Here is a 144,179-nt window from a genome sequence, read left to right on the forward strand (position 1 = left end):
AGAAAAGGAATATGAGTCTATAACATATCTGGTCAAGTAAAGGATCATTAGTATATAACATCACTGGTCGAGTAAAGGAACATTAGTCTATTACATAACTGGTCAAGTAAAAGAACATGAGTCTACACCATAACTGGTCAAGTAAAGGAGCATTATTCTACAACATAACTGGTCAAGTAAAGGAACATTAGTCTACAACTTAACTGGTCACCTGACCACGCTTCAGTGATCCCTTATATAAGCAACCAATTTTTTATAGACTATTGATCTTTCACTATAACCAGTTATGTAATAAACTAATGCTCTTTTCTTGCTTGAACACTTATCATTATAGACTAATACTCTTTACTTGATCAGTTTTGTTAAAGAAAAATGGGTTTTTACTTGACAACTGATATTATAGACGCATGCTCCCTTATGTGACCAGTTATGATATAAACTATTGCTCCATTACTTGACCAGTGATGTTATAGACTTATGTTCAAGTGACTTGATCAGTGGTGTTATAGAGTGTTGCTCATTTGAAACTTTATTTATTAGATTTTAGACTGACCTGCTTAGTTGAAGCTTGAATTTGATCGTCACAAGAAAATAGTTGTTATGAATACTTGTCATGACCTAGCAGAATAAGCACACCAGTTTTTGTTCTAAATCTCGAATGCCAACGTACAAGCGGCAAATGCATGTTGAAGTCTTTGATTAGACTTGTACTGAATATCTTATATTGGTTTGACATTTACATTTGTATATGATTCTTTATGAAATAAGACAAAAATAAAACATGTCAACTGAAACCCTTGCATATATGATGGCATGTTATTACAGTATACATCAACATGCATTTAATTATGAAATCAATCGTAGCAATCCTATCTATAGTTGTTCACTCTGTTTAAGTATCACAATGATGGAAAAAGGGAAGACTATTTTTTTCTTATGATTTAAAAGAAATTGGAATACGATATCTCAAAATATTTAAAGGATAATCACATGTGCACAACAATTCAATCAAGTTGTGTTAAACACAAAAGAATATTAAGCTGACCCAGTAAACGAATCTTTATATCAAAATAAGCAGAACGAAGATTGCGTAACTTTTTGAAAGGCTTTTTAATATAAAAAAAATATTCATCATGGTTTTTTGCCCAATTATTATTCATGTATGAGCTGTAGAGATTTATAGCTGTATGCACATGAATTATGAAAATTTCTGTAGAATAAAACATGTTAAACGAAAATTAATACTTTCTGCAACAGCAATTTGTGCATTATTTTCCATTTTCTGCACTTTAATTGCAAATTTTGTGCATAAAATTAACTTTTAACAAATAAAATTTTCTGCATCATGTGACAAAAAGGATTTTGTTGTATATATACTTTTTAAATAACTTAAATCGTTTTAAATTTTGAAAAAAAACCACCACAAACTTCTATAAACAAACAAAGAAACTGCATAAACTTCAACATGCACACAAAAGTGAAGATTTAATAGCCGAAAAAACAAGGCCATTACAGAAAAAAACAGTGTTAATATCAAATATGATAAATTTAAAATGGCCGCCGAATTTTGAATATAGGGATCACTGTTCATCCTGTTTTTTTCAAAACATAACTTCTGGCAACGTAATATCTTGGATATTTGGTATATAAAACGCTTTATGATGATGAAGTACAAGTTATATTTTTCAAACTAAACTGTCATTAAAAAAGTAGAGAGTACATCAAGTTGGCAGTAAAACATTTGGAACTTTTGTTCAGGTGGTTAATAAATGTTTTAAGAAATGGGTGTTTATATAATGGGCCTGTTATATTTTTTCGGTTAGTAATAATGCCCTTGGATGTCTGTTATGGACCCCAGCGTTGCCTCAGGCCATTACAGACTTCCTCGACCATTATTACAGACCTTGGAGATATAATAGGGCTATTTTAAAAATACCCTTACATTAATACTATAGTAGTTAGTTAATAATAATACAGTTACAGACTTTGCTGCTGTAACTTTGTAAGCAAAGATCCATACGCACCGTGTGGGTATAACCGTATTTTTAATTTAATTCCGATTAGTAAAATCTTCGTAAATCTGGATAAGGAACAGTATCTATCCAATAGATATCAATATGATTCAAATTATTCCTTTTTTAATGATTGTAAAGATGAAATGGCATGAAAGGTTGACATTATTTAGGAGAACTATTTTGTATAGCGATTGCTGATCAATGGAGTGTAAAACGTCCAACACCATAACACAACGGATCTTTTTATACATACCGATAGACATATGCATTAAAGTGAAAGCTGGAATAAATATGAAAAATATTTCAAAGAGATAGCCCCAAATACCATGTAATGACAAAAAAAATATATGGACAGGTCTTTATTTTTTGGTAAATAAAATTAAGTATGTAAAATGATAATACTAATTTGGCCTGACATGCTTGTATTTGAAATACTCAAGAACTGACTATAATTTGAGGTCAATAGATATAAGATATGGTATGAGTGCCGATGAGACAACTCTCCATCCAATTCACAATCTGTAATAGTAAACTATAAGTCGAATTACGGCCTTCAACAATAAACAGAAAGCTATAAACGGCTCCATGAATGAAATATGTGTAACCATTTAAACGGGAAACCCAATGGTCTAATCTATATAAAATAAAAATAAAAACAAGAGACATGAAACACTTATGAACCACACCAACGAACGAAAATCATTGAACGTCAGGTTCCTGACTTATGACAGGTTCAGACAATGTAGCAGGTGAAAGCTCATATGTATGCTTATCTAATTACTGAGGTTTTTTTTAAATAGATTCCATAGTTAACATTCTATGACATAAGATAAATTGAACTAGAGGGTCACTTGAATAAATCAGTATGTTTTTGAATAATATGTCATCTTCAAACATTGTATTTAAACATGCCAAAAATTGATGATGAGATTTGATATCATAGAACAAACTAATCCAGTCTTAAAAAGTAATAAAAAAAACAAGAATTTATTATCATTCATGAGATAAAACAATTCGTTGATTTCTTGGGTAAAGGTGACCCATGAATTTAACTGTTCAATGAATTACAAATTATGTATTGATTTATATGCAGACTTTGACAAAACCGAGATGATGGAATCAAATATCAAAAAAATAATAAATATTTTCCTCAATCCACACGAATTGAAACCCACACAAATAAAAGAATCCACTGTTATAGTAGGCAAATATAACTGAGAGATATATATAGAGAACATCATGGCTTGTTTAATATGACACCCTTATCTACCCTCTAACCCAGGGATCCTATTGGTTGGAAGATTAATAAAGACTTTGACACTTTAAACTTGTTTCTCATGCGACATTTATATGCGACATTTATATACTGCTAAGTATTTATTTTAAAAATATGATTAAAATATAATAAATACACTGCTTTCTGTCAGTATTTCTGAAATGACTAAAATCTATGTATTACAATAACGATTTTGAATAATAACCTCAAAATATACCCTTAAATAAAGTTAATTTTTAATGATGAATGCATACACAACACTTCTATATAGTTAAATACTCTATTTTTTTTTTTATATTTTTTTTAAATTTTATTGAGTAAGATTTCTTGATTCCTGGCACCTTATGTATTAACCATGTTATTTGTGTCCCTGATTTTGATATTCATGGAAAATAAAATAAGCACAAGATGATGTATCAGGCCATCAGGGATACTGAAAGAGATACACAAATTTCCAGTATACACCGGATGATGTCTTTGGAGGATTTCTGGACAATAAAATCAAATTATTTGTACACTATTTCATGATTTAAAAAAAAAAATGCAAATTTTGTTTCTTTGGTAAAATTTATGATTTCCATGTTTTAATAAATCTGAATACAAAAAGAAAAGGGAGAGGGTGTCTCTACTTATAAACAGGTGATATCAAGAGCCTGTAATTCAGTGCTTGACTTTTGTTTCTTTAAATCACATTGGTTTTGTACATAAGTTATGCATGTAGTTTTTTCATTTGAATTGTTTTATATTTGCAGTAAAGGTTTTGCTAATTGTTGAAGACGGTACTGTGACCTAAAGTTGTTTACTTCTACATCATTTGGTAACTGATGAAGGGTTGTCTCATAGACAATCATAACACATTGTCTATCTTTATTAAAGCTGAGACATGCAGCTGGTATGAATCACTTTAATGGAATGTCAAATACATGTATATCTCTGGGAAGCAATTTTACGTAGGTAATATAAGAAAGAAATTTATAGGTCGGTTTGTCATTAAATGTTCCTTTTCTGCTATGATATTGTTAAAACAAAATTGTACTGTTTGCAAAAAAATGTCATTCTTGTTAACACCTAAACAAAATGTCACAGATTGAATGTCTGTGAAATATGTAAATGAGTTATGAATTTGTTTGACCCTTCCAATTCTTCATGCACCTGCTAATGCTTGGTTACACAATTGTTGTCATAAGTTGGTGTGTATAATGCATTGAACATAATTTTTATTGATTGTTTCTAGCATAATTAAGGCTGCTTGTTTTCTCTTTTGGATTGTTTCAGGGTTTATCATTTGGGTCCTTATATTGCTAAGCCTGACACTAGTTTATGAATATATATGTATATTGTAAAATGTAGTTGTTTAATGGTTTACAGTGTTTTGATAAATGGCATTGAATTAAACAGGCTAGAAGAAATGGCGAAGAAATATATAAAACAAAATATATATATCAATAAATTCATAAGACATGTAGTTGTATGGAAATTTCTTCAGGTCAAATTATATTCAAATTGAAGGTCATAGTGTCAGACTTGAGTTTCATGTTAAACATATACAAAACATATAGTTTAAACAATAGGCTTTACACAACACATGTTACCTAAATACAAAATCATAAAATAAATTTCATTTAATTGTTTTCATTTAATAAATGGTTAACAACAGAATAGCAGAATTATATTAAATATTCTGATTCTGTTAACAAATCAGTGGTTCATTGATATATATATATATATATATATATATATATGTTACAGTGAATTTGTATAATCAGTGATTATGTAAAATCCCTAAAAATTTCAGGGATTATGTAGAATCACTGGCTAGTTTAGTGATTATGTAGAATCCCTGAAATTTTCAGAGATTATATATAATCACTAGAAAAAACGTCGGGTATTCTACATAATAACTGAAATGAAGAAATAGTTGTATTTGTAAAGAAAGTTGATAAAAATTAAAAAAATTTATTCTATAAAATCACATAAAAACATCGTAACAAAATTGTAACAATATATTAAAATTATCAATTCATTTTTTTTTTAAAGTTAGGCACACTATATTAAAATGTTCAACATAATATATCAAAAAAAGAAATATGCTTCACATCTGTTTTTACCACAATATCCACATTTTAAAAATCCCTTTCCTGCACATATCGAATCAGATTTTAACACGCCTAAGAGAAATAAACAGTAAAAACATACGAAGGTACCCCCTCCCCCAGAAAAAATAAATAAATAAATAAATAAATGGTATTTTGCAACCTAGTGAACTAGTTCGAAAAGAAAGATAAAGATACCATTGTTTTGTGGTCAGGCAATATCCTTTTTTTATACCTCTTTAAGAATTGCCATGATGTTTTATGGGTTTTCCTTTTATTTTTATCCTGTTGAATTGCTATGAGAATATGCAAGCTTTCTTTTAAAGTTTGTTCTATTTGTCAATCCTAAGTTCTACCTGTTTTTCTATACACTTAGATGCCTAAGTTCTCACAGTTTAAATTACATGCAAACTGTTCTTTGAACAAAAAAGAAACACACAAAACAGTTGTTCCATAATCTACTTCACCATTTGCTTTACATGTATCAGAAATAACATGCTTGTGGATTTACAAATAGAGCATGCATATCAATTTGACGATATTATTTCATCTGGCAAGGAAAATAAAAGAAACTTTAAATTATTATTTGTCTATATTCATTTTGTTTATCAAACAAAGAACCATTGAATTATTCATAATCCCTGAAATCATCTTAGGGAATGTGTAGAATAATTATTAAAATGTTCAATGATTATGTAAAATCACTGGTCATTTTCAGGGATTATATATAATTACTAATGATTTTAGTGATTCTACATATTCCCTGAAAAATCAGGGATTCTACATAATCCCTGATTATACGAATTCACTGTAACATATATATATATACATCAACCCAACAATGTTAGATCTGTAAATTTGCTTTACTTTACCAGTAATTGTAGACTGATGCTCCTCTATTTGGCCAGTAATGTTATAGACGTATGCTCCCTTACATGACCAGTTATGTCATAGACTAATACTCCCTTACTTGATCAGTAAAGTTGTAGACTAATGCTCCTCTACCTAACCAGTGATGTTATAGACTAATGCTCCTTTACTTGTCCAGTAATGTTATAAACTTTTGTTACTTTAACTGGACCAGTAATGTTATAGACAAATGATTCTATACCTGACCAGTGATGTATAGACTCATGCTCCTTTACTTGGACATTTATGTCATAGACTCATGATTCTTTTCTTGACCATTTATGTCATACTCATGATTTGTTTCTTGACCAGTCATGTTATAGACAAATGATCCAATACTTGACCAGTTGTATCATAAACTAATGTTCTTTTTTTACCAGTGATGCTATAAACTCATGTTCCTGCAATTGACCGAGTTTTGTTACAGAACTTTGGTCTTTTACCTGACCTGTTTTTTATAACATGTCATTTACTTGATTTAATATATTAATAGACTAATGGTCATTTGTTTGATCAGTTAAGTTAAATTCATGTTACTTTACTTGACCAGTTGTGTTATAGACTAATGCTTCCTTACTCGACCAGTTCTGTTATAGACTCATGCTCATTTATTTGATCAGCTAGGTTAGACTCGTGATCCTTTACTTGACCAGTTATGTTATAGACTCATTGTCCTTTGAATGATCAGTTATATTTAAATTGATTTGTTAATTTTTAGACTAAAATGCTTAGCTAAGAGTTTGAATTTGCTTTTCAAAAGGTACATTTGATAGGAATACTTGCCACCGTACCAGGACAAAGTAGCACACCAGTTTTTGTTCCAACTCTCAAGCGCCAACGCTGAAGCAGAAAATGAATTTTGAAGTCTTTGATTAGACTTCTACAGAATATTAAATATTGGTTTGATATTTACATTGGTTAATGATTCTTTATTAAACTAGTACGATGGCAAACAATGAAAGAAATTACAACTGAAACCTAAAGCCCTTGCATATATGATGGATGACATGATATTATGGTATAAATCAACATCCCTTTAATTGTGAAATAAATCCTTGCAAGCTAAAATTTTATAACCTAACAATATAGCTATTGACTGTTGTTTTTATACCACAATAATGGGAAAGAGGTAAAATCTATTTCTATTACAAGATTGATGAAAATTAGAATATAATAACGTAACAAGATTTAACGGGTATTCACATGTGTACAACAATTCATTCACAAAAGTGTATCAAGCTGACCCAGAAAACTCAAAGCAAAAAGAAGATTGCGTAACTCATGCAGACTTTTTTAATTTAAAAAAATATATTCATCATGGTAAACGGCCAATTAATTATGCATGTCTGAGTTTAGAGATTTATAGCAGTATGTAAATTATTTATGAGATTCCTATAGGATAGAAAGAACATGCTCAATGAAAATCAATCCTTTTTTTTAGAATTTCTCTGAACTTTAATTGCAATCATTTTGAATGAAATAAACTTTCTAACAAATATATTTTTCTGCATCGAGTGACAAAAAGGATTTTATTGTATACACACCTTTTCTTTACAAACCCCACAAATTTCTAAAAACAAACAAAGAAAATGCATAAATTTCAACATGCATATTAAAGTGAAAATTTAATAGTCAGTTTATTTAAAAAAATAAATTTATATGACCATATGATAAGAATATCAACAAATACCTAGGGAGTTGTTAAATACTTGTCATAGATTATAAAAGAAGTACTATATTGCTAAGGGTATTTAAAGAAATATTCAAACACAAATCTATCTAAAAAATCAAAAGGTTTCTGTAGTTAGTCACCACTTCGGTTTTATCATGCATATCTATCATATAGTCATTTTATAAAATTTACTGCTTGCAAAGGTATGAATTATTCTAAATAATAAGGATGTTCTTATCTTTGGCAGAAAACCCTAGCTGTATTGGGCACAACGTTTTGAAACTTTTGGTCCTTAGTGCTCTTCAACTTTGTACTTGATTTGGTTTTCGAACTTTTTTTTTATTTGAGCGTCACTGGCTAGTCTTGGTCTGGTGTATTGAATTTTAAACCTGGTACATTTTGTTAGCTATTATTCGTGTATTTCTCTGTCATGTATGTTCTCCCAATTATTTGTATTGTAGTCCTGTCATGTAATGTTGTCATTTTAATGTTATATTTAACATTGCCAAAAAAGCGGGAGGTTTGGCATGCCAAAAAACCAGGTTCAACCCACCATAATTTCTTAAAATGTACTGTACCAAGTCAGAAAAATTGCCATTGTTGCATTATAGTTCGTTTCTGTGTGTGTTACATTTAAACGAAGTGTTTCTGTTGTGTCGTTGTCTTTTATTTGATGCGTTTCACTCAGTTTTAGTTTTTAACCCGGATTTGTTTTTTTCTCAATCGATTTATGAGTTTCAAACAACAGAATACTACTGTTGTCTTTATTTCTAAACCATTCTGTTAACCCACTGCGTAAAAAAGTCTCATTTAACCTAGATTTCAAAGCCTGATGTTGATTATAATGGTATAAACTTTTGTTTGTTCTGTGAGGGAAAACCCCACATGTCAAAATCCAATTACAAATTTTTAAGATGGACATGCTTACATACCAAAAAACATTTAAAACTTTACACTTCCTCATGTCAAGGTTCAAGTTAACATGAAGTCTATTTGAAAAGATAATACTAATTTGGTCTGACAAGCTTATATTTGAAATATTCAAGAACTGACTTTAATTTGAGGTCAATAGATATTAAAAGTTGTAGTATGAGTGCCAATGAGACAACTCTCAATACAAGTCACAATTTGTAATAGTAAAGCCTTCAACACAGAACCTTGGCTCTAACCGAACAGAATGACATGTGTAAAACCGTTACAACGGGGAAAACAACGATCTAATCTATGTGAAAAAATAGAAACGGGAAATATGAAACACTTATGAACCACATCAATAAACGAAAACCACTGAAAGTCAGGTTCCTGGCTTAGGACAGGTGCAGAAAAATGCAGCGGGTGTAAGCTCATATGTATGTTTAATTAACTAATTAAATACTAGTTTTCCTCAATCAACAAAAAATGATACCCACAAAAATAAAAGAATCCACTGTGTCAAATATACAGATATATAGAGATATATAGAGAATATCATAAGGCTTAATTAATATGACGCCAGTATCTACTTTCTAATCCAGGGATCATATTGGATGGAGGATTAATAAAGACTGTATTTGAAACTTTATACATGTTTCTCTAGTCCAAATAATTATGACGTCTTGCAAGGCTATTTTATTTTTTTTCTGTGACGCCTTCCTACAACGTTGTAGGAAGGCGTCACACAAAAAAAAAAAAAAGCCTTGCCAGACGTCATAATTATTTGGACTAATGTTTCTCATGCTAAATGGCATAATGCAGATTGTTTTGCACCTTAAGTTGAAGGCTTAACAAGGATGTGGAATCGTGACTGATTACAATAGCATTATAACTTGATGATACAGAACAAGTGTCATGGATTGTATAACAGATACAATTAATTGTATTTACTGATAAGTATATATTCAATATGATTAAAATATAATAAATACATTGCTTTCTATTTCCATTTCTGAAATGACTAAATCTATGTATTACATTAAAGATGTCACATAATTACTTCTGAATATACCCTGAAATGAATTAAATATTTTAATGATGGATGCATACCCTTCTGTATAGTATAATTTGTAAAGCTTTTAATATTTTGTTGAGTTCAAATTTCCTAATTCCTGGCACCTAACCTGTTAACCATGTTTCTTTTTATGCTTTGATTGTCCCTGAGTTTGAAATTCATTGAAAATGAGGTAAGCACAAGAGGGTGTATCAGGCCATCAGGACTTATATCTTAAAATCATTAAAGAGATACACAGGGGGGGGGGGGCTATGGGTTTTTTTTCTGGACATTTTTTTTTGTTTATCGTTTTTTGGATTAAATCAGGCTGCTTGTTTTCTCTTTTGAATTGTTTCATGTTTTATCATCTGGGTCCTTGTATTGCTAAGCCTTACATGCTTTATGTATATATATTGTACCATGTAATTGTTTAAATACATCAAGAAAATTAGAAATTAAGATAGATAAGATATCTGCAAAAATACATTGGTTTACAGTATTTTGTTACATGGCTCTGAATTAAACATGCCAGACAAAAAAGATAAAGAAATACATAAAATTAATTTATTTCAATAAATTTATAAATTATGTAGTTGTATGGAAATATCTTCAGGTCAATTTATCATGAAATGAAGGTCATAATGTCAGATTTAGAATATACAAAACATACTGTTTAAAATATGGCCATTACACAACACATGTTACTGAAATACATGATCATAAAATTAAATTAAAGACATTTAACAATACATAAATAATTAACAGCAGAATAGCAGAAATTTTAATATAAATCTGATATTGTTTCTAAACATAAATAAATATGTTTAAACTAATAGCAGAATTATATTAAATATTCTGCTATTCTGTTAACAAATCAGTGGAACATTGTTTATATATATATTACCACCTTTGAACACTGAAAAGTTCTCAGTCACAACAACAACTGTTAACTTTGAACACTGTCATGGGTACCATTTATATTCATTATTTATCTTTGAACATTGTCACAGGTATAGTTTTGCTTCATATTTAATCTTTTAATAATGCCAGCTGCAGAAAGCCGTGGTGTAGTGATTAGTGCATTGGACTACTAACATAAAGGTTCCTGGTTTGATTCCTGTTCCTGGATTAAAATTTCAGGGAATGAACTTTCGGCTATCCCTTGCCACCATTCACAAATGTATTCTTGAGGAAAACGATGATAGTTCGTAGGAAGAGGACGATAAATGGCTGACCTGTGTTAAGAGAGAGCCATATCTCTTGCATGTTAAAGACACCATATCCATCAATTAAATTTAGAAGTTGAGGCAGCATTTATGGTCTAATGTCCCACTGGGGATGAAGTTAGCAGCTTAGGTACACATTTTATCCTTGAACATTACTGTATGTACCATTTGGAGGTTAGTAAAGTTTTGGTAAACATTTTATCCATGAACATCTCTATATGTACCATTTGGAGTTATTTACAAGATTTTGGTACATATTTTATCCTTGGACATGGCTATATGTACCATTTGGATGTCAGTAAAGTTTTGGTACATATCTTACCATTCAACATTGCAGTATGTACCATTTTGAGATTGGTAAAGTTTTGGTACACATCTAATCCTTGAATATTGCTGTATGTACCATTTTGTGGTCGGTAAAATTTGGTACACATATTGCGGTATGTACCATTTGGAGATCAGTAAAGTTTTGGTACACATCTTATCCTTGAATATTGCTGTATGTACCATTTTGCAGTCGATAAAATTTGGTACACATATTGCCGTAAGTACCATTTGGAGATCCGTAAAGTTTTGGTACAATTCTTATCCTTGAACATTACCGTATGTACCATTTGGAGGTCGGTAAAGTTTTGGTACATAAAGTAACTGGAAACTGTTAAAGGCATATTTTCTGCATCCAATGTTTTTTAACGTATTTTCTCTTCTGACTCCCTCGCTGAAAAAATAAATATTTCTCAAATTATATGATTTATCTAATTTAGGTTTTCAATTTTTCAAATATTAATTTGATAGCTTTAGTCACTTTAATAATTTTAAAACTATGGAAACATATCTAAACCAAAATCTGCTTATATCAAAAGTAACTGCCATTTGTACAAAGACTTCTTAAAACAAGAGGCTCTCAAGAGCCGGAATCGCTCACCTTAATTTTTTTGGTTAAATCTCTCATCAATGATTATTTTGGCTTTTTCAATTTATTTAAATGTTCTTTGAATCGTCCTACTTTCTTCAAAAGCAAAAAAAATTAAATCATCAATTCAGGGGCATTATACCTGAAAAACCAGTTACCCAATTCAGCTGAAAATTTCAGGACAGGTAGACCTTGACCTAATAAATACTTTAACTTCTTGTCTTATTTGCTCTAAATGCTGGAGTTTTTGAGATATAAGCCAAAAACTGCATTTGACCCCTATGTTCTATTTTAAGTAAAGGCGGCCATGTTTTTTGACGGATCAAAAATCGAAGCACACACTTTGTGCAGGATAATCTAAGGGACAATCATGCTAAGTTTCATCCAAATCCATTTAGTAGTTTCAGAGGAGACAATTTTTTAAAGTTAGCAAATATGATGAACAAATTGTGAAAAATTGTCATTAAAGGACAATAACCCCTTAAGGGGTCAATTGACAATTTTGGTCATATTAAATTGTTTGAAGATCTTACTTTGCTGATCATTTTTGCTGTTTACAGTTTATCTTTATCTATAATAATATTCAAGATAATGACCAAAAACTGCAAAATTTCCTTCAAATTACCAATTAAGTGGCAGCAACCCAACAATCTGTTGTTTGATTCATCTGAAAATTTCATGGCTGATAGATATTGACCTGATGAACATTTTTACCCCATTTCAGATATGCTCTAAATGCTTTGGTGTTTGAGATATAAGCCAAAAACTGCATTTGACCCCTATGTTCTATTTTAAGTAACGGCGGCCATGTTTTTTGACAGATCAAAAATCGAAGCACACACTTTGTGTAGGATTATCTAAAGAACAATCATGCTAAGTTTCATCCAAATCCATTCAGTAGTTTCAGAGGAGAAGATATTTAAAAATTGTTAACGACGACGACTATTTAATCCACCACTTTCTGAATAAGTAAATGCCTGTACCAAATCAGGAATATGAATGCTGTTATTTATGCATTTGGTGTGTTTTGAGCTTTTGATTTTCCATTTGATTACAGATTTTCTGTTTTGAATTTTCCTCAGAGTTCAGTATTTTTATTATTTGACATTCAACTTCAGTCTACAGTCTGAATTCATGCTGTGAACTCAAATATTATTGCAATTTTATTTTTTTTAGAATATTGCGTGACTGTGTTAGTATCGCAATAATGATAACTCACTTTTTGATATGAGATAACATATCTGTATGAAGATTTTCCTATACTTGTGTCCACGTTCTTATAGCATATAAATCTACTTTCTAAAGCAATCTTAGGTCTGAGTGAAGACATGGGATGTTAACTCATGTTTTTATAAACCTATCTTCTGAAGCAATCTAAGGCCTAAGTGAACACATGGGATGTTAACTCATGTTTTTATAACCTATCTTCTGAAGCAATCTAAGGCCTAAGTGAACACATGGGATGTTAACTCATGTTTTTATAAACCTACCTTCTGAAGCAATCTAAGGACTGAGTGAACACATGGGATGTTAACTCATGTTTTTATAACCTATCTTCTGAAGCAATCTAAGGCCTAAGTGAACACATGGGATGTTAACTCATGTTTTTATAACCTATCTTCTGAAGCAATCTAAGGCCTAAGTGAACACATGGGATGTTAACTCATGTTTTTATAACCTATCTTCTGAAGCAATCTAAGGCCTAAGTGAACACATGGGATGTTAACTCATGTTTTTATAAACCTACCTTCTGAAGCAATCTAAGGACTGAGTGAACACATGGGATGTTAACTCATGTTTTTATAACCTATCTTCTGAAGCAATCTAAGGCCTAAGTGAACACATGGGATGTTAACTCATGTTTTTATAACCTATCTTCTGAAGCAATCTAAGGCCTAAGTGAACACATGGGATGTTAACTCATGTTTTTATAAATCTACTTTCTAAAGCAATCTTAGGTCTGAGTGAAGACATGGGATGTTAACTCATGTTTTTATAACCTATCTTCTGAAGCAATCTAAGGCCTAAGTGAACACATGGGATGTTAACTCATGTTTTTATAACCTATCTTCTGAAGCAATCTAAGGCCTAAGTGAACACATGGGATGTTAACTCATGTTTTTATAACCTATCTTCTGAAGCAATCTAAGGCCTGAGTGAACACATGGGATGCTAACTCATGTTTTTATAACCTATCTTCTGAAGCAATCTAAGGCCTAAGTGAACACATGGGATGTTAACTCATGTTTTTATAACCTACCTTCTGAAGCAGTCTAAGGCCTAAGTGAACACATGGGATATTAACTCATGTTTTTATAACCTATCTTCTGAAGCAATCTAAGGCCTAAGTGAACACATGGGATGTTAACTCATGTTTTTATAAACCTACCTTCTGAAGCAATCTAAGGACTGAGTGAACACATGGGATGTTAACTCATGTTTTTATAACCTATCTTCTGAAGCAATCTAAGGCCTAAGTGAACACATGGGATGTTAACTCATGTTTTTATAACCTATCTTCTGAAGCAATCTAAGGCCTAAGTTAACACATGGGATGTTAACTCATGTTTTTATAACCTACCTTCTGAAGCAGTCTAAGGCCCAAGTGAACACATGGGATCTTAACTCATGTTTTTATAACCTATCTTCTGAAGCAATCTAAGGCCTAAGTGAACACATGGGATGTTAACTCATGTTTTTATAAACCTACCTTCTGAAGCAATCTAAGGACTGAGTGAACACATGGGATGTTAACTCATGTTTTTATAACCTATCTTCTGAAGCAATCTAAGGCCTAAGTGAACACATGGGATGTTAACTCATGTTTTTATAACCTATCTTCTGAAGCAATCTAAGGCCTAAGTGAACACATGGGATGTTAACTCATGTTTTTATAACCTATCTTCTGAAGCAATCTAAGGCCTAAGTGAACACATGGGATGTTAACTCATGTTTTTATAAACCTACCTTCTGAAGCAATCTAAGGACTGAGTGAACACATGGGATGTTAACTCATGTTTTTATAACCTATATTCTGAAGCAATCTAAGGCCTAAGTGAACACATGGGATGTTAACTCATGTTTTTATAACCTATCTTCTGAAGCAATCTAAGGCCTAAGTGAACACATGGGATGTTAACTCATGTTTTTATAACCTATCTTCTGAAGCAATCTAAGGACTGAGTGAACACATGGGATGTTAACTCATGTTTTTATAACCTACCTTCTGAAGCAGTCTAAGGCCTAAGTGAACACATGGGATGTTAACTCATGTTTTTATAACCTATCTTCTGAAGCAATCTAAGGACTGAGTGAACACATGGGATGTTAACTCATGTTTTTATAACCTACCTTCTGAAGCAGTCTAAGGCCGAAGTGAACACATGGGATGTTCACTCATGTTTTTATAAACCTACCTTCTGAAGCAATCTAAAGACTGAGTGAACACATGGGATGATAACTCATGTTTTTATAACCTATCTTCTGAAGCAATCTAAGGCCTAAGTGAACACATGGGATGTTAACTCATGTTTTTATAACCTATCTTCTGAAGCAATCTAAGGCCTAAGTGAACACATGGGATGTTAACTCATGTTTTTATATCCTACCTTCTGAAGCAATCTAATGCCTAAGTGAACACATGGGATGTTCACACATGTTTTCATAAACCTACCTTCTGAAGCAATCTATGGCCTAAGTGAACACATGGGATGTTCACACATGTTTTTATAAACCTACCTTCTGAAGCAATCTAAGGCCTAAGTGAACACATGGGATGTTAACTCATATTTTTAGAACCTACCTTCTGAAGCAATCTTATGCCCAAGTGAACACATGGGATGTTAACTCATGGTTTTATAAACCTACCTTCTGAAGTAATCTAAGGCCTGAGTGAAGACATAAGATGCTAACTCATGTTTTTATAAACCTACCTTCTGAAGCAATCTAAGGCCTGATTGAACACGTGGGATGCTAATTCATGTTTTATAAAACTACCTTCTGAAGCAAATTAAGGCCTCAGTGAAGACATAAGATGATAACTCATGTTTTTATAAACCTACCTTCTGAAGCAATCTAAGGCCTGAGTGAACACGTGGGATGCTAACTCATGTTTTTATAATATTCAAATCTACCTTCTGAAGCAATATAAGGCCTGAGTGAACACATGGGATGCTAACTCATGTTTTATCAACCTACCTTCAGGCCTGAGTGAAGACATGGGATGATAAATCATGTTCTTATAAACCTACCTCCTGAAGCAATCTAAAGCTTGAGTGAACAGGTGGGATGATAACTCATGTTTTTATAAACCTACCTTCTGAAGCAATCTAAGGACTGAGTGAACACATGGGATGCTAACTCATGATTTTATAATATTCAAATTTATCTTCTGACGCAATCTAAGGCCTGAGTGAACACATAAGATGATAGTTCATGTTTTATAAACCTACCTTCTGAAGCAATCTAAGGCCTGAGTGAACAAATGGGATGTTAACTCATGTTCTTATAGCATACAATCCTTCTGAAGCAATATAAGGCCTGAGTGAACACATGGGATGTTAACACATGTTCTTATAGCATACAAACCTTCTGAAGCAATCTAAGGCCTAAGTAAACACAGGGGATACTAACTCATGTTCTTTTAAACAAACCTTCTGAAGCAAACTAAGGCCTGAGTGAACACATGGGAAGATAACTCATGTTTTTATAAACCTACCTTCTGAAGCAATCTAAGGCCTGAGTGAACACATGGGATGATAACTCATGTTTTTATAAACCTACCTTCTGAAGCAATCAAAAGCCTGAGTGAAGACATCAGATTATAACTCATGTTCTTATAGTATATAAACTTACCTTCTGAAGCAATCTAAGGCCTAAGTTAACACATGGGATGTTAACTCATGTTTATAAACCTACCTTCTGAAGCAATCTAAGGCCTGAGTGAACACCTGGGATGCTAACTCATGATTTATAAACCTACCTTCTGAAGTAATCTAAGGCCTGAGTGAAGACATAAGATGCTAACTCATGTTTTTATAAACCTACCTTCTGAAGCAATCTAAGGCCTAAGTTAAGACGTGGGATGCTAACTCATGTTTTATAAACCTACCTTTTGAAGCAATCTAAGGCCTGAGTGAAGACATGGGATGCTAACTCATGTTTTATAAACCTACCTTCTGAAGCAATCTAAGGCCTGAGTGAACATGTGGGATGCTAATTCATGTTTTATAAAACTACCTTCTGAAGCAAATTAAGGCCTCAGTGAAGACATATGATGATAACTCATGTTTTCATAAACCTACCTTCTGAAGCAATCTAAGGCCTGAGTGAACACATGGGATGCTAACTCATGTTTTATAAACCTACCTTCTCAAGCAATCTAAGGCCTGAGTGAACACGTGGGATGTTAACTCATGTTTTTATAATATTTAAATCTACCTTCTGAAGCAATATAAGGCCTGAGTGAACACGTGGGATGCTAACTCATGTTTTATCAACCTACCTTCAGGCCTGAGTGAAGACATGGGATGCTAACTCATGTCCTTATAAACCTACCTCCTGAAGCAATCTAAAGCTTGAGTGAACAGGTGGGATGATAACTCATGTTTTTATAAACCTACCTTCTGAAGCAATCTAAGGACTGAGTGAACACATGGGATGCTACTCATGTTTTTATAATATTCAAATCTATCTTGTGAAGCAATCTAAGGCCTGAGTGAACACATAAGATGATAGTTCATGTTTTATAAACCTACCTTCTGAAGCAATCTAAGGCCTGAGTGAACACATGGGATGTTAACTCATGTTTTTATAAAACCTACCTTCTGAAACAATCTAAGGCCTGAGTGAACACATGGGATGATAACTCATGTTTTTATAATATTCAAATCTATCTTCTGAAGCAATCTAAGGCCTGAGTGAACACATGGGATGATAACTCATGTTTTTATAAAACCTACCTTCTGAAGCAATCTCAGGCCTGAGTGAACACATGGGATGATAACTCATGTTTTTATAAACCTACCTCCTGAAGCAGTCTAAGGCCTGAGTGAACACATGGGATGCTAAATCATGTTCCTGTTGTAGTATATACACCTGTTCTAGTGTGATGGACATAGCTGTTCTATCTTTAGCACTTTTACAACTTGTAAATCTTATACCCTGTAACTTTCTTGTCAACTGAAAGTGAGAAGAAGAAAAAATAAGCAATTACCAATAATATTCTAGGCTTAGATGTCCTGAGCAGTATAAGTTAGAACAGCTTGTTTAGACAAAAAATAAACTGTAACTTCTCTTGAAGTGAATTTTAATGTGTGTATTGTATTCGGTTTACTTTTCTACATTGGCTAGAGGTATAGGGGAGGGTTGAGATCTCATAAACATGTTTAACCCCCCCAGTTCACCATAAACTGACCTAATCTCAAACTAATTCATGTAAAATAAGCAAAAGTTTCGAAATCAATAGACCATGACTGAGGGGGCAGGGCCAAAAAATCTCCATAGAAATGAGATGTACCAATGCTTATACAACTGCATACCAAATATGATTGACCTACCACTTGTGATTCACCATAAACTAGACCTAATCACAAACTAATGCATTGTTGCCTCCGCCGCCACAGGGAACAGCATACTTATGTCTCCCTTTTTGACTCTGTCAAGGCGAGACAAAAAAGCTGCACATGCTATACTTGAATGACTTAGTGTCTACTGTAAAACATGTATACATAAATTTTCTTGTAAAGGAAATCATTTATATTATCAAAATCTTCATAAACGTACTGCTATTGAGTAATTGTTTCAAGTTTACTAATTCACAGATACTTTTTTTGTATGCAGTGACCTTAACTAGGATAAATATATAAAAAACAAGAATGTGTCCACAGTACACAGATGCCCCACTCGCACTATCACTTTCTATGTTTACTGGACCGTGAAATTGAAATAAATTCTCTAATTTGGCATTAAATTAGAATGATCTTATCAAAGGGAACATGTATACTAAGTTTCAAGTTGATTGGACTTCAACTTCATCAAATACTACCTTGACCAAAAACTTTAACCTGAAGTGTAACAGACGGACGAACAAACTAACGGATGAACAAACAGATGAAGGGACGCTCAGACCATAAAACATAATGCCCCTCTACTATCGTAGGTGGGGCATAAAAATGTGCATACAGACTTAGTTTAGTACTGTATATGTGCATGTATTGGTTCAAAATTTCAATAGCATTTAATTTACAAGAAACTCTTTTCATACAACTTTAAGTATAACATATCATTTCATAAGGTCTGGTGATTAACATATTAAAAGTTGTATAACAAGCACCTGTTGTATGTGTTAATACAAAAGTCAATATTTAAACTTAACTGACGCAAGGTTTTTAAACCCTAAATTTTAACTCAACCCCATTTGTCGTATTTGATAGCCCAGCGTCATGAATGTTATATATGTCTATGTCTTGTTATTAGCACCTCAAATAATTTGAATGCGATGGCCAAGCTTAAGACTAATTATGTGTCATGATATTAGCACTTCATAATATATCCATGTAGGGAACAACTTTAGGATAATTATATCATTTATCGCTATTAAAGTCATATATGTACTTTTTGCAAGAAAACTTCAACACAACTACATCCCTAACTTCAGACCCATCATTATAAAGATTCCAAAAGCAAATCAAGTCTTAAAAACAAAATTTCACTACGACTGCATGTTTTGTTATAAGAGCTTAAATTCATATAAATACAATCTCTGAACATTTTCACATGTGTCTTGTTGGCATGATTTATCTTTAAAAGTCACTATAAATCCATAAGGGAATGATATTAGAATCACTCTCCTTAAATAAAGTTACAATTATTATTGTTATTAGGTCTTTCCACTTTTCTGTGTAAAGTCCTTTAAATTTTGTTCCGTTTATTTTTTCTGTTTCTTTGTCTTGTGGCATAAATAGGTTTTACAGGATGTGACAAATCAATGTAATGACACATTTCTCCTGTTCACTCACAGGCTAAAGATCCTAAAGTTTATAGAACCTAATGTGATTTGAATGTTAACATGTTTCTGTACAGTATTGCATTGAATGACATGCTCACATCAGTTAAGAAAATCAACTAGATATCATTGAGATGGAAGCCATCTCTGTGGGCCCCGCTGTCAATAACGTGGGGTAAATAAGTTGTATGGATAATCTGATATGAAGCATTATTTGAAGTTATTACATAGTCTCATGTGTGATTTCAATCTAAGATTTTAAGTTAAAACTGATAAATATTCTCATCTTACTTTCATAGTATAATAGTGATATGACTGCATGATGTGAACTAATTGTTGACTACTCTAAGGTGACTTCTGGATATATGGATTGATGTTTGAACAATATGTTTAAAGGTGCTGCCCAATTGATATTTGTCACATATTTTTAGAATTATGCCTTCAATATATTATGACCCACCAAGTATAAAGTATGAAATATAAACGGTTCTCGAGAGGTAGAGCGGACACAATTTGTTAAGAACAACAAACGGATGGACAGACCGACAGACTGACCTTAGACCTAGGATGCATACATTATGACACATTCTCTGGTGTTTGTTTATATATATGTTAAGTTGAAAATGTTTGTCAGGTATAAAGTATGAAATAATAACAGCTGTCCTCTCAAAATATAGTGTGGATCAAATTTGTTAGCGATGGACAGACCAACAGACAAACAGACCTTTGACATAGGAAGTGGTACATACATCATGACACACCCTCTGTTGTTGGTTAAAATGGATGTCAAGTAAAATATTTTGAAATCATAATGGTTCTCAAGATATAATGCGGACACAATCTTCACCACAGGACACAGGATTGTCAACTGAAACCAAAGTTTTTTTGACGTTGACCTTTGACCTAGGAAGTTGTAAATACATCATGACACACCCTCTGGTGGTGGTTAAAATGGATGTCAAGTATAAACTTTGAAATCATAACGGTTATCTAGATATGGAGCGGACACAATCCCACAGAACACGGGGTTGTCAACTCTAAACCAAAGTTTTTGACCTTGACCTTTGACCTAGGAAGTTGTACATACATCATGACACGCTCTCTGGTGGTTGTTAAAATGGATGTCAAGTATAAACTTTGAAATCATAATGGTTATCTAGATATGGAGCGGACACGATCTTCACCACAGGACACGGGGTTGTCAACTAAAGCCAAAGTTTTTGACGTTGACCTTTGACCTAGGAAGTTGTAAATACATCATGACACGCCCTCTGGTGGTGGTTAAAATGGATGTCAAGTATAAACTTTGAAATCATAACGGTTATCTAGATATGGAGCGGACACAATCCCACAGGACACGGGGTTGTCAACTCTAAACCAAAGTTTTTGACCTTGACCTTTGACCTAGGAAGTTGTACATACATCATGACACGCCCTCTGGTGGTTGTTAAAATGGATGTCAAGTATAAACTTTGAAATCATAATGGTTATCTAGATATGGAGCGGACACGATCTTCACCACAGGACATGGGGTTGTCAACTAAAACCAAAGTTTTTGACCTTGACCTTTGACCTAGAAAGTTGTACATACAACATGACACACCCTCTGGTGTTGGTTGATAATCATCTTAAGTATTAAGTATGAAATCATAATGGTTCTCTAGATATGGAGCAGACACGAAAGTGTTACGGACAGACGGACAGACGGACGGACGGACGGACAGACTGATCACTATAGGGCGACCCGACTTTTAGTCGGGGCCCTAATTAACTTGTTTCAGAACAGTTATTCATGTCTGCTTGAAGTTTTAAAAGAAATATCAATCATGAACCAACTATTTTACTTTCTAATCCTAGATTTGTGTTATAAAGAAGATATCTGTATTGTATTTTAAGCTTCAACTGCATCAATAGGTAATTTGATGGTCACAAATTAAGTATTGGCGACATGTTAGCGAAGACAGTAAACAAGTATTTGCAACCATCGAATCACCAATTGATGCTTTCAGAGCTTAAAATACAATATTGTTATCTCCATTCAGGGCCGCAACTGCCTTCCCTGAATTTTCCACATCAATTTTTGTTTGTTTTAAAAGTAATAAAATGAAATATTGACAATATGTACACGAAGAACTTGAATTTATATTATAAACAACACAAGTTTACAGTTTTACTCAGTGTTATCATGATACGTGATATATGTTATTTTCTGGATTTTTGATCGATAGTGAAACGTTTCAATATTTGTTTGTTTATTTTTGTGTGGCCGTCTGTCTGTTATTCAGTATTCGTACGAGAAGACATATGAAACTGTTCAATTTATCAAGGGGCTCAATTAAGCAGAAGAAGTTCCATTTGTATTGTGAATCTTTTATGATATCAGAAATTCGTTACTGACTGAATCAGATATTTTTTTTTTAACATCTCCTGATCGTACAAGAACATTGTGGTCCCAATGCCTTAGTAGTTAAACACTCACATTCGTTGTAGCAGTGACTTTCTATACTTATCTAAAATATACTATAAAATATAGATATAAACCCCTGCCTCCCATGAATTAGAACCCTAGTAACGGCCCTGCCATTCTATTATAATCTAATTAAACTGACAGAAAGATGTTAAATCATACATAAAATCTGTCATACATCGTCTGCAGAATTGTGAATTGATGCCTTGAAACTTTGTGATGATATCCAATCAAAATGAATATTACAAATGGTGTTGCATTAGAATCAAGATTCATTAACATATCTTCAATAGGTCTGTATTAAAGAGTTTAAAAATAAAAATTATTGAATAGCGAGTTCTTTCAAGTTGAATAATAATGTTTGTTTAATAAATTTATAGATTCTGTATATTCCATATACCATACATTAAAAGAGATTCACTTGTTGTCAAGTATCGAGTTGCGAGTTACGAAAGTCGAGTTGCGAGTTACAAAAGTCGAGCTGCGAGTTACGAAAGTCGAGTTGCGAGTTACAAAAGTCGAGCTGCGAGTTAAGAAAGTCGAGTTGCGAGTTACAAAAGTCGAGTTGCGAGTTACGAAAGTCGAGTTGCGAGTTACAAAAGTCGAGTTGCGAGTAACGAAAGTCGAGTTGCGAGTTACGAAAGTCGAGTTGCGAGTTAAGAAAGTCGAGTTGCGAGTTACAAAAGTCGAGTTGCGAGTTACAAAAATCGAGTTGCGAGTTAAGAAAGTCGAGTTGCGAGTTACGAAAGTCGAGTTGCGAGTTACAGAAGTTGAGTTGCGAGTTACAAAAGTCAAGTTGCGAGTTAAGAAAGTCGATTTGCGAGTAACAAAAGTCGAGTTGCGAGTTACAAAAGTCGAGTTGGAGGTTACAAAAGTCGTGTTGCGTAAAAATGTGGAAACTAAAATATTTTAATTTTTGGTGTAACTGTATAACATTTTGGAATGATGATTGCTTATAGAATTGTACATAGTGTTGTTGATTATTTTTGTGGTTTGGACTTTATCTGAGTCTCTTGGTAAAAATAAAATGGACTAGATAATAACTACGTATAGTATTTTCTGAAGAAGCAGATAGCCTTTTGAAATACAGCAGATGGCTTGCAGTTTAATTATTTTTAAATTTCATACATAGCACCGTCGTATTAAACTTAAAGGGAGATAGCAACTAAACTATAGTACATATATGCGTCTGAAGATGAGGATTTGCAGCAAACAAATAGAACTTAATGATTTAGAAGATAATAAAAAAAAAACGAATCTATGTTTACTTTTCGTATTCCATCCATCATTTTTAAACACGCCGAACATGCGCAGATTTATTTTCATATCTGAATATAACATTCGATCACCTGAAAAAAGCGATCGATCTATAAGCATTTACACTTGAAAAAAGATCGATTCAAATAAGATTGATCTTTATAAAACTACATCAATATCTGGAAGTAGACTTTTTAAGACCGATTGAAGATCGATCTTTTCCGTTTTCATTATTCCATCCATCGTTTTGAAAAACGTGTGTTTTTGCCGCCAAACATACGTAGTAATTTCCATGCAATCGTGAGAGATATGTACAATAAAAGTGAATTATGTGCTAAAATAGACAATGAGTTTACTTCTAATTTTTATTCCCAAATTGGAGTAAACTAAGGGGATATTTTGTATCCCAACCTTTTCAAGATTTTTATAAATGAATTTTACCGGATGCATTTAATCAAGGATTTGTATAGTTACTATATCCTTGATTCATCCATACACATACATTATACATTTCATTACAAGTTGTCCAGCATGTACAAAGATGATCTGTAGGGAGATATTTTTCAAGGAGATATTTTTCAGTATTTTTGCTAATTTTTCATATCTCTCAAATGAGTGTTGTGTATATTTGAGAATGTGTCTGTACATAGATATTTAGGGAACTACATTTGTATATTATTTCAAGTCTAGATGTTAAACGAAATGTAAATGAATATATGTTACTTAACAAAGATAATTGTAATGATTTTATAGTTCAGGTTCTCTCTTGAATTAAATATATGTGACTTATTTAGAATAATATTTCGTTTCAACGTATAAAATATGGCAGTGGCTGTTTTGTCGACTCCCTTCGGGGCTATTTTACCAGCTCCAGCAGAATAGCGATTTATACAGAGTTTTGCTATTTTGCCGGTTTTAATTAAGTTAGAAATAACTTATAATTGACAATATCAAACATGTGAACACTATATAACTCAAGTTTATACCTATTTGACTCAGTTTAACAAGTTACCAAATACTTTTAAAAATACTTATGAAATCACGATGTAGCAATAATCATTTTATACTTTCCAATTAAATCTTGCCTGTAAAATGGCGCAAATGTAGTTTTTACAATAGTATCTTTGACAGCTACATTTATAAAATAAAGAATAAAAACGGGGAATGAGTCAAAGAGACAGCAACCAAATCAAAATATACAATTCAACCAAAGGTCATTGGGTCTACAACACAGCGAAAAATCACACACCTAGAGGGAGCCCTGAGCAGGCCCCGAAACACAATATTAGATAGATAAAGAATAGAGACGCCATTCTATGCTGCTAAATATAAAGATGAACCAAAATTAAAACATATACAAGAGCAACAAAGGCTAAAGGTTCCTGACATAGGTCAGACACAAAAAATGCGGCGGGTTTAAACTGGTTTTATTCATCCCCATCATATATAATTTGTGTCACTGACAAACAATAAATTTTTCGGTCCCTAACGAATCGGTATTGCCCGGCTCTGCAGCTGCCCCAAAAAGCCCACTTTAAACGAAATCTGCAGAGGGGTGTTTTACATGTTTGTACTATAGTTTAGTTGCTATCTCCCTTTAAGTTTAATACGACGGTGCTATGTATGAAATTTAAAAATAATTAAACTGCAAGCCATCTGCTGTATTTCAAAAGGCTATCTGCTTCTTCAGAAAATACTATACGTAGTTATTATCTAGTCCATTTTATTTTTACCAAGAGACTCAGATAAAGTCCAAACCACAAAAATAATCAACAACACTATGTACAATTCTATAAGCAATCATCATTCCAAAATGTTAAACAGTTACACCAAAAATTGAAATATTTTAGTTTCCACATTTTTACGCAACACGACTTTTGTAACTCGCAACTCCACTTTCGTAACTCGCAACTCGACTTTTGTAACTCGCAACTCGACTTTCCTAACTCGCAACTCGACTTTCCTAACTCGCAACTCGACTTTTGTAACTCGCAACTCGACTTTTGTAACTCGCAACTCGACTTTTGTAACTCGCAACTCGACTTCCTTAACTCGCAACTCTACTTTCTTAACTCGCAACTCGACTTTTATAACTCGCAACTCGACTTTCTTAACTCGCAACTTGCAACTCGACGATAAGAAACCCTCACATTAAAATATGTATGATCTAAAACTATTCCTGGCATACATACATGACCTTTGCTTTTAATAATTTGTTTATATTTCAATATTTTAACAGCTATAAACCATGCAGACACACCTTCTTTTTCCAAATGGCAGGTGTATTAAATTAGCATGTTCAATCCTATTAATTAGACAAGGCTGTGACATGGTCTATAAGTTAAGATATGACTTCCTTGCACGTAGCCTATGTATAACATAATGGCAAATATATGTCAACTAAATGGTACAAGTCTTTTATACTGAAATAAATTGCTATAATAATAAAATATGCATCCTCACATCCTCCCCCCTGAGAATATTGAGACATCCAAAGCAGTCTAAAAAAAACCAACCCAGCCAATGAAATCTCGATCTCAATTGTTACATGTAATAGCATATTTATCAATTTTGCTGTGTACAGTTTTCTCTACCCATTAAATTTTTTCAAAATAAAATCTTAAAGCTCCAAAAATAAAAAAATTGTATCCATGAGACACAGATGCCCCCGGTTGTAAATATATGGTAATTCTACAATTTATCCATTTATAAACGGACATATCTCAAGAACATTGAAAGAGATATCACCAAAATTCAATCTTGATCTGTATTTGGTGGTAATAAGCATTGTGTATAAGTTTCAAAAAATATTTATTGTTGCAGAAATTAAAGTCAGAATCTGTAATATCAGCATTTTTTCATTTATAAAAGAACATTACACAACAACAGTGAAAGTGATGCCTCCCAAATTCAAACTTGATGTGTATTTGGTGGTAATGCGACCTGTGTATAAGTTCCAAAACAATTGGTTGAGGCAAAGTAAAGTTGGAGTTTATAAATATAAGAAGGGACGAACATACATGACTTTAACACACTTACGCATGTGAGATTTCCGTGGGGTTTTGGTGAATGTGAACAGAAAGATACTACTTATACTACCAATAGTTTCTAGCTTTGTTAACCATGAATTAAGTTTAATGTAAACAGTAGTAAATGTATATTTGTTTCGTGTTATTTGCACTGGATTTATTGACAAATAAATTTTTTAGGTGTCATCACAATATTCTTATATATTATTGCCTTAATATAACCAGACTTAGTAAAGAATTTCTTGTAGTTACATTCAGATGGATATTTTATTAAAGAGGTCCTGCATCATTAAATCATTGTGCTTCTAAAGGTTATCGAAATGATAGTTTAAAACATATACTCAAATTTAAATACGTCTGATATATTTTCTTTTTTTGGATGTTGACAGATTAAGATCTCACAATTTTGTCTTTCTGCTTAAGTTTTGAGATATGATAAAAGATAAAAGTAGAAATTCATAACAATTGTTATTAGAATGCAATAACTTCTTTTAGTCATGCCATGGCTGCATTTCTCTTGGTTTATTTAAAGAACTTGTCCGACTGATCATATTTGCTGTACAGCTTTCAGAAGATCTATCCTAATAGTTTTCATGACAAAAAATCATGGGCAATAACTCTTTTAAAAATGGGGTGTATGTACCTCTTAATTTAAGTGAAAATAGAAGGTCAATCATAATAAAACAAGTCGATGAGAAACAGAAAATACAAGTGATTCTGCGAGTTTCTGCTCACTGATGATACCCACGGCGCAACTGGATAATTTTAATAGTGTAAAATATGTAAGTGTTTGTTAAACAGATAGTTGTTGAGTGATGAATCTGAAAATGAATCAAATTGTAAAGCTGACTTATTTAAACCCTGAAACCACATTCCAGATATCCTTATGATGCAGTTCCTAACAAAGATAAGAAGAAAAATATTCATGAGACAGATAGATAGACATACAGACAGAGGAAAACAGTTTACCCCCATGAGACAGATGGAGAGACATACAGACAGAGGAAAACAGTTTACCCCCATGAGACAGATGGAGAGACATACAGACAGAGGAAAACAGTTTACCCCCATGAGTCAGATGGAGAGACATACAGACAGAGGAAAACAGTTTACCCCCATGAGTCAGATGGAGAGACATACAGACAGAGGAAAACAGTGTACCACAACTTTTTTTAAAGCTGGGTATAATTATATAAAACAATACATGATAATAATATAACAAGAAACATGATGGAAAGATAAATAGTCTACAAAACCCTGGATAGAAAATAAAAGTCTGATTAACACCACCCCTGGAAGTGATCTATAAGGGTAAACACTTCTGACATTTGATCATTAAGGCGTCTCACCTGCTGTGTGTTAAAATAATATAAATTTTGTGACATATAGACTTTGAATGACGTCAATGGAATCATGAATGGGATATAAAGTTTGTACTGATGCTCAAACCTTTAACATTTAATTAACTTGTTATATAACTAACATTTTATTGTCAAGGTATTTCATGGTAATTAACACTTAATTAATCAAATCGTTTCATAACCAACATTTAAAAAAAAAAAAATACCACAAGAGCGAAAACCTGCCATGTGCCAAAATTAAAAATAAAACAAGAATGTGTCCATAGTACACGGATGCCCCACTTGCACTATCATTTACATGTTCATTGGACTGTGAAATTGGGGTCAATACTTCAATTTGGCATTAAAATGAGAAAGATCAAATCATAGGGAACATGTGTCTAAGTTTCAAGTTGATTGGACTTCAACTTCATCAAAAACTACCTTGACCAAAAAACTTTAACCAAAACTTTAACCTGAGCGTCACACAAGAACAAGAATGTGTCCATAGGCATAGTACATGGATGCCCCACTCGCACTATCATTTTCTATGTTCAGTGGACCTTGAAATTGGGGGCAAAGCTCTTATTTGGCTTTAAAATTAGTAAGATCATATCATAGGGAACATGTATACTCATATTTTGATTGGACTTCAACGCCATCAACAAGAGTGCACACACTGAAATGTTTCGCCATTTTTCTAATCATTTATATTATGTTGATAGTCCTAAATATAAAGCTTTATTAAAACTGTCACATAAACTTAACATTAACAAAGAAAACTAAACCAATGAACCATGAAAATTAGGTCAAAGTCAGATGAACCATGCCAGGCAGGCATTAGCAGTTAACAATTCTTCCATACAATAAATATAGTTGACCTATTGCTTATAGTTTATGAAAAACAGACCAAAAGGCAAAACACAAAAACTTAACACTGAGCAATGATCTGTGAAAATGAGATCAAGGTCAAATAAAACCTGTAAGACTGACATATAGATCATAAAATATTTCCATACACCTAATATAGTTGACCTATTGCATATAGTATTAGAAAAAAAGACCAAAACCCAACTTTGACCACTGAACCATAAAAATGAGGTCAAGGTCAGATGACACCTTCCAACTAGACATTTTCACCTTACAATCATTCCATACACCAAATACAGTAGACCTATTGCATACAGTAAAAGAAAACAGACCAAAACACAAAAACTTAACTATAACCACTCAATCGGTCATGGTCAGATGGCACCTGCCAGTTGGACATGTATACCTTTTAATGCTTCCATACACCAAATATACTAGACCTATTGCTTATAGTATTTGAGATATGGACTTGACCACCAAAACTTAACCTTGTTCACTGATCCATGAAATGAGTTCGAGGACAAGTGAAAACTGTCTGATGGGCATGAGAACCTTGCAAGGTATGCACATACTACATATAGTTATCCTATTACTTATAATAAGGGAGAATTTAACATTACAAAGGCATCCATATACAAAGTATGAAGCATCCAGGTCTTCCACCTTCTAAAATATAAAGCTTTTAAGAAGTTAGGTAACGCTGCAACTGCCAGATAACTATCCCTATGTGTAGCTTTCTGTGACAAAAGCCACAGGTGCGACAAAAATACTTTGACCAAAATCTTGAAGCAGCAAAGATGGAGGAACAATTGTATGGATTGACAAATTGGATGCAGACAGGAAAACATAATGCCCCTAGGTGAGCCATTAAAATATCAGTAAGACATCTAGTTGGCTGATTGTACTGTATATATGAGCCATAACATAGAATTCCTTTATCAGTTAAGGAAATTTGCTTGTCATGTTTTGGGATTTTTGTCAGATTTTCAGAATCCTCTGGTTTAATCCATTTTAATGCTTTAAAAACATTTTGCCCATTGACCCCATTCTTCTTTTTATAAATCTTTTACATGTATTATGATTAACCATCTGTAAAAGTCTTATAGAATTTTAATTATTTTTTAATAGTTATTAAGAACTTTAACGTTTCAATGATAAAGCTATGAAAAGTCAAAAGAAAATATTTTCCCGCCAAAATATCAATGGCTTATATTTTGAAAACAAGCACACAAGCACATTGACCTAAATATTTTTTTGCTCTTTTAATTCCTTTATTAATCCCATATCAATATAAACTAGTGTTTTGAAAAGTTAATTATTTTGAAACTGAGAAGCAAACTTCCTTAAGTTTAGTTTTTTTTTTAAATCAAATGTTTAAGGATTACAAGTTCTCAATTATCACAGTAACAAGTCATAATAAAAAGATAAAAATCTAAAACCTTTGTCAATTATCTTTTTACTATAATTCTGGAACATATTATACATTGACTTGATGTTTAATTCCACCAGTTAGCTAAATCAAATTTTCTTTTGTCAGGAAACCATTTGTTCCAAAAATATTCCCATCTAAATATTTTTGTGAAAAAAACCCAATTAAAACTGGTATTAAAATTAAAACTAGAGGCTCTGAAGAGCCTGTATCGCTCACCTGACCAAACTTGGGTTTTTGAAATCATATAAAAACAGATAAAATTTGGCTACAAAGTAACAACACTTGCATAACTTGGCCAGCACCTCATAAGGAAAGGACTATTCATGCTATGTTTGATTTCATTCAATTCCATGGTTCTCTAAAAGAAGACTTTTGTAGGCATTTCCCATAGGGTCCTTTGTTAAACTAAGCCCCCACCCCCACCCCCTGCTGGCGGCCATCTCGGATGATGGATTGGCTACAAAGTAACAACACTTGTTCAGCACCTCATAAGAAACATTTATGCCATGTTTGGTGTCATTCCATTCAGTGGTTCTCTAGAAGTCATTTGTATGCATTTCCCATAGGGTCCTATGTTAAACTAAGTCCCCTGCTGGCCGCCATCTTGGATGATGGAACGGCTACAAAGTAACAACACTTGGTCAGCACCTCATAAGGAACATTCATGCCGTGTTTGGTTTCAATCCATTCAGTGGTTCTCTAGAAGAAATTCAAAATGTCGACGACGACGGATGACAGACGACCAATGACAGACAACAGAGCCAAGTGATGAGAAAAGCTCAATTGGCCCTTTGGGCCAGGTGAGCTAATAAGAAAATGGAAGTACCTCCTTTTGAAAAATAAATTAATTAGTAAGCATAATAATTCTCGTAAGCATTATTGATGCACAAGAATACTTACCTCTGAAGCCAGTTTTAAAACCTCTGTATTTTTACTTTTCTTTGCCATGGCTTGATACTGTAATCTTTGCATTAAATCTCCAACTGTACCTAGACCTGTTTTACCATCATCTGGAGAGAAAATAAGAAGTGCATAATGCCATAAAGACTCTAAGAGAGTTTGACAGAAAATCAGTCACTTGTTACAGCAGATTTCAGTGAGTATGTAGCTAATGGCAATATCTTTTGTTAGCTTGCTTGTTAGCTGAACTGTGAAGTCATTGCAAGGTTAGGTAAACTACCCTCCTTTAATAGTAGACTAGCCCAACAGATAACCAATCGATCTCTTTGTAGGACTAAGCTACTTTAAAAGGAGGGTAGTATACCTTACATAACAATGACTTCACAGTTCAGCTAACAAGCAAGCTAACCAAAGATATTGCCATTAGCTACATACTCACTGAAATCTGCGGTAAGGTGAACCTGTTGATCATTAAGTCTTTTCTATATCTTATATTATGCTTTGGAAAAAAAATATATCAAACTTGATGCTCCTCAGAGTCTGAATCCCTTACCTACCAAATCTTATTGCCCAAGATGTTGTTTACTTAGTCCCCTCACACAAGCCTCCTCTCAACATTTCTCTCACAGTGGAGAAAACCTTTTGAAAAACTGGCCAATAAGAATTTGAGATTGTATCTAAGGGCACTAAAAGTTTTTTATTTGATCAGAATCATGTGATGACTATATTTACAAGACCGACAATATTCATTCCTACAAAGTTTGGTTAAAATTAGCTAGGTATATTCCGACAGGATGATGTGAGACAGCTTTGGAATAATTCCAATCTCAACCTTTGTAACCCAACTCATTGTGCTAGCAGAAACATAACCCTAAAATAATTAGCTTGGTTTAAAATTTGAATATTGAAAGGTCTTGATTGGAGATATATGATATCACACTTGATGCAGTGTTAGATTTTATGAATATTTATATGTATATATCTATTTGTCCTATATCACTAAACGTCTTTTAACAATATATACCTGGGTCTCCTATTTTAACCTGGTATTTCTCTATATATCTGTACAATATCCCATAATTATCAAAGTTTATCTTCTCTTGTAATGATGTGTCACCAAATCTAAAAACATAAAAATCATTCTGAAATAGTGTACACAGATCCGTGCCTCAAATATTTTGAACAATTTTAGGTAAATGGTAAGAAAGTTCATGAAGAAAATGCAATGCAACAGTTTAAACAAGTTCGTTGATAGTAATGTGATACTCCGTAAAGCAATGTTTTGCAATCTTTTTTTTGAAAGAGGGCACCAACTTGTAAGATCTCTCAAAATGACTGAAATAAGGTGATTAAATTTCCTGATCCTTGGCAGCATCAGATATAAGCCTATTGTTTGATAACTTTTTCAGCTTTCTCTGAATATTAAATCAGCATCCTCAAGCACAAAGAACAAGAATGTGTCCTAAGTACATGGATGCCCCACTCGCACTATCATTTTAATTTGGCTTTAACATTAGAAAGATCATATCATAAGCAACAAGTGCAATTAGTTTCAAGTTGATTAGAATTCAGCTTCATCAAAAACTACCTTGACCAAAAACTTTAACCTGAAACTCCCACTTTCATTTTCTATGTTCAGTGGACCGTGAAATTGGGGTCAAAATTCTAGTTTCATCAAAAACTACCTGGACCAAAAACTTTAACCTGAAAGGGGGCAAACGGAAGCACGGACGAACGAACTGATGGACAAACAGACCAGAAAACATAATGCCCCTCAACTATCGTAGGTAGAGCATAAAAAAGTGTGGAAAACTGATATGCCAGACTGACTGACTATTGGACAGACGGACCCAAATGCAAACTAAAGTCCCCTTCGACTTCATTGATAGGAAACTGATTAAGCAACGACAATGAACGCAATAACTCTGCTAGGTTGATAAAACAAACCACTCAATTATTTCATTGTATAAATTGCCCATCTATTAACTGTTATATATCATACAAATTACTCTTTTTTCAGCTTATATAAGCTTGTCAATTGGGTTTTTCAAATTATGTGTGAAGGTAAATTTGAGAGATATATTAGTATTAGCACATAATTACTTCATACTAATGGATTGCATAACATCAATCTAAAACTAACAGATATGTAAGTCTAATCTATAATGAACTACTAGTCATTATTTCAACTTTGGTGGATATCATGTTTACTTATTTTCATATTGACAGCATACTCCCCTTACACATACACATGTAAGATATATATCTTATAAAGTGACACATTTATCATTATATAAATTGTATATGTATTATTTACATAGAACCAATTTAAACAATGAAACAGTAGAGTGAATCATACAGATAAATATCAAATAAGATGTATAAATTTTTGCTTACAGTTCTGTATCAAGATCCTATATTGTTTAAGGTGAATAGATGTAACAGATACTGTAGATTGAGAAATGTTGGTGTCTATTTCGTATCCAAGTTTTGAGACAAAATATTAAAATGCTGCATGAACATATTGCTATCAAGATTCAACATGTGAGCTTTAATTTTTCCCCTTCACACTTCTCAAAATGACAATAATATAGCAGTAATTTCTGAATAGTGGATGAAAATCTTTTAGTGTATATCATCTTGTAAAATTTGACCAGTCTGTTTTGGGATTTTTTTTATGAAAGCATAAAGCAAGCTCATTCTGGCCTAAAACAGAAGAACCTCCAACAAAGGGGCAATATTCATGTTGTTGTCATACAAAGTATAAATATAACCTCCTTTATGAACAGAATGTTAATCTGCCTTAAGTTTTATTATCAATAAACCATCTAAATGTTAAGGAGATGATTGTAAGGTGGAGTTTATGGAGTATAATTACCTCTCAGCTACAGTAGCTTGCTCATTTATACCAATATTGAAGAATACAGGTGTGATGTTTATATCTTTTCCTCTCTGCAGGGGGTCAGGTAATCTCTCAAATAATTCCTGCTTCACTGGCACAGTAACAATTAAACAATGTCTGGAAAAATTCATTAAAATATATCATTGACAATGATATTTACAGGTCATCCCATACTTGTTTCTAATACATTGCGTGTTAAAATTAAAAACCATTGAATTTTCCTAGTCACACTCAGTCTCAGGTAAATAATCTGTTATTTTGCCCTCATCTTAATGAGTTCTCAGATTGGTGAACATGGTAGGTGGTTGCTTTGAAACATCAGGCAAAACAAAACAGCATAATTTGTTGAACAAATACAAAAAGTTAAATTCATGGAATTTCTCTTCTTTAAGGACTAACCAAGAACAATAATTGCTATCAATGTTATTTGGACTCTGGTGAATAGTTGTCCTATTGGCAATCATACCCTATCTCCATAATTTCACAGGTAGAGAAAAACTTGCATTGACGTTACCAGTATAATACTTCAGGTCTCTAGTTTGGAGCTAGTTAAGATGTTTATAATAAATAAACATGCAAGACAAACCTATTTTTTTAAAGATGCATTTACCATTATTGACCATGGTTTCTGTCCACCCATTTATGCACCCCTTTGCACCTTGGGCTGATAAAATAGTCTTTTTTTATGATACAGGTCTAATATGAAAGTTACCTGGCATTTTCCATAATATGTTCTTGTATCATCCCATGACATCCATATAGGATTGTACACTTAAAAACCAAAGGTTTAATAGAAGTTGAGGGTTGATTCTTAGTCAATTGCTCTCTGATGGGGAGTTGTCTCATCTGCAATCATACCACATATTCTTATACTAAATGAAAGATTTCAATCTAGGTCACACTCATTTACTAAAAAGAGTCATATTGCTTCAAAAAAAAGATTTCTTATTATATTTTTTTCCCAGATGAAATGGATATTCAGGATGATGACAATAAAATGATGAATTATGCCAACATGTGCCTCTAAAAAGTGCGAACACTGATATAGTATCACTTTAATTATTAAGTCCAATGCAGTATAACAGCAGCATATGACATGAGTTGTCAGTTAATAACTAGACATTTACTATATTACTTCTTTATACATACCTTTGAAAATCTGGATTAGAACCATACTTTAATTTCCTGGAATTAATTAAACAGTGCAATTATTATTTTACAGAATATCAAAACATGATAATCTTAATCAACTTCTAATGTTACTAAATCTTATTTCACAGATTTTCACTACATACATAAACCCATTATAAGTAGTATGAATTCCTACACAGACCAACCAACTTTGAAATTGATGATGAAATATGGACATAATCTTTATAAGTGCATTTATTTGGAAATTTATTATACAAATCAAATTTAACAGAGTTTATGAATGAACATAAACACTGCCTTTCTATGACAAACCTGTCACATATACTTTTAGACTTTATTCACGTTGTGAGTGAATAGATCAAGTAAGCAGATCAACAAACTGCTTAAAATTTACCTTTTTAATAAACAAAAATAATTCTGCACTGAAACCATTTTTCTTTTAGTTATTATGATATTTTAGATTTCATCATCTCGTGCAAATGCTTTCACACAAAGCAGATACAAAAGGTTGATGCAGTTTTTATTGTTTTAGATATTTCACAAGAAATTAACATAGACCTATTATTGAAAGTGATATAAGCCATTTATTGTTTCGTGATAATGATGATATATTTGGACTCATATTTCCATATCAATTACCATGATTAACTAGTTCTGAGAATATGACTTCTTAATTTGGTACATAAACACATACTTATTTCTATGGTTAACCAAGTTTTCATAAATACCCTTACATAACTATTAGAACTGAGAGGATAAAAAGCAATTAACTCAAATTACTGAATAATAACAGTGTAAATCTATGCCATTATCAGCCAAGGAGCTTCACACTTCATCAAAATGACAATAACAACACAACATTATCATCATATATATATATACAATGTAATAATTATCACTTAATAATACTGAATTAGTTATAGGAGTATCATTAGCCTGATCAATTTTTAAGCCAATTATCGTTGCGTTCTAACAATAATATAAAGAAAGATAACTCTTGTCATCCTTACAAGAAAATTGTGAACAGTCTGAAATTTTTTTCATTAAATACCCATAACATGTCAAAACATCTTATAAGCTCTTTGAACATTTTAAAAATTTCTACTGTATAGCACAAGTTTAAACTTTTTAATTAACTAATAGTATGGTATATAATATTTTCTCGTTTCTTGTTTTATGTTGATTAGACTGCTGGTTTTCCTGTTTCGAATTGTTTTACACAAGTCATTTTGAAGCCCTTTGTAACATGCTGTTCAGTGTGAGCCAAGGCTTTGTGTTAAAGACAGAACCTTGACCTTTAATTGTTTACTTTCTATAAATTGTGACTTGGAAGGAGAGTTGACTCATTTGATACTCAGTCCACATCTTCTATTTCTATCTTAGCAAATGAACATTTCCAAATTTGAGTTAGCAGATCTACTTAGTCAGAGAAATAAAGTCTTACTTACCCATGAAGTGATAGAATAGGGCCTTCATCAGCCTGCTCTTCAACTTTGACTCTGAACACAACCTGGCTGAGATCGTCAACAGCAACCATCATGTCTTCTATCATACCATTCTCATCACTATGACAACTAAGTAAACCTTCAAACTGGACCAGCATACCGACCTGACATAGCTGGTTAAGGAAGTGTGTATCTGTAGTGTGTGTAGTTAACTTCGTCATAAAACCTGTTACTAAGGCAGTTACCTATCAACAAATAACAAGAAAATAAATACAACGATTTGTACAATAATAAAACGGTTATTTCTTGTTATACAGTTTTTTTTCAGGCATTGCTTTCACACATTTCATTTGTCAAGTGTTTATGTCATCTGAAGTACAAATGTCATGAAATTCCTTTCAAGGGCTGATTTTGTTCAATGATGATTTGAATATTTAACAAAATAGTTTGGCCTTGCAACATGCCTTTGAGCAAATCTCATGTCAGTAAACTTACGTTGCTTTGTTTGTATTTTAAACTGTCTGTCATTTCTCTGGTACATTTCCTTAAAATTGAATTTTATATTCAAGAAAAAGAGTGACATTTGACAGTGTAATTTCAAATAGTTAACCATTTAATGGCTAGACTGGAGAAACATTTTTGTATCACATATATGTTATTACAATGTTATTATAATGTAGATGACTTACCGCATGAGAAAAACAAACATCTCTTCTGTACTTTATTGTATAGTTCAACTTAGAATGACCTTTATTTTCCTGACAGAAAAAGATATATATATATATTTAACAATTACAAATGCAACTAGTAACCTAAAAGTAACTGAAGTCTGAAGAAAAAAATCTTAAGATGACTGGTAAAAAAATGCTAGAAAGCAAGAAAAGCAAAGCAATTAAAAAGGTAAAGGTTGCCTCACCAAATTTTGAACATGATCTGTGTATTGTAGTAATAAGCACTGTGTATAAGTTTTATAACATTTGGTTGAGGCGAACTTAATTAAGAAAATGGAAACAACAGATCTAATATTTTTTGTGTTTATAAAGGAGCATAACTCATGAATGGGAGCAAAGACACCACCCAATTCCAAACTTGATCTGTGATTTGTGGAAATATGCATTTTGTATAAGTTTTATAATATTTGGTTAAGGCAACCTAAAGTGGAAGAACAGAAACCAATTTTTGGGGACATACAGATGTACAGGAAGGACAGAAATTAGGTAACGCAATTCCTCAACACCAAGCACAGGGACAAAGTCATTCTCTATCTTTCTTCCTAGCTTGAAACATTTAGAAATGATTTACATTTGACATTGCAAGTTTCATTTGTTTGATTGAGAACTGAAAGAAGAGCATCATATCAGAATGACAGATTTTCTCACACATGTGTCAGTCTTAACTTTTAACCCCGCCACATACTTTATGTTGCTGTCCTAAGTCAGGTGCCTGTATAGTTCAGTGGTTTTTGATGGTTCATGTCTGTCATATTTATTTTTCCTTAATTGTTTTGTTATTAATTTAAAGGGGCACTGGCTACAAGATATATAAAAAATCTAAAGGTAGATTTTTTTTTGTTCAATCAGTAATGAAAGTGAAATAGTGAAATAACAATTCGCTTTTTGCAGCCAAAAAGGTTCAATTTTGTCAAATTACGCTAAGAAACATTGATAATTAGTAATTCACTTGCAAGTGAACTAGTCGACATCTTTCAATCTGTATTCATGTGAACTTCAATTTAACCACTAGTTAGAGATTGACAACACATGCATTGTACGTGTACTGGTTATTTAAAGAAAAAGAATGTCAACTATGAAAGTGAAACTACGGTACATCATTTGATTACTAATTCGATGCACTTAAATCATTCTTATACAGTTAAAAGCAATGAGAAACATCTATTTTTAATCTATAAAATAACATCAAATAGACCTATAAAAATCCAATTGTGTTGGTTTAATCTATTCATATCTTTATTTATTTTAACATCGCTTATATGGTCATCTGAGGTCAAATAGATAGTTAATTAGATGGCGTCTGGACTAAAATACACACGAAACAAACCTATATATTATCTACCCTATGCTCTGTAAACTGTTTATTTTGGACTTTTGATAGTTTGGATACATGTTTTACATTGTTAGAAATCAAATATGAGAATTTGAGTCAAATTGGTGACCATGAAATATTCTTCTCCTTTTCTAAAATGCATCTTTTGGTAAAAGTCAGTTAAATGAAAAATTTGAACCCCTTCAAACATGAAATAAATGTAACTGCTTATATATTAGACCATTATTAGTCTAATAAAATATTCTTCTAGGACAATCCATCAGTACTTTTTCTTTTGAGAGCCTTATTAATATGCCATAGTAGGATATGAATCTTGTATAAATGACTTAGTCTGACTACGGCTAATTTGAGGGGTCAGTGGTCTGAGGGGTCCTGATCCCGAATTCCCCGGGTTAAAAACATTAAATTTCAAGATGCAGAATTTAAAGAAATTCATATCCTGAAATCCTGAAATCGAAAAATATCCCCTAAGGATCAATCCCCAAATCCCCAGCTTAAAAACACCAGATCCTGACGTCCCGAAAAAGGTCCAGCCTCCCTCAAATCTCTACCCTACTTTCATTTTTGCCAAATCACTACTTTCACTTTCAACAATGAATCATTTATGGGCATTATGTTTTCTAGTCTGTGAATCTGTACGTTCATTCGTACATTCGTTTGCCCGTCCATTTGTCCCGCTTCAGGTGAAATTTTTGGTCGAGGTACTTTTTGATGAAGTTGAAATCCAATCAACTCCAAACTTAGTAAATATAGTGCAGATGTGGCATACATAGTACAATGGACACAGTCATCCTTGTTTTATTTATTAGAATATATATATGCAACTGGTATAACCCTTAAATAGTAAACATTTCAAAGAAAACAGTAGACAGAATACAGAGATTTTCTATATATCAAAGTGGTATAATCGTAGTTGGCATGTAGATAAACGCAAAAAGTAATTGTCCTCTCTAAGGAGGTATAATAGTTTTGGTTCTTGCGATCTAAACACCACGATATGGAGAACGCTCTGATTGGCTCATTTATTTTTCATTTTTGTTGTCTATCATACGATTAGTTGTTTCGAACCAGAAGTCTTATCTATGACTAAAAGTCAGTCTAAAGACAGAATCAATATAGGGACACCTTTTTTGTTGTTTTTCTAAAAAGATAACTCAATCTGAATAATCAGAAGAATGAATGACAAAGGCGACTATGCATGTTACCTATAGAACACAGAGGCATAATGATTAATTTATCGGGGAAGGAAGAGAAGTGACACATAAAATGAGGTCTTTATATAATACTAATTTTACACAGAGACTAATAATGACAGTACTGCTTACCATAATATTAAGAAATGTCATAAAAGACACAGCTTTATTCTGTAACACGGCCACAAAATTCTTCAGTTTAGCTACGTCTTGTGATATAGACTCCAACCATTTTGTTTTATCGATGGACTTCAAACTTTCTATCAATGATGTTAAACAAACACAAGCTGCTTCAGTATTTACTCGGCTTAATTCCTAAAAGTAAATAAGTAAATTTAGTTATAAGTCCTGCAGATTCCTTTTAATCTTTGGGGTAATCTTTTTGATGGTACAGGCAAGTAGGCTTATTTGACACTTTTGCTAATGAGAGGGAGCAGGTATATTTCAATACAGATGTATGATATTTGGTATAAAACCTCAAAGTAGGTGAAAAGTGAAGTGAATACCAATTCAGTGTTTTTACTGAAAGACTCTTTCTGTCCAGTCTTAAAAACATATCATTTAGGCAAAAGAAAATTTTGAACTCTTATAAATTTCCTGGGGAACTGTATGTATAACTCTAAGACGTTTTTAGGTAATTATGTTGTAGGGTTATTGTATCAATGAAGTAAACATAACATTCCCTTTTATTAATGAAATAAGACGACCAACAGATAAGGTCATATTATAATAATATTTCAACTGAACATATACGCCACTTATAAGAGGTTACTGTATGGTTGAAGCACTGAATACATATTTCATCCTAGAATTTAAGTTTTTAATGAGAAAAAATAATGTAAGAAAAGCAAAATAATTATTCTGATATCATTACCCAAGGTTCCATAGAAGGATTCTTTTTAAAGTTAGTGCCACTGAGATTTTCTGTAGAAGATTCCATGTCAAGATCTGTAAAACTTTCTGTCAATTCATTTTTAGACATTTCTAAAGTTTTTTGGTATAGAACTTCCTCTCTGACTGCATTATACAGTTCTTCTGAACCCTGTAGTAACTTATTATCACATACATTAACTAACTCTTTCACATGTTCTGTTATGTGTTCCGCTATCGACTTCATTTCACTAAATGCTCCGTTAGTCGCACTACCACATAGTCTCTGACAATCATGTTCTACTTTCACTTTCAGTTTGTATATACTATTAATTAATTGACATGCTTTGTCTAGTTTTGTGTTTTTACTAAGTGTCCCATCGGCACTGTAGAATTCCTTCTGATGTTGTAATAATTTCATAAGACCACCATGTTTGTATTTTTGTGCATAAGCTGTGAAAGCTCCTACTGTTACTATATCATACCAAGAGGCTGAAAATTAAAACAATTATAAGACATAAGAATGTACATTCCGAGAGGCTGAAAATAATATAAGAGAGAAAATCTTTTTGAAATCTCAACCAACATATTTATATGCTACAAAATACCTATCAAAATCAAATCATTACTTTTATCCGGTCCTACTAAAAAGCGCTTGGGAAAAGAAAAAGCGCCTGAGGGAAAGGAAAAGCTCCGGGGAAGAAAAATTAGCGCCCGAGAGAATAAAATAATATTTTATAACAGATAAAAAAATTTTTTTTATAACAAATAAAAAAAAATTCATTGCTTGTTTTGTAAATAATCAGTGCCAAAGGTCAAATATTTTCGCAACTGCATGGTGACACTTTTTTATGCAAATGTTGATCTAGATTTATTATATCTTTTTATATAACTAAAACTGTTTCAATGGCTATGCTTATCAGGATTTTAATGCTTAGTTTTAAATTTAAGACTTGTTTTTGTGCTTTACTACAAATGTTTATTTTCTGAATTTGCAAATTACTTGTCTAAAATTAAAAACAAATCAATGTGCATAACTTATTTCATCGACACAAAGTTGTCTCATGCCAATAAAATATTTATATATTTTCCCCTGGCGCCTTTTCTTTTCCCTGGTCGCTATTTTTTCTTCCCCAGGCGCTTTTTCTTCACCCGGGCGCATTTTAGTAGGACCCCTTTTATCATTTATTTTGATAGAATGGAAATTTTTAAATAAATGTGAGTGATTTGTATATAATACAAGAAAGCTTGTGAAAAGGAGCTCTTAATATAATTAAATCTTGTGCTGTATATATATATATATATATGCAATGAAAATTACGGATGGGTGGACAAAGTGAAAGGATGGACATTGAAGTGAATGGTAATTTACTTTTTACTCCTTAGACTCTCTTAAAGAGTGTTATGTGCATAGGGGCTAGTTTGCTTTGTATGTTTTATATCTTTGTTTCAATGTATGCCTATGCTGGGAAAATTGTTAAATAATTCTTTAATTTTAATTTCAAATTAATTTGTTTAATTATATTTAATGGCTACTATCATGACTATATTTTGATTTACAGATAATTAAGAAAATGCTTTGTCAGTTTTATATTCTTTTAATACATAATTTGATTCTTTCTCCAAATATGACATTAATGTGAATATTAGAATAAAATTATACTGATTATGACTCTGTGTCCCACTCACATTCAGGAGTTATGTGTATATATCTATGAAAATTATAAAGCAAGTGGTAATAATTAAGTTTTATTGCATATATAATTCATTAATAGACAAAACATCTTAAATTTTAAACAATGGTCGAAATTATATCATATGTAGCATTTGGGGTCTCAATTTCTAAATTGTCTAAGTAGAACATCTACAATTGTCACTAGTCTCACTAATTTGTGAGTTTGAACCCAACAAATATGCCAAGATATGTTTAACTCCAATCTGATTGACAAGGGTTGCAAGTTTTCTTGCCAAATATTGATGTGTCTTAAAGGGCGTATGACATTTGCGCTGATTTTGAAAATTTTCATTCTTTCATTTGTGCCGATTTCATTTTTTCATTTGCGCTGATTTTATATTTTTTCCTAATTGGATTTACAGGTAAGTTACAGGTAAGTTCATACATTTACATTGGCCGAGCACAGAGTATAAAGACAAGTCAAGTGACATTGCAATTTGAAAATGGCTATCCCAATGTTTGGGGTTACTATTCCTTTCCCTAAATGAAATCGATGACTGCTTCACGTTTGACATTGTCTGACGCTCCGCTCCTTTTGATGACAAATTTCATACATTTGTAGACAACGTACAAGTGCTCATTCCATAACGGTTAACCAATTTGTGATGGCGTCCATAAAATTAACGAAGGGATTATTTCAACTTCACCATGGCCATGTGGAACTCTTAGTTTAATAGCTCCCTTGAGAGAAAATGTGAACTCTAAAAATGCCCCCACCAGTACGTACATTGTATGCCAGAAAAAGAAAAGATGGCCTTCTTTATCGACAATTACGCCAAATATAGAAGAGACAAAATCATAAGAAAGGAAAAATTATATTAGATGCGTTGCCTACTATACATACTTGGCAAAAACAGATTTATGATTTGAATGATTCCGTTTTTATGGATTTGAATGCTGTACATATATTTTTAATTCGTCATTTTAGTATAAACAATTTGAAAGTGCTTTTATCTTAGGTTTTTACTTCTTGATTTAAAACAGGAAACACCAGTTATATATGCATGTTATGATTGACAATTCATAACATATGTACAACTGGCTAACGGAAGAGGTCTTTAATGATAAATGAAAATAACATTACTGGGATGGAGAGTTGTCTCATTGGCACTCATACCACATCTTCTTATATCATTTCACCTGTAATTTACCTGTTATTTTCCTGTAAAAAAATCGGCGCAAATGAAAAAAAAGAACGGCGCAAATGAAATAAAAAATTGGCGCAAATGAAATGCAGATTGGCGCAAATGCAAAACGCCGGTTTTCAAAGCTTCTTCCACAAATATCAAATGGCCCCCAAGGGACTGAAAGTTGCATTAAACAACAAAGAAACAAACACCTTGGAATAATATATTGAGCCCAAAAAATGTTTTATGCACATTATAATTTGTTACTGCTTTTTTTGTTTGTTATATAATTAGTAAAGTCATTTTATAAAAGCCAACTTTCCAACAGGTGATGGGACACACAGTAAATGTATTCAAGATGCAACCTGCTCAATTGCTTTATTTTGAGGTGGGCATTTAGGTGTAGGAATATTTCAGATTCAAAATGTATCTTTAAAGTGAAAATTTATGTGCAGTTTCAATTTAGAATATCCCTATATCAATCAAAATAAAGTACATGAATATTTTCTACCGTCCACATTACGATTTTTAATGGGGTAAAGTGTCAAATGAGCAATGATTGAAAATTAGAATCAGCATTCCAATTAAAAACATAGAATCATTGAAACACACTATTTTTCGTTAATTTTGAATTCAGTTAAACAAAAAACATTCTTACTCCACTCTTGTTAAATTAACCGAAATGGTAGAAAATATTCAGAATATTTATTGACCCTTCTATGATTTGAATAAGAGATTTTATTTCTTAGTACAGGAAGTTTGGACATATTGATGCTGTTTGGATGGATGAGATCTGATTATTTATATGGCAGATGTTATATACTTACTCCTCTCAGTGTGAAAGAAATGGGGATGTCCTAAATAGAATATACCTTGCTGATTATATTATAACTAACATCCTAAAGCTTCATGTACTACTACAAACTAAATTACACAATATTAAAAAGGTTCAGTCATATTTTGAATGACCTACTAAGACACCACAATATAAATATAGTAGTTTGACCAGTGCCTAAACCTACATCTTTTAAGATGAAAAAAAAAATATCGACAAAAAATGACTGAACACATTATTAAGTTTTTATCTAATATACATCATTTTATTACTGCTATTTTAGCATATGGATATCCTAGAACTTAAAAATGAAAATACTGTTGTCAAAATTCAAATTGTGTTGTTTTTCCAGGTTCTTACTTGTATCATTGAGTTCATTAATGACCGTCATTCTCTGTAAGTGTAGATTCAGGGGAGCAAACTCCAGGTCTTTGTCACCTTTCTTAATACTAGGCTTGAAGCTAGGACCTGTAACAGTATAATGAAGAGAATAAAGCCTAGAAATTTAAACACTATATTTTATACAATATTTCTGTAAGATCAGTTTGAGGAATTAAATATGCTTATCTATTTATGTGACTCTTAATCAAAATATATTCATAACAAGAGTGCACACGCTGAAATGTCTCGTCTTCTTTATTAATCATTGATATTATGTTGATAGTCCTTAATATAAAGCTTTACATGAACCAAGATAACTAACCATTGACCAATGAACCAAGAAAATGAGATCAAGGTCAGATGAACCATGCCAGGCAGACATGTACAGCTAACAATTCTTCCAATATAGTTGACCTATTGCTTATAGTTTAAGAAAAACAAACAAAAACACAAAAAGTCAACAATGAGCAATGAACCATGAAAATGAGGTTATGGTCAAATAAAACCTGCGCTACTGACATACAGATCATAAACTATTTCTATACACCAAATATATAGTTGATTTATGGCATATAGTACTAGATAAAAACACCAAATCTCAAGAACCTTACTTTGACCACTGAACCATGAAAATGAGGTCAAGGTCAGATGACATCTGCCCGCTAGACATGTACACCTTACAATCATTCCATACAACAATTATAGTAGACCTATTTTATAAAGTATGAGAAAAACAGACCAAAACACAAAAATCTAACTATAACCACTGAACAATGAAAATGAGGTCAAGGTCAGATGACACTTGCCAGTTCGACATGTACACCTAACAGTCCTTCCATACACCGAATATACTAGACCTATTGCTTATAGTATCTTAGATATCGACTTGACTACCAAAACTTAACCTTGGTCACTGATCCATGAAATGAGGTCGAGGTCAAGTGAAAACTGTCTGACGGGCATGAGGACCTTGCAAGGTATGCACATATCAAATATAGTTATCCTATTACTTATAATAAGAGAGAATTTAACATTACAAAAAATTTGAACTTTTTTTTCAAGTGGTCACTGAACCATGAAAATGAGGTCAAGGACATTGGACATGTGACTGACAGAAACTTAGTGACATGAAGCATCTATATACAAAGTATGAAGCATCCAGGTCTTCCACCTTCTAAAATATAAAGCTTTAAAGAAGTTAGCTAGTGCACTATCCCTATGTCAAGCTTTCTGCAACTGAAGTTGCAGGCTCGACAAAAATTGTATATCAGTATAATAAATTCCAGAAATTATTGGGGCAGACACTTCAGAATGCACTTCATTTTTAATCTCAGAAAATTCGAAACTGATTTTACTCTTAATTCCTCAAAGCTGAGCCTAAAATAGAAAGAACAACATATTTTTTTTTACTTGAATTGCCTTCTGAATCTGTGCACACATTTCTGGATAAGCCCTTTAAAGGCTATCCAGCATATCTATTAGATTTTCATATTTATTTTGTTAAATAAAGAAATCATTTTAATTTTCAGACATGCAATTCTAACAAAGTTTCAGCTATTTTTTCAAATTAAAACAATTGGATACAATCGTCGTATTAATTCCACATATATATTAAATAAATCTGATTAGTATATGTATAATCCACAACACCAGTGCAATATATATTGGAGTTAGTTTTTAATTTCTTAAAATTGTATTTTTTCTAGTTTGATGGAATCAACTGTCCTCATTTTATCTGAACTTTGGTGGATTCTTGTCTCATTTGCAATCATACCATATCTCCTTATTCTTATATTAATTCAAAATTTACTGTAATCCACTTGGTACATTTTGGATTTGTATTTATGAAATATCCTGTTACAACAGTTTTGATATATGTATCTTTATGAACCAATAAATTTTAAGGAATCTCTATTTGAAAAAAGTTATTTCTGCAATAAAAAATAAAGCAATAGCATGCCAGCTGACTTGTTCCTTTCAGCCTTTTTATCAACATGCACTAATCAATGGTGCAGTGCAACACTATAAAAGGGGGAGGTATCTTATTATTTTACAGTTAATTTCCACACATGATTACTGAAAAAAACAATAAAATTATATATCTATCACCATAAACATTTATTTCTAAAACAATTTTTAACTTTATATCACAACTTGTCTTTGAAAAAAAATAACAAACATATTACCTTTAAATGATGAAATAAGATGATTATGTTGCTCATATAACATGACAATACTCGTGCAATGTTCTGTAGCCTCTTGACATGCATGCTGACACCTAGCGGACATCTGTTAGGGGGAGATAATTATGTTAGCAGTGACATTACTAGCTCTACATTCTGTAAATTCCATTTTCCCCCTAAATCTTAACATGGTCAAAACGTCTACCAGTTTATATATTACTTGCTTGAAATTCTGATCCAGTATTTTGGAATGGAGGTTTGAGGCCCTAACTAACAATTGTTCAGGTTTTTACCCTGCTTTAGAAAATGAAATCTAAATGATGTTTTGTCTTTGGGTTAATGGAATTTACAGAGTACATGTATACATTGACATGGATTAATCTGGTTATATATATTATATACAGTTAGTTCTGGGTGAAACATTTGCTACCACACCAATAGTTTCTTTCATATATATTAAATAACCAAATTATAAATTGAAACACTTTCAAAAGAGAAGAAGTTTGTTTAAAATTATATAAGTTCTGTTCCTCTTCATAAAGATTCAAGAAAAATTAGAAGATAACATTTCTACGCTTCAAAGCTTTCTTTATGCATGTCCCAAAGATTTCCATTTAACATTAGGTATACATACATAAAACAGAATTCTTGTGAGTATGCTTTAAAATTGGTCCAAAATAAAGATATATGCCATTTAAACAGCTTTAAATGAAGCATTTTTAGATTTATATTTGAAAGAAACTGACTTAACCAATTATTGGGTTGAATTACCAGAATCAAGGTAATTGGTCAAATAATTATATGCCTGTGTATATTCTGTTACTAAGGTAGCACAGAGGTCAATTGCTGTCACCTGTTCTTTCTCGTACCATGACCAAAGCTATAAATATACTAAATGTATCAGGATATATGCTAACAATGGCGGCCAAGTTCGTTTTTGTGTTTAATCTCAACCATACAATACAACATTTCCCTCTTATGAATAGGTTTCTATCAAAAATATACAGCCTGCAATAATAGACAGTACGTCAAGCTATAAATGAATACTGTGTATTCAATACTGTGTATTCAATACTGTGATTTTTTTTTCTTTCTTGGGTATCAATTTTCGTGGATTGATAAACATTTGCATTTTTATGGATATTTGATTTCGTGGTTTTGCCAATCTGTGCATACACATCCTATTGTAAATTTGTAATTCATTGAAGATTTTAATTCGTGGTTCACCTGTTTCCAAGAAACCCATGAAAATTGGTATCCAAGAATAATAATGAATCCACAGTAGTCTAGAAAATTGTGAATTTTAACAGACACCAGAATCCCTTTATAGAAGACCTATTGATGGCATTAGGCTGTTTCCTGCTCTTTGGTCAGATTGTTGTCTCTTTGACACATTCCTTGTAAATTGAAGCCTGGTTTAATTTCCATTCTCTATTTCATCAAAGATTGCCAATTAAAATCAAATACGTTAACAGGAGTTATTAATATCAACAAGGTATTGTTGTCTATGACTCTGCCAATTTTAGTACAAACTGCCTTATGAACCAAGCAAAAAAAAAGTATTCTTTTAATCAAATGTTATAGACAGCCTGTTCATACCTGTCCTAGATTCTTTATTTGATCTATCATGGACTTTTCCTCATCTATCCATAATTTTCTGAAGAACAAAAAAAAGGAATTTCCTGTTAGAAAAGTATTAAACATAAAGAATTTTAAATTTAGAAATATTCCAATCCTTTCTCCTTTCCAAAAATCAGATTGTTACTTTATTGTCTACTATAGAATATCCGTATTACTCTTTTTTTTTCAACTGGATAGTTTTTTACATGACAATCGTACTTGACTTTTTCTTTTGAACTGTACATACTTGTAATTTCAGGTTCTTTCATACCTTGATATGGGATATGGGTTTTGCTCACAGTTGAAAACTGCATATTCACCCGGTACGGTTAACATACTTGATCTTTGGTTCGTTGTATCTCATTGGAAATCATACCATATCTCCTTATACTTATACCTTAACTATTAATGACATCTTTTTTTTCAATCATAATATTTTTTACCACTAAAACAATACATACATCAACTGTAATGGTATATCAAAAGCCAGTTTGGCCTCCGCCATATATTCATGAACAAGTAATTTGACCCCGCCATCTGACGTATCAAATCTAAAGGTCCGTGTGATGATACCACGATATAAGGGACGTAATGTGTCCACTCTTTTAGAACGTCTTCTGCCTGCTGACCTTTTCAACTTGTCATTTTTACAGTCATCAGCCTGTGTAAATATAAACAAAGGATTATTAAGCATAATATAGCTAATGTGATTGGTTCAACTTCTACGTTTAACTTTCTTTTGGCTGTTTTCTTCGCACAAACCTTCAAGCTGTTGTACAAAGTTTATCTTACTGGTTTTTTTTTTGCTTACCATACTTTGGGATATTTAATGATCCCTGTATACAAGATTCAAACTACATATATTCCAGCATAGAGATAAAATGAGCTGACAATTGTTTATATATTGACAGAAAAGGGTAGAAGCAATAGACATGGGTCAAACTATATTTACAGTACTTACTGGTGTAGTAACACAAGTCTAGGATTAACACTAGTGATATTCTAATATGGATATAAAAGAAATAGAAATGTACCTGTGTAGGGTTTCCTTTTTAGAAAGGTTTGGTATATATGTATGTATGTATATTTTTTCTATAAAAGATTGCATATTCTTGACTATAAGAGTCATGCATTTGAAGGAATATAAATATACATTCTTACAAACACTGAAAATATTTAAAGACAGTTATATGAAGGAATTGATATGTATTTTAAATAATGATAATCATAGAAGACTTCACTAAGAAATTTTCAAAGCTATTTATGTAACAAACAATGCAAGCTTAAGCATTAATATACATACAGGCCCGTTAGGTACAGATATATTTGTGTCATTTACCCAGGCCATAACTTTAACAGTCCCACAGTCCACAGGGTCTGGTCCTCTGTAAATAGAAATAGTGTAAGTATATATTTAGGCCATAACTTTAACAGTCCCACAGTCCACAGGATCTGGTCCTCTGTAAATAGAAATAGTCTAACATAAGTATATATTTAGGCCATTACATAATCTCTGGTCTTCTGTAAAAAAAATTAGTTTAGAACAAAAAAGTATATATATATTGAAACATACAGTTACCCAGGAAATACATTTAATTACCAGTAGTCCCATTAATCTATAGGATTAGATTTTCAAAACTGACAGTCCAAAATCATATATCTATTATCTACCTCTGCTGTAAAGTTGAAAGAAGGGAAACATTAATTTTTGTTAAGTTCCTCTTAATAAATAAATACACTACCAATACCATAAGCTCCATATTGGAAAGGCACTCCTTAATAATGAGCTTGTCATTGTAAAAATTAAAACTTCAGTTATGTAATCCAGATTTATCTAACACACACAAGTTTATAAATGATCATATCTGTTTTTCTGGGAACAAGGACAAAAAATAAATCTCATCAAATTGTATTGATAGTACAAAGTTCTTGGTTCATATATTATTCTAGTTTTAACATATCTATATATGTATTCTGAACGAAACTAAAATGTGCAGTTAGAAGACCCAAACCATATATAGCCTATGATAATGTATTGAGCATTACTCAACTAGCTACTATGGCTACAAGTTATGTTTATATAATTGGAAAACGTCCATTATAATGAATGTCTAGAAATTGAACCATTCCAGGAAACTGAAACGAAAGTATTTTTTCAACTATTATGATTGTCCTTAACATGTATGAAATATTTGTCACTGGACGCTAAGCAAATAACAATAGATTAACAATAGCGTCACAGTACCAAAATTGCAAGGAGTACCCTATCTGCCAAAAAAAGTAGGTTGTTCGTCAAGCCAATATAGTTTGTTTTAATAATTTGTCACAATGCACTTCTTTCAACATAAATAGATAAATAAATATCAAACTTAGACTTCTAGTGAACTAAGTTTTACTGTGTGGGTTGCTCTTTATACCTATCTAATAGTGTATAGCTGAGTTCTTATACAAGATTTACATTGAATAAGTCTACAATTCCCTTACTATTATTTTATTCACTCCTGATTCTGATCTTCTGTAGATAATTTCTTCTCCATTCCATAACATGTTCTAAATTCTATAACTCATTGGGGTCAATAGACATATCATTATTAAGCCAATCAGAACTTACTAAATAATTTGATGACAAAACAAAACTAATAGCTCCACATGATGAAGTAAAGCAATATCTAAATTTTGATAAAAAACAATATTTTTGAACCAGTAGGAGTTAAGAGTTTTTTTGTGATGACAGTGAAAACAAAACTTTTATTGGATAATAGAAACACCCACATAACTTAATATTGATATATTGCTTCCTTCCTCTATCATAAATTTATTGTCAAATTTACTGAAAAAATGCATTTCCTTATTTTACCCTTATGTCATAAAACTAGCTCAATGTAAACAACCTGATTATATGAATTAACATTCATTCAGACTTATGTGTTTTATAAATCCCATTAACCTTAAGCTTGTCTTTAAAAAATCCATACATTTTCTTAAAATTAAAAAAATCACTGATTTACAATTCCTTATTTTTCAAATTCAATTATTTTTTTAATTCTTTCAATGAAAACAAACTTGATGACTTACTTGATCATGTTTCAGTATAAAAATAACAACAATAAATATCTCTGTCGAGTGGTATAAAAACGTGATATGTGTGGATTAAACTTAAGGAGATCATACTGTAAGCTATAAAGTTAATTATAACTAAAGTCTGAGGAATGCAGAAGGAAGTCATTCACTTATAAAACAATTATTATCTCTAAATAAAATGTTTTAAAAAGTTATTATCAAATTTTTAAGGAAATTATTTTTAATATCTATTGTTTGTCTTAGTAATAACTATATAAAACAATGTGAAGTGTTTGATTCCATTATATATAAGGGTCTTATAGTATATCATCTAGATCTACAGTGATTGATGGACTGTCAAACCCATGCCTGTCAATTGAAACCCCGCTCATGGAAAGGTATGCTCGACTATATTCTTGATTGACAAGGATTGTAAGTGGTATTCTGCCAAATGTACAGTTGATACATTAATGTTCATAAGAAACAAATTTTAAGGGTATAGATAAAGTTGAAGTTTTTTCGAAGGCACAAGATGTTTCAACTGAAGCAGTACACAGGCGTAGCAAGGCATCATAATGAAGGTCTAGGAAAGGGTTAAAGGTTAAAAGAAATGCCACATTTTCCCATTTTAAGGTTGTATGTACTATTGCAAAACCGCAAAATAAAATATCCTCAGAATTGCAAGGTATCTTCCATCTACAAAAATGTTAACTAATGAAAATATATGAATTCACAGGTGGTTCTCTCTGGATTCCTCTTATCAAAAATGGTCTGAAACACACAAACCAACAAACAAACAAACAAAATCAATTTACATATTCTGTTAATCTTAGTTAAAAGTCTTAATACTATGAAATTATTGTTAGACTGTGTTTAGACAGTGTTGAGTGTTTATATTAATTAATTACACTGCAAATCTATGTTAAGACTTTGATCAAATAAGTATATTGTAGAACCTATGTTAATTGAACATATCAATGCCATGTCCTCAAGAATAGACTGAGGCAGAATTCTCACCATGGTCAACCAAGTGTCTATAATTCCAGTTACTTTGTAAGAAATTATAAAAAAAAATAACCAACATAAAAAATGGCAAATCCAACAAACATTTTTACACATATTCAATTATAACAGCCTAGTCTTAAATTTTCTCTCTCTCAAGATATCCCAAGTATAGTCTCAGACATGTTTAAAATATCCCCTGGAAGTATAGTCTCAGTCAGATTTCTCAAGTATCCTCACAGAGAGAAATATTTCAAGTATAGTCAGTCAGAGATATCCCATCTATTGAAAATTATTCTCTGACAGATATATCTCAAGTATTGTCATGGACAAGAAATACATGGCTACAATGAGACAATAGCTTAGATTCAAAGTGGATAAGAACAGAAATGATATTGCTATAGATTTTTGATTTGAAAATATATGATCTCAGCGTTGGTTCCAGATATAAACTATAATATGGGCTAAATGATTTTCCTTATTAGCAACTGAACTTTGGACCTATTGTGTCTAACATGCTACCCAGGAGTGCAGGACATCATAGGTTTAATCATTATTTAGGTCGAACCAAATCCAACCATCAAGCATTTAGGAGTAGGAGTAAACACTGGTAGGCATTGAGCTAAAACAATGAGTCTTGAAAAGTAGGAATATTTTCTTATGTATAATTGAATCAACCAGTCAAAAAAAAAATTCTGATGTTTTTTTGTTTACTTCTTACTGACTTTCAGGCTCTTCAAATTTGTAATAAATTTGGCTTTCCAAATATTTTGATTTGTGTATTGCTGTTGAGAAATATGTAGACTAAGTGTACTAAATAAGTAGCCTACTAGATTCTCCACCTTAAAACGTTACTCAATACATACTTGAAGTTCAAAAGTATTTTGATTGGTGGGAAACTGATTCTGAGTTGGATAATCAAATCATCAAACTCATAATTGTAATGACACCCATCTTTGATATATTATCATGGTAACCTTATACGTCATGTTATATACAGACAGGGATATAAAAGATGTGCATTTGTACTAAAGATGTGTTTACTCAAGAAGCTGTGTATAGATAAATAACAAAGAAAAGAATCTTAAAAATAATGCAAGACACTGTGGATTAATTTATTTTTTCGTTTGTACACATTTTTCTGGATTGCGGAAAATTTTGATTTTCGTGGATATTCGATTTCGAGGTTTTGCAAAAGTCTGCATACATTTCTATATAACATTGTTATTTGTTGTACATTGAAATTCATGGTTTCCAGATAACCACAAAATCCACCGAAAATTGGTATCCAACAAAATAATAATGAATCCACAGGATCATAAATCAAAAGGTAGTTAAAAAAATCTCTGAAACACCACACTATTATAGACAAACTGTTCACTTACAAGAATCTTACAGCACCACTGAAATAACATACATCTCATTATTATACTTGCATAAAACATCTGTCAGGAGAAAAACTTAGGCAAATTTAAAAATTAAACAAAGTGTACAAAAATAAGAGTTCAAGATAAATATGTCATAATGAACTCATTTCCTGTGACAACTAAAATATCTGTCAATTAATCAGCAATATATCTAACACTGTACATAAAAAGAAAATTGAGAAGACATGATCATCAGAAATTAATCTTTCAATTCTCAGCCGTATTAATCAATATTTAATATACTTTACTTTCAGAATGAAGGAATAAAGATTCTATAAATGACTTGGTTACCATAACAACCCTTTGTTCACATTCTATGACTAATATTAAACTAATTAATGATTTTTCCTATAAATTTGAGTAAGTTCAAAAGATATAGAAATACAAGAATAAACAGTAATCAAAATATATGGTCCAATGAAAGTAACAATTGTTGAAGACTCAAAGCTCCTGTTTTATTTGCTGGTATATCTCTAAATTATCCATAGGAATATATCTTATGGTGGTTCTATTTTTAATGATTGATTGTTGGTTTTTCATGCCAATTTCAGCACTGTTAGTTATATTGTGGATGTCAATTTTTATCAGTGAAGGACCCAGAGTGCTCAGAGAGAGTTATAAATTTCGAAAGGAAAACTGGAAACCATTTAGTCAATAAAAATTGGAGTTGAAACAACTGCCACATGCCAGGTTCAAACTCACAATCACAGTTATGACAGGATAGTGATATTGTGGATGATCTATTTCAACCACTTTGCCATCGAGGTCTTAGTTACATTTTTAATCATTATTCCAGCAATTTCAATATGAAAACTTGAAATCAAACTGTTTTATAATAAAAAATAAAATAAAACGCATCACTCTTCATGCTTTAAAAAATAAACAGTACTAATAAATAACATAGAAAAATAAAACATGAAATATTGTTATGTACAAATTTAACATTTGTATGAAGTGTTATAATAACAAAATATTTACCTTTTTGTACATTTTGTGTGACAGAAGTTCATGATAAATAATTTATATCCTGAATCATCAACAAAATCATCAGGAAATGATCACTTTGTTTATGATCCTTGATCTATCTATACGCATTACAAAATCATAAGGTAAATCAGTAAGTATGGTTTAAGGGTAATATTATGTAGTATCTTAATAATCAGTATCTACTGTTTTAAATTAATTCCCTGTTTCATCGAGGGTGAGTCTTAGCAGTATTACCTAGTACATGATTCATTATATATGTCATTGTTATAAGGTAAATAACAGTAATGTTATAGCATAATCAGTACCTACTGTTTTATACCCTGTTTTATAGTCTTAGCAGTATAAGTACATGTTTCATTATATATTTCATTGCCAGGAAAACATTGATAAAAACTCCAAGGTTCACATAGAAGCCCATTCAAGGGTTGAATTAACAAAATAATTTGAAATGATAAAAAAAAATATGAATTTTATACCTTTTGCAACTTTTGATACTTGTGTACATAGATTTTGAAGACAATCAGAATAAAACCTAATTGTTGTTTTTAAAAGTTAAGAATTATTAACCAAATTTCAAGAGTGGTGTTAGTATTCCAATGGTGGTTAAAATTAAAAAGGTGAAGAAGTTCTAGTACATTCAGAGGGACAAGAAGCCAGAAAACGCTCTGTGTTTAGGTTTGATGCTGGCCCCAAAGCAGATAAAATCATTCCACTGAATTTTTGTTAAATGAAAATTTTACACCCAAATAATAACTTTTCTAAACAGAAAATCCCTAAGCAAATGGCAAAATCAAAAGTTTAAACACATCAAACAAATAGATACCAACTGTCATGTTCTTCTTATGTAGAAAATAGTGGATGCAACCTGGTTTCATAGCTAGCTAAACTTATCACATGCATGATAGTCAATATATGTCATATACAATTCCATTATATTGACAACGATGAGTGAACAAAACAGACACACCAAAAATCAGGGGCACAGCAGCCAAAACATTGACTATAATCTTAATCACTAGAAAAGTGATTTCTTCAACTTATTTTCATTGTTGATTGTACATATGTTTGGGCTCTAAATAAAATTTACTTACTAATTAATTGCAGAACTTATAATGGTGTTGCCATATTTTTTTTTAAAGAATTAAGGCTCATTTGACAAGATTTACGAAAAAATAGTTAAAAATTGACTATAAAGGGCAATAACTCCTAAATCGGTCAACTGACCATTTCAGTCATGTTGACTTATTTGTAAATCTTACTTTGCTGAACATTATTGCTGTTTATAGTTTATCTCTATCTATAATAATATTCAAGATAATAACCAAAAAGAGCAAAATTTCCTTAAAATTACTAATTCAGGGCCAGCAACCCAACAACAGATTGTCCGATTTATCTGAAAATTCCAGGGCAGAAAGATCTTCACCTGATAAACAATTAAACCCATGTCAGATTTGCTCTAAATGCTTTGGTTTTTGAGTTATAAACCAAAAACTGCATTTTACCCCTATGTTCTATTTTTAGCCATGGTCGCCATCTTGGATAGTTGACGGGATCACCGGACACATTTTTCAAACTAGATACCCCAATGATGAGTGTGGCCAAGTTTGGTTAAATTTGGCCCAGTAGTTTCAGGAGAAGATTTTTGTAAAAGTTAACGGCACCGGACACCAAGTAATGAGAAAAGCTCACTTGGCCTTTTAGGCCAGGTGAGCTAAAAATCTAATACATAATATTCAGTAGTTAGATTAAGTTCTGCGTCATTACCTCTTAAGATATAACTAAGTGTCAGGAGTCAGTCTGTGTTATCACAAAATGGTAACAATTGTATGAGTCATATAAATGTAGCTTTTTTAAATTTTTAACAAATGTCTTGTTGCATTTAAAAACAAAAATCATTTAAAATTATAAAAATCTTTTTATTTCATAAGTTCAAATGCCAATATAATTACCTCTAATACATCCTTTATAACAATAGAAATATTGAAAGATTGAAAATAAAATATTCGCAAATTACAAGAGATCTTTAGGTTTCCCTATTCTTTACTTGTTAATTGTATAAAAAAGTGAAAAAGGATACTTATCATTTAGTTATCTAAAGAAATGTATAACTTTTGTAACTTATATTTGTCATAAGACCTTTCTTCAGACAAAATTATTCCTTTATAAAAGTAATGGCCAACTAGTCAGCACTTCTGTGCTGATATGAATATTATCATTGATTTTACTGTTTACAAAGATCTGAATTTTAGAAATACTTAGAATAGATTACCTTACCTGTATTTCACAAAACCTTTACGAATTTTGGTTCCTCAATTCTCTTTTACTTTGCCCTTTATTTGGCCTTTTTAGCTTTTTTTCTATTTGAGTATCACTAATAAAATATTTATAGATGAAATGCATATCAGGTGCAACAAATTTTAATCTTGGGATCTACGATGAGTTTATTGTACTATATAGCATTATCTTTTTGAAGCTGAGCCACGCTCAATTTTTTTTTAAAGTATGAATAAACATGATAAAAGAACTTTGGTTTCAGTATTGATGAAGTAATATTTTACAAACTTTTTATGCAACACATTATTATGTTACTGTAACATTTTGAACTGACAATGTTTGTTCTTACTTCATGAGTATCACAGATTATAATACCATTATAGACTTATAGACTTCCTTCTCCTCTCCTATGACTTCCTTAGACATTTATTTAATAGTTTATTCAAAATAGCAATATTTTTGTTTTTTTGCATTAATGGATAATCTGAAATCTAAGTTCTGCTTCAACCCTATCAGTAACCTCATGATCAGTATAGAAGGAGTAAGTTCATGTAAGCTTTAAGTTTACATCATATGATGTCCATAATTTATCCATTCATTCTAAATAGATATTGGCAAAGTATTCTATGTTCATAAATATTTATTTAATTTGCCTTTACATGCTTACATCATTATCTAGACTAATTTGAAATGGCCAGGAAAAATAAATTACCTGTCATTGAAAAAAAAACCTTTGTTCAGGAAAGAACTTTTAAGTTTTCACTTCAAGAAAAAATCTGTCAACTAAGCAAATTGTGTTTTGTTTCTTTTTTAAACTTCTAATCTCTAGAACCATTATACCAAAATCAAGTTCAACCCTTAACAAGTATTTTGAAATATTTTGAACATCACTGGGCAAAGGGAAGCAACTAAAGTAACTCTAGTAAGATGAACATTTTATATTTTTATAAAAGTGAACCACAAAGTTAAGGTGGTACTCAACACCTGAACTAAAATTAATTTATCTCGTTTAATTTTCTTTAAATTTTGACATAGTATGAACTTTGACCCTTTGACAAAGATATAAAAATTTCAAAAAATTTGAACCAACTGTTAAATCAGAAAAATTTCACTGGTTTTATAGCAGATTGACAAACACTAAAACTCAGTGAGAAGCTTAATATTACCTTAAAAAAACAATGTAATTAAAACGTTTTGCTGATTTTACAGAGTTATCTCCCTGTAGTGTTAGGTACCACCTGAAGTGTTCACTGAATAACTAAATTTGCATAGGTTTGAAAGCAGACTTCGATGAAAGGACAAAATTAAATATCCACGAAACATTTAAGTTTTCCCTGATCCAAGAAAATTGGTACCCATTAAAATAAATGAATCTACAGTATTATGTCTTTCATGTTAACATTCATGTGCGAATATAAACTGCTAACTCAAGCAAGTAGCATACTATTAAAAATTATCACAAAAAGCTAAACAGGGAATAAAAAATAAAATAAAATAAGAAGTAATGCATTATACTGATTATTAGCTTCAAAGAAAGTGATTTTTACATACCACCACAAACACAAGCCAGAAATGTTGGTGGATGAGACTCTGATGCTGTTGATCAAGTTTTTATCAGGAATTTAGTTTGTTAAACATGACTTACTGTAATGGTAATGCTAGCTCCATCTGATGAGATGTTAGGACGTCCTGTACAGTAAATATCACCTGACCCATTTGGGACATCTGTCAAAATCAAAGTCAAACAATAATTCTCACTGTTTAGTCTTTCTAACACTATGAGCAACAATGGTTGTTTATTATCATAGTATAAGATTATACCATTTTTAATAAGGAACTCCATGTAATAATAAAAAAAATAATTAATCAAATCCTTGCTAACAACATAGGTCATATGAATACTTTTAAAGTGCTTTATTGTTACTACTATTTCAGCAAGTTCTCAAAGTTGTCAAATTATTCATAGCATTATATTCTCCAAACATTTCCCAATGGATGTAGCCTATAAATTATATATTCTAATGCAATTTTTATGTAACAATTTTTTTCATGGGGTAAAAGTTACCATCAAATCCTCAGTTGACATGTTGTTACTAAGAAGAGGTCGCCATTTTGATGTGATTTGATCCAATTTGAATCGTAGATATAAAGTTTCCATTTGTATGACATCACGTTCAGCCATGTTTTTGCACCAAAATGATTCATGAAGTTTAATGGCATTTCATTTTATTTCAAATTTATACATTTTTTTCAAGCTTCAACATATTATTTGTTTTTGAAATGAATTTGAATCCAAATAACAGTGAGGTAGTTAAAGTCTTTCTACCGTTAATTTTGAGTTGATGGTCACAAATTTAAGCTTTACTGACTCTGCTACATGTTTGCAACCATCAAATCGCCAATTGACGGTGGCACCTCTTCAACTACAGTTCTGATATTCTATAGTCCCATTCAATTAGAAAGCTTGGTATAATTGTGTAAGTACTAACTGTTCCAGTCATCCTCTCCTTGACATGGTAGACTGTTAACTTTATCCTGGTGTTCGTGTCAATACCACTTGAATCACCAAAACCTATTGTCTTCAAAAACTGAGGAGAATTGGTTTTCTAAAAATCAAAATATTCAACAGTTTTAAAAATATGTTAAATATAGAAATTCTTGGATTTCAAAGTATGAGGTTCAATTTCATATATTTCTAACTGTTTTTATAATGGAAAAAGCTAATATTGTTTAATGCCTTGCTTAATAACATTTTTACAATTTTCTGAAATAATCACATACTTGACAAATTCTCAAAGACTATTGTACGTTTTTTTAGAGTATTTTAATAATTTTCTATGGTTTTAAATGAGCAAATGTGGGCTTAAATACCAACAAACATTCATAGACAAGAATGTGTCCCAAATACACGGATGCCCCATCCGCACTATTATTTTTTATGTTCAGCGGACCGTGAAAATGGGATAAAATCTCTAATTTGTCATTAAAATTAGAAAGATCGTATCATAGGGAACATGTTTACTAAGTTTCAAGTTGTTCAGACTTCAACTTCTGTAAAATACCTCTACCAAACATTTTAGCCAAAACTTTAACCTGAAACGAGACAGATAGAAGAATGGACAAACTGACGGAGGCACAGACCAGAAAACATTATGCCCATAAATGGGGCATAAAAAGCCTTGTATCTTGTCTGTTGCTATAATGAGTTAAATAACAACACCAGTATGTCAAATTCGTTTCAGTTGCTGTGAATGGTGAAAAGTATGTTGCTGAAGTTTTATGGTGTAGACCTACCTCAACTACTTCAGTATGACTGTGTTGGACCCATGTCTGTTGTTGTGGTGGATTAATAGTATAGATTACAATAAATGGATTAGGAGGGTTCGCTGAACTGTCATTAGGTAAATCTTCACAAGCTATCAAAATAGAAGAGTAAATAATCTTAGTGAATAGATGCTTGAGTTATTCCACATTATGAAACATGATCTGACCAAAACTATCGGACATTAAATTTCTAGTAGTACATTTGTATGTGTTCATATTCATGGACCAATTGACTTTACTTTCAAATGGTAGCTAAATTATTTTAAACATTATTGCAAAAACACTACATTTGTGCAAAATGTAAAGTTTGGTGTGTTTTAAAAATATTCTATGTCATTCTTAGCTATTTTACATTTTCAACTTTCAAAGAACTATGTGGCATTTTTTTTTAAACTTTTGGCCTGGTACTATGTAATTCTTATCATGGTTGACAAGAGGGGTTAATGTCAATGCCTCATACAAGAACTCCACCAAAAGTAGTTCTATTTTACTGTCTTTTATATTAACGCATCTACTAAAAAACTTTTCATCTTGGCATAATGTACATTTATATTTTTTCAAAAAGGCCTTTACAGCACATACTCCTTTAACAGAGAATTTCAATTCAAATCAAGAAACTACTTTTAGAACAGAAGCATAAGAAGAGGGCCACAACAACTGCCATAAAATGCAATTTACAAATAACATCTGCTTTAAAAGTAAAATTTTTAAAAGTCTTTTTCCCCTCAATTTTCTTAATTCTGTCATTAACAAATTTTAATATTGGTAAAATGTTTGTATACTTACATAGACATATCTCCATAGCTGGCTCATCATTAGTGTTAGCATTTCCTAGGAAACAAGAACAAAAATCTTTTAACTGTTCCATATTGTGTTACATGCATCTTATCATGACTTACATTAGCTCTTGAATAAAGGAGGTAGCATAAGCACAAGGAGCAGGTGAGAAAACTTCTAGGCAGTTTTAATTATAATTTTATAATTCTAACAAACATTAATGTCATAAAGGATAGAATGTATTGCTCTTTACAGGTGCAAATTTACACCTAATTTAACAGTTAGTATTTAAGGTGAAACTGTTAAATTGAACTTAAAAAAAAGTGCAAATGAAAAGGGGATAAACAGTGAGATATCAAAACAGAGAAATAATACCTAGAAAAACCTTAAATGTTCAGAGAACTACAGTATTAAACCATTAGAATCACATTTTTCTATAAAGGTTATCCAATTATCATTATACATTCATTAACATTATTTTTCAGTAGTTTTTACAAAAAAAAGATAAATAAACATTTCTTTGGGGAAAATAAGGAGACATAATTTATACAAAAAAGGGTTATGAATACAAATAATAAAATATCAGAGGTGCCATGGGTGCATAAGATAGGTTGTTATCTTCATCTATTTGAAGATATAAGAAAAAACAAACTTATGTGTTTGTTACAATGAACAATATAAATTGACAATACATGATGAATAGCATAAAATTGACAAATTTCAACATATCAATATATTGCTGCTGTGACCTTGACCTTTGGCATATTAACCATCAAAATCGATATTGGCCGTCTCTTTAATTTTTGGTAAAAGTTGCACCTAAAATCAAATTATTTTGCAACAAAAATTCAGTTTGCAATAGCTATCTTGAACCTTGAACTATTAACCCTTCTGTGCATAATCAATCAAGTTCAATTAATTAATCATTTAAAAGATCTTGTCTGAAAAAATGTGAAAAAGATGCCAAGACAGGTTCATCATATTTCTACTTTAACTTTGTCATCACTCAGCTAAACAAACAGAATCATGAAAAATAATCACCAACCCAAGAAAAAGCAAGCATTAACAAAATAGATAATAAAGAGCATGACCTTTGACCCCAATCCTACACCTGTCATGACAAAAGATTACCAATAGAATCAGTATTAATTAGAGACAATAGTATCCTGTATATTCGCACCAGACTGGGTTTCGAAGGCCATTCCCGTCTCTGTAGGAGGAGGTTGTGAGACTGGGTCCCGTCCTGTCTTGGCCTGGATCTGTTCTCGTAGACTCTGTAGCTGCATCTTAAGACACTCATAGCTAGAGAGGTGAAGTGCCTGGATCCATTCATCTCGTTCTGTTTCTGTTCTTGTGGCAAAATGATAGGTAGGTTCATCTCCTTCAAAAACTACAAAATAGGATTTCTCTCATTAATACAGAAACTAAACAAATTCAGAAAAAAAGTACTGAAACTTGTAATTGTTATAAATATTTAAAATGTGCATAAAAAAACTAAATATATTATTATACTATTTACCTATAATAAATGCATTATCTATTTCATCGTCTAGTTCTATTGTACACCTCTCTAATACCAAAACTCCTAATGGTTCTGTTCTCTGGAAAATATAACAACATATTTTTTACTTTTAAGAAAAAAACTTATTCGAAAATATTTTTAAGCTCAAATCGGACCACTATTTGTGTATTGTTTGAACTGTAGTTCATTACAGTAATATAGTCCATTGGAAATAATTTTTAGAACTTCTTCAAAAAATATATACATTGTATTAGAAACACCTGAATGAATCTTATACATTGTCCTCCCTTTATAGATATACCAAATGAGACATATACATATATGTATCTCATGATTTTTATTTGTCTTAAAAACATGACAATAACAGATGACTCTTCTTGAGCACCCGATTTTTCCCTCGGTCTGTGATTGGTCAATCTTTAGTTATATGTGTGAAAGGATAAGATTTATAGTCCTTTATTGGTTGAGGGTATTTCTAAAGCTGAAATCAGTATTGTAGCAAACAATGTATATGTAATATTCAATGTAATATATATGAAATTATGTAGACTCAAAGTCCAAACTGTACAATGAAATATATGTATAGTTCATAAACTCAACAGAATGCTTTGTTTTAAGTATTAGTGCTCAAATATAATTGCTGTGAATAACTAACCCGAATTAAAACCTAGCCAAATTATTATACTGATATTAAATAATGGTAATGAGGAACTTCACACCAGATTATTGCTACAAAGTATGTTTAGAAAGGCAGATGCAAAAGACAAGTATGTGAAAGCAGGTAATTAATTTATCAGAATTGGTATGCTGAACATGTTGATCTTTGGTAACCTGTTTTTAAAAATAGTTGTGTATGAAATTCTGTTTCCAATGATTCCATGTTTTTTATTTTATTTTGACCAATTCAATTTTCTTTTTTAGGCCCAACTCTAATACAATTATTAAACAATCATTTTTTTGGTCAATGGCAATGTGTTTGCTTTCTTGAATTTATGACTTTTGATTTTATTTAAGGATCTTCTTCCCATTTCATGTATAGAGATACTGGTCAAGAAAAAGAGATTAAAATAAAATAAAGCAGCAAGCAACGAAGTATGTAAAGAATTAGCACTACAAATAAGTGCTTAAGAATGTTCACAACTTTTACAGCTCATTATTCAAAACAATTCCTCATACTTTTACACTGAAAATTATTTTTTTCTATTTGTTATCAGATTAAATTACACAGAGATATATAAAAGAAGTTGTACAAGAAATTTCTACATTCAAAGTTGAATATTTGAACCATTGAAAATATTACAGCTAGGAAGAAGAATGAGATGTTTCTATCCTGTTTCTCAGCTAGTTATCAAATTACAGTAGTCATAGTCTAATGTGGATAATTTACTTAACAAAACAACTTCTGGTCCAGTAAAATTTTTAAGTGTTAATATAACTAAACTAAATCAATGAAGCAATTAAAAGCATCAAACAACAAAATTACCACATGTGGCACTGGGTTGGACTTTCGATTGTTTTTCTGATTGCTTTTCTGAAATTGTTGAAATCAAATGAAAACAAAGTATTCAATTTTATCTGTAAAATTGACATCTACTTTGAGGAAGAAAATACCACTTTTGTTCATGTAAAAAATGTCAGAAGAATCACTGACAAGAAAGTAGATGTTGTAATATGTCTTGTACCTAATAGTATCCCAGTTAATCAAAATAAAATTTCAGTTAAAATAAATCATGAACTGATATATGGTTCTGTTTAAAAAGATTATTTTGCTTTATTTTTTGACAATACAAAATGGTTGAAAATACATTAAAACTATTGAAGTAAGAAATTGAAATTTCACAATTATTTTGGCATATATATTTTGTTCTTACATAAAGTTTCAAGTTGTTGATTGATGGACTGCTTAAAACCAAATGGTAAATATTGAAAACATTTCCTAGATAATGACATGTATTGATATAAAATGTGCTTTGGTCTAGATTAAAACATGCTGAACTAGATTCTTAAAGCTGTAACAGGCAGAATCACAATACCACAATGAAGCCTAAACTTTTAAAGAGCTCATCTTTTGATCTTTAATCTTAATTCATTGCAGAATGCTTAGCAGAGAATAAGAAGAAACAAACACCAATTTAGAAGATTTTGATGTGACCTGGACAGAGATCAAACCAACTTTTATTTTGTGGAAAGGCAGCTGGAATATCCAGTGTTTTTATATATTTTCGAATAACAAAATTATACATGTACATCAAAACCATTTTTTTTTTATTTGGACATTATTTTATTTCGGATGTTATCTGCTATTTGGTTTGGTTATTGTATCTGTTGTCTCCATTACCATTCTCAATGTTACATAACTATCATATTATGGTTAAGGTAGATGCTTATACAACGAGATACATGCTTTAAACTACATATTATGCTAATGTCACAATAATACACTATAAATCTAAAGAATGTTTCTTCTGATATGTCGTTAAACTATTCTTAGAAACTACATTCCAATAAATATCGAAAGAAAAATCCCATCCTACCTCTCTTATATATATATACTTGAATGGAATAATAAAATTGAGAATGGAAATGGGGAATGTGTCAAAGAGACAACAACCCGACCAAAATAAAAAAAAAACCACAACAGCAGAAGGTCACCAACAGGTCTTCAATGTAGCGAGAAATTCCCGCACCCGGAGGCGTCCTTCAGCTGGCCCCTTAACAAATATATACTAGTTCAGTGATAATGAACGCCATACTAATTTCCAAATTGTACACAAGAAACTAAAATTTAAATAATACAAGACTAACAAAGGCCAGAGGCTCCTGACTTGGGACAGGCGCAAAAATGCGGCGGGGTTAAACATGTTTGTGAGATCTCAACCCTCCCCCTATACCTCTAACCAGTGTAGAAAAGTAAAAGCATAACAATACGCACATTAAAATTCAGTTCAAGAGAAGTCCGAGTCTGATGACTACTAGCAGACTACTATTGAATGGAATAAGCATACATGTGACTTCTGTTAAAACACTACAAAAGTTATTAAAACATACAATGACTAACAATGATAACCTCCTACTAAAATTTACACTTGGGTATGTTAATGAAAACAAAAAACATTAAGACTTACTGATTCCTTGTTCTTGTAATAAAACAACAGATTTCCTTTCAGTTTACAGTGTCTAGTTATGTATGCTGAGAATATAAAAATAGCTTATTATTTATACCTGTACATATTCAGTATAAAAAAAAATATATTGTTGTTTTTGTTATCATCTCATTTACACATGTTACGTTCACGAGTAAGAATTTGAAAGAAAAAAAACATACTATTGAAGGCCTTTGCATACAATGAATACTGTTCAATTTTTTTTTAAAGAATAACAACTATAGGAAAAAATAATAAATATTTTTATGGAATATGTTTGAAAGAGTATATATGTTACAGTGAATTTGTATAATCAGTGATTATGTACAATCCCTGAAATTTTCAGGGATTATGTAGAATCACTGGCTAGTTTAGTGATTATGTAGACGTAGAATCCCTGACATTTTCAGAGATTATGTATAATCACTAGAAAAAACATCAGGGATTCTACTTAATAACTGAAATGAAGAAAAAGTTGTATTTATAAAGAAGGTTAATAAAAATAAAATAATTTATTCTATAAAATCACATAAAAACATCATAATAAAGTAACAAAAATTGTAACAATATATCAAAATGATAAACCCATTTTTTTTAAAAGTTAGGCACACTATCATGACTATATTGAAATGTTAAACACAATATATTAAGATAATATGCTTCACATCTGTTTTTACAACAATATCCACATTTTAAAAATCCTTTTCCTGCACATATTGAATCAGATTTTAACAACACGCCGAAGAGAAATAAAAAGTTCAGTAAAAACATACGAAGGTATTCCCACAAAAAAAAATAAAAAAAAAATAAATGGGAATTTGCAAGCTTGAACTGGTTCAAGCAAGAAAGATAAAGATACCATTGTTTTGTGGTCAGACAATATCCTTTTTTATACCTTTTTTTAAAGAATTGCCATTATGTTTTTGGGGTTTCCCTTTTCTTTTTTATCCTGTCAAATTGCTATGAGAATATGCAAGCTTCCTCTTAAAGTTTGTTATATTTGTCAATCCCAAGTTCTGCCTGTTTTTCTTTACATTTAGATGCATGAGTTCTCACAGTTTGAATTTCTTGCAAATTGTTCTTTGAACAAAAAAAAACAACACACAAAACAGTTGTTCCATAATCTACTTCACCATTTGCTTTACATGTATCACAAATAACATGCTTGTGGATTTACAAATAGAGCATGAATATCCATTTGATGCTGGCTTTTAATAAACATACAATACATGTACAGCTATCGTTATAAAGGGAAGGTTAATATTCTTAATTTTGAAGTCTAACTATATCTCGAAACCTTGTGTTGGTTATATCTTTTAGATCATCCTCTGTGTTTAAAAGCTAAATTATTTCATCTGGCAAGCATGGCAAGGAAAATGAAAGAAACTTAAAATTATATTTTGTCTATGTTTATTTTGTTTATTAAACAAAGAATCATTAAATTATTCATAATCCCTGAAATCTTATAGGGAATTTGTAGAATAATTATTAAAATATTCAGTGATTATGTAAAATCACTGGTCATTTTCAGGGATTATATAAAATAACTAATGATTTTAGTGATTCTACATATTCCCTGAAAAATCAGGGATTTTACATAATCCCTGATTATACAAATTCACTGTAACATATATAGCATGTATAGAGAAATACTGATCTTATGATTTTAATATTTGTTTTATAACATTTGAATAACTTTTTTGTCACAAAAATCCTCTGACAGCTATAAATTTTAGATACATAAATTGTGTTATTTCTTTGAAAACATGTCTTCTACAATGTATTAGAGCTATCAACTGAATCATTCAGTATATGAACAAATTACCCTATATAAGATTGTTTATAATCAGAAACAGCTTGGAGATAACATGTACATGATGTAATTTTCCAGATTTTGTTGATACACAAAAAAATAAATGCATGATTGATACAGGTAGACAAGTTGGTATTCTAATCTAACTAATCATTCTTACTTTCTTCTTTCTTGAATATTCTTCCCTCTGGTTTATATTTCATGGACAGTATTCCTTCTTTGTCTACAACACCCTGCTCTACAATATGTGTTAATTCTTTACTGTTGAACCTCATGGTGATCTAGGGGACATAATCGAATGTCTATAAGAGGAATCCTGATCTAAAAAAACCAAACAAATAAGGTAAACAAAAGAAACATGATACAAATATTAGTTTAATTACCCTTATCATATTGAATCTATATATAAATGAGGTTTTTGTGAATCCTCCCATCCTTGTGGATATATGGTCTCTACTTTAGGTATACAGTCTGATGTTTAGTAGTTGTTGTTTGTTGAATCCAGGTCCCTTCGCGCCCATTCACGTTCGCACCCACTCATGTTCGCCCCCCTTCACTTTCACACCCTACATGTTCGCACCCAAAGTCCGTTCAGACCCTTCATGTTCGCGCCCAATTTTTATTGGTTTTGTGTTTAATAACTTTGAAATCAAGTTTTGGCAAGTGTATTTCTATAAGTATATGTGTTGTCATTGTCTCATTATAAAGTTAGACAGCATTTTTTTTGTGTTGAATAAATCTTATTTAAGTGTTGGATAGTGTATTGTTAAAAAAAATAACAATCTTTTCTAAATAAAGTGAGATTGTGTCAACGTTTTATTTTATGTTGAATAACTCTTAATCATGTTTTAGTTAGTGTATTGCTATAACTTTGTTTCAATCATTGACTTGTTTCAAAATAAAGTGTGATTCTGACTACGTCTTTTTTTTTGTGTTGAATAAATTTTACCATGTTTTGGTTATAATAGTGTATTGCTATATTTTATTGTTTCATTGTTTCAGATCAAAGGGACCAAGCTGTTAAAAACAGTTATCTTTTGTGTTTTCATTTAAAATCTTCAATGTTTTACTCATACCAAGCTAAATACATTCAGTTTAAAACAACAATCACGATTTTCCAATTTTTCAACTGGAATTTGAACTAAAATTGGGCGCGAACGTGTAGAGTGCGAACAGACCTTGGGTGTGAATGTAACGGTTTATTTCTTCCTCTGTGATATTTTATCCTGAGGATAATTTGTCCCGGTCAATTTTTTCCAGGCATGGTATTTCACAGGTTTATTTTTTCCAGAGGAGTGAAAATCTATCTGTGTTATGCGGACAATATGTACCAGTATATATTGCCGTACTATATTTCACAGAACCGTGTGAAATAGAGTCCCATTAACTAATATGTAAGTCACTCACAATCAATATATACCTGACTATAATTATAAAATGTTTCACAAAGGTAGAACAAATTTGCATAATTTATCAAAGGGAGGTAATTATGAGGAATTTACATTTTAAAGATTATATTAATATTATAATATATTTTTTTAACTATTTCATAGTGAAATTTTTCCTTGAATATTATTTTTTTATAGTATACTCATTTATATAAAAAGATGACTTACAACTTGATTTAATAAGACATATAACATTTCACAGGTAAATACTATTCAGCTGCTAAACATATTTTTGTTCCAATATATTGTTATGCTATGATTTATCTGATTTCCATATAATCAACAACTATATATCTACATCTCTGTCCCAAGATAAAACTATTCATATAGTTAAAATATCATCATAATCAAATTCTTCTATTACTGTTAACAGTAGTAATGCACCTATATTTCTACCTTACTTTTAAATTTATATTTGTACTGAGATCTGAAAACAACTCACTTTCACTTGTATTTCACTAACCTTATTTAATCATGATATTATTTTCACAATTTCGATCTTTGAAATTACTTCTGGTTTTCTTCCTTATGTTTCATTATAATTTTCTTTTAAAAGGATGATAATGACTTGAATATTTCAAGAATTTTTTTCAATGATAATTTGTGAAATTATTTCTCATTATGATATATTTTGTTTACTATTTTGCTTTAAATCAAATACACTATTATTATTTCATAGTATTTTTAAAGGATAAGTTTTTTCTAATAACTATTCATCAAATTAATTACGCTGATAGAATTTCACGGCAAAGGAAAACATATCCCAGGGAAATATTTTCCTCCGGATAAAAAAATAACAACAACTACTGTGACATTTTTTCCTCCGGATCAAATTTCCCCCGGATATAATTTTGCTTTACATGAACGTGTATTGGGTGCGAACAGACCTGATACCTTGTTTGTTGATGTGGTTCAAAGTTGACATTATATATCTAATTGAGGATATCTAACAGTAGTCTGTGAACTTAACTGATCTTTGTAGTTAAAAAAACAAAGGGGTGGCATTTATGCTACTAAGGAAAGTACTGCTACAGAGAAAAAATGTTGCCATTTACATGAATGTGTGCATCAGATTAAACACAACATTTAATTTTGTGACAGGTGTGATGACTGATAGTGTATGACCTGGGAATAGACAGTGGCTGATATCTTATAAACCTTTGCAGAATCAACTTATCTTTAAAGTTATACTTATTCACCTGTTTTTGATTAAATCAATTAGCTTAAATATTGTCAAAATTCAAGAAAGGCACTTTTCATCTTCCTTATTTTGTCTGAATCAGCTGGCAGTTTTTTCCCCAATGTTATCGGAAGAATAACACCGACATGAATCTTTTAAGATATTACTTATAAACCAAAACACACATTAAACAACAACGCACCAAGAAGGACAAAATAAAACAGTCTGTATATATATATATATAAAAACAACTTATAAATGAAAGAAAACCTCCTACATAGTGTGCTGTACATAGTTATCTACATACAACTAAAAAAATCTTTCAAAATTTACCCCAAATACTCTAATAATATATATATTGGAGGTGTTCCTATTTAAAGGAAGCTAATACAGAGAAGAAGAATAAGGACCACAACAAAAAAATCGAAATATTTATTACTAACAACATTCGATTCGTTTATCGTATCGAGTATTTTTGGTAATAAATATATCGGTTTTCGGACAAGATACCAACACACCATAAGAATCCATAAACAGTCATCGCACTTTTTAAATCACTCTAATAAAATTTAATTATTTGCATGTTGACAACTTAAATTTTAATTATTCATTGAAAAATAAATTTAACAAAAATGTATGTAATGATTGCAACTGAACATTTTCTAAAATGATTAAAAAATTACAAAAAGATGAAAATTTATTTAAAATATAAATGTCACAAGTACAAATAATCTTCACGGTATTTTATGGTTTTAATCGCAAATTGTTGCCATTCAGTTTAGGGCGTAGTAAGTGGACCTTAAGTAGAAACAAGTTAAATTGTTTAATAATAAATGTCAAATTATCATTGGAAAAAAAAATGAACGATACCACGATAATAATGTCTGAAGTATCAATATTTCGAAGTTCTGTGGTGAATTTTATGTGTTCTGTGGTATTCTGTTGTGGTCTATGGCAAAAAGAAGCTTCCTCGATGGACAGTTTGGGCATACAATTGAGCATTTCAGCATGACATTTAAAAAGATCGTTACTTTCATATAAAACTAGAAAAATAATATGCAAACTCGGCCTTTTCTTTTAATCTACAATGCTTCGGTTAATAACACATACATATGTGAAAATGAGTCTGGACTCCCTGGTCAATTTTAGAAATCCCTTTCTTATCAAAATATTTGTTAGAAATACTAATATTTCAAAACTTGATAACAAGTCTCTTTTTATTTGGTTTATGGGAAAGATGATAAATCATTTTGAAAAAAAAGTATAATTTATAACAGGATTTAAATAAAAATAGAAATACCAAGGACGTATATTAGTTATTCGTCCTTGAGAAATACAATATTCGTCCTTGAGAAATACAATATTCGTCCTTGAGAAATACAATATTGTCACATTGTATATCCTTATTTATGTATTGCCATAGCATATTATCTATGCTTTCGCAAATAAAATATTCATTTAATATCAAATTAAATGTCTTTATCAAGAGTTATATATATATTTCTCTAACTCTATGGAAATTTATCCATTTCCGAACCCATCGTATAAAAAAATTTAATCAACGTGTGGTTGCTGGTGATCTCAAAAGATCATTTGATGATTTTGAGGGTCATGACCTTTTTAGCTAACTGAATGAATCAAAATACGATAACAGGTGTTAATGAAATTGACAACTTCGTGCAATGTGAAAGGCACTCGAAGGGATTTTCGGTTAACAAAAAAAGAAAATGTGTTTTTAATCATTAGAGAAACAGATTCTTACATAGTTTCTCGTGGATTATCGGATTTATCCAATCTCGATAGTTAAATTATCAATTTTAAAGTCCTCGCCGAGGCGGCTCGGACTTTAAAATTGATAATTTAACTATCTTGATTGGATAAATTCGATAATCCACTGGTATCAATGTAAGAATCTATATATATATACATGATAAGTTCTGTAACTCGGTGTCAATGTAACCCTTTCCATTCTCTTTGTACATATATACATTCTTACATTGAAACCAGTTGATCATCAGATTTATCCAATCGAGAACTTTACAATTGATAGTTAACTATTGATCGAGATAAATCTGGATAACAACGAGTAACTATGTATGAATCTGTTTCTCTATGATTATCAAAATAATGTACATTCATGATAAACAAAAATCTTTTTGAGTGCCTTCCACATTCCATAATGTTGTCAATTTCATTTACACATTTTACTTAATTCTGTGTGCTGATAAAAGGTATGTTTCCCTCGGTTTTAGTTTGTAACTCGGTAATTGTTTATTCTAAATCGATTGATGACTTTTGAACAGGGTATACTACTGTTGCCTTTATTTATGATCCGTTAACTCACCCAAATATATTCTGGGATCATTGGCAAAAAATAACCGTATTGTTTAAACGCGAAGTCCCTTATCAAATGGCAAACTTAAAAGCTCAAATACATCAAACGAATGAGAAACAACTGACATATTACCGACTTGCTTCAGATATTTCCTTATGCAGTAAATGGTGGATGATACCTTTTTTTTTTATAGCTAACTAAACCTTTCAATTGTATGAAAGTCGCATAAAATTCCTCATTTTTAACAACAATGTATGAACAAACAGACATACATGTAATAGGTAAACATGTCAAAAATAGGGGTACATCAGTCAACATTGTAACTGTTATGATCTAAATCTTAACCCCTTTAAACGCCAACAAACAATCAACAACGAAAAACAAAATGGCATACTAGAAGACAAAGCATATACAAAAAAATGAAAGACAAGAATACAAAAATTCGTCAGAGTTCTGCAGAACCTAGTGTCTCGCCTACTTTTGCTGTTGGCTACAGGCTTAAAAACATTGATGAACGCATTATTAAAACAAATTTCCTCTTGATACTATATTTTGAATATTAGAAGCTTCTGTCTAAGTTTCGTAAACATTCAGGATGGTTTATATAGTAACTGCAGACTGTAGGCAATATGAACTCGAAGAAAAAGTAAGTAAATTTATAAGTAGTATATGGAAAAAAAGGAAATACATCTTTTGATCATAAACAAGAGTCTGTCCAAGTTTGATATTAATTAAGGATAGTTTAAGAAAGTTATTTAAACTTTCAAGACTTTAATCACAGAGTGAATGTAATGTTTACTGACAGAAAAACTAAATCCATTTATTAGTAAAAAACGGGTTAACATTTTTTTTTACAAATTTTACTTTTGGATTCTATCTTATGATCATAAACAAGCTTATGTCCAAGTTTTGAAGAAATCCAGGATTGTTTAAGAAAGTTATTAAAATTTAACCATAAAGTGAATATTTGTGGACGCAACAAACGGCTGACGACGATGACGACGACGGAATAAATGAAGCTCTATCTCGCTTTGGTGGGTGGCATAAGTCCACGATAAAAGGATTTTACAAAAAATGGACTGAACAGTAAAGGTAATAATTAAAAAAAACAAATAAAACACTATAACACTATAACAATGATTAAAATGATAAACAAAGTTAGTACCTACAATCTATACGTAAAATAAACCACTATGTATCATTTGAACAGTTGATACGGAATACTTATTAACGAGGTCTTTATATCTTCATATAAAACTTTTTTCTAAAGAAAATATAGAAGTATAAACGTAGAATATACATCAAAAGAAAGAATCATTCTTTAGAAAAACCCAACAGTATCTTAATAGGTTAATTCAACTAAAAATAGTCATGAAGCTTTTTTCAGACCACATTTTGTAGGCAAGATTAAAAAAAAATTTTGGGGGGGAAACACGCATCTGCGATGAGGAGATGAGACAGCTTTTAATAGAGACACAAATCAGGAACATTTAGTTCTGTATTACATATTTCTTTCCGATATTTTTTTTTTTATTCGCGCCAATCTTTGTTTTAAACGATATTTTCCACATTCTTTTATTGTTGCAGTTCATTGTAAAAACGATCATCCATCATACTTTATACATATGGGAAATAATTTAAATAAGTTTGGGAAAAGTAATTTGAAAATGTATACTCTGTGTAATGTGAAGTAAATTAATTTTACTAACAATTTCCCTCTCCTATATTTGTTGTATACACTGTAGTAATATCTTGGATCACGCTATCATGTTTCTTGGCGTCAATCAGTTCATATTGAAATGGAGACCAATAATTACTCACATATTCTCTTATGTTATATTGGCTTTCTACATTGCACTTTCATTTTGTACTAATTACGGAAATTCATCATCTGTTATTAGCGTCAATAAATGAACGTTCCGTTCAATAATTATTCGAACGACTTGTTTCAATAATTAGGTTGCATAATACTGGACGTTACCCGGATATTGGTTTGCTTGCATTAGAGGTCGTCATGTCCTATAAAAGTACTCTATTTAATTATTCAACTTGTACTTTATCATTTGACAAACTTTTACAGGAAATTGATAGTAAATAAATGAAAGAAGTTAATTATACACACAGAAATCATAGAAAGAATTCCACGATAAAATAATATCCAATTACAATACAATCAAGTGCGCCTTGAGATAATATGTAGGCAATTTTGTAATAATTATTTTAAACTCTGATATTCTTCACCACTTTCATCCAATATAAAATACATTCTTTTTTATAAGGTTTTTGGTTCCATTTTTATAAGCCTTGATACTCCAAAATTTCCCTGATTAATCCCCAGAAATACTTCTATAGATGCACTACTTTATTTATATAAGAATTTCTGTTATTTCTGGTCGATTTTAATTCGATTGGCTATAATCGATTGAGTTTTATGATAATAAATTTTACCGTTGAAATATGTAATATTTACCAAAATACATTAACATTCTTTTCATAAAATATGCGCATACTTTCCGCATGCAGTTTTGATAATACTCAAGATTATTTTTTGTCTAACTGTAAATTTGAAATAGTCGTACTTCTTACGTAAAAAAAAGGACGAATGACACCAGAGGGATAGTAAAACTAATAAATCGAAAACAAACAACAATCGACAACACCATGGCTAAAAATGAAAAAAAGACAAATAGACAAACAACAGTTCGCATGACACAACATGGAAAACTAAAGAATAAGCAACACGAACCCCACCAAAAACAAGGGGTGATCTCAGGTGCTCCGGAATGGTAAACAGATCCTGCTCCACATGTGGCACTCGTCGTGTTGCTTATGTGATAACAAATTCGGTAAATAGTATAATTCGTAAAGGGAAGGGTTTGTAGTTTAGGTGAAACAATATTTTATTCAAATACATTGAATTGGGATTGTAGTTACGACGTAAGGAACATATCCGATATCATTTGTGAAACGGTTATTCCATAACGGCCAACCAACTCGTGATGGCGTAACATTTATGAAGGGATGTTTTCAACTTCATCAATAGTTGTAAACGTCGTCAATAGTCGTAATGGGCAGTTCACAATTCGGAAACAGCAACCACTCACATTTGAATTCAAACGAAAAGACTGATTTCACAAAAATCAGATAACTATAATTCTAAAAATGTATATAATGACTTCTATATATTTTCTATTCAAGGAATAGATTACTCTAGCAGTATTTTGATAAACCGTTCTGAATGTTGGGTGCTGATGGCTGTTTTAAGCGAGCATCAGTGAATTAGACAAATATCGCGTCTGATTTAACATTTTAATCCTGGTATCTTTTATGAGTTATTCAATCTTAAATAACATTTAGACATGGGCTTCGAGGGTCGATTGAGAACAAATCATTACAAAATAAAAACACCAGATGATTTTTAAATTTCAATTATTGTGACAGAGAGGCGAAGATAATAAAAGGATATTCAAAGTCGAAAACACAACTTGACAATAATAAAAAAATGAAGAAAAATAAAATGCAAGCTCTTGAATATCGTATCAATTAAACTCAATATGCAGGTTCCTCTTGAATGGTGCTACACACAAAGGGAAAAAAACCCTTTTCTCGTAAAGTTTTGTTCTCAACGAACCTCCTTTGTCAATTTCTAGATGTAAGTCAAGATATATGTATCTGTGGGCATACACTAGTAGCAAAAATATCGATCTCGAGGTAAATTCAAACGGAAAAGACATAGTCACCATAATTTTACTATCTATTGAAATAATATCATCTGTATCTATATATCGAAACGTGAAGTAAAAGAACATAGCTACATTTTATTTATTCTTCATTAGATGCTCATGTATTAAGGCAGCCTCAGAAACAAGTCGACAGGCTGTTCATTAAAAAGAATTATAGCTTGTGTATATCTTCGAGTTGAGACGATATGTCAGAGTAGTTTGCTATTCCTATCTTGTTTTTTACGATATAAGGTTGCTTAGTACAGATGACACAACTTAGAAAACTAAAGGCTAATAAATTTCCAAGTTGAAGGGTATCCTTCTGAAATTTTGTATAAATGCCATCAAGAGTTGGTTTACAGATAAAAATATCTTTTTCACTGAAAATGAAGAATATATTGTAAAAGAGGGGCGAAAGATAGTTGAGGGACAGTCAGACTCATAGATCGAAAATAATCTGACAACGCCAAAAAAAGATAACAGACAAACTGACAGATAATAGTACAGAATACACAACATAGAAAACTAAAGACTAAGCAACACAAACCCCGCAACCAACTGGGTGTAATTATCGTAACAAAACTACCGTAAAATTTTCTTCAATCAATACACAATATTTAACAACGGATTTGTACTTATATGATGAGCTGCAAAAATCTGCAACATGAAGAGCCGTACATGCTTATCATTCAAAGGCACATTATATCACCCCGTGGTTTGGTGTGGTTTGGGTTGTTCTCTCCTTATAATTCTGTGTTGTTTGTGGACTCTCAGTCTCTGAGAATACTACCGTGCAGAAGTAATAACCTAATGGGGTTAGTTTAGCAACATAATTATCTATAATGTTTTAATCATATACAACGAGAGGCTCATCTCATCTTATTTCATGTGACACACCACATACATGTGAACTAGAAAACCAGATTTGAAATAGCACGATTGATATTTTAGTTAATAATGCGCATGTTAATTTCAATCTCAATAGAGTTATCATTCTTTGAATCGTAGTTTACTATTTTACATAGAAATGTTTCCGTTAATACGCAAAATGTTATAGTTTTAGCAATTAAATCAGAATAAGACAAGATAGCACAGCGATTCATATTGTCACCCAAAAGCAGTGATAAGTTATCAATTATAAGACAAAAAAAGACGCAAATGAGAGGTCATTTTAAATGTCAAACAATCAATTGAAAGTGTTAAAGTGGAAAATGTGGTATGATGACACTTAAATATGAAAGGTTTACATCTACTACGCATTATAACTCAACATTGTCATAGAAGAGAGCTCGAGGCGAAATATGCTCAATAAATATTTAGGGTTGCACATCTGGAAAAAAGACAATTGCATTTTCCTATAGGAACTCCTTTTACGATAAAACTGTGTCCCTTTTACTATGAAGTTCCGTAAAAAATATATCATTGAGTGCATAGATCATACACTTTTATTTTTGGAAAGGTCAAAATATAGGGTTGTGCGGTACATAGTTATATGCCTTGGAATTCTGAGAGTTTAATCCGTCACATACATTCTGTACTATCCCTACCGCTACTTTTTGTCTTCCTTATAATTCAATTAAAATTTTTCCAGCTGCATGTATACTTGTGTGTTTCCCAATTTGTGTCCCTATGATATGAGTAATGGAATCATATATGGGAGCCAGTTAGTAAACAAAACAAAATATCTACGAATATTAAATATCTTTCCTGACGAGGCATGGTTTGTGGATAAGCTGTGTTTTTAAAGTGCAGTCTATATAATATCCCAAAAAACTAGTTTTCTAGTGATGACTAGGTTTCAAGGTTTGAAGAAAATTTGTTGTTTTCTCCTAATTTATTTACTTATTTACTTAGAAAAAAAATCATTCATTCGGAAATATGAAATGAGTTAATTGGAAAAATTCCAGGTCGTCATCGATAGTTGGCGAATGCATTACTTGCTTATTATACAATTAAAGCTTCAGAAATGAAAAAAAAGTGTTTTTTTAAGGAAATAAACGTCATTGATATTGTTTTTCAATACACATTCCATGAGAGTGTTATACGTATATGTGACATATGTATCTCATTTGAAATGACTATTGTTACGTTTGTTTTACTTTTTTAATTCCTATCATAAGCATGTGTGCTTTCATTGATTCTTATCATAATTGATATAAAATCAGTAATTATGATAGTTATTACTACTGATTTTGATTTAAAGATTAAAATCACCATTTTTTCTTCAGCTAGGCCCTTTACCCTTTTATACCTACTATACATGTTCATATCTTATACATTGCATATTAAGAAGAAAAAAATCTACATTTAAATATTTTGCCCTTTTTATTTTCTACTTTAAGTAAATATTCCATATCTGTCAATGCCAGCTATATAATCACTTCGAGGCTGCTTATTTCTCGTTCTGAAGGATTGATTTTCTTTATACTTAAAGTTTGATTTTAACTCTTTATTTCATTATATCAGCATTTACTAAATAAACCCATAGAATTTTTCCTGTACCATTTTAAGTCAGGGAAGGAAGTCCTTTGATAAGATACTACGCAGTAATAAGATTCGATAGTTAATTACAAAAACAATTAATATACCATAAGTGTAATGAACGTAAAGACCAAAATAAATGATTTATATACAACTGACATGAATCTAAATTGGTTTGCTGAATTAACTTTGTGATTTATTAAAAGAATATTAAACATAGCATACGTCACTGACTCAAAAGAACTATATGCGACATTTATATGTTATTTTTACATTTATTGACATATTCTTTTGTTTTAAGAATAATAATTTTAGAAGGATAAGATGGCAATGACAAGGGACAAAGAGACAAACCAATGACCTATACATTAGGGACGACCAGGGGATTAACCTATAACTTTAATATAATTGTTTACATATGATGTCCGTATGTTTATCTGTTAATAACTTTCAATTTCTATTATATTGTGGGGTTGCTTGTTCGTTCATGTTTATACAGTATTTGTTCCAGGTTCTAGAAAGCTATGTGATATATTATACTACAAAATATCAGCATTACTGGCGTTTAAAAAAACTAAGGATTTTCTTATCCCAGGCATAGATTACCTTAGCCATATTTGGCACAATATTTTGGAATGTTTGGTCCTGAATGCTCTTCAACTTCGTACTTGTTTGGCTTTCATGTAATGTTTTTTTTTTTGTTAATTTTTCTTTTCTTGCCATGGCAATATTTGGGTGTTTTTTGGCTTATGAGTTTGATTGTCCCTTTGGTATCTGGTATCTTTCTTTTTTTCTGACATATCTACAGGTTCACATTTTTGTAAAAAATACTGCTATTGAAATTTGTTTTTGCTGATATGCTTTATTACTATGCCTTTTTTGTGCTTCTTTGTTACACATTGTCTTGTTTTTATAGTGATTGAGATTACAAAGCAATGTTGACTATGGCGCTCCTATTTTTGACATGTTTACCTAATATGTCATTTCGTTTTGTTCAGACATTATTCTCATTGTAATGAGACTGTCATTCAAGTTAGAGGTTTAGATAGATATAAAACAAGGTTTATTCCACCATTTTCTACATAAATAAATGCCTGTACCAAGTTAAGATTATGACTGTTGTTGTAAATTCGTTTGACAAGGGACAAAGAGACAAACCGTGGCTATTTATCATCTAGTTATTTTTATACCTTAAGATTAAAACATAAGTCGATCGGGTAAATTAGTTGGCTAACAGTATTGTTTTGTAAGCTTTACGTCGAATATTTGTATGTTCGTCTTTTGTAGTTTTTATTTTCATATTACTTGTTTCTTTCGTTAATTGATTAGTTAAGATAGCCCAATTTTTCTTTTTTTTCTCTTTTTGACGTTGTTTTTAAGTTGGTTATGATAATTGCAAATGATTTGAAAAAAGTAAAATAATAAAAGTATTGATAATTCAAAACGGAAATTCCTTCATAAAATTCGCAAAATCAAAAGCTCAAACACATCTTTCGAATGGAAAACAACTGTCACAGTTCTGTCACGCATTTCCTTATGTTCAACATTGTAGATTAAACCTGGTTTTATAGCTATGATGCACTTTTTGGAGAACATGAAAGAAAATCTACGGAGAGATTTTAAAATGTTTTATGTTTCTTCATCAATCACTTGTCAATTACAATAAATATAGATGGCTTTATTCTTCCAGTTTAATGGATTTAAAGTATTAAAATTCCTATGAAATATTGATTTTAAATAAATTCCGGAAACAAATTTATTTTCTCCAACTGTAATGGTAAAATCAATAGGTAAAATTTCTAACATTAAAATGTCCTCCATCTCTTTAACGAGCTTTAAATAGTAAAAGAGCACAATAAATCATTCTAAAATTCTACACTGGTTAAAGTCATTTGTCTGATTTAACATCCATTTTAAGAAGATTTAGAAATTGCTGACGTAATATTTAAAGACTTTTAACTTTTATACACTGAAAGGTCTGTCGAGTGGTGATTTGGAGGTTGGTCAGTATACTTTAATTCTTTCTAATATTGATGTCTTAGATACGAAGAGTTGTATTTAACATTGTAAGACTCATCATTCAGAGTGTTTATACAAAACGCGCGTCTGGCGAACTAAATTATAATCCTGGTACCTTTGATAACCATTGACATCACTGGGTCGATGCCACTGCTGGTGGACGTTTCGCCACCGAGGGAATCACCAGCCCAGTAGTCAACACTTCGGTGTTGACATAAATATCAATAATGTGGTCATTTTATAAAATTTCCTGTTTACAAAATTTTCGAAAAAAAATAAGATTTTTTTTTATCCCAGGCATATATTACCTCAGCCGTATTTGGCAACTTTGTACTTGTTTGGTTTTTTAAATATTTTGATATGAACGTCACTGATGAGTCTTATGTAGACGAAACGCGCGTCTGGCGTTCTTAATTATAATCCTGGTACATTTGATAACTATTTATATAATGGAAAAGAAAGGGCATGGGTTACTCAATCCAATGCATAAATCCGAACATAATTCTTCAAAAGCAATTTAAGAAACAGCGCTTTTCTTCTGAATCATTTCAACATTCAGTTAAACAAAGAAAGACACAAATGTACACGTTTTAGTCCCTTTTGTTCATAAGCTCTTCATTATTTTAACACGCTTTAAATTCAAATATTCAAATATATATTGAGCATAGATGAAGAGACATTTACTACCGGAATGGGCATCTCGTGATACAGCATCCCAAATAATTCGCTAAATTATATTCGGAAAAGTTCCTGAACAAACATTCTGAAAAGCGATTTGGACGAAATTTATTTATAATACCATAAGGTAAAGATATAAAGGCAAAACTGATAGATATCAACATATGTAAATATGATTCATCAGTAGACATTGTCAAAGAGGGGAGAATGAACCAGAGCGACATTAAAACTCATATTTCGAACATACACTGACAACGTCATGGCTAAAAAAGAAAAAGACAAACAAACAAACAAAAGTATACAAGACACAAAATAGAAAACTTAAGATTACGTAACACGAACATCAACCTAAAACTGGGGGCAATAGCAGGTGCTATGGAAGGGTAAGCATATTCTGCCCCACATGTGGCACCCGCCTTCATGTTATTTGAAACCCGATTAATAGTCTAAATTGGTAGATCAAATTCGTGGAAAGGAAATATCTTTGTAGTTACGACATGATGAGTATATCCGATATCTTCTGTGAAATGGATGTAAAAGAGGGACGAAAGATACCAAAGAGACAGTAGAACTCATAAATTTAAAAATAAACTGACAACGCCATGGCTAAAAATGAAAAAGACAAACAGACAAACAATAGTACACATGACACAGCATAGAAAACTAAAGAATAAACAACACGAACCCTACCAAAAACTAGGGGTATAACAATGGTTTACATTTACAGGAACATATTTCCATGCATTAGTTATACGTTGTTTTACCCATATTTTGATAACTCGTTTTCTAATAACCAATTCTTTATCAAATTTGTAATTTTCGGATGTCATTTTCCTATATGTATAATAAGTATACAAAAGTTCAGTTGTCTATTCTTAATGCAAACATCGACGAAAATTCTACAGATGCGTTCTACAATGCAAATTTACAGTTTCTTCTTTACAATTGTTCGAATGTACATTAAACTTTACTGAGCAATGTGAGATAAACATCATGGTTCTGGGTTTTCCAGATTTAACTGATTTGTTAAAGGTCATACAATCTATTTTTTAAATATTTAAATTACGTCTGCAGCCAACATAACAAAGGTTTCATAATGTTTAGTTTTCTGCAAATTAATGGGAAGCATCATTTGATAATTGTTCTGTTTCCTATATATAGTCGGACATTATACGTTTCAAATTGCCTTTTCAAAAGTTGAATGTTACTAGAATTATGTTATCGTACAATTACAAACCTCATTTCTATTAAATGCATGTTTCCAGACGTTATAATTTGATGAAACGTAATGTAACGGTTTGTAAAAAAAACTTAAATTACCAAATCAAAATATACTTCGAAAGTTTTACATCAGCAAAAAAGTTAATGGTTGCCTGAAAACTTCAAAATGACTACAGTCGTATTGTTTTATGTTTGTGGCCCATCAACTCAAAAAGGAATTAAAAACTCGGTAAACTGATTACCTGAAAGAAAATATATTTTGATATGTGAAGGAACTTTTTTGTGTGATGGAACTTATCCTGTGTTTTAGGGTTTGTCTATTTTGAATTGTCATGGGTGCTAATCAGAAACTCAGATCTAGTCCTATGTAATACATATTGTAAGTTTTGTTTTTTTTTTGGAGGGGGGGGGGGGGGGGGACGTAACCTGCTGTTTGCAGAAAACTTGACCTCCAAATTTGTATTGTAAAAAGAGTTTGAAGGAATCTTCACCTGCGGACTTTGTATATAAAGGGTGTAGGAAACTTATACATTGTATGAGTCTTTTGTAGACGAAACGCGCGTCTGGCGTATATAATAAATTTAGTCCTGGTATTTATGATGAGTTTATTGAACTGGGTTTTTGTATTGAAATACCTATTTGTGGTGCTCTCAAAATCGCATCACACGTTTGGAGTCGTTATAATCAAAACATTAAAATACCAGTGGATTTTTTTTTGAGTGTGGGGTATGCATTGTTTATTTATGAAAGATAAGGAAAAAGAAAACTTGACCTGCGGAATGTGAATTGTAATGCGATAGGTGGGTGCACGAAACTCAAATCTTGACTTGTATAGTTCGTATGATTAAGTGTGTTTTGATCTTGAACTGTGTTTTCATATTGAAATGCCTATATGTGCTGCTCTTAGAATTGCACTAAGTTTTTTTAGTCTAAGTAACCAATGCCCTCTAAAAGTAGTCAAGATGAATCTTGAGTGTAGGGTTTGTTGTGTGTGTTTGTGAAAATGGGGATTAAGGGCCTACAGTAAGCAAAAAGTTGATTAAAATATAATATAATGTATTAGTATTCTCCTGAAAAAAGACAGTTATATCGTAAATCTGATGCAAGGAATTACTGTTATACATTTCATTGCATACTGTTAGATACAATCATGACAATTATATTCATGGACGATTTCACTAAAGTTATATTTGCAATGGAGACATTTTATTCTCAGTGAGGCGTCTGTTATCCAGTTGTGAGACATAAGGTCATAGTTCCATTGAAGAGTTCTGTTGTGTAATTATGTTATATTTGTGATTGTAATTTACTTCATCCGATTATACATGTTATACGAGAAGTATTTTCAGTTCTATCTGTGAATAAAACATTAAGAATGCTTGATCTTTAATGATGATTGTTTTAATCGCCCATTAAAAAGCCCGATTCATAGACTCTTTCTTATTTGGACATTGTGTCTTTCCTGTTAAATTTGATATTTTAATTGAAATATTTTTCAGAGGTTTTCATGCATTACTGCTTTGTTGATGATGATACTTTCACAATCATATAACCTCTTTCTACTTTTGTTAATGTTTCTATAAAAAAATGCATACAGACACAATAACGACCCCCGAATTAGTAATATAACAGAAACAAAACGCAGCACTGGTACTAGTTATAAAGGAGTGAATGTCAAACAGACAGCAATTGAACGACACAAATGACAAAATCCATACAAACGGTATTATAGAGAATTAAAAAAAAAGGAAGAAAGCAAAAAAAAAAAAAAAAAACCCAAATAAACAGGATATTACGGTGGCCAACACAGCACCATTACTGAAGAAAATGTTGACTTTTTATATCAAATACCTCTTGATATTTTCATTCATATATCACATCAATATTGCGGACAATGTTATTTCACTCTTGAATTGGATTCAGGATGTACAGTTACCCCTGTTCTTTATTCCTGTTGTTATTTACTGGTACTCATCAATACCACAATGAGCTGTCTTGAAAGCCATTGAACAAAACTAAAGTCACTGCTTTGTCTGTACATTAGTGCATATACTGTCATAGATGAGTCCGAAAATTTACAGAAAAAACTGTCGTATATAAACTCATTACCCATACTTCCTGTATCCATGCAATGCCATAGTTCAGACCAGCATATTAGAACCAGTAATATTTGGGCATGTAAAACAGTTGTCCTTATAACTGGTCTGTGACCTTTGAAGTTTCTGTCTTATTTCCATACAATTATGTTCTGTCAGACTGAGTTTACTTCTTCATTTATCATGAGATTTGTTATTCAATTAAATTGTCAGTTGATTCCGTACCATTAATTATTGTGTAGATAATACTATAATTATATATACAACAAAGAAACCTAATATCAATCTTTAATGTTCTTATTGGCTACACGAGTTCATTCAATCGGTAACTTTGTGATTTAGTTTTCCTCGGTGAAGTAATTACTTTGTTCTCGTTTGCGAGTTTTAACAACATTTCTGAGTAAAACTGCATATATATGTCTATATACAGTTTATTAGTCTGTTACCATGACCAACTCTTGCACGTTCTATATACAACAAAACGGACTGTTTAATAATCAATAAAATACATACAACCATAGACAAAATCTAATGTTAAACAATTTCGAAAATTTAACGTAACAAATATTGTCCAATTTAACTGAGTATATACCAATACTAAACAAATCTAAAATTTTAATGTTATGGTATTGTCGAAGCTAGCTTATGTGCACACCTGCTTCAAAGTGGTATAACATCAGCTAGCTTTATCAACAATCTTAAGTTTAACCTTCTCTCTGATATTAATTGAAAACGAAGGAAATTTGTGGTTAACATTGGTGTTTAATAGGTGTTTTATTTACATGTTTTAATTTCTTTGTAGTAGAATTTACGACAGTGTTTTGATTGAGTCTATAATCGACGTGATAAATTGAACTAGTAATTGTAAACTTGTCGGCAATCACATAGCAAAACATATGCTCTGTTTTATACACATCGGAATTAATACGCTGCATTCGTGGATGTTCATATATGTCCTCATTTGCAAATGTTTGCATCTTACAACAAAACTACCCAATATGAGACGGAAGATACCAGGGGGAACAGTAAAAATCTAATCGAAAACTGACAATGACATGGCAAAAACTGAAAAACCATCAAAAGACAATTATAAGTTTACAGAACACAACAGAGAAAAACTAAAGACTAAGCATCACGAACCAACCCCAAACCAGGGATGGTTTGAGGTGCTCTGGCAAGGTGAGCACATCCTTTTGTACATGTGTTTACCGTCAAATGCTATTGAACAATGAATGTAATTTGGAAGATACAGAAATATTGCAGCGATAAATGTATTTTCAAAATACATAACATTTATAATACAAGTGTACACAATAGTAACACAATACAAATGTTTATAGTATTTCTTGATTATTCATTTGTGATGTATGTTTATACATTTTTGGGAGCTGGATCCAACTATGGTAACCTATCATTCTGTATTGGTTTCTCTTCCAATCTTGCTAATACTAAGGAGAACTTTCATACAAAGTAGAGGTTAAGCGCGCTATCATACCAGTATTTTTCCGGGTTATTGTCTCTTTGAGTTTTGCCTTATTTCCATTCTCAATTTTATATCCACCATTTCTCTCAAAATAAAGAAAATGACAGTTGCTTTTCTGTTGTGCCTTTGGCTGATAACAAGTTGGTTTTCTGTCGTGCCTTTGACTGATTACATTAAATGTTCTCATGTTATATAGACTGTCCTTGCACTTCGGTATTTTTGTTATTTTTTTTAACATGCAGATAATGTTTAACTCAATTTAAACGAGGCATTAAAATTAACGTTATATTCTGACGTTTTTGCATATTTATTCAATTTTTCAAAAATAATCTGTAACAATTTACGCAAACCTTTCTTTCCTCGATACTAATCGATTTGGTTCATATTTTGTTTTAAAGAGTAGGCGTGTTTGAAGTTGCCTACTTGATAACATTTATATTACAATAATGATGTAACATGCACATCATGTAATAACTGAACACAGATTAAAACTATTCATCATCATCATAGGAGCTGCAACACTTTCTAATAACTATATAACTAATAGATCCTATTACTTATTTAATAGATACAAATTATGTAATCAATCACTATCCGCAAAAAGTGAACAAAACAACAACACTTTTATTAGGTTCAATGCCATTTTACAGAGCATAGGACATGAAGGCTTTAGTATCAATAGAAAAACATAAATGCAGGTTTGAATCGGACATGTTCAGATATAAGAAGATGTGGTATGAGTCCCAATGAGACAAATCTCCAACCCAGCTAGAAATGTAATACCTGGGCTCCATATAAGCTAGAAATTGTAATATCTGGGCTGGGTACATAAACAAATATACACCTTTTTGTATGAGGCTGAGAAACTAGTAAAGGGCAAGGTTCTACCGAACCCTTTCCCAGTTTTATGCCGAGTACAAAAAAGTTTATATTTTTCTGACATTGACCTAATATTGTTTTTATACTGCAACTTAAATTATTACATTGATAGCTATTTAAATTGTAAATTCAATTTCAAACTAATTATCATCCTTCAATGAACCTCAGATTGTAGGAAAAGGGATCCATGATGAAATTAACATAGCTCAGAATATAGCTGTGTTACTATAATTAAAAAATAAACACAACTAGTTGCAATATTAACAGAATTAAGTAATAATACTCAGTTACAAATAAGTGTTATAGTGTACAGATAATTAAGGAATATGCTAACTAGAGTGCTCAAACCTAAACATTTAAAAGCAAACTGGTCTTTTAACAAACAAAGTTACTAGTATACTAAAATTTTCATGACATACTATTTTTTTTCTCTCGTTAGATTGTTTTGTGAAATAAGTCTTATTGGTGTATATATTAGCATGTTTGGAGTTGTATTTCATATGAACCACACAAATAAGGTTAGGTTTTGACAAACTATGTCACTAAAACATAAAAGAAAGTCATATCAACAGGAATACTAATGGCGTAGATAGTTATCAAAGGTACCAGGATTACAATTTACTACGCCAGACACGCGAATCGTCTACATAAGACTAACCAGTGATGCTCATGTCGAAATATTTATAAAGCCAAACAAGCACAAAATTTAAACAAACGATTAAAAATATAGCAAAGCCTTCACGTTTTACAAATTACATCTTATAGTTGAGGAAATATTTTGATAGTTTCTACCTTCGATCATCTCTCGAATTCGAAAAGTATTTCTAGTAAATGCTGAATGGAATAGTTTTTTTAAAGCAAAAATAAGTGTCGTAAATAAATCATGTATAACACATTTTGTAATTATAATGTTATAATGGCCTTAATGATAGCATATATGCATTCCGTCATCTGATGACCTCCTGTTTTGGTCTACCAAGATTTTAAACATCTAATCTTGATTGGAATCCAAGCATTTCAATTTCAAACCTACAAATTTGAATCTTGATTGACCCCTCTGTAATTCTCGGATATTTACACTTAACATTTACGTTTTAAAGTGCCTTTGTTGTCATATTTGTCTTAAACGAATATGTTTTCTTTATACTCATTGTTGGCTATAAGAGAACGTCATCACATGTGTCAATTCTAACACAGAATTAATCAATAGGGAATACAAGTTACATAGTTACATTGGATTTAAAATGTGTTTAATGTTTCGTCTTCCTAAGACACAATTGACCTACTAAAGTTTTAAATTTATATGTTTTAGTTAGTTTGAAGTATAGATTTACTGAGCAGCTTTCAGATGTTTTGGTTTGAGTACCTTAAATGGATTGAGAGTTAGACAAATGCATAGATATTTCATTGACTTGCAAACTGTAAATGAAATATTTCTCCCGGCATTCTAATTTGGGCGCAAGTAAATTTTTTTTGTTCAATTAAAAAAATCATGAAATGAAATTCTTTCCATTGCAAACTTTAATAAAACGTTTCAATGTTTGGCAATCAACTTAAGTACGGCACACCGATTATATATGACAACAATTTTATCAAAAGTTTATGTAATAGAACTTGTCAGCCTCGAAACTGTATATTACAACAATAATTAAAATGAATGACTCAGTTTATATTAAGCATGTTTGTTATTGTTGTACTGCATACTATATAAAATCTGAAGCATGCTATTTCTGTTGTTAATAGCAAAATAATCACAGAAACCACAAGCAGATAATGATGTTATTAAAGATTTTTTTGTCGCATGAAAGATCTCTTATCTGTACAATTATGTCACGCTTATATAATACGACATTTATACCAGATTAATAGGAGGAGTAAAAACTAATTTGGGATTCTAAAATAAAAACATATTGCAATTAAAGTTATTTTTATTTTTAGTTTCTATTTTATTTGACATGTTACATTCCTAGTGATTTCACATGCGGTATTTGGTTACATTTTTGTTTCCGTTTAGTTTGACATGTTAGCAAAACTCATCAAGGATGCCATGCTTATAAATTTGTCCGTCAAATACGATGTATTTCATCTACAAAAGAACGATTAGTGACGCTAGAGTACAATAAGCTTACAGGCTAAATAATGTATGAAGTTGGAAAGCATTGAGGACCAATCTAATCGGAAAGGCTTTTTTCCAAATACAACTATGGTAACATAATAGTCATTTGGTAAAAAAACCTTAGTACTTCAATAAATTCAACATACAAGTTATTAATTAATATTTTCACATCAACAGAAATAAACTAAATGCACCAATTAAGTCAACAGTGGTTTACATTTCTTTGCATATGAAATATCCTATTGTTCGGGCTAAACTGGATGAACGTATACAGCTTAATGAATGATGAAATACACAATTAAAACAACATGTTTATGTAACAAGATAATCGCATGTCATTTTGCGATCATCATTTTATAATTCATTTATCCTGAAAGATAGATATCATTATTACTCATTTTAATGAAGTCATTAAAAAAAGATGGTAAAACCTGAATTTTTCAAAAACAATGGAAACAACATATTCATTAGTGTAAACAAGGAAAATTTTTCATCTTTTCTGTTCTATTCTTTTATTCATCGCCCCAAACGCAAATATATGAACAAAGCATATATTGGAAAAAACGTGTATTGACCAGTGTAGCAATGTTTATTTTAATAAAAAAAAACCAACAACTGTCATCAAATCGGTCTGCAAACAAACTCGAAAGAAACTGCGCGATAAATGTCTTAAATACGTAGCAACAAATCTAAAACAAAAAAGAGAACTTCGTTCATATATTTCTATAAAACAATAGATAAGTAATGTTATTTTAAGATATGCTGAATAGGGTAATTTGGTACAATAATTTAAACAAATGATGAAAAGAATGTCGCAGTTAAAACTCTATTGCACTGAGACTAAGCTACAAATGATCAAAATAAAAAAAAACAAACATATTTATGTTTTTCAGAACTGAACTACTCATTGCAAAGAAAAGTAAAAAATAACGCACATCAGGAGGAAATTGGAAAGTCTCTCATTGTTTGACAAAATCAAAAGCTCAAACACTGAAAAGTAATGAAAACAACTGTCATATTTCTGACTTGACACAGGCATTTTATTATGTATACAATGGTGGATAACACCTGGTTGATAGCTAAAGCTCTCACTTATTTTACATTCGACTAAAATGACAAAAATAACTGGCTTTGTAATATACGAAAGCAATTGGTCCATCTTTGTTTAAATGATTTGTGGTATTAACAAAATTCTTTATGTAAAGATCATATTATGGTTATTAAACAGAGAATTTATGATATTGTCAAACAAGAGTTTAATGCAACTTTAGAAAGTTCATCAAAACGGTTTTTGTATAGATATATGATATTCAATTTTTCTTTGCAGTCATATTTGTGTAAACCCATACCCGAAATTTATAAAAAGTGTATTGTTAAATTTAGATTGTCATCACATAATCTAGCTATAGAGAAGGGAAGGTATTCTAATGTAAAAAGAAACCTTAGAGCCTGTACATTGTGTATTGATGATATTGAGGATGAATTGCATTTTATTTTATCATGTCCATTATATTCGAATTTGCGCGAATGTTTGATAAAACCATACTATTGGCGTAAGCCATCTGTTTATAAACTTTTACAATAATTAAGCACTACTAATGTAAAAGACTTGTGCAACTTAGGGAAATATATATTTAGAGCACTGAGGCTCAGAAATGACTGTTTTCAGTAAGATGATTTGTAATTCATTTGTTACAAATATTTGCTATTTTGGAATTATATTTATATCTATTTATTTTTTTGTGTATTTAATAATTCTGTCCATTTTGTCATGATCGTATATTTTTGTAATCTATATTTAGTATATAGTTTATACTTATGATTTTTACAAAAAACAAATTACTGACACACTACAAGAAAAATTGAATTTCTGTAAGAAATATTAATACACCCCTTTGTTCAATAGTCTTCTATGGAATAAAGTAGATTCTTGTAACGGAACATTTGAGACATCAGATAAACTTAAGACAACTTTAGCATTGTATCAATTATATCCATTTTCTATATTCAAACAAATGCTGATTTTACTGTTTCCACAGACGTATAGAACAATTCTATATTCAAACATATGCTGATTTTACTGTTTCCACAGACGTATAGAACAATTCTATATTCAAACATATGCTGATTTTACTGTTTCCACAGACGTATAGAACAATTCTATATTCAAACATATGCTGATTTTACTGTTTCCACAGACGAATAGAACAATTCTATATTCAAACATATGCTGATTTTACTGTTTCTACAGACGTATAGAACAATTCTATATTCAAACATATGCTGATTTTACTGTTTCCACAGACGTATAGAACAATTCTATGTTCAAACATATGCTGATTTTACTGTTTCCACAAACGTATAGAACAATTCTATATTCAAACATATGCTGATTTTACTGTTTCCACAGACGTATAGAAAAATTCTATGTTCAAACATATGCTGATTTTACTGTTTCCACAGACGTATAGAACAATTCTATATTCAAACATATGCTGATTTTACTGTTTCCACAGACGGATAGAACAATTCTATATTCAAACATATGCTGATTTTACTGTTTCCACAGACGTATAGAACAATTCTATATTCAAACATATGCTGATTTTACTGTTTCCACAGACGTATAGAACAATTCTATATTCAAACATATGCTGATTTTACTGTTTCCACAGACGGATAACACAATTCTATTTTCAAACATATGCTGATTTTACTGTTTCCACAGACGTATAGAACAATTCTATATTCAAACATATGCTGATTTTACTGTTTCCACAGACGGATAGTACAATTCGCGTGTTATCTCAAACAAGCAGACATAATAATATAACAACTTCACTATAAAGGATGAGAAACTCGTCTGTGTATGGAATTATTTGACTGATTAGTATGTATAATTGTCTAGGTCACATGATTCCTAGGTGCTAACGTCCAAAGTAAGTAGGTTAAATTTATACATTTTCAAACATATCTTACGTTTTAATTTACCAGAAATCTTCATTAACAGTTTTGTTTTAATTGATCTTTTTCATCAATTCCTGTGACGTAAGTTACACGCTATAGAAAAGACATAATAATCTCAGTCATGAAGCTCTTTTAAAAATTATGATTATTGTCTTGGGTTTCGATGTGATCAATATTGTCAGGGTCTTTTGGGACCATTGTTGTAATGATCGTGACAAGCAGTATTATGTATTATCAAAGTTAAACATTTCAAAAGAAAACGATCTTTTTAAATTCAGTACAAAATCGATTTGAATTGGTTTTAGAGAAAAGAAAAAAGTTAGTTCTTGAATATGTACCAAATAAGAAATATGTTTGCCTGTTGATGTTCTTCTGTTTTATAAAAGGTCCATTATTATATTTGAGTTCTGGAAATTATAATAGTAAGATACCTTTTTTGTTTGATTGTATAATTTGAATCCATTGAAAAAAAACCATATTAACAGCATCTGACGTATATTTATGGTCAGGTTTCACAATGAAGTAATAAACATCTCATCCAACAATTAGTTTACAATTACAATGAATATTTATCATTGATTGAAAACTTGCACTAAAAAAATGTACAGTTAATTAATAATGAAGTAAAATGACATGTTGTCGATTCGTTATTATTCCTGATGATATCTATTCAACAGAGTGTTGTAAATAGATACAACATACAAATAACTCAAATTAGTTATTATTTAAATTACACTATAAATCATTTTTATTTGTTTGAAACATATGGTAAATTAAAATGTTAAAATTCAATTAAAATTGCATAATAAATGATTGATAGAAAATTAAAATGTGCAACATTAACTCCGTCAGTGAAAAATTACTGGAATACTTTTAAACTTGAATTAAACTAGGAAATAAACCGCATAAATCTTATGGATACAAACATTAAACATGTTTAGTTGTTATTTACAAGTAACTTTAAGTCTTCCCAATGATGTGATTTATGTAGAAAATCAAAACACAACTAAAAAAAGAACCCCCAAAAGATCAATTAACATAGATGGTAAATAGATTTGAATGTCATATATTAATATATATCATATTAGTCTAAGAAAGTACTTTTAAACATCTACAAAAATAAGAACATCATTAACTACAGAACAAAGAACAATTACAAAATGGCTTGCTTTGTACAATGTACCCTTTTAAAGGATTTCTTGAAAAAATGTGACTGTTTACATGTACTTGTATTGACAATGTTAACTTACATAACAAAACCAGCACAATGATCTAGAATATAAAATGTACAGATTTTCATGCCAATAAAAGGTAAAAATATACGCTGGTTTTTAATTTTTGTTCTGTACCTAGACAATGACTAAAAGATCTTCAGAAAATATAATCAACTAAAAAAGTACACTGTCATATGTATTTGTACGCAAGGCCTTTTTAAACATGTTTAAAAAATAACACAGGTAAAATAATGGTCATAATCTATGATTTTCAATTCTGTTACTGATAATATACAAACTTCACCTTCATATGGTTTACACATTTCCAACTTACTTCAATTCTTTTACTGATAATATACAAACTTCACCTGCATATGGGATACAAATTTCCAACTTACTCAGTACTAGTATTTAAGAGCTTGAAGCGGCTACTCTTTTTTTTGATATTTTTACCTACGAAGTCTGTTTATTTTGTTCACAAATTAGTGTCAATATAATGGAATTTTAAAAGACTGGAAAACAGGTTAGGCGGTTTAGCTAGCCATAAACCAAGGTTAAATTCACCATTTTCTACATAAAGAAAAAACATGAATAAGGGATATGATATTTGTTTTTCATGCCTTTGATGAGCTTTTGAAAAGAGTTTCCATTTTTGAGTTTCTTGTTGTTCGAAATTTTTATAATTTTCTGGACGCAGCTATTCCAAATATACATGTATAGAAAATAAACATTCATCCCTAAGGTTCTTAATTCAATAGCTTCTTTGAAAACCTGTATCAAATGAAGAGAAAACTAAATGTTAATATCATTATGTACATTATCTACAATTGATCTTATACTACCACATAAATCCTCTAAGAAGAATATGAGAAAACCATCAATTTTGTATATTTTAGTCAATCTTTTCCGTCGCAAGCCATTTGAATTCAATTTGGCATCGAAATAAATATAGCTCTGATACTTTACATCCCATAGTTTTTAAGAGAGACTATCAAATTAACAAAAGTTAATCTGAGATATCAGCTGAACAAGTCCCAACTTTGAGAGACTGTTGTGATTATAAAAATAACATGCTTATACTTGTAATTCAGTTTGAATTGTTTTACATTGTCTTATCGGGGCCTTTTATAGCTGACTATGCGGTATGGGCTTTGCTCATTATTCAAGACCGTACGGTGACCTATATGTGCTAATGTCTGTGTCATTTTGATCTTTGGTGGATAGTTGTCTTATTGGCATATTCTTTATATATACTGACTGTCTATGGTGAAAGCTTGAATTTGACCAACGAATGTCACCATCAATTCAAAACCGGTAAAAAGAAACGTTAAATATCTTTCCAACTACGATGCAATGGATAGATGACAAAAGGAAGGACAGTTGTGACGTAGAAGAGTACAACTTTTGTGCTTTCTAACTGTTTGTGAGTCTGACATGTCTCGAATGTATCAAACAAGCTATGGCGATCCAAATTAAATGTATAATTTCGAATGAGTTATTATAACTTTCATTATATATCATCATAATGTCTTTGTTATGAAAAGTTATAATACTAGTAGATGCTTATAATTCTATACGCGTTTTGACAAAATCATCAGTTATGCTCGAATTAAAACAATAAAGACAAAACAAACAAACGAAGTTGAAAAAAAACAACAAATGTGCCAAAAACTTCATTGCCATTATTACTGCTGTATCGGTTATAAATCAGTGAATATAGCTTCATAAAAATCGTCTAGTAACTCCATGTCTATCTTATCCGATATGTTTGTCTGAAGAAACGTATATATTATTACATTGAAATGCTTTTAAGGATCCTTTACTAAATCAAATTCATTTATTTCCCTATTGAATAAAAATCAAGGACATAAAAACTAAAAAGAATTAATGACAAATATGACCTTGGATCAAACTTTCAGACAGAAGTGATTAATTATATAAATATAATAGATCATTTGATAGACTAAGCTGTAAACAGCATTTAAAATGTTATCGTGACCTAAGCATGATACATGACTGCATGTATTTTCCAAATTACCTAAAATTACCTAAATATAGTCAAGAGAGGATTGTGTTCACCACAAATATTTGATTTAAAATTATTCTAGAGGAAAGTCTTTGTACAAATCGTTTGCATTGAGTCCATTACGATATCTATGATTCACCAGACTTTGGTTACTGGCATCTGAAATTTAGAACCATGGTGATAAATTGAGAGCATCCAAACCAGGTTTAGGTTATTACTTACATTTCATAAAACTCATGAAGTGCTATATGAGAAACAATATGCATGCTCTACACACATATAAGAATATTACTGCAACTAAGTTACCTTAAGAGTAATATTCTAATTTGATCAACTAAGTTACCTAATGTAACCCTGAAACTTAACATGTTAAAGACAACGGGCTTGACACATACAGTTTTGAAAAGCTGCACTGAATTAACCTTGCGTTCTTGGCACTTCAGATATCTTAAATATAAAATTTAATAATTTAAGCCCGTTGTGTGCGATAGTATGACTAAATGTAAAATGAAATAAAGTTTGAAAAAATGTCATATTTAACCAAGATCACCATTATGTTGGAACATGTTTGTTTTAGGGGAAATACGCTTTGCTGTTATACAAAGATTAATAATAAACTTCGTAATGAGACTGATTTACCGATATGCAGTTAATTATTCATTGCTTGATGAGTAAACCCTTATGTGATTTAAAGGCATCGATATTTAAGGTTTCCTTTTTAGAACATACTGAAAAAAAACCACACCAAAACTGCGAATAATCTAAGATCCTCCGAAATGGTAAGCAGATCCGGCCCAACATTTGTCAAATCAGTTACCCTCGTTTGATAAGAGTCATATAGAATAGTGGTCCAGAAATGGTAGTTTAACTGCAAGATAAATATGCTGTCTGCAGATGCAATCGTATTGTTATATAAACGTTCCTTATCAACTGAAAAACGTCTTTATTTATCGGGTCTGAAAAATTTAAGCTGGATTCATTTAAATGTTTTAATGCCTATTTCGTGAAATAATTAGTCTGAAAAACGTACGTATCCTTACAATAATATCATTTTATAAGATTTATGTTCTGCCAAAATTCTAATCACCAAACAAAAGCACGGGCCATTTGAATGTAAATTAAGACATCAAATCCTGAGAAAAGACGAGACTACTAAAATTTGATCTTAAATCAATTTATCAGATACAGTTGATTTATTCTAGATATAAATTATTTATATTATAGTCTGTAAACAACATTTATAAATTTGTCGTAACGTTAGTCTGATAAATGTGTCTTCTCCATCAAATTATCAGCAATTAATCAAATATGGTCAACAAGGATATTTTGTACCAGAAAAAAAATCTTGATTGTAAATGATTTTTGAGCTTGGCAAAAGTACAAAGCTTTTACATTCGTCCAATTAATATAAATCAGTTTGACCAGACTGACCGGTGACAATGATATCGAAAGGGCGCTTTTAATGAGATTTTGAGAATTATTCATATTTGCCCACTGATTATAACGCTGTTAAAGTGATGTACATAGTTTTGATTCATTACTTCATTTAATGTATTTAACGTTCGCACAGATTTTGAAAAAAGGAGAATCAAACTATTTAAATTACTGAAAAAAAATGTTTGACAACATAATATATCTAATACTGATGTTGAATCCGTGAAATGCTTTTTTGTAAAGATAAAATCAAGTCATGCACACATGGAAAAAGGGTAAATGAAAAATCTATAACAGAACAAAACATAAAAAAATATTATTACACATATTATTCCCGTGAAATGTGAATCTGGTATATAAAAATTAGGACATGTAGAATGATTGCAAACGAGACAACTTACAAAAATATCCATCAAAATCCATTGGGTTCCATAAACATTTCAAAATGTAATTCGATGGTATTTTACAATTGTAAAAGACATGAATATAGTGCGTAATAAAACTAGAAAAACATAATCTAAATATTTTGATTGCGTATGAATTTGTATGGCTAATACTTTATGCTGAGCAGAAGAAGCTGAACCTTCCGACACCCAATCACGATCGATTTGAAGGTCACGGTTAGCCTTGCGTATTCAAAAAAATTAAACAACTTTCAAGTTTCAGGTTCTTTTTGCGATGTTTTTCTCATGATCAATGAACAAATACATCATCAATTTTGTCGTTCTATCTGAGTTATCTAACTTGATAATCAGATAGGTTGATAACACACTGAACATACTTAATTTGGAGAACGATCCTATAATGCCACTACTGCACTGTAAAGTAGATTAACTAATTCATATCCCAAGAGATCACTTGACCTATTGCTAGCGATAACTGACTTACTACAGTACTTCAAAAACCGTGTCAACCTCCTTTTAGACGTTTGTATCTTAACTTCACAAAATCATTGAACAGCATAAACGCTTAAATATCTATCTACTACTGTAAATTGATATCCATATGTCGGAACATACTAATGAAACCACAGTGTAGTATAACCGGTCTTATCCCACATGGTTGTGCTGTTCTCCGCGTGTGTTGGATAACAAAGGTTACACTGTATACAAAGCTTCATTTCTGAACGAAATAAACAAATTGATTTGGCGTATATTATAATGTAAAGCCAATGAAGGAAGAGTTCAATAAAACAATAAACCCGATTTTAAATATAAACATACCTTAGTGCTTTATGCATATTTTGTTTTAGGACTTTTTGCCTTTTAAAATCATAGGAAAGAGTCATGCATTATGCAATCAGACTAATGATTACTATAAGATTTAGGATGGGAGTGGGAAATGTGTCAAACGGACAGCAACCCAATCAAAGAGTATCAAACAGTTTAAAGCCACTAATGGGTCTCCAACAAAGCGAGAGAATCCCGCACCCGGAGGTAGACTTCTTCTGGCGCCTTAACACAAAAATGTGCAGAGTTCAGCGAAAACGGACGTCACCGTAAACTCCTTAACATATAAATGAACCAAAATTTAAAAAAAACCAAATGAATTGATATCTCTAACTTAGTCAGACTCGTATGTCATTTTTCTGAAAACTATTTTTTCTTGTGTTTGAATAAAATTATCAGTAGAAATAAATGCACAAAAACCATAATAACCAGAAAAGATTTTGTAGACTTATTCCATCAAAAGCATCTGAGTTTTAGATAAAGTTTATGTTGACAGGCTTTTGTTTTCTCTGTTTTATTCAGTGTAAATTGTAATCCTGGTACCTTTGATAACTATTTACACTGGGTCGATGCCACTGTTGGTGGCTGATTCGTCCCCAATACTATCATCAGTCCAGTAGTCAGCATTTCGGTGTTGACATGAATATCAATTAGGTGGTCATTTTTATAAATTTCCTGTTTACAAAACTTTGAATTTTTTGAAAAACTGATGGTTTTCTTATTCCAGGTATGTATTTGGCACATTTTTTTGGAATTTTGGATCATCAATGCTCTTGAACTTCGTACTTGTTTGACTTTATAAATATTTTGATATGAGCGTCACTGGTGAGTCTTATGTAGACAAAACGCGCGTCTGGTGTACTTAATTTTAATCCTGGTACCTTAAGCTTTGATACCTATTCGACGACTGTTTGGTTGTTTATTTTGTCATTGGCTTGTTTTACAATCGCCAGTTTGATTGCTTACTTTGTATTGTTTTGTTTATTCTTTGACTATATATTAAATGCCATCTGGTACTTCCTAACAATGAGATGTTTAAACTAAGTCTGTTTTGATAGTTCTTGTCGAATATTATATGCTGGGGTTGCAATGATTCTATCAAATATCAGAGAACTTCAAACAAAATGACAAAAAACACGTTGACAATTTAACAGAGGAATATAAACACATGTTACATGTGTTAATTAATCAGTAACCTTATACAACTTTATCAACAAACCCGAAAAAAATAACACAAATAAATGCTAAATAAGGATATTTTTCAACAAAGAAAAGAAAAGCGATAGTCCTAAACAACGATATTGGAAAAAGCAAGCAAAGAAATACAATAAACAGGTCAACTGTAATTTGAATAGGGATACTTAACCTGGTTATATAGAATTCATTGTTTGAAATCTAGAGCCAAATAATTATCTTAGTATTGGAAAAGACATTAAAGGGCATATCTGTCTGAATTAGTATCAGATTACAACGGTAAAACGTGACTTTGTGTTATCTATTAGGCTTTCGAAGTCCTTATTAATTAATATTATATGCAATAATGTAGAGAATACATAATGGTAGGAAAAACTGTAACCGAAAAATCAGGAGGATTAAAAGATAACACCCCTCCCCACTTGACAATGGAAGGATCAATACAAGAAATTTGACTGACATTTTAAAAATTCTACTTTTGATTATTAATGAAATGTTTCATAAGAGTGGATAGGAAGATATTTCAAGAAAGGGCATAAGGGGAATAAGGGTGGTATATCCTTTTCAAAATCATAAAGATCGAGAGTGCCAAGGATTGAACACCTACTAATCTTGCTTGGACACTAATTCTGCCAAAAGATTTATTTATCGGTTTGTCTTTTTCGTATAAGCCATGGCGTTGTCAATATATTTTCGCATTAGTTTGACTGTCTCTCTGGTATCTTTCGCCCTTCTTTAAAAATATCTAGCATAGCTTCATGTACATTGTATGCAATTCAATTGGTGTAATGTATCTCCGTAAACCAAAACGTCTGCAGATTTGCCTTTTTTTACAACTGATAATGACTACTACACAGGCAATTTTCATTCACATCAATTTCACGTGAATTTTTAAAATATAGTATTTCAAACAACATCTAAATTTTTAAATTCAAGTAAAATCATAAAAAAATACCAATATTTTTTTGGAAAAGTTCACGTGAAATTCATGTGAAATTTTTCACATGAGAATCGTGTGAATCTCAATTCACGTGAAATTCACATGAAAAGTTTCACGTGAGTTTCATGTATAAGCTCGTTTGAGGTGAATCTCACATGAAATTTTTCACGTGAATTTCATGTGAGATTCATGTGAAATTCACGTGAGTAAATTTTGCCTGTGTAAGACGTTACAAAACTAGATGACACCAAACATTGTAATTTTCTGACTTTAAAATATATGTCTCCATTACTGACAATTGCCTGAATTAAGGAATATGAAACACAATTCTATCAAAAATAAGAAAATGTATTCGAACGAAAAATATATTCAATTGCGTCCTAATAAAATGAAGACTATTCTGTAAAAAAAATTAATTAGATGAAAGTTATAAATTGTTATAAAGTTGTGTATGTGTGAAGTGCTCGTGTGATCATGATCAAACTGCTGTTTACTTTATGTCCTTATTTTAAGTTGATGTACTTTTAATGTTCTTTTACCTTTAAGTAATACAAACTTTAAGTAACCTTTCTTACTATAAGTATTCTGACATTTATATATTAAACAATATTTGAATCTTCTGTTCTCTGTTAACATTTAATTGTAATTCATTTGAATTTTTGTATTTCATAGTACAAGTACTTTTTTTACACGATTTCGTCATTTTCTAAACAGATTTAAAAAATATTAAAACCTGTCAGATTCATGGTGTTTCCATCATTCTGTACCTTCGATTTGGATTTTTTTTCTTTTAAACATAATTGTTTTTATCTATACTAAGCCCAAAAAGTTTGGCAACACTTTTTTCAATTTTTTTTTGTATTGTTTCTGCCAAAAAATATTTTAAGCATCATTGATATAATACTAAGGTCTACCTGTAATTTTAAACAGTCGTACTTTTTTCCGGGTGATAGATTTCGAACCATTTAAGCAAATACATCAATATTAGAAAATATTGCACGTTGTGTCAACCAGGCCTACCCGAAAATGTCCGTCAGAAAGCTCTTGGGACGTTTGATACCGGAATTAGTGTTACCGGCGTCGAGGCTCGATAAGGTGTGCATATGTCAACAGTTTAGAGACTAACAAACTGATATCGACAAATTGCAACTTCACAGGATAGGCCGATATCTGGTAGACCTAAAAAAACTAACACCGAGGGAGGCGCACTACCTTCGCTTAACGTGTACACGTGACAAGTTTATACCGCTTACAAGAGTAGTGCATAGGCTAAGGGCAGCTACTGGGGTGCTTGCCAATCCTTTATTTATGCACGTAGCGCATGGATGAGAAATTGATTTTGAATAATGCTATACTTATTTCCGCATTTGTACCCTACTGCGCTCCATACTAAGAAAGTCATAGTGAATGTGTGCTGTTATGATATTGTAATAAAATAAAACTTTTTTTGGCTTAGTATATAAGATCTTATACATATTGTAATAACAGTAAAGTCATTTTAATTAACGACACAATGTATCAGAATGTTTTTGGGGAAGAATAACATAAGATGAAAAGTCAATGAATAAGAACAAAAATGTTAAAAGAAAAATATTCAGAAAAAAGTCATAGTTAGTGTTTATACAGTGAAAATACTCCTGTTTGCCATAACTAAATTTTTAACATAAAACATGTTGGTATCAAATAACTAGAAAAGTTACTGATATCTTAAACCATAAATAAATAGAATGTTGATCAGTGTCACATTAATTTATTTTCAAGTTATACATTTGTGAAATGGTACTGTGCATTTAATACTGAACAGGATTATATGATTAAAATTTCATTCTTGCGTAATAATGTTGTTAGATTAAATTAGATACACCGTATTCATATCAATGCTTTAGAATACAATACGATCAAATCGTCAAAACAAATAATTCAAAATTATTGAAATCTACCTGATTTGAATTAACAATTATATCGTGATCTTAATTAGTAGTTCGAATAGCGTGTACGTCATTATGAGTGTTCCGTATACATAACCATTGCTTGACGAAATCTTTGTGATATACAAACATTTCCTTTCTTAAGACCACTCAAACAAACACAAACATGCATTCAATCTTGAAATACGTCATGATATGTTTTATTTGATTATTCGTGTTGTAAGTAGTTTCATGTCTATACAAAAGCTGTCAAAGTATACAAGAACTCTAAGCAGCTTTCCAAATATAATTTACCACTGTCCATACATCTGGGTATAAATGATCTGTGTAAACATACATTTTACTTTACATGTAACATGTGTAACTCCTAAAGTAATCGATTAATATTTTGATCCTTAAATGATACCACGTGACATTTTTAACCCATTGGCGTTAATCTTCCAAATGATTAGGAGTGCATACACTTTCTCTCGATTTATGAATACCAAGTAAGTAAAAAGAACTACATTTTTTATTGGTTGAATCTCGTTCAATTGATTACTTAAAAAAAGAGCAGCCTGTTGTTTTATTTAAGATTTATTATGCAGATCTATTATTCAATATGTCTTCTACGGCGGCTCATATTTGGCATTGAACTTAATGAGTTAAAAAGTTATTTTAAACTGTATTCTAATCAGATAAAACATTGGATATGTTCCCATGAGTTGTTGTATCTGTAGCATACCGTTTGGTTTCTCTTTTGAATTATTTTACATTGGCTTTTAGATCCATACACTTATTTTCATATTTTCCATATTTAGAAATATCAAAATTGTTCCCCATATAGAAGTAGTTCTGAGCTATTTACAGTCATGTTTTCAATTGGATCTGTCATCATTTCGAGGATATGTACATTTGCACCTGTCCTAAGTCAGGAATCTGATGTACAGTAGTTGTCGTTTGTTTATGTAATATATACGTGTTTCTCGTTTTTTTTATATAGATTAGACCGTTGGTTTTCCCGTTTGAATGGTTTTACACTAGTAATTTTGGGGCCCTTTATAGCTTGTTGTTCGGTGTCAGCTAAGGCTCCGTGTTGAAGGCCGTACTTTAACCTATAATGGTTTACTTTTTAAATTGTTACTTGGATGGATAGTTGTCTCATTGGCACTCACACCACATCTTCCTATATCTACATAATTTCATCTTTTAAAAGCATTACTTTACAATTCAATGTTTTAATCTAAAAGTTGAAACACAGGGATTAATATTTATAAACTAGGAAACATATAGTGACCAATCGAGACAAATTGTCAATTTTATCAGCTCATCAATCATTATCTTTCATTTTCTGCTAATAGAAAAACCTGTTTCTTAGTAATTTTTTACCTAAAGCTAATGTGATGATTATAGTTCTATTCTTCTGAATTTGAATATTATTTGTGGTGCCTGTTTCTACTAAAATCTTTCCGTCTCATCATGGGAGTGATATTCTTAATACCCACACGAAAACGATTTATTCAAAATTGTTTCAAAAAATTTAAGAAAACGAAACGATCTATTCACATGTTTAAATATACTTTGATTAAAGTCCTAGTTTTAACAAATCACTTCATTCTATTGATGTTAATGCTAACTTAAACATTCCATATATCATGTATTTAACTTCCGTGTCGGAAGATAGTTAATTGTAAACGGTATAGAAATAGACAGATTGAATTTTTTATAGAACCTCTGCTCAAATTATATTTGAAAATGCCATTTTAGAGTAGATATAACTCTGAGCTAGTTATAGATATTGCATAACAATTCATTGCAAATTCATCAAAATGCATCATGATCATTCTGTTTGATTAAACTGTTTTACCTAGGAATATCTCATTTCATAAGTATACCAATTTTACCCTATTCTGAAATATGCTTTTTGACAAAGGGATGACTTTAGATTGATAGCTCTTCTAATTTGTCTGAGGTTTATAGTTCTCTACGGGTATTCAAGCTTTCTCAAAATATAAAGACGGACCACCACGTAACAAGTGCAATAGTATTGAAAGTGATCTGAAACACCAATTAATAAATCAATCCCATCGAAACAATTTACAAGAACTTTTGTCTTTATCAGTTTTTCTTGGTAGCTATGTGTCTAATATAACACATACATGTAGCTGTGTAAATTGCCAATCTTATACGACTGCTGGTACGGTTTTCTCGCCAAGGTTTTACTAGCCCAATAATCAGCACTTCTGTGTGGACATGAATTATCATTGATATGGTCATATTTACAAATTAACTGTTTACATAACTTAAATTTTTTCAAAATACTGAAAATTTTCTACACGAGCTATGGATTTTAAAATAATTTGGCAAACTCTCAGAATGTTTAGTCCTCAATACTCTTCAACTTTATTTGGTATACTTACCTTCTTTTTTTTTATTTCGAGCGTCGTTAAGGAGTCTTTTGTAAACAAAACGCGCTGTCAGTGTACCAAAACTTCATTCTCTAATGATAGCAAATTCATATAGGAATTTGTCTCTCACGGGTCAATACATCAGCTATATCTAGCGTGATGGTATTATACTTTGTAATAAAGCAACACCATTGTAAGTCTACCTTATTTGAATTTATTAGAACAATTGTCTGGGAAAGTGGAACAATTTCATTAATTACATGCCTAAAACTATGGTCCTGTAAAGTGAGATGCCTTTAGAACGAAAAGTGGTAGTTGTGCGTTTTGTATAACGCCATTTGAAATGAAAATCAACACAAATGTAGAAATATATTTCCCTATCAATACTATTACATATACACTTGTCTTAAGATGCAATTAAGAACAGGCATACATGTTACGTTAATGATCGATAGGATATATATAAAATATAACCATTTTGAATAGATGATTTATAAAATATTTTGGGGAATCACAACAGGAAGATTCAAATAATGGTTTAATAGTAAATTTGTAAATTCATTGGCGAAAAGGTAGTCGAAATGGGGTTTTCACTGCAAGTGTACAATGAAAACAAAAATTTACAAATTTCATGCGGCATGGACGCCTGAGGCCGAACATTTGAAAGCCATTAGTGTGCTAGAACCGCCGAAACAGTTTGCAGGTAAAGGACATGAAAATAGTTGGCAATATTGTCTTTTAGTAAACTTTGACCGAGATAGTTGAAACCTTTTAAATATTTTTTTGAATTTCTAAATAGATAATCGATAAAAGCTTTGTAATAAATCATGTCATAGGTTAACACACTATTTGTCTCAATTTCTTCATATCTTCATATGTGAAAATCATCATTGGCTGAACTTATCAGTTATATCTTTGAAATTGATATCATTGTTTCGTACATGTATCCGTTCAAAGATTTGCTTCCTTCGGGTTTAGTTTGTCACCCGGAATTATTTCCTTTTATTTGATTGATGACTTATGAACAGCGGTATACTAATGTTGCCTTTTTTTTTTATATATATTTATGTTTACTTTTTCCATTTGGATTTGTGAAAAGCACATTCTTTTTTCAGAAGGAGATTTAACTCGTCCTAAGTTTTTGTAGAATTTGTGCTTGTATTGGATTTTATATTTCTGCTCTTTTGGAGCGCTCATTGCAAAATAAAATTATTTGTATTTGTATTTGTTAAAGCAGTTCTTGTTATGTTGGTAAAAGATTAATCAGTCTTGGTCAATAGATAACTATATGCATGCGTCAACCAAAAGCTTCACATCTTATTATCCTCGACTAATACATTCCATTTTCAATTTTATATACTGCAGCCCTCTAATGAAATATTCATAATTCATCAAGATTTTACCCACACTGCCCAATGTGTCACGTCAATCTTTTCACGAAGTTTTTCCTACATAATTATTGATTTAATTTGTCGTTTTACTTTATCAAAAACACATAAGCAATTCAGTCACGTCTACCCTCTAATGATGAATACCATGATCACCTTGTCAACTTAACTATTATTGGATAATGACCACTAACTTTGTCATTTTGCCTCTTTAAAAGATTGATCATTCACTTAGGTTTTTTAAATATTATTTTTATTTTTACTATATGGGTTAACTAGATGACATATAAGGAGTAATCTAACCCAATTCATGACACGCAAGGAGTAACCTGACCCAATTATATAGAAAATGACAATTTGATATGACAAAGGTTCCTGCTGGATAGAACAATTTAAATTAATCATCAATTTGTGACAAGTTTTATTCCTTGAATAATATATCGATGAAAAGGATAGGAATCTATTATACCTTTTATGGACCCGTTTGTCATTGAGATTGAGTCCGTTGCAATTTACAACATATTTACAATCTTATGATTAAAGTATTTTCGAAAGGAATTTCGTATAATTTTGAAGATTTTTAAAAACGAAGCACGAAATCTATTTCGTATTTGTAAAATTACCTGAATAATTAGGAAGAAATGGTGAACCTGACCCTGTGTTTTTGTTATTTACTTTTGAAAGTAGTGATAAATAAAATATCTTCTGCCAATTTCAATTTAATTGTTTTGAAAGATAGCAATTTGTTTAAAATGACTAAAAGGGGATATGGGACTTACGTCATTAACACCAGATATGAAGAAATTGTTATCATGTGAACAATTGTTTGTCTGTTTGTTTTTTTTCATTTTTAGCCATTGCGTTGTCAGTTTATTTTAGATTTATGAGTTTGACTGTCTCTTTGGTATCTTTCGTCCCTCTTTTATCTGTGGTAAAGGACTACTTGATAAATTACATATCATAGTAGATTTCATAAGACAGAATGGTGACCTTCCGTTGTCGTGTTTTGTTAACGGGTCGCTGAATCCTTTTCCGTTTTCCTTAAACATATTGTTATATACAACATAAGTAGAAGATAATTCATCCGACAATAATCAAACAACAACCATAAATTTAACAGTACTGGCTTATCCTAGAAAATAAACCAAATATGAATGGCAAAATGTGATAATATAGCTGTAGTAGTCTAAATTATAATTTGAAAAAGAGAAATACTCCCCCAAAAAAAACGAATCAGAAATAAATCCTAAAAAGTCAAATATTGAAAACTGGTCGAATTTATTTCTGTTGTTCTTTACTCGTATTTTCATTAGGAGTATTAAAACGAAAATACCGAATGAAATGCATGAACTGGCGCTAAAGATGTCTTTTAATAATTCAAGTCGATTTTTTAAAAATAAAATCAAGTAAAAACATATGTATTCTTCTGGATTGTTCATCTTCCTGTATATCAATATCTCTGTACATCTAGATTCGTTCCAGGTCAAGGTTTGTTTATGTTACTTGGTCTTTATATTCCTGTTTTAGTTGTTTGGTGTCCCGTTAGATCATAGTGACTGTGTTTTTTGAATTTATAGGTTTTAGTGCACCTTCAAGTTCTCGTCAACCTTGATACACCTTATCGCTATATGGGACAATACCCCTAATGCGCCTTGAAATGAGGAACACAAAGGTCACGTGTAAACAAAAAATCTCTGTGTAGTGATATTTGACACATTTCTATGATAAACAAATGACTGAGCTGAACCATTAGCGTTAATTTAGAAAGTAAGGGAACACAGAATAAATGTGTAAAAACCATGAAGCTATGAAATGTGTTCAAAGTATTAAAATTTCAAAGAACTTATTGTGTTAAAATTGGGATTTTTTACCATGAGGAGCCACATCGCAAAAGGATACTCGGGGTTTGCTAAATTACGGAAAAATGAATCACACTTCGTACCCCGAAAATTCAACCACATATGTAAAAATGTCTCAGCTTCGAAACAAGCCATCATACATATACAAGTTTACGATATGGGCTGAGCAACAGAAGAAAACGTTACCATTATGGCCTATGGAGTAACAATTGCGCATATTTCCCCATCTTGTTCGCCATTACTGAATATCACTCAGGTTCCCGTAAAATGTTGACGTCATAAAACAAAATATCTGACGCCACAATCGAAAAAGTGATTGTTGTATATGTCAAAAGGTCAAGCGGCCGGGTTGGCCGGCCGAGTAGGCTAATAGCGATAAGGTGTATTGTCAGACATGGCTCAGATTTAAAATTGTAGTTGACAATTTACCTCTTGATTTACGATCATATATATACTGTAGACTTTAAAAAAAATTGTTCTTTTCTTCTTTGATATAAGGGTCTGCTAATGTCTTTAAGTAATTTTAAAATCAAAATCATATGTGTTATTTGAATGCTTGATGACTGTGTTCCTTAGCCCTATGTTTTATATGTTGTGTTTCGTATAATTGTCGTTTTGTCGATTTTGTTTTCGTCAATGTGTTAGCTAGTTATTTTACTTTCGTGTATACGTCCCTTTTGTGTATAACGCCTCTCTCATCAATGTTTGTCAGTTATCAAAAAGCAGACGCTTTAATACTATGATGTCGTAGATATTTATATCCAACCATTACTAACAATTTCATTATGTAAAGAACAAAAAGAAACCATACGAAAGTTCACTGACCTATACCTAATCAATAGTTAATAGAAAATGCAAGAGTTGAAACATAACACTTATTAGGTTTGTTTTGTCTGATTTTTAATAATCATCAAAGGATTTGTTTGTTATAATTCTTTACATTATTTCAATTATACAGCTTTTCAGTTTGATTGTGTGTTGGCAAATTACGCATGTTATATGTCTTTGAAAGGTTTCTTGGATTAATATCAGTTGTGAAGTACACTCCAATGTTATAAATTTACGATTAAATAGAATTTCACATCCTGAATAATTCCTTCACATTTTTTTTTAAAGAAAACACATGATATTGAAATAATTGTTGGCGATTCCACTTTTTATCTTATCTGATAATACGTGTTCAATCATAATTTTAATGTTGAACATTTTCGAATTAACTTGACGGTTCATGACGAGTTACACAGTTGATATTTTGGTAATTATTATTCTTACCAGTCGACTTAAACATTGCGAATATATATTTGACCAGGTTGAAAATAAGTCCACAATTCGCATCTGAAGTTTTTGTGCAATATGTTTTAAAGTTCTAAGGTATTTATTTTCAGAAAGTCCTAACAATCTTTTATGTATATTTAGTCCTAGAGGTATGAACTTTTAATGAAGAATATGTCCTTTGGATTTACATTTTTTTTTTAATTTCTTACTCACCAATACAACTGTTTTACTATTTGCTTTTGATTGGTCTGCCAACTTTTATGCGTTCAGAACAACTTATGATTCGCATGTTGAATGAACGCGCATCTGGCGAACAATTTCGTAAGCATAGCATCCTAAACAGTTTGTTTAGATATCATTAATAATCCTAGAAATAGTTTTATAATTTTCAGTTATTATCAAGAGCATAAAGATACGAAGGATACTTATAAAATAAAGAACCAAAATGACGTAAATGCCCTGAACATATCAATTAACTTCCTTTCTCTATGATCAACAGAAACCTTAAAAATAGCTAAAAACTAGGAAATTATTTCTCGAACAACTGACCAAAAATTACTTATATTAATTGTTATAAAATGATGTGGTATATATGATTGCCAATTAGAGAACTTTTCAGTCTTCTGTACTGTTATTCGTCTGTTTGTCTTTTTCTGTTTTAGCTATAGCGTTGTCAGTGTATTTTCAATCTAAGATAAAATTGAGAATGTAAGAGTTTGACTCTATTTCTGGTATCTTTGTCATCTCTTCTACAATTCTCAAATTAAATGCCGTATAGGTCATCGTTATATCCTCAACATTTAGCAAAAACCTATTGGGCAAAGCGAACTGTTTGTTTTACAGCGTATTTTCGTCGCATGAGTATATTGTGTTGGCAAAATGTGTGATTTCTTGTACTTTCAAATATGTGGTATTCATGCTATAATTTTAATTGGCCAATATTTGACGTTCGCACATAATTCAATTGGCGATCTACATTTTATAGTAAATAGAAGTTACTAAAGGGCTACATGTAACTAACGAATGACACCAAGGATGATACATATATAAGATTTTATAATAAGAATTCATTTTTACTGAAACCTCATTTTCTTTGCATCTTTTTGTGAATTTGAATATCTATGAAATATGGCATAAAACATAGAAAATATAGACGAATCTCGGGTGAATACGTAAAACTGATGCACTATGTTCAGGTCCGGGGATAAATCTCTATCCTTTCAAATATAAAAAATTATCCTTTTACTGAACGTATAATACGCAAAAATGAAATAAAATGAAATGATAATTTTACTTTCCAGAAATGGATTATGCATTACTGAATTGATGTTAAATTCTCCATCGTCCTGCTCGTCTGAATTTAAAGTATTTCTACTGTTTAACCCAATTCAAACGAAATGAAATATATTGAGTAATTACCCTGAATTTATATTTAGTATAAATGAATTGGATCTATAAATAAATAATGGCATTGAAAGGGTAGACGAAGATCAAAGCTGTATATAAGATTTCAAAGAATCTCAAAATAGACACATATCACATTTAATATACGTACTTCATAAACGCCTAATTCATAATATCTCATATTTAGAAAAAAACAAAATGTATATGTTCATCAAATATTGAAAAAAATAACAATCAACTCCATATAAATAGACCATTGTTATAGCCCATACTTGATTCTCTAATTTATATGATGAAAACAGATCTTCGCCAATGCAAAATGCACAAACGTATTATATTTGCTTTATGACGTTTGTCCTTAAAAATATAATCATTTACGCACAGAAGACTGGTATACTACAGAGTCTTAATCTTTGTTATAGTAACGTAACCGAAAAAATAACGTATCCCCATTTGAATATTGTTCAATTACTGTTTTTTTATGATTAGTTTGTTGTGTATGAGCTTATTTCGTAAAAAAAACCAACAATGGTTGACGATAGTTAAAAGAAAAAAATATAACTCCTTACACGTTATTTTCTGGATTGCTTTAAAATATTACGCAACTGTAGACATAACATAAGTATTAAGTATGAAAGGACAAAAATGATAAAGCAAAATTTTTGTTTTGCACATCATTGATATGGTTAATTTAACATAACTTTTTTCAGCTCTAGTGATCATGATTGCGGTTGAAAGCATTTCAATAGAGTGATGCAAATTTTTCATGTTTCGACAAATTTTCCCTTAGTTATACAGTTGTGGCGCCTCCTTACTAAGCACGTTATTATGAATGTTTTTACATTACTAATTTCATATTTGAAAAAATACAGAATGCACTTTTAAAAAATTTATTGACGAAACATCGATTGACCCATTTGAAAGAGATGTAATGTACTTTAAAAGAATTAAATGTCAAGTCATAAAACTACCAGACATGAAAATAACTAAAGGAAATGCATTGCACTTACAAAAACACTGGATAAAAGCTGAAACTAAAGTATAATGGTGGGTATAGAATTATCTAACAAATTCAGCCTTTCGTAGGACAAGCTGAAGGTTATAAGCTCCGAATAGCTATTATACTATATAATTGAGTCTAATTGTCTGATGTTTGCCTCAAACAAACTGAAAAACTTCAATTAGTGATTTTAAGTGACATCCATACATTTAAATATAGACAATGACTTAGAAATGGAAAGTTATCTCAACCGAACTACCCTTAAAAACAAGCATAGGCATTTCAATGACGTAAGCACAAAAAAAAAGTTATTAAAGGAAAGAATATCAGTACTTTATTTGGCCTTTTTAACTTTTTTTGATTCGAGAGTCTGGCATATATACAAAATTTAGTCCTGGTATCTATGATGAGTTTATTTAGACGATTGCTTTTACTTTCAATTTCATTTGCGTACGGATGTGATAATCAGTCGTGTCTTTAATACAGGAATCTTTGCCATCATTTTCTGTTTTCTAATTTGGGCTACAAAATACGAACAATACATGTTGAAGTTATTGAAACTCACCCAGTCGTATTAAATTTGCATTAACATTTATTAAAATAATGTCTAAATTAAACAGTTGAGGAGATGTTAAAATATTTCATTTCAGAGGAAAGGGTGAGGTAACCAGAAGAGTCAGTTTGGATAAAAGGGTTAGATCAGTTGAACATAAAAACAAATCTCCTCTTTTCCCGAAACCAGAACCATAACCAAAAAAATGGGGGCGATCTTATGTGCTCTACGAAGGAAGGCAGGTCCTGCTTCACATGTGTCAACCGTCGTGCCGCTCATGTTATTACAAACAAAGTAAATAGCCTAATTCGTATATCACGTTCGGCGACTGTAGTTACGACATTAAGGAATACGGAAGAAATAAGCGAATTTAAACAGAAATAATTGCAATTACTGTTCATGACCATTTTAAAAATAATTTCTTTTTTTTGGGGGGGGGGGGAGTCATTAAAGACACATTGATGTGAACCCATAATCAGTCAAAATCCCCATTAAATAGCCATAATTGCTTACTTTACAGACCAGACGACTATTTATGCCTGAGATCACGACAACTATCGCTGATGAGTTAAGACAAATACATCGTATCCGTCAAATAAGTGCGTTTACACATGTTATGTCGATACTTTTTCTCCATTTTGAGCTGTTTCTATACAAGAAGCACACCATACATAATGATACCCGTAACGTGTGGACATGCGGCAGTGTATCTTATCTTCACATAGATTAATGTATATGCAGTTCTGTTTCCAATCGCGCGCCTCTGATGCGTGTCTTGCGGAACAAATATAAATCTGAGCATGTCAATTCTGGTGGACGTTTCGTTCCCGAGGGCATTACCATTAGAGAATTCCACACATTTGTATGACATAAATTGTGTTATATTTCTTTCAATTTATTGTTTCAAAATGCACTGGATTTTACATTGTTTTTTAACTGAAAACAAAAATTGAAAGTGAATACAAAGTTTATTACTATTTATAAAAAAAAATAAAACATGAATCATGCATGGAAGGCATTAAAAAATGAAGTGGCAAATTTTTAAAACACACCGGAAAACATTAAAAAAAAATTGGCGGTCATGTTACCCATTGACTCCTTTAAGAATATGAAACGAACCGGTCAGTTTTTTAAATTAAAAGTACCAAAGCCGAGTCATTATAATTTCAGTAAAATGTTCCATCTGTGATTGTATGATATGCTTCACTGAGTTAACCATCATGTATGTGTATGCGCAATCATATACATATATACATATTGAATTAAAGTCAACACGTCCGACCTCGCAGATTTTGGAGATCTCCGGATGTTTTGAACTTATTGTGATATTGTTAGTGATTGAAAGAATTGAGCATCGGTAGATATCTTTTGCTCTTAATTGCCATTTGTTTTGCGAATTCGTACCCATAGGTTATTCTTTAAAAATTAAAATCGGTATTTTTTAAACAGCATTTTGGATAGGAATTCTATTGCAAGTCAATAGAAGCCGCTTTGTAAAGTAACATGTCAAAATGAACCAAATTTATGATAGGATCACTGCCTTCTTATTAAAACTCCAAACTTGCTGTAATGGAATCAATAATTCGTTGCAGGAATTCTTTTAGTAATTTTGAAAATTCTTTCTTGTTTTATTGTGTTTTATTACTCTATAATCTGAATACATTACGAATAAGAAATGGGCTAATTTATTTCATTAATCAAATATTGACCCATTTATCAGCTAATGATCCAGGAATAATGAAACTGCATTTAATTATAATCAATTGTTCGTATATATATAAATATAAACACACACGAACATGACATTAATAACAAATATGGAAACAAAGCGTTAAGTGTAAGTAAAGAAAACATATGACGTGGGGGCTTCCATCACAGAACCACAATGTCATTTTATTGTACGGATGATGCTTGCTTGATGTGTATTTTATGTTCGTGTGAACAAGGCATTAAATCAGGGAATCGATCTATTACAAAGAGAAAAACTTCATCAAAATGTCAGAGAAATGCCGGGATTAAAGCATAAATAATCCATCAGCATAAAAACGAAACTTTCAAGCTCCATAAGCTTCTCATGATTGGTAGTAATTCATCACACATTATACCGTACTAACGGTTTTACCAATTCATAAAGATCGAGTTCATAAAACTAAGAATGCATTATGTAATTGATGTAGTTACAGTAATGTGCCGAAGCTATGAATTTTCTAACAGTAGGATTAATTTTGTTTAGCTTCTGTTGCTAATAGTTCTTCTGAGGCTATCAATAGGAACTCGTACATTTCATCATCTGTTCTGAAAAGATTTGTTTGTAAACAAATACTCACACAAAGTGGTCACACCGGTTTCAATAAAATTTTATATCAATCCCCTGGTTAAAAATCTCTTCAAACAAAAATTTACTCTTGGTACTAATTTGAAGATAAAATGGTTAAAGTTTAATGAAATTTAACCCAGAAAAGAAATTACTCTAATATTAGTGTACCTTTTAAACAATAAAAAAACGTTTTCAAATGTAATATTAAAAATGTGTGTTCAGAGGAATATGACAAAATATACTTTAAATAAAGTCTCGAAATTGGATTCCTCATACACAATTTTGTCTTTATGGGAAATTAAAAACTAATTGTCAGTCTGAGGAATATTTAAATTGCAATAATTTTATACATAGGCAGTTACTCTTACATTTTAGGCTCAGTGATCATTCCCTAGGCATTGAAATGGGAAAGTACAGAAACATTCAAAAAGCACAAAGATTATGTAAAAAATGTGAAGTCCTAGATGACGTATTTCATTTTTTTTGTAATGTGAAATTAACATATTATTGCGTTCTAATTTGTTTGCTTAATAAACTGAAACACATTACCAACCCCATCCCTGAACTTGGTTTTCATTGTAGATTCTTTATTAAGCAGTCTGGAGTATTGAGCGCTGAGTACTGAGGGGGTTAGACCCATGTCAGACAAGCTTATGCGATTGTGTGTTTTACACAAATTCATAATTGAACACTGAAAAAAGTTATTTATTGTATTGGATTGTATTGCATTGTATAAAAAATGTATGTTTGTATTGCTTGACCCTTATTGGTGTAATTTTGTAATAAAGTTTATGTATCATGAAATATGTTCTTAAAGGCATTATCGGCGTCTACAAATAAAAGCAGATTGGGGACGTTGTCACTTTCAAAAATGTTCTTTTACAAGTTTTCCTGGTCAGAGCTGAATTTTCTAAGTAAGGAATAAATTCGAATAGTCCATTTTTTTGTAATATTGAATAGTTCGTTTCTATGTATCTTGGCGTTTGTTTTTGTAGCAGTAAAGTGCTTCTGTTCGGGTTTGCCTCCTCTTAAAGGTGACGTGCTTTCCTCAGTTTTGATTCATGACCCCGATTTGTGTCAGTTAAATCGACTTATGACTATTGAACAGTGGTTTAATTTAATTTCCTTAATAAAAGGGGCATCCGTCAAAGAAAACTTTGATAAAAAAATATTGATAGATTTTGATGAAAAAGAATCGCATTCTAATTACCTGGTAAACGAAAGTTTTGACCAAACTAACTTTGATAGATACATGCTTACGTCTTCACTTTAAGTCATCAAAGTTTATGCATGTTCCTTCTCTACACACGCCATTACATTCAACACCTTTGAGATACTATGTATTACCTTAGTTTTGTTTCATTAACTTTGTTATTGATATGATGTATAACTACAGACATTTCTTAAGATATCTTTGACAATTTATTGATTAAAATTATACTTCAGTTATAACATAGCTCTAATGATGGAATTGTATCAGTATCAAACAGAGAGAAAAGTTTGATCAAATGTCAAACGATAGACTTTAAAGGATTGAACATTAATTAATTACGTAAGAAACATGTTTTCTCTCGAGATTAACGGCTCATGTCGACAGTACGTCCACAGAATCACTCATTCACATTTGTTATGTAGCTTGAAGATATGTTAATGTTACCTCAAGTTTAATAGCTTCTGTCGATAAAAATACGGAAATCAAACGTGTTATGATGCTTTTAATATTTCTAATATAACTTCAATTAAAGGTATTGCGCTTTGATAAAATGAGGCGTTTACATAGTAAGAAGACGAAAATTCTGATTGATAAATTAGTGAATAATGTTTAATGTTCTTGATGCAAGACATCTTCTAAATGTCTACTTTTGATGTTGTTACAAAGCGTGTTTATGTTACTATATTATTCATTAAAAGTAAGATCTTAATTGTTGCTCGAAAGGTGATAGAAAAGTATAAGAAAACCCCAAAAGATTTAAAATATATAAAGGTTTAATATACTAGTATATACTACTAGGTTTTTATTAAATTGTTAAATGATATCAAATTTTATATGATTCGTAAGCATCACATTATAGTCTTAATAAAAATGTCTTCCTTTTAAACAAAACACCATTTAAATGACTTCTTTCTAAGCTTCTTGAGAAATATTTACTCAATTAGCACAACTCAAAATCCTCCAAGATGTGTTAAGTCACAATTAAAAGAGACAAAATACTCTATCAGCACATTTCTAAAGCCTTAACTATGTAGTGTGCCTGATCTCAACATCTAGAGACAAGTTTACAATGTAAGCGCATCGTTAAAACCTTTTAGATGCCTTTCGTTTTATTTTCTAGAAACACATATACTCTGTAATCATATCACTTTAGTTTATTTTGTTTTATTATTAACCACTAATATCTAATTTGTCTTTGCTTTCTTATGTATATCTACCCTAACGATGAATTGTGTCTCAGTTAACAATTGTCGTATTTAACCTGTCATCAAACCTTCACATTCATTGGTCTTTATCAATTTTGTTTTCTGTTTTACTAGGGAAATATCTAGCCTGTCATTTATCTAATCCATTGGTCATAACGATGTTTTGTGTCAAAACCTACAAATGTACAGTAGACAAATTTACTCTACCATGAAACCTAATCACCAAAATGTCTAAACGATGTCATTTGTCTCGGCTTGCTATCGAATTACTCAACCTAAGATAAAGCCCTACTAATATATTTTAGTCGACTTAATTTCATGTGTATAGCAGATAACTAGAAACACCTTCAGTTTGCCATATAAAGCTACACATCTATTGGTGGTAGCGAAACGCAGTGCTTTTCAAATTATAAAGGATATGGTTATCCTGTCATAGAAAACTACACATTTATTTGCCATTGTTTCTCAACTTCATTTCTTTATATGTCGATATTATTTTCATACAATAAAGTGGGAATTGCATAAACTGATATCCTTTCCTACTCGTCCTCGTTTCGTTGTGATGCAAATTCGTTGACAAGACCTTTTACTTGGTAATGTCAGAATAGTAAAATTAAAGGCTAATTTCAAATGTGTATTTTTATTGTTTTGACTGGATATTCGTGATGTCTTATATCATCCCATATACTCATTGTTTTCGTCTCTTTTTAAAGAGGCAATAATTAATATTTTGAATATGTCTTTTAAAGTTGGGTGTTACCGCATTTCAAAAGTTAGTAATCATTTAGATGTGTTGAAATAATCATAAGTTTGTTAGCTTCGCAATTAATTTTGTTTACAGGTCCTTTAAAAACAATTATCTTTTAAATGGAGAACAATTGTGCAATGCAGTTTTCACACGGTATAAGAATGGAAAAGAATATTAAGATTTTAACAAAACAAATGTCATTCCAATTAAAACATACATGTTGTCTGGAGCTTCATCGTAAAACACATGTATTTAGGTCACGTGCTATTTTTGAAGGTATGTATATCATCAATTATGAAACCTGTCGAATAATGCCCTGTTATATCAAACCTATCTTTATGGCTTTAAATATAAATATTAAGCAATTAATTTCAACATTGAGACGAAAGCAAGGAATTCTCTTTGAAAATAACATGAATACGAGAAATATCACAATAGAATACAGATAGATATTAACAATAATTGTATAGTAAAATAGGTTCGATTTTATTGATAATTATTTTGAAAAGACGTAATTATTTTTATAAATAGCTACTAAGTAGGATGTTCTATTGTAGAATAAGTGGCGATTCAACTTGCAATCAATTTATTTTAACCTTGATAAGTCCTTCTTTTATCTTTGTGAATAGTCTACAAGACCATCCACAGCGTTATTTGATTGTCATTGATTTTTCTTCAAACAACAATCTTTTCGTTTGAAAATTGTTAAGAGGGCCTTTCATATACAAGATTGTCTCTTTTTAATGCTACTTTAATCGTTATCATCCTCTTGGTGGCTAATTACTATCTTATTACTTTATTTTCATAGCTAGTATTTAACTGTACTGAATAATAGAAAGGCTGGTATGTGTGTACATATAATGGCAGAAGACATAATGTCTGAAAAGAAGAGAGAAAAGAAATCAAAGAGTATTTTTGGTAGATCAACCTGCACAATTTGTAGTTCTTTGAAAGACTGTCTCTTTGAAAAAGAACTTCAACATTTGCCGAAGTTTTTGTTGATATTGATCAATTTGAAGAATTAAACCGCGTTTTGGACTAATATGTGATTTAGAAAAATGAACTGAAATATTTATTTCTTTGTATGCATTTCATATATGAGAATAAAATGATATGTAGTTCACTTTCCATCGTAGTGTATCGTTGAATAAAATTGTCTATTGAAAGTTTGTTTGCAATCAATTTTAAGGATATGTTCTATATTCTATGGTTCTAGATTTTACATCCAAAAAGTACACAAATAAAGACAACATTTTGGATCCTCAAATTTGTACTTGTTTGGCTTTATGACTATTTTGATATGAACGTCACTGATGAGTATTATGTAGACGAAACGCGCGTCGAGCGTACTAAATTATAATCCTGGTACCTTTGATAACTACTTAAATTCATTAAGCAAAACAATTACGTTCATAAACCAAAACCGAAAGAAACATATAAAAAAAGGAAACAAACGTAATAAACAGAAACACTGAACAGCAACAAAAGCAAACACCAACATACATAGAAACGAACTATTTGATAACAACTGCAATATTCCTGACTAGGTATAAGACATTTAAAGAAACATATGGCGTGTTGAACATGGTTCTAAGGCTTTCTAAATGTGACAGTTTACCTTTTATGTCATCTTGTTTTGCTCACGCTTTGATGTCGATATAATGGAATTATATGCCACTGTCATACCAGTGAGATGTTAAGCTAGCTTATCAAACAAGTTTCAATTAACCATTTTCTACATTAGACAATGTCTGTACCAAGTCAGGAAAATGTTTTTCTATTAGTTTGATATTAGTTTAAACAATATTTTATTCCAATAAATTGAATTGGATTGGGCAGTAGGCATGGCCAATGTAAGCCCTCTCCATTCGTTTGATATATTTGACCATTTGATTTTGACAATTGTAAGGGACTGGACTATTCGCATAACGTTTTTCTAGGAGTTCATCATTTTTATGAGTTTTCTTTCTTTTTTTTTTTTTTTTTTAACTATTCAGCTGATTTTAAACAATTCAAAGTTCAGTTGAAGTATACAGGTATATAAAACCTTCAGAACAGTCATAACATAGATTTATTTCAATTTCAGGAATTAAAATATCATGTATAAGTTACAATGATAATTTATACAACATTTATTTTATCAAAGTAAACTATTTTTGTATGTTTTTTTTATTTGATCTTATGAATTATTAGAAGTTGAAGTAATTGATAAGAAACGAAATTATATAAAAACCAGGCCTTCAGTTTAACCTTTTAGGTAAATTGACATCATGCATGGTTCGTGTAGAGTAGATTTGCATTGAATTTCTGATAGCTTTAATTTGCTTGTCTTTTTTCTTGCTCATTATAGGATAATGTTTATCATTTCATATGTTATTGATCTATATTATATTTGATTAAGAGGATAAAGAAACAAGGATTGGTGTCAAATTAAAGTTACAAGAACTGTGATTGTTTTTCATGGTAAGCAACACCCACGGTATACATTGCCTTTCATTATTTTTCGTCGAATTTATTCTACCGTTCTGAGTGTTTTCCGTTGTGTCTTCTAATTGTCTTGTTTTCTGATAAAATTCAATTAATCTAGTCTACTCTTTTATCCCTTTATTTAAGAAACAATACTTCGATCACGGTCATGTAAAGAGATGAAATATCCTTTGTGAATACCAATTAAGGCTAGTCAGGGAACGTCTCAAGGTTTGATAGTCCATATTTTCCTCGGTGAATGAATGACCTTGACTTTTGATGATGTGTTCTCACTGTACTCGACGGATAAAATTCAGACGGTTAGTTTGTTTTGGATATGAAACAAAAAGATCAAAGCAAAATTAAGAAAGTCCGATAAAGTATAAACCAGTGAATTGAGCCATAACTAATAATTTTTACAAAATGTTAAAAATATATCATGTTGATTGCTTTATTCCAATTCTATGTCAATGAGAGATTTGAATAGGACACGATATAGTTTTCAACAATAAGCAGATCTGTTTTAAATATATCAAACTCTCTAGTGTATAAAAATTATTAATAACAATTGTTTTAACTGATCTCCGTTGTTATTTCTTCTATGGTGCTGAAGTGTCAGTGAATTTAAAAAAAAATCAATTGATTTTCATAGATTCTTCTTGCATTGTGCTGTTTTGTCAGTGGATCAAAAACTTTCTAACTGATTTTCCTAATTTGTTCTATTGTGCTGTTTTCACAGTGGATAAAAGATTTTCCGACCGATTTTCATAATTCGTTCTTCTATTGTGCTGGTTTGTCAGTGGATCAAAGATTTTCCAACTGATTTTCACAATTTGTTCTTTCATTGTGATGTTTTGACAGTGGATAAAAGATTTTCCGACTGATTTTCATAATTTGTTCTTCACTCGTGCTGGTTTTTCAGTGGATCAAAGATTTGCCAATAGTTTCATAAATTGTTGTTCTCTTGTGCTGGGTTTTGTCAGTGGATCAAAGATTTGCCAATTGATTTTCATAATTTGTTGTTCTTTTGTGCTGGGTTTTGTCAGTGGATCAAAGATTTTCCAACTGAACTTTATTGTTATTTTTTACATTGTGCTGTTTTGTCAGTGGATCGAATATTATCGAACTGATTTTCATAATTTGTTTTTCTCTTGTGCTGTTTTGTCAGTGGATCGAAGATTTTCATAATTTGTTCTTCATTTGTGCTGTTTTGTCAGTGGATCAAAGATTTTCCAACTGATCTTCATAGTTAGCTGTTTTGTCAGTGGATCGAAGATTATCGAACTGATTTTCATAATTTGTTTTTCTCTTGTGCTGTTTTGTCAGTGGATCGAAGATTTTCATAATTTGTTCTTCATTTGTGCTGTTTTGTCAGTGGATCAAAGATTTTCCAACTGATCTTCATAGTAAGCTGTTTTGTCAGTGGATCGAAGATTATCGAACTGATTTTCATAATTTGTTTTTCTCTTGTGCTGTTTTGTCAGTGGATCGAAGATTTTCATAATTTGTTCTTCATTTGTGCTGTTTTGTCAGTGGATCAAAGATTTTCCAACTGATCTTCATAGTTAGCTGTTTTGTCAGTGGATCGAAGATTATCGAACTGATTTTCATAATTTGTTTTTCTCTTGTGCTGTTTTGTCAGTGGATCGAAGATTTTCATAATTTGTTCTTCATTTGTGCTGTTTTGTCAGTGGATCAAAGATTTTCCAACTGATCTTCATAGTTAGCTGTTTTGTCAGTGGATCGAAGATTATCGAACTGATTTTCATAATTTGTTTTTCTCTTGTGCTGTTTTGTCAGTGGATCGAAGATTTTCATAATTTGTTCTTCATTTGTGCTGTTTTGTCAGTGGATCAAAGATTTTCCAACTGATCTTCATAGTTAATTCTTCTAATTTGCTGTTTCATCAGTATATACTAGATAAATTACGAAGTCATTAAAAACTACAAAAGAACCCAAAACTCTATAGACAAAGTTAACCTGATGATTTCGACATTTGTTAAAGTAGCTAAAGATCATATAGCCCTTATTGATTTTTAAATGTTCAGGTTTGAGGTGTCCAGGATGATTTTACAACTAAGACAGCACTTTGCACACACGAAAAATGAGATATTTGTATATACATATAAATAACTAGCAACTAATATTTGAACATTTAAAACAATTTGAATTGTGCTTTTTATGGGCCGGTTGAGGACCGCCTTTAGGTGCAGGATTTTCTCGCTGCGTTATGGACTCAATAGTGGGCTTCGGCCGTTTTCTACTCTTTCGTAGGGTTATTGAAATATTACCCATTTCTATTATCATTTGCATTCCAATCTTGAAGTAATTCACAAAGAAAAAAGTATGTCAAACATTGGAAATGCTTACCCTCCCGGAGCACCTGATTTCACTCCCGGTTTTTAGTGGAGTTCGTGTTGTTTCTTATTCATTATTTGTAACTGTTGATGTAAATGTCTTTTGGTTTTATGAGTCTTTGTTTACTCCTGGGTTTTGATAGGTATTGTCTTGTACTTATCTCAAAAAGATTCATCTGTCATTTTTATACTTTTTTTATTTGAAAACACGACACACAGTAAGGTCGATGTAAATATCTCTCAATCTGGGAAAGGTTACTAAAGATCGATATTGAAAGAAAACGGTATATTCCATAACAACAAATTAGCTTGTGTTCTCAAGTGAACATATAAAACTGATCAATTTAATTGAAAAATGTCAAATCATATCCATCAGTGTATTGCAGACAGAAATATCATAACTTGCAGTTTCACAGGTTCTGTTAATAAATAGACAGATACATAAACTGTCATTAACATCATTCACAAATTTGAAATATTCGGTTGAATTCAGAGATTTTTGAATGATAACTTATTTCTATTTTTGTTTACCAAACATTGTCATAGATGTTTGGATTTGTATATTGTTCGTATCATTACCAAATTAGAACAACTTGAGTTTCCCCGTCACTTCTATTCACAATGGCCAATAATGTGCCGCTATGTAGACCAACACTGCATGGTCTATAAATGAAGTTAAACATTCAAATACTGATGTGTTACTAGAGGCCCAAATATATAACACATTTATAAACCAACACATTGATTTTGTATTAAATGCTTGAATATTTTGCATTTTTTTTATGACGAGGTGCTATTTTGGTTTGGTGTTTTATCGTGTTTGTAAAACTCATTATATTTACCATTCAAAAGTGCATAACCTGTGCTTCTTGAATACTAGACAGGCTGCAGACAAAGTATGTGTAACGGTTTTGTAAAACCATCGTGAAGGAATCATATTGAACATGATTTCTAACCAGTCATCTATGCCATGCTACGGATGCTGTACAAAAACAGAAGTCGAATATTTGAAATTTAAATAACCTTAACAAAAAAATACAATCACGAAATGCAATGTTTATACTTAAAATGCAAAAATCTCTTGAGAACTGAGTTTTCCTATCACAGGTCTTTTGTGTATAAAGTAAACCCATTTTAATAAGCTGAATCGCCTAAGAGTAATTATATAAGTTAATGGAATAACAGTATGCAATCAATACCTAGATCTGTTCCTTCGATAGTCCATTGAATAGAGACCCATATAAACCATCATTGTATTCCGTCCAACAATCGCTGTTAAATCACTCACTGACAATTAAAATAGCATCCATTAACATATTCACTAAAGTAGTTCGACTATTGACATAATCGGATAAAATGTCCTTCCTTAAAAATAGCATTGTGTTTTAATATTGATTTGTAGGTAGCATGTCCTTTCTAAAAATCTGATTTATAGAAAGTATTTGTCTAGGCAATTCACTACAAAACTTTTGTTACGAAAACGAATTTAATTCTGATGAATATTGACCTCATATCAAAAGAAAGTATCTAATCGTTGTACAAGTATCAAAAAGACCAGCGGTTAAAACAACAAACCACAATCTACTTCACAGAAGCGACCTACAACCCTACTGAAATCGATTAATGGAATGATTGATTGGTGTCAAAAGTCACTTTCAGCCCTATTTGGTATTTCGTCGGGGTCACTTTATATTTGTGAAGGAAGCCGAAGAGACAATGATTCAAAATTCATAGGAGAAAACTCCAGAAGGACATGAAATTTCTTATCAATATGTGTCAGAAAAATGAATTTCAAAATTATCGGCCATTAGTTTTCTTGTTTCACATTTGTCACGCTGAGACCTTTTGTAGCTGATTATGTTTTTTTTCTTTTCATTTAATAATTTAAGATGACCAATGGTTGCATGAAACCTCTTCATTGTGTCTGGCTCTGATGAATGGCAGTTTCGTTGCAAATCATACCACATTTTATAAGTTTCGCAAAATCTTAGTTTTTATTTCTATTTATTGTTGATTAATTGATTGATTACTTCTGAGCGCTTTAGCAGAGAAAAGGCTATATCGTGACCAGATATTGACCATTAATAGACGGAGAAGTATTACAGGTACTATAACTCTATTATTGTAAACCTATAAATTTTGATCAAACCCAGACAACAGATAGACAATCAGCACACAAACGAAAATACATCTGCTTGACATTGAAACTGGGCGGAATCAAATAAACGACATCACTGGTTCTGATACATCACAATGAAAAAGAAAAAAGCAGTCAGACAATCAATTTATTAATTGCTGTGCTTTGTACCAGAAAAGACAAATAGGAAATTAGAACTGAACCCCAGGCAATTGGTTTTCTCGATTTCGGTCGAATTTATTGTCTGACTTATTTTCACAACACATATAGAGAAGAGGATGTGGTATGACTGCCAATGAAACAACTGTCCACAAGAGACCAAAATGACACAAACATTAACAACAGTACTGACTTTATATTTATAGCTAATTCCTTACTTTTAGATACTTGTTTGTTCCCGTTTTTAGCTGCTATTCATTAAATAGATATTTTGCTTGTTGTTTTAAATTGTTACTAGTGTTTTTGATGACTATTGTTTGTATTTGTCTTTTCCCTGTCTCTTTTAGACAGACACAATAAATGTATCTTTCTTAGACAGACACAATACATGTATCTATGTTCTTTCTTAGATAGATACAAGTACATGTATCTATGTTCTTTCTTAAACAGATACAATACATGTATCTATGTTCTATCTTAGACAGACACAATGCATGTATCTATGTACTTTCTTAGACAGATACAATACATGTATCTATGTTCTTTCTTAAACAGATACAATACATGTATCTATGTTCTTTCTTAAACAGATACAATACATGTATCTATATTCTATCTTAGACAGACACAATGCATGTATCTATGTTCTTTCTTAGACAGATACAATACATGTATCTATGTTCTTTCTTAGACAGATACAATACATGTAAATATGTTATTTCTTAAACAGATACAATACATGTATCTATGTTCTTTCTTAGACAGATACAATACATGTATCTATGTTCTATCTTAGACAGATACAATACATGTATCTATCTTCTATCTTAGACAGACACAATACATGTATCTATGTTCTTTCTTAGACAGATACAATACATATATTATATCAAAAAGAAAATGGTTTTTCGTCTTGTCGATGATATGAAGTAGTATGTTGTTGTAGAGTTAGTTGTTCTTTGATGACCTAAACTCTCAACAGAAGAATGACTCTGTGAGAGTTGGTCTTGGAATCTTTCCATTTTTGTGGGGGAACTAGTCATGGACATCTTGGTTGGGAACTAGCTGGGAACAATGCCTTGGATGGTACATGGCATTGCTGCCGCTGTAAAGGCAGTCCGGGCGTTGTTGCCGATGTAGAGGCAGGCCGGGATCGACTGACACCTATAAGTTTCAAAATTCAAACTTTGACGTCTCAAAGCAGAATTTCTACTTATATAGCAATCATTAAATTATTGTTATGCCAACGTGGCTTTCTTTGTCACGATTTGATTAGAAATTATCTACTATGTTTACTGTCCGAAATACGGTCAAATGTTGCATAAGTAAATGTTCCATATACAAAAGAGAGGTCAATTTGACTTTGTTGATAATAAATAATGTTTAAATGCCCAGAGAACTGTTTGCGTTGTCCCACGGTATACATATATTGATAAACAAAATAATTATTTCTTATTTATATAAAATTTAATTAATATTTGTAACGTCAGTTATGTCCAATATTTATGTCAAATATCTGTCACAATACATCACTCTCCTTAGTAATTTTGGACTCCAAAATAAAATAAATAATAAAGAATATTTAAGAGAAATTGTGTAAAATTTTATGTTTAATATATTAATTTGAAAATGGATTTATAACTTTTAATTATTAATGTAAGAAAATAATCAATATCCATATTTAAACCTCAAAACAATATAGAAAACAAGCAATTGAGTGATGAAAAATCAATGGATGTATAAACATATGGCATTTAGAATTTGATGTTAAGCGATAAAAATTCTGAACTTCTTTTTAATATTTTTCTCTTTTTTTTTTTTTTTTTTTCATTTCTTAGATTCCTTAATCATACTATTCAATTGGTGTTTTCTTTTTCCTTTTTTCTTTTTCTTTTTTAATTTAATTGATGTTACAAGTATGATGATAAAATACTATTAATTATTAATTATAAATCGTTGTTATTGAAAGTTTGTTACCCACATGCTTACAAAAGAACGTCTATCTTTACAGTTGATGAAATGTAGTTATAAATATATGAAAAGTGTTTAAACAAAATGTTGCAAAAATATATGAAATATGAAATCTTGAATAAATCTTAAACAGAGTTTGATTTTGCTTATTGCAGTCTCTAATTTACTGTCTTATCATTTTGATGGCGTTCCTACTTTTGAGGTAACCCATTTGTCATTTGATTGTGGCGTCCCTGCTCCTGAGATGACCCATGCATTTATTTTTGATGGCGTTCCTTCTCGTGAGGTAACCCATTATATTTATTATTTGTGGCGTCCCTGCTCCTGAGGTGACCCATGCGCATATTTTGTATGGCGTTCCTTCTTGTGAGGTAACCCATTATATCTATTATTTGTGGCGTCCCTGCTCCTGAGGTGACCCATTAACTACTATTTGTGGCGTTCCTGCTATTCAGGTAGCCTGAGCATTATGCTTGCCTATTTATGTATATATTAAACTATTATAACTTTGATTTTTCCAAAATGTACAGTAAACGGCAACAAGAATTTGACTAACTTGTTCCTAATAGGTAACTTACAAACAAGGATATTTACGTTACGTAACTCTTAATGAAGTTTGAACCTATTCTTAGAGATGACTTATTGCAAATATTAATATTGACATGCGTTTGAAATACAAACATACAGTTCTAATTAACATCATTCTGAAAAGTTATTCAATGGATGATTTAAATGAATAAAATTTTACAACATTTTATGAAAAACATAATTTTAATAATTTTAATATTTAAACAGTCTTTTAGAAAAGTTTATCTTAGAATTTTAAGACATGAAACGCAATAAGATTTGTGAAATGAAAATGAACATATTGTTTCATAGCTAAAAATTTTAAATTAAAAATTTAGATTTAAAAAAAAAGCTTTTGATGTACTCACAGTTTCATGAAAATATATGTTTACAATTCAAATACACAATAATATAGATTTAATATTAATGTTACTGATGTTGATAAATGTTCACGTATTATAATGTTCTTTGATAATCAGCTGATGTCGTTGTTCAATGGTGTACTTTGATTATTCACAGATATATCATCTACTGGAAACATATAGAAATAAATAGTCCGAACGGTATAAAAATAATGTCCAATTGTAAAACTTCCATTCTAATTGTCGAAACACTGTATTAGTTTCTGGCATGCTTTAAGTTTAGATGTTAATGTAGGTGTCAGCGTTGAAAAGGTCGTCCACCATATATTATATCAAAAAGAAGATGGTTTTTCGTCTTGTCGATGATATGAAGTAGTATGTTGTTGTAGAGTTAGTTGTTCTTTGATGACCTAAACTCTCAACAGAAGAATGACTCTGTGAGAGTTGGTCTTGGAATCTTTCCATTTTTGTGGGGGAACTAGTCATGGACATCTTGGTTGGGAACTAGCTGGGAACAATGCCTTGGATGGTACATGGCATTGCTGCCGCTGTAAAGGCAGTCCGGGCGTTGTTGCCGATGTAGAGGCAGGCCGGGATCGACTGACACCTATAAGTTTTCAAAATTCAAACTTTGACGTCTCAAAGCAGAATTTCTACTTATATAGCAATCATTAAATTATTGTTATGCCAACGTGGCTTTCTTTGTCACGATTTGATTAGAAATTATCTACTATGTTTACTGTCCGAAATACGGTCAAATGTTGCATAAGTAAATGTTCCATATACAATAGAGAGGTCAATTTGACTTTGTTGATAATAAATAATGTTTAAATGCCCAGAGAACTGTTTGCGTTGTCCCACGGTATACATATATTGATAAACAAAATAATTATTTCTTATTTATATAAAATTTAATTAATATTTGTAACGTCAGTTATGTCCAATATTTATGTCAAATATCTGTCACAATACATGTATATATGTTCTACCCATATTTTGACTATTTTATTTATTGCGACTGTTTATTTAACGCATCATGTAAATTTAACGAAAATTGATGAGACTGTTATTAAAGAGAAAGGGTTAGCGCTATAGAACCAGGTTTAATCCACCATTTTCTACATTTGAAAATGCCTGTACCAAGTCAGGAATATAACAGTTCTTGTCTATTCGTTTTTGATGCGTTTTGTTATTTGATTTTGCCATGTGATTATGGACTTTCCGAATTGATTTTCCTCTGAGTTCAGTATTTTTGTGATTTTACTTTTTAGACAGATACAATACATGTATCTATGTTCTATCTTAGACAGATACAAAAAGAGGGACGAAAGATACCAAAGGGACAGTCAAACAATACATGCATATATGTTTTTCTTAGACAGATACAATACATGTATCTATGTTCTTTCGTACACTAACATTGTCTAATACTTGCACGGTATATCTGCCACTGGACGTACAACAAGTATCAATTCATTCTGGTAGGCGTAAAATTGAGAATTGAAACGGGGATTATGCCAATGAGAAAACAACAAGACGAAGAGGAAAAAAACAGCCCAAACGTACTAATGAGTCTTTTACACAGTGCAAAAATCCGACACCCAGAGGCAGGTTTTAGCTGGCCCCATAACAAACATGTGTACTAGTCCGTCATGTTTTCCCTATCCTATGGCATATTCTTCTCTGACCTGTTCATGATCTATAACACAAGTGTTATAACAACAGAATACACAAATGTTTGAAGCAAATAACTACTCATAAATATATAATCAGATAAAAACCAACGCATACATACAGGTAATATACTCCCGTATAGGATTGAAACTTTTTGTGTTCAGATTTTCCCACGATTAACATTTTGGTAGGATGTTTTTTTTTTTATGAAAAACGTTCATAAATTTCACAGACATTAACACATAACTTCATAATATTAATAAGCACGAGAAATTGTTAAATTGCAGAAGGGTGTTTTAATTAAGACAAATCCAATATGTACACTGTTATTGGAGCACTAAACAAGTACAAGCTCTACGAGATCATTTCCCTAAAGGATGTAATATGCGTTATGAATGATCATCTAAAACATGTGTTTTTTCTTGTCTATTCATACAATATTTTTAAAAACAGGATATTTTACATCAATTTAGAATAAAAGATGTCATGTGCTTCAATTGGCATGGCTTTAATATGAACGAGCAAATGATATTTAGAACAGCCGTATCTTTTAATCATCCTTCAAATCGCATATTAATTGCTCTGAAACAAATTATTTGAATTTCAAATTAGATTTTATGAATGGTTCACTTAATACAAACGGTATTGAATCAATAATAAATAAAGTGAAATTCTGATAGTTTGTGAACGGGATAATTATAACTTTAGTTATTGTTTTTAAAAGTACTAATACTACAATTTAAGTCCGTGTTAGTCTATGCTTAAGAGAGGAATAGGATACTAAGCGGTCAATGAAAAATAGAATTAAAGAAACAATACCAAGGTCAACGGACAGGTTAGTTGACAAATAGAAAGGAAACACTTCATAAAAAATTTCCGGTTTGATCGACAGGTACTGCTAAACTAGTAGCCACAGACGGACGTTTTCAAATATATAATTTAATGTTAAATATTTCAGTCAATTGATCCTGCTTATTTCATTATGTTTTCAAAGTCAGCTGAAGTTAATTCAGTACTCTACCGGCACCACGTTTTTATCAATCAAAATCTGATCAGTCTATCGTCTAAACGCCGATTAAACTATGACAAGCATACACACTGAGCGCTTGACTACATTAAGTTTCATTCAGATTTCACCTGTTAGCCAGGATTTGTTTTTAGAATACACAGAAACGTTAAGAGCTAATATAAATAGCAATAAGAAGATGTGATAAGAGTGCCAATGAGACACTTCTCCATCAAAGTCACAATTTGTAAAAGTAAACCTTTATAGATCAATGTACCGTCTTCAACAAAGAGCCTTCGCTCACACCTTAGCTATAAAGGGCTCAAAAATGGTGTACAACTATTCAAACAGAAAACCCAACGGTCTAATCTATTAAAAAAGGAGAAACGAGAACCACTAATGAAACAAATCAACAAACAACAACTACTGGACATAAAGTTCCTGACATAGGACAGGTACAAATTAACAGGCACCATCTCTCGTCCTAACGTGAAACAATAGTGCACCACCACAACACAGAGAGAGTCAGACACACTACAACACTACTTCAAATGGTTTAACTTAATCAAAACATATATAACCAAATATATGTTAACTACACAAAACGGATAAATTGGATCTATGACACAATGTAAATACATTATCAATAAAAAAGGGGTGAGATGTATAAAAAAATACAAGAAAGACAACTTTATGACAGAAAATTTCAGCTTTACATTTGAGGGTTTCAATCAATATATAATATATAACAAAACAATACATCGTATTAAAAAAAAGAAATGGTATTTGTCAATGAGACAACTATCCACCAAAGACCAAATGCTATAGATGTTAAGTACTATAGGCCATCATATAGCCTTCAACAATGATCAAAACCAATACAAATATACATAAAGTATAGACACAATAAAAACATCTTTTCGATTTTGATAGTTAAAGAATAAATGAAGATATTATTGATACATCAAAGACACTGAGAACATTTTGATATATGTAAACTATTTGTAATACGAGATATATAATTGATAATAGAGACAGCATATGACCACCGTCTTTTTTCTTTGAAATGTCAATGATAATTAACTTTTGATCTGTTCTCATTTCACTAACAAAATGCTTCAAAAGAGATTTGTGAAACTGAGTATGTTTTTCCCATATGTGGACAAATTAAATCCTATCTCACGTAGAAAGAATCAATTTCTAAGAATTCAAAAGATTCTTACCGATTCTATATATCGTGTTATTAAAACTACATCCGCCCAGTGTCGTACATGATACAAAATTACATTATGTATTTGAGACTAATTTGAAATTAATGAAAAACACTCCCTACAGTCCATTAATCTGGACACCGTTCCCTTTTATATCTTACTTTCATACCCACCTAGCTTTAATTATGGAAATTCCAACAATGGGTGCCATACTATAACTTAAAGAGAGATTTCATGACTACTTAATGATGATTGAAATTGTTAAAGAATCTTTGCGTGATATATTTCACACGTTTTACAAGTTATTATTTTCTTGCTTTACGTAAGGCGTCTCTTAAAAAAAGACGATCTTATCCGCTAATAACATATTAGTCAACTTCAACATTTTTGCAATGGAAAAAAACGTTGGGATTTTTAAAAATATTCTGTCTTCTCAAGTTCAAATTGAACCAGGGCGGTGTTGATGCTACAAAAATGCAGTTAAAGCATTAGATAGTATTTGCAGTTAATCGTTGAATTGTTATCATTATAAATTACCCGTTTGGACAATACATTAACGAAAGCTTCCTTGATAATCATCCTTGCTATGGTGCTCTCTTTGAGGTCCACGCTCTTCGTATATAGAGACACCGATTCATTGGGCGACTTCGCTCATTTGTATCTGGCTTTTGATAAGGAAAGCATAGGTAAATTATATACATGCTAACTTTAAGACATCTTAAAAGACATTTTAACTGAAAGGTCAGTTGATTAACAACCAGGATTAAGTTGAAAGGTTTATCGTTTTAAGCAATCAGCAAGAAGTCTTTATGATTGTTGCAACCTATCGGGTTGTTCTGAAACTGTAATTTCCTTTGGTAATGGTCTCTGTCCCTCGAACAGGTGGCTTGTAATAGTCTGGTGACTTTGGTGCTTTGGAGACTAGGTGTTTTACGATTATTGGAAGCAACCGGGTTGTTCTTAAACTCTTATTTTCCTTGGAAGTCGTGTAGTCCTTCGAACAGGAAATCTTGTAATAGTCTGGTGACTTCGGTGCGTTTTCGTAGAAACTAGGTGTCTCGAAGACGGACTATGTATCTCAGAAACAAGGTGTCTCGGAGACTAGGTGTTTCAGAACTAAGTGTCTCAGGAAATTATGGTTTTGAAGCTTGTTCTTATTCTATAGTTTCTGAACGGCTATATTAACTGTTGAGCAAATCGTTGGGAAAACGGAGTCAATGAAAGGACTAGGAATATGTTTTTAGTGTTTAAACTACTTTTTTTATGCAAAGGTAACTTTGTAAATATTAATGTTTCTTAATTATGTTTTAAAGTTCAAAGGTTGGTCCTGTAGTTTGAAGTTGTAGATAGGTTTTGAGTCAATTGAAAGATTGATATTGGAGTAACTTAGATTCTGTGAAAACGGATACGAACAGATCATCATAGTTTATAGGCCAAACACATTTCATTGGTATATCATAATCATTTATTAAAAAAAATCAAAGAATATAGGATAGGTTTTGCCACTCAATGTCACCGAATTTAAAAAAAGGACTTTTTTTATTATAATATTCCTTTCTTCTTAAAGTTTTGTATCTTGAGTGTGTTAGATTATAAGCTTTTAGAAAAGCCTTTCTACGGACAAGTTTGATACATTTTGTCTGATTATATTTTATTTAGGTCAATCAATCCCAGAATATTTATGCATTGAGTTATACTTTAAACAATTCATACAATTAACAACTTTCGAGTTCGTTGCATTTTCGTCAAAACCTTCTGTTTTTATGAACAGCTTTCGTGCGTTTAGGGACATACTCAATTCTGTTACCATGTCGAGCGGGTGATTGAAAAAATATGATGCTAAACTGCATTACTTATTTGGGTAATTAAACTCTCATTATTGCTTATCAGCAAAACTGTTATTAGGTAATAGTGGTTAAGTACCCACGGAACAAACATTATTACTAGTTTATTTTGCATTTGGTGAACTTTAATACTGCAGGGATATAAGCAATCCTTCTATCTGGTTAATAACATCACAAAGGCGTGCCAAATTGACGAATTAGTTCGCTGAAGGACACAAATCGAAATTGGTCTTTTGGGCAATCCCTCTGATCCAAAGTGTTATTTTTTTTAAAATAAGTATTTTGTTTCTTATTTAATGGTACATAACAAAAAGTATAAACAAAATACAAAAATAAATTGTGTAAAAACAAAGCTCATAAAATCTATTGAACCGCTTAAAAGATGTATTATTTTTGAATAATATTAGCTCGTAAATTAAATGCATCAGAAAGTTATGCAGTTTCTAATCGTAGGCGAGAAATTAGAATGTTAATTAAGACTATCTCTTCCGTGCAATGTCCTTTAGAAATACTTTTTATAATAAAACAAAGTTGTTAGTATCAACAATGAAAGTGTGTTAGCTGTTTGATGATGATTACTTGGCATAAATTACGGCTATCTAATGTTGAACATGAACTATAATCCAATCAGATGATGTTCTGAATAACGTAAACTTCAGTTCTCATTCCCCGTCACTTTTCATAATCTTATGGCATTCTATCCAATCAGATGATGTTCTGAATAACGTAAACTTCAGTTCTCATTCCCCGTCAACTTTCATAATCTTATGGCATTCTATCCAATCAGATGATGTTCTGAATATCGTAAACTTCAGTTCTCATTCCCCGCCAACTTTCATAATCTTATGGCATTCTTCCCAATAATATGATGTTCTGAATAAAGTAAACTTCAGTTCTCATTCCCCGTCAACTTTCATAATCTTATGGCATGAAAAAAAAAACGAAAAAGGAGCAAAAGACAAACATCAATATTCAAGACACAACATTAAAGTGGGATATCCAATTATAAACTGAGAATCCTTTTAACTGCTTCATCAAGGTAAGCAGCTCTTGCGCCACGTGAGGAACATGTTGTGTTGTTCATTTGAGTATATAGCCAGCGGAAATTCTTATTTAGTAGATCACACTCGGGGTAAACGAAATGAGGTTGTGTAATATTGTGTTAATATTTTAACCAGTCTTTGAAAAAATCACCTATTTTACAACATGTATTTGCACAAACAAACACTTATATATTTGATTAATTACAAAATAGTTTTGCCGAGCATCAATAAAGTAGGATGCAAAACCATCGAACACAGAGATACCTCAATGCACCACAAAAGTTTGGTATATATAGCAAGAAAGAACACAAAAAACTAAAATGCACAAATCAATCAGCAGCATCGAACACAAAAAATACCTTAACGTACCAATCGAGCAGGATTGGTGCATAATTGAACACAAACATAGTTTTATGTATCAATCCTGCAGGGTAACATCCATCACAATAATACTCCAAAGTACCAATCAAGCGGTGTCGCAATAACATCGAATACAATAATACTTTAACGCCCCAATTAAAGAGGATAACTGCAACCTCGGACGCAACGAAAAAAATTAAAAGCACCAATCGGCAATCCAGCAGGATGACAGCAACATCGACACAAAAATACTTTAAAACAATAATCATGCAGTGTTACAACATAACAGAACACAAAAAATACTTTATTGTACCACAACATCTTGATATAGCAAAATCTAACACGAACATACTTTATAGCACCAACTAGACAGAGTGACATAAATATCAAACACAGGAATACCCTAAAGCAACAACCAGACAGTTTGAAAACAACATCAGACACAAAAACATTTATATTCAATAGGTAGTAGTATTTCAAAAAGTATATGAAATGTTATTCTATATTGATTTATTTTGATTAACAAATTTTATCATATAATAATTTAAAGAAAAAAAACGATCTGCATAATTAAAAGCATTAAATAACATATTAACCTTTGATTGAACTTATAAACTACGAAAGGGAAAGCGGTTTATGTTTCAATAACGGCTCTAACTGCATTAATTAAGAAAATGTCCTTTTTATCTTCATTGTTTATACATATAATGATAGGTTTAAAAAGTAAATACGAAGATATATAGAAAGCAACTACCGAGAAAACGCGACCTTGTACTTATTAAAAGACACAGTTGAATCGTCGAAAAGGTAATTAGGTACTATTAAAGCGATGCAATTTGCCTGCTGATCAATAGAAATTATAATATGTTTGCAATGAATAATTGTTCCAAAAATTCAGGCAAATATTGTCAAAGCCACATACATTCAAAAACATTAAATATTCAGATAAACAAATATTACCTTAATTACGAAAATATGCCTTATAATAGACCTATCTAATTCATATATTTGTTTAGCAAATTGTTTCTGATAAAACAAAGTATTAGCTTCAAGCTGTTATTGGGTTGTTTGTTTAAAGTTAAACTAATTATTTTGCGCAATCTGATAAATGATATAACACATTCAATGCTTAAATGTGTTAAGAATAACGACAAAATGTTATTTTTTTCTTCCTGTTGAATGTGTTGGGTATTTTCTTTAAGCATTAACAACTTCATAGTGTTATTCTGTTTGATTTAACATGGTTTTGAATCGTTTACAAAATATAAACAAATTCCACATTTCTATTATACACCATATATATGTCTTTTTTTTTTTTGGAAGAGGACAAGTCCAGTTTATTGATTTTCTGTTTCATTATCAATGTGTGCACGTGGTGAGTGATCGGGTGTGCGACTCAGTTTTCGTATGTTTATATAAGACTTGATCTTTCCATATTTTTCCAATCTTCAGAAATGGTCACTTTTTTTTCATTTTCGATAATTTGAGAAATCGTTTAAAGAATTAATATGATATTTTGTTTCATTTTATAAAATCGACCAAGTATAATTTGTTTTATATTTTTCCCACGCTATTGATGAAATGCGGACCTTGAGTTTTGTTTTTAACATCCACCAAGATATGTATTATGAACTAGTATATATTATCACTGAACTAGTATATATTTGTGTAGGGGCCAGCTGAAGGACGCCTCTGGGTGCGGGAATTTCTCGCTACATTGAAGACCTGTTGGTGACCTTCTGCTGTTGTTTTTTATTTGGTCGGGTTGTTGTCTCTTTGACACATTTCCCATTTCCATTCTCAATTTTTTTTTTTTTTTTTTTTTTATTCATATACCGGTCCTTTATCATTATGATAGTCAAGCCACTTGCTAGCAGTTTATTTTGATCAACAAAAATGAGAAAAACCTTATGATAAATATGTAACAGTTGAATTATTTAAATAAAAGATAAAGATAATAAAACGCGTAACGTTCTCAATATGATACTGTTGTAATTGAATCTTAAACAGTTCAATACGTATAGTGGAACCAAATGTGTGTACATAATGTTCAAGTGAGGGTTTTAAACACATTTGTCCAATATATTCACTTATATATTGCCACAATGGTATATTTCAAGAATTAATCCATAAGTTCTAAAAACTGAAATGTATTCTGCACAAAACATACTTCAAATTCAATTTATATTATAATACCTTGAAATGTATATGGATGTTTGCATTGCTATCTTTTGTTATCGTTTAATCTTTAATTTTGAAAATGAATTGTTCTTCCATCAAGATCCCTGTTGAACGACAAAATTGTTTTCGTTATTTCCTGCTTCATAGCAATGTATAGGATTTGGAGCTCTTTATCTGGTTAAATGCGTCTGGCATCATAAACTTAAAGTCCTGGTATCTTTATAACCTGGTCCGCCGTTCCATCTATCGCTTTGCACCGAACTGTAACGATAAGTGAACACAACAGGGGTCCAGTTTAGTATCTTTTTTGACTGTTTGGCGATGTAATTAGGTGAGGTTAAGGAATTTGTGTCAGATGTTCGGAATTCTTAGTTAATTCGCTACGATACAGGGTAAAGTATTTTGCCCCATAAACCAAATTTTTCTTTGCATATTAAAATTTAAATAGCTCATACTAGGTTGTTTGTTTACATCTAAGCAAATTTTAGATTCCTTTTCTTTCGATATGATACCGAAATAATACCATTGGAAATATAAGGTAAAAGGATGAATCAGCCTTTCATTGACCTTTATTAAAAAAAACACCCACAAATCGAAAACATTTTGGTTTATTTTGTTCCTTAACTTATGTTCTTTTGAATCAAAAGGAAAAATATCATAAAAAACAGAACTCCACGGAGACTTTAAAACGGAAATTCCTTTAAAATTCAAATGACTACATCAAATGATAAAACACATCAAACGAATGGACAACAACTGTCATATTCCTGACTTGGTAAAAGCGTTTTCAAATGTAGAAAAAGGCGGATCAACTTCAAATTATAGATTTTTTCAATTTTACCTAAGTGCATCATTAAAACCAATCAGTCCTGTTTGATTTTGAATGTATAAAGACATATTGATGTATGAATATTCCGGTGTTGTACAATTTTGACACCCCTTTGTTAATAGTTTGTTTTGAACAAACAACTATGAGAATACACCGTATGATAAAGTTGAAACATTCGAATGCTTGTTTGAATAAGAGTTATAGATAATAAAAAAATACCACGACATTATCGGCTCAATATGAGACTGTTACCATCTTTTTTGTAATCAAAAAACAGTTCGATTCGTATAATGGAACAAAATATGTTTACATTATGCTCAAGTGAGTTTTTTTAAACACATTTGTCAAACAGCTTCACTTTTAAGTGGTCAGACTGGTGTGATACAAGTGTTTATCCATATCTGAAAACAGAAATTTCTATTGCTCTAAATGTACTTAAAAGAATATATATTATACATTGAAATGTATATGGATACTTGGATAGTTACATTTGTTTATCTGTTCTTTTAGAATTAGTATGTTTTGAATTCTTTACGACCTCATCCCAACATCAAAAGTGTGACTGTTTTTACCACATTTTCACCAAAGCCAAGGGCTCCATATCCCTTAAATGGGTCTGGCATTTTACATTATAAGTCCATGCACCTAAAATGACTATGCACCAAAACCAATTAGTTGATGCTCCTGTTTGGTTTTGAAATTATATCAACATCAGAGGTCATCGTGCCTGTGCCGACATAAAGTAGTATTGATACTATCATTTTCTTAACATTGGATAAAAATAAAGCATAAATCGAATAAATGATACGTCTGATATGCCTGAGATGCCGGTCGTTTCTGGCAAATGTGTTTGTCGTTCTTTACTTTATTATTTATACTTATGAGGAATATATGATAACAACTCTTAGTAAGCAATAACTGGACCGGGATAGACACAATGTCAAACAGTTTTAATAAGAGAAGATGAACAGTATGATTAACATATACTGACAAAAAAGAACAAAAAACACATTCACTCAGCCTTTTTTGCTGATGTGTGTGTTTTCGAAATGACTGAAAACATTAGGAACATCCGAATACCGTATTCTCTTATTTAAGGTAAAGTTCCGCCTAATGATAACTGATAGTAAAACAAAACGTCATAAATACATTCCAAGATTGGGGAATGTGCAAAAAGAAGGAAAAAACCACGTCATTTCGTATGATGTCAAATTATTGTTACAACAGTAATAATATCTAAGTTAAAGAAAATACCTGAACAACATTTTGTTTTTCACGTTGCCTGATTTAACACCATGCAAAAAGGTAAAGTCCGAAAGTTTGAGAATGAAATTCATTTCATGAGAGTCACTTTTGGAGCTGGATTTGATAACCTTTTAGTAGAACCTAGGCCACCCTGTTCAAGTTTTTGTGTGATTTGTGTTGTTTTTAAGTACATGTTTGTATTTTTGTCGTTTATCGGATTTTGTCATGACGTTGCCAGTTTAGAACTCGACTTATGAACTTTGAATGTCCCCTGTGTAACTTTGATTTAGGCTGTCTTTTAAATGGCTATGAACATCATCATTAAGGACTTCAACTTTGGCGTATTTCCTTAATAAAATACACAAAATTCCAAGAAAAGAGAATTTAACCGAAATCCACGAATAAACGTTCAACTTGTACTTCAATCAAATTATATGTATTCGATAAAAAGCAAATTGATAGTTTGAAAAATGTTTTGAATCTAGGTAATTTGAAGAAGGTAATTAAATAATTCAGCAGAGCCAATATTAATAAATAGAATACCTCAGAATTATGAGAAATAATATTCTTTTGACAGGTGCATAGAGTAAACACCATATGTACATATGTAAGCAAATAACAATTACAGACGAGCTATAATTACAAAAATGTTTCTAAACTTATTTGCTAGCACACAGAGAAATAAAATAACATTTTACTTCCTTACTATCAACAAACGTATTTACACAAACCCCAGGTAAAACATATTTATTCATAACGAAGCATAATATACAATGTTATCTTTTCTAAGAAAATCAAACAACTAAATTTGTATAGAATATTCTTTTCATGGGTATAGACTCTCTCTAACATGTTATGTTGAAAATTTAAATGGTGTTCTCTTTTGCATTTTTTGTTTGGATGGACAATGGAATTAAACTTCTGAATTCGTGTTTTTTTCTGTTCTTTCGGACTGTATCTTCCTTTATCTATCAGAATAATAATAATATGAATAAATAGAAAAAACAATAAATGTTTATCGGCAATAAAACGATTATATATATAACTAAGTTCATCATCATTAAAACGATAACTACTTTCATTGTCATTAGTTACGCTGTCCGATTTATGCTTGTGATACCGATAGTGTTGCATGATTGTAGAATTAAACATTATTCAAACCAATAACAGCATATATGAAGAACGTAAACTCTTTTTTTGTAAACGAATAATGGAACTTTGATCTTTTGATTTGAAACAATAATGCGCTGGCTTAATGGTCAATCCTGCATATCGTTGCATAAAGACACGTTTAATAAATGCATTTACATATCGCGACTAAGCTAAAATATTTATTAGAATAAGATGCTGTGTCGAAAGTTCCAAGGATACCTATTTCAATCAAAGACATTAGAAGATGTCAATTGGCGTAGATTGACATTTAGAAATGAAAGTCTGGTACATCGAAATCTTTTTTAAAAACGTAACATCAACCATCCCTAAATGAAACTGTCTTGTGCAATGGTATTGTTTCTAATGGTCGTTTTTCAGTTGTTAATTGCAGCGTTGCAGTTTGTCATAATCTCACTTTTCGCAATATCTTTGAATTCACGACTATGAAATAATTCCATAATGACACATAATTCAAGGATCGTATGCCGAATATTTATGTAAGTGGTCTAAGGTGTTGACCATAGTGCTGGCGGTGTTGAAACGATGCACAAAAACAGTGCGAATCCAGTTGAGTGAACACAAAAATATATATATAAACACAATTTTGCAGATCTACATTGTAGGGCTTACTATATATTCAGACATGCATATCTAAATAATACTAAAATGCATAATTTTGCATCCTTTTTTATAATAAAATGGTTAACTTTTAAGTCCTGTTTCGCATCCATTAATAACGAAATAATATTATATATTATCGAAAGACATACATGATGGTTGTAATAAGGTTTGTTAAATGAATATGAAAAAACCCTAGTATAACAGAAATAAAATGAAGGAAGCTAATATAGAAATAATAGCTGTACTGAAGGAAGTGCCCTACTAAGTTGAAGTTGAACAAGTTTGTATCAGTTCAACGGAAGATGTAGATGTTTATCCATAATCGGTGTTAACATTTCATAATCGAGTAAGAAGAAAGATATCAAGGTAACAACCGAGACATAGCAAGTTTTGTAAGAGTTTCAACTATGTTAAGGCCTTCATAACTTTTCATACAAAAAGTAAAATCACAAAAATACTGAACTCAGAGGAAAATCCAATCGGAAAGTCCATATTCACATGGCAAAATCAAATGGCAAAACACATAAAAAATGAATGGACAAGAGCTGTCATATTCCTGACTTGGTACAGGCATTTTCAAATAAAGAAAATGGTGGATTAAACCTGGGTCGAGTTCAATATCATAGCAATATTTATGTAGCAGCTAGTCTATAGCTACACGTTCAATAGAAAAAAATCTACCTAGCACTACGTAGATGCTACGATATTGAACTCAACTCTGGTTAATGACAAATAAGCAGTCAGTAAAGATGTTCATACTCGGGAATAGTATCTACTCGGTAAACTTACAATACAATCTTATCTACTGGTATCTAGAGATTGATGACTGCCAAAACAAGTAAGCTACTATGTTGAGATACAGACACATTTTAAACCAGTTCGTGAAGTTGACCTATTTAGTTTTTTTTATTGTCGATCCTCCGTAAAACCTTTATTTGCGCAGATTTGTGTAAGAAGCATACTCCTGATTCATGACTTCCGTAAAAGGGGTACATCTTTATAAATTAATTAATTCTGTAGGAGGGCTATTGTGGAATAGAATTTTGATATTTCTCGATAATAAGAATACGATCGTATCATATCTACGAACAATATTGGACGTCAAAGAGTTCAATATTTGAACTTGTTTATTAGACAAGATTGAAATCGTATACTATCTCACGATGTTTAACAGCAAACCTCTAATTGAGTATTGTATTGAAATTAATAGTGATTAAAAAAATATAATAAAATTATCCAATACCATGACATAATTACAATATTATTCGTTTGAATCATCAAGATATGTGCCAAAAGTTTAGCAACTGGAATAGTATTTGACACTGAATAAATAAAATCTTTACAACAATTGTTTCTATATAAATACTTTTTTTTAAAATATTGTTCAGCCTTTCAAACCTAATGTAGCGAAGATTCAACATCATATAAAAGTCTATGTGTTTTGACAAAAAAAAAAACTAGACATAAGTAACGAATTATCAAATAGACAAAATTTGCATCCTTGGGATGCAATGATTGTTCTCTACCATAATCCTTGAACTAACAGACAATAAAGATGTCTGCAGAAGTCTGTACCAAGTCAGGAATATGATAATTGTTTGTCGTTCGTTTGATGTATTTTATAATTTTCGTTTTACAACTTGATTATACTTTCGTTTTGAATTTTCCTCGGTGTTCAATATTTCTGTTATTTTTTTTTCACTATACTGTTCTTATATCTATATACGACCTGTGTTTTTGAAATACGTCTGATCATGTCTGCTAAAGTACAAAGGTTGTGGAGCCAAACATGTTAACACATAGACACACACATCTTTCTACAGACATGCTGATGTAATAATCAGTTTGAAACTTCTATATAAGAACAACCAAAATTGCTAACGGTCATTTTCGACAGAATTAAATTAAAGTTTATATCGTTCGATCAAATTCAAATGAAACTGAAACACAAGTTCCGTTAAAAGTACATTGAATATAACTGTAAGTATACATGGTATATTCCCTTAAAATTGGGTTAACCAAAATAAATTATTTTATTTTTTTTAATCTAGTGGATTGAAATTTATATAATTATTCGATCACGCAGCAGAATCTTTAATGAGAAAGTTATAAGAAATAATTTAAAAATATGCGAGAAAATCTCTTTTTGACAGGTGCATTGCGTTAAAACGAGTGTAAGTAAATACTAGTTAATGTTAAGGTAATAGCTAATTAAAATGTAAACTCTTATTTCTATACCCATAAAAAAACTAATCATACTAACTATATTTTAATACCCAGATAAAACAAACTTTCTTTGCAATGAAAAAAATAATTAAATTGAACATTTACTAATAAAATCGAACACCTTGCATTGTTTAGACTCATAACCTTATTCAAAAATAAAGTTCATTATAGTGATAAAAGCAAAATTCCGTTTTTCAATATCGTTTTCTTTGACTTTAACGTATCCTTACTCTTACGGCATGAAGTCTATTCTGTCATGAATAACATAATATTTTAACAGTAGATTTTTTTAACAATTTTTTTTCTAAAACCAAGATAACTCTTAATTATTTTTTTTAGGATATAATCAATACCGCTGGGGAACGATTTATGATAGACACATATGTGTCCTCTGATCAACAGAACAATGACGTCGTACGTAAACAGTCAAATAACAAAAATACAGAACTCCAAAGAAAATTCAAAACGGAAATCTCTTATCAACACGAAGAGGGTCTTAGAAAATAATCAATTCATAACAGGAAGAAAAACGCCCTCACCCTTCATTAAAATCGATCTAAAATGGACTAATAAATTGAATTTCAATGTGCGTATTGTTATGTACTTTTCTACATTGGCTAGAG

General features: G+C 31.1%; 1 protein-coding gene across 8 annotated transcripts; it reads right to left on the reverse strand.

Moving 5' to 3' along the window:
- Window positions 1-10,481: 10,481 nt before the first annotated feature.
- On the reverse strand, window positions 10,482-70,977 carry LOC134697119 (inositol polyphosphate-4-phosphatase type I A-like). 8 transcript variants are annotated; one of them, XM_063559163.1, is made up of 26 exons: window positions 70,854-70,977; window positions 68,367-68,527; window positions 66,376-66,440; window positions 63,248-63,329; window positions 62,909-63,118; window positions 61,738-61,782; window positions 60,922-61,043; window positions 60,117-60,233; window positions 59,273-59,352; window positions 54,325-54,342; window positions 50,181-50,262; window positions 49,339-49,538; window positions 48,857-48,914; window positions 48,029-48,137; window positions 45,054-45,161; window positions 41,001-41,488; window positions 40,259-40,441; window positions 37,559-37,627; window positions 36,873-37,114; window positions 35,422-35,457; window positions 34,249-34,389; window positions 32,395-32,492; window positions 31,371-31,480; window positions 18,128-18,250; window positions 16,988-17,019; window positions 10,482-11,875 (listed from the first exon to the last, which is right to left on the reverse strand). In XM_063559163.1, the coding sequence occupies exons 2-26, from the start codon at window positions 68,479-68,481 to the stop codon at window positions 11,743-11,745; spliced, it is 3,066 nt and encodes a 1,021-aa protein (XP_063415233.1). In that variant the 5' UTR covers window positions 68,482-68,527; window positions 70,854-70,977; the 3' UTR covers window positions 10,482-11,742. The 8 variants fall into 8 exon arrangements, with proteins under 8 accessions (XP_063415233.1, XP_063415236.1, XP_063415234.1 ...); XM_063559166.1 differs by lacking the exon at window positions 16,988-17,019 and having other exon boundaries at window positions 18,096-18,250; window positions 50,217-50,262; XM_063559164.1 differs by lacking the exons at window positions 16,988-17,019; window positions 48,029-48,137 and adding an exon at window positions 47,261-47,363 and having other exon boundaries at window positions 18,096-18,250.
- Between the last annotated feature and the right edge of the window lie 73,202 nt (window positions 70,978-144,179).

This window comes from Mytilus trossulus, chromosome 14, assembly GCF_036588685.1.
Source record: "Mytilus trossulus isolate FHL-02 chromosome 14, PNRI_Mtr1.1.1.hap1, whole genome shotgun sequence".
In the NCBI taxonomy this organism is placed as follows: Eukaryota; Metazoa; Mollusca; class Bivalvia; order Mytilida; family Mytilidae; genus Mytilus; species Mytilus trossulus.

Coding starts and splice junctions, on each gene's coding strand:
- LOC134697119 (XM_063559163.1), bottom strand. CDS start 68,481: ATGAGGTTCAACAGTAAAGAATTAACACATATTGTAGAGCAGGGTGTT. Junction 48,915..49,338: donor GATATACCATTACAGTTGAT/GTATGTATTGTT, acceptor TTTGTTCTTCAG/AAAATTATGGATAGATGAGG. Junction 18,251..31,370: donor TTTTAAAACTGGCTTCAGAG/GTAAGTATTCTT, acceptor TCTCACTTTCAG/TTGACAAGAAAGTTACAGGG.